The 137,758-nt window shown below is 54.3% G+C and overlaps 9 protein-coding genes across 10 annotated transcripts in view; 5 read left to right on the top strand and 4 right to left on the bottom strand.

Moving 5' to 3' along the window:
- The window catches only part of HS3ST6 (heparan sulfate-glucosamine 3-sulfotransferase 6), a gene marked incomplete at both ends in the record, with an annotated part of 37,965 nt that extends 13,308 nt beyond the window's left edge, over positions 1-24,657 (bottom strand). The window contains one exon of the mRNA XM_084271150.1: positions 24,287-24,657. Within this exon, the coding sequence (XP_084127276.1) occupies positions 24,287-24,657 (371 nt within the window). The remainder of the gene's footprint in view (positions 1-24,286) is intronic.
- Positions 24,658-47,425: 22,768 nt separating this feature from the next.
- On the bottom strand, positions 47,426-50,423 carry MSRB1 (methionine sulfoxide reductase B1). The gene is made up of 4 exons (XM_084271012.1): positions 50,352-50,423; positions 49,636-49,778; positions 49,401-49,515; positions 47,426-48,746 (listed from the first exon to the last, which is right to left on the bottom strand). Exons 1-4 carry the CDS (start codon positions 50,404-50,406, stop codon positions 48,715-48,717), a joined length of 345 nt encoding a protein of 114 aa, XP_084127138.1. The 5' UTR covers positions 50,407-50,423; the 3' UTR covers positions 47,426-48,714.
- A 5,042-nt stretch (positions 50,424-55,465) lies between these two features.
- Positions 55,466-61,013, top strand: LOC311197286 (testis-expressed protein 2-like). Its single transcript, XM_084271022.1, has 11 exons — positions 55,466-56,760; positions 56,921-57,121; positions 57,226-57,529; positions 57,775-57,992; positions 58,178-58,351; positions 58,453-58,552; positions 58,715-58,847; positions 58,957-59,094; positions 59,337-59,549; positions 59,879-59,999; positions 60,759-61,013. The coding sequence occupies exons 1-11, from the start codon at positions 55,858-55,860 to the stop codon at positions 60,882-60,884; spliced, it is 2,631 nt and encodes an 876-aa protein (XP_084127148.1). The 5' UTR covers positions 55,466-55,857; the 3' UTR covers positions 60,885-61,013.
- Positions 61,014-61,877: 864 nt separating this feature from the next.
- RPL3L (ribosomal protein L3 like) lies at positions 61,878-70,083 on the bottom strand. Of its 2 annotated transcripts, none has more exons than XM_084271172.1 (10): positions 69,974-70,083; positions 68,922-69,114; positions 68,167-68,335; positions 67,135-67,270; positions 65,903-66,089; positions 65,203-65,363; positions 64,824-64,925; positions 64,105-64,200; positions 63,507-63,626; positions 61,878-61,995 (listed from the first exon to the last, which is right to left on the bottom strand). In XM_084271172.1, exons 1-10 carry the CDS (start codon positions 69,974-69,976, stop codon positions 61,939-61,941), a joined length of 1,224 nt encoding a protein of 407 aa, XP_084127298.1. In that variant the 5' UTR covers positions 69,977-70,083; the 3' UTR covers positions 61,878-61,938. The 2 variants fall into 2 exon arrangements, with proteins under 2 accessions (XP_084127298.1, XP_084127299.1); XM_084271173.1 differs by lacking the exon at positions 69,974-70,083 and adding an exon at positions 69,604-69,841.
- A 371-nt stretch (positions 70,084-70,454) lies between these two features.
- NDUFB10 (NADH:ubiquinone oxidoreductase subunit B10) lies at positions 70,455-71,912 on the top strand. Its single transcript, XM_084271214.1, has 4 exons — positions 70,455-70,682; positions 70,961-71,099; positions 71,430-71,569; positions 71,699-71,912. Exons 1-4 carry the CDS (start codon positions 70,535-70,537, stop codon positions 71,797-71,799), a joined length of 528 nt encoding a protein of 175 aa, XP_084127340.1. The 5' UTR covers positions 70,455-70,534; the 3' UTR covers positions 71,800-71,912.
- Positions 71,913-72,365: 453 nt separating this feature from the next.
- RPS2 (ribosomal protein S2) lies at positions 72,366-75,242 on the bottom strand. The gene is made up of 7 exons (XM_084271320.1): positions 75,065-75,242; positions 74,807-74,896; positions 74,268-74,375; positions 73,619-73,792; positions 73,372-73,531; positions 72,843-72,934; positions 72,366-72,489 (listed from the first exon to the last, which is right to left on the bottom strand). Exons 1-7 carry the CDS (start codon positions 75,218-75,220, stop codon positions 72,409-72,411), a joined length of 861 nt encoding a protein of 286 aa, XP_084127446.1. The 5' UTR covers positions 75,221-75,242; the 3' UTR covers positions 72,366-72,408.
- A 1,309-nt stretch (positions 75,243-76,551) lies between these two features.
- Positions 76,552-87,000, top strand: TBL3 (transducin beta like 3; the record flags this gene model as incomplete). The annotated part of the gene is made up of 22 exons (XM_084270926.1): positions 76,552-76,592; positions 76,679-76,730; positions 76,835-76,927; positions 77,177-77,224; positions 77,516-77,657; positions 78,167-78,251; positions 78,683-78,850; positions 79,141-79,216; positions 79,610-79,706; positions 80,127-80,323; positions 80,664-80,805; positions 81,261-81,319; positions 81,830-81,933; positions 82,568-82,718; positions 82,854-83,084; positions 83,807-83,877; positions 84,518-84,674; positions 85,097-85,155; positions 85,618-85,721; positions 85,961-86,032; positions 86,418-86,576; positions 86,743-87,000. The coding sequence occupies 22 exons, from the start codon at positions 76,552-76,554 to the stop codon at positions 86,853-86,855; spliced, it is 2,421 nt and encodes an 806-aa protein (XP_084127052.1). The 3' UTR covers positions 86,856-87,000.
- A 16,868-nt stretch (positions 87,001-103,868) lies between these two features.
- GFER (growth factor, augmenter of liver regeneration) lies at positions 103,869-106,061 on the top strand (the record flags this gene model as incomplete). Its single annotated transcript, XM_084271008.1, has 3 exons — positions 103,869-104,075; positions 104,449-104,660; positions 105,511-106,061. The coding sequence occupies 3 exons, from the start codon at positions 103,869-103,871 to the stop codon at positions 105,671-105,673; spliced, it is 582 nt and encodes a 193-aa protein (XP_084127134.1). The 3' UTR covers positions 105,674-106,061.
- Positions 106,062-117,299: 11,238 nt separating this feature from the next.
- On the top strand, positions 117,300-137,161 carry SYNGR3 (synaptogyrin 3; the record flags this gene model as incomplete). Its single annotated transcript, XM_084271219.1, has 4 exons — positions 117,300-117,398; positions 128,291-128,531; positions 134,841-134,983; positions 136,948-137,161. 4 exons carry the CDS (start codon positions 117,300-117,302, stop codon positions 137,155-137,157), a joined length of 693 nt encoding a protein of 230 aa, XP_084127345.1. The 3' UTR covers positions 137,158-137,161.
- Between the last annotated feature and the right edge of the window lie 597 nt (positions 137,162-137,758).

The following is a 137,758-nucleotide window of genomic DNA, read 5'->3' as shown; positions in this document are numbered from 1 at the left end:
CTCGCTGCGTGGTGCTGGACCACCCCACCTCTCTGCTCTAAGCAACCAGCAGCTTCAACACACAGCCCAAAGCGATGTGTGCGCCGCGGGGCTTGGCCCGAGGGAGGCAAAGCACCATATTGGTGCCATTACCTGAGTTTAGACAAACCTCTGCGGGTGCCTGGGATGGGTTCAATAGCTGACAGATGAGCAGCAGCATCTGCAGCATCAGCTCTTGGCTGGCACATAGGGACACTCTGGGGGGCTCGGGCAGGGAGCAGATGTCCTGCCAGCATGGAGCCCCACGAGCTGCTGCAGGTGTGGGGCAGTGGAAACATGCTGAGGTAGCAGTGCTGTGACCACAGACTCATCCCCCTGCAGTCTGCAGCCAGGCTATGGGCAAGATCCAGCCTTTCCCATCTCCCCAGTATTGCTGTAATGCCTTCCACAGCTTGAGCTGGTGATTGAAGAGCTGTTGCCTGCCTGGCCCTGGCAGGAGGCATGGTTCACACCACCATGGAACAGCAGGTTACCCCCAGGTTAACCCATCCAAAGGCAATGGTTACCCCTGATCCCCCAAGACAGCTGCCAGCAAGAAGGCAGGGATGGAGGAACGACTGCCCAGCCCTCCTACTCACTGCCTTCCCCAGTGAGCAGGGTGAGGGAGTCCAAACTGCATCTGAAAGGAGAGGGGTTTCATCCTGCAGCTGGAGAGCAAAGTTCAGATGGGGCCTGAGAGCCCCATGGCAGGAGCAAACCATCCCCTTGTCTTCCCCTCCCCCAGAGTGGAGGTCGTGATTGCACCCATCAGCCCAAACCCCCGCATCCCCCTAGTCTCTGCAGGGAGGGAGGGGGCTTTGGGGGTTGACAGGGGCAACCTTGACTTAACCCCCCCTGTACTGGTCACCATCTCTGCCCCTGGCTGGTTTCCTCCCCCCAGCAGCTCCCGGCTCTCTGCAAAGCACATGCTACATGCGTGACAGCTCACGACAGCTCCAAGCTAGAGGGGCCCATGTGCCCTCTCCGCCACCATCCCCAGTGAAGCCCAGAAACAGGGTTTGTTTGCTGTCTGTCTCGGCCTGAACGCTGTCACGCTGCCCTTGTTGCAATGGAAAATGCATCCAGTTTTCCACAGAAACAAAAAAAGATTCCCCATCTGTGTCAAATTTGTACTACAGCCTGGGGGAAGATGGGAATCCAATTTAGCTCCTTTTTTTTTTCTCTGCTATCAGAAAAAGCCCTGTTTCCTGGCAAAGAGCAAAGCAGATCTTCATCCCAGGGCACAGCAGCGACATGAGCCACCGCTGCTCGTGTAGCCGAGCTGCTCCGTGCCATCCCATCCCATGGCATGTGCAGAAACACCAGCAGGAGCTGGGCAAAGGGGATAGGGAGAGGAGCCCTGACACGCAGCTCGCAGCCGTGGGGCAGCTGCCAAATGGTTCTTCTCCCTGACAACCTGCTCAGCCACTTCCATGTGTGTGCAGGACTTCTCCCCGGAGTCGGCAGCACATCACATGGGACCTAATAACTGTTTCCTTCATAGATAAGGGAGAAGCCTCAGAAATCCAGCCAAGCCCCGGACAACAAGGCTTCAGGATGCTGAGGATGCTGATGGGTGCCCAGCAGGGTAGCAGCCCATCCCCCCCATCCCCTCGCACAGCAGTTCAGCTGGTCCCCAGGCGAAGGAAATCCCCCACCAGGGAGGGAGATGTGGGTGGATTATGCACTTTGCTGGGGGAAAAAGCCCAACAGAATAGCTGTTGCTCCAGCTCTAGGGAAAGGGGCCTCAGAGGCATCAGGAAAGTGCAGAGGACGCAGGGGTTCCTCCAGCCCCATGCCAAGCCATTGGCAGCTCCCTGCTGCCCATCACCCATGCTGGATGAGGCCAAGGTGCCTGGGTGGATGGAGATGGAGGGGCTCCATCCAGAGCTCAGCAAGGTCAGGTCTCTTGCCCTGGCGTCAGTGCTCCCCTTGCCCTCCCTCTGGCAGGAACAACTGGGAGTTCTCTAACAAAACATTTCTCCACTGGAAAAGCATTGGTTTGTGGCAACTAGAGCTGTTTGTGGGAAAGGACTGGATTTTGATTATTTTTAGCCTGGCTTCCTAAGGAAATGTGGCTTAAGCAATCACACGGTCTGTCTGCCTGTCCGCCCAGCTGTCTGCCCGTCTTCCCTCAGCCACATCTGATCCTACCGGACGATTCCAGACGGATTTGATGGGGGACAAGGATCAAAAATAGGAAGTTTGCACATTTCCATCAAAAGCTGCAGCCGAACGGCAGCTGGGATCCTGCCCTCAGCTCAGGACAAAGCGACTCCAGTACAGCCCAAAACTCAGCAGCCCCATCCACACCAGCTATGCTGGGCTTCAAGCTCCCCAGGTCCCACTCAGCACCAAGGTATTTGGGTGGCCAGCGCTGCAGAGGAAAGAGAAATCTGCTCCTTGCAATTAAAATCCATTTGCAGAAGTTGGAAAGACACTCAGTAATCTCCCCCTGAAGCAGCTCTCCGGGCAGAGCCACGTTTGGCTGGCACCTCTCACCATCACACTGGGCACAGCAGCATTTCTAAGCAGGAAAGTCCTTCCTGGAGCCAGGGGCTGGGCTCTGCCAGGTCTTGGGCATCAGTTAATAACAGCAGCTAGCCCAGACACCTTAAGGGTCGCAGTTCTGACCCCACAGCCCAGGGTAACACTGACCTCCAGGGACAGCTGCTAGCGGCACATCCCAAAACTGCCTTTTTCATAAGGAAAAACCCAAACCAAACCAAAGAGGAAGCATCCCAGCACGCTCCAGCCCCACGACGTTTGCCTATCTCACTGCCACAGCCTCTCTTCCTAATGAGACCACCCTTGGATCAGGGAAATCACCACATCCACTGCCTTTGGATGGGTTAAGCTGGGGGTAACCTGCTGCTCCATGGGGCTGCTGCCTGCCTCCACAGCACCACCTCTGCAGCAGGCAGGGCAGAGACTGCAGCAAGGAGAGGGCACTTCAGCAAAGCCCCAGGCTCGGGGCTTCAGGAACAGGAATTCAAAGGCTACATTCCTTGCTCCCAAGCTGTTATGTGTCGCTGCATTTATTCAGGACAGACTGAAGCCCTCGGAGGCCAGTGGCACAGCAGAGGCTGAAGCACAGCAGCTGGCAGAAGCAGAAAGCTGCACCCCAGGAGTCTGTAAAGGGGAGTAACTCCTGCACTGCCTCTCCCACTGACACCACGATGATACTTCGGGCTTGGCTGAACTGGTGCTGTTTCCAGCACTAAACTTGTAATGCGCCTCCAGGAAGCAACAGGCTGATTTTCTTTTCTGTGTTTAGATATTGGGAAGTCGATGCCCAGCCAAGGTGGTGCTCCCAAGAGCTGAGCCAGCACGCTGCCACTGCCACAGCTCACAGGCAACCCCCGGACACTGCCCAGCCCTGCCCGGTGGCAGAGCGAGGGGCAACCAAACCTTCAGCCCCTCTCCTGGCTCACAGCAGACAGAGAGGTACCTCCATCAACAAATGTGGTCCAAACCAGGGCTGGGCATCAGAGATTGCAGTGCTGCTCTCCCAAACCTGCCGAGAACTCAATGTCATCCCACCAGCGTTTGCTGGGGCCACAGGACCACACCAGTGGTCCATGGTTCTGCCCCATGGAGATGCTTGGGGTTCCATCGAGCTGCCCCTGTAAAGCCAGACGGGTCCCTGCCTCTCTTTTACAAGCTCAGTGGCTCCTCAGGAGCCCGAGACCACCGTGTCTCTGCCTGGACCACCAAGGCAGGGCAGGAGGAAATGCTTGTCTGCCCTCAAGCCACATTTTGCTGCTGGAGCAGAAGCCTCAGGCTGTGAAAGCCGGCAGCTCCCAGCCGCTGCTCCTCCAGAAGTGACCGGCCCCCAAGCACCGTTACCCAGCATCCCTGGGGACTGATTTAGGGCAGGAAGCACAGGCAGCCCTACAGCAGCCCACCCTCTGGTGTGGGCTCTCTTGCATCTCATTCTGGGGCTGCCTGTGTGGATTCTCTGGTGTCTAATGCTGCGGGTGCAGCCCCTCCTTGGACAGCATCTCTCTGGGACAGGACTGGAGGGGCCATGCATCCCCCACCCTGCTTTGGCTGTAGGTTTTGCCCCTAAATTCATCAGCAGTAAAAGATTTCTATAAGCCCCAGAGGCCATCCCACCTCAGAGCCTGGCAGAGCAGGGAGGGTGCGAGGCACAGCACGTGATCCTGAGCAGAGGCCATACCTGGCACTGACAACATCTTCCCCGGGCTGTGCCCACAAACAAACAGCAACTCCCAGGACAGGTGAGAACCTAACTCCTTTCTTTAACCCAGCCCGTTTTTCCCTGGCAGCACCAGACAGGCTGGTGGCCACCTCCTGTGCTTCTGTAATGACCTGCAGGACAAACTCTATTGGACCAGCTGAAATACATGGGAGGACCACAGCCTCCTGGCACTCTGGAGACATAAAAACCCAAGAACCGTGTTCCTATGAGCACCTCACTACCCCAGAGCCCAGCATGGGACCACATGGACACTTGCTCACCCACCTACAAAGCACTGGGAGCAGGTTGATATAGCCGGTGAGAAAGGAAGCAGTAATTCCACCAGTCAAGAGACTGAATCTATTCCTCATGTCCTACAGCATCAGCGCATTAGCATCCTTAACCAGACACTTAGATATCTGGGTGATGATGGATAGGTGGAGGGATGATGGATGGAAGCACACAGCTAAACAGACAGATCGATCCCGCATCCCTGGCGGCTTTGTGAGAGCTGAGGTCTGCACTGAACGTCTGGACAGTGAGTTAGGGCTGCAGAGCCGGAGAACAGGCAGAGCCAAGCCCACACCAGGGCATGCAAGCTGTAAGACAGGCTGTAGTCAAAGCACCAGTAACATCAAGGCTTGTAGCAGCTGATGGTCAAGAGCTTCAGCAACAGCTGCTGCTGAGCAGCACTGCAGACCCCAGCCATGAACACAGTAAGTGTAGCAGCACAACTTGGGCTGCTGTCTGCCAATACCCAGCCTAGGAAATCATCAAGTGACAGTCATGGAAACTGCCCTACGCAGCTAATGGGACAGTGGGCATCAGGCACATAAACCCAAAGAGCCAGCCCAGCTCTCCTGCCACCATCCCTGTCCTGTCAATCAGCAACTGCAGCTGAAGAGCTGACCCATGATGAAGCACAGCACTGCCAGCACCCAAGCTGAGCACCCAAGCATCCACAACAGCATCAGCTTCGTGTGATCTTGCAGAAGGGCTGCTCCAGCCCGGCGGGACGCAGCCTGGCCTCTTCACCACCATCTCTGCAACTGGGACCAGCTCCCAGAGCAGCACAGAGCTGAACTCCTAGGGGGAGCTGACATAGCCATGGTGGAGCAGTGATCAGCCCACCGCTCGCCAGCACCAGCGTATTGCTCCACGGGTGTCCCCTGGCTGGGTCCCCAGCCACCGCACAGCTGCATCAACAGGCATTTACCCCCCAACCTCCACAGCCACACTCATGCCAAGCAGCATCTCTTAGAAGTAGCCACAAGCAGAGCAGAGCAAGGGCCGGACCCCAGAGCCAGCGCTACACCAGCCAGGAGCAAGGCGCTGACCCCATGGCTCCGGCAGGATCACCCATGGAGCAGGGCCCCGGGCAGCTGGCGATCCCAGCAGCCGTGCGGGCAGAAAGCGAGCAGGCCTCTCGCACGGCCTGTGTGTCCCTGGGAGGCACAGGGGAAGCTCTGTGGCCCACAGCAGCTGCTGCAGAACCACAATTTTCTCTTTCTTTACCCTTTTTGAATGCAACAGAGGGAAAATCCGGGGCCGTTGGGAGCACAGTGAGCTGTGGGGGGCCAAGGGGCGTTCCTCCCAAGGCGCGTTCAGCTGAGGGCCAGCACTCCTGGGAACTCCAGCTGCTCTGTAAAAGCAGGGAGGACACTGGGAGCTTGTTTGCTGCTGGACTCACGCAGGGTGGGACGCTACAAGCTGACAGGAGCATTCTCCAGAGCCCCCCACCCTCCGCTGACTCAGCCTCTGGGGTGCCACCACAACACAACCCCTCCCCTCAACCCGTGGGATATCTTCCTCCCATGTCCTTGTCCCCATGTCTGCAGTTGGCAGGGAAGACAAGGCACCCACGGGGTTGACCCCTCGCTCCCCCCAGCTTTGTGCCTGTGATCCAGTTCTGATCCCCCTAATGCTGGGACTGGTGGCTGTGGCTGCAGAGGGGGAGGCTGGAAATCAGGTAGCTGTGCTTTGGTGTAGTTTACTCTGAAGCCAATCAAGGGCTGCTGGAGAGCACTGGCACAGTGTCCAGCATGGGAGTGACTCCCTGCTCCATGCCATGGCTCAGAAAGCACTGGCTTAAAAGCCTCCAGGAATGCAGGGGGTGGTATGAGGAGGATGCTGGGGGATCTGGCCAGAAACCCCAGCTGTAGAGTGGGGACCCAGGCAAAGCCGGGCTCTGGGTGTGGGTGAATGGCAGCGTGAGCTGCCCTGCTGTGGGGAGCCATGAGGTCCCCAGGATCAGTCAAGTCACACTCCTGTGGGGTGCCGCCACTCCAAAAGGACCATGCACAGAGGCACACCCTTACCACAGAGGTGCGAATGCCGGGTTTACGCTGCCTGACTTGGCAAACACCTGAGCACACTGCATCCTGCTGAACCCCCGGGAGCTGCAGGGTCCCACCAGACCCATGGACCCACAGGACGCTGCACCAACGAGGAGCCCACAGCGTGCCGGCGGCTGGTGTCCCGATGGGAGCTGCCCACGGGCAGATGGATCAGGCCACCTCTCCTGCTGCGCAGATTTTCCACCCCACTGTGTAAGGAGGAAATGCAGAGCACATGGCAAATTAACCCCTGGCTGTCAGCAGTGCTTGAGGGGACACCGAGGGGCACTCAGGCCCTCAGAGCTGTGGTGGAGGTAGAGCAGCCCTGAGAGGAGATGGGTTTGGGACCAGGGTTGGTCTGTGGGCATAAGCAGAGCTCTCCTCCCAGTGACTGTGCTGTACCAGGCTGGGCTTGCTCCCAACTGCAATGGGAAAATTAAAAGCAATGGGTGGAAGGAGAGAGGTGCTGGCAGTGGAAAGGGATGGCACTGAGCGGCCGCTGACCGTGCTCTCTCTGCCAGGTGCCCTCCCTGCTCACCCAGGTGCTCTGCAGACCAGGGGGACGTGCGGGATGCTGACAGTGATGCTGTGTTTATCCAGGCTCATGCCACTCACTAAACTCATCTGTCCTGCTGCTTGACACCACAACTCAAACCTCACTAGCAGATAAAACAGATCTATTCTAATCTGTCAGCAGAGGCAGGGCCCTCACCCAGCTCAAGTTCCCTGAGCTCGTCTTCACAATCACTGGAGTCAAAAAGATGCAGAAAAAGCACATGTAACCGAGCACCCCGAGACCCACACATGAGGATGAGCCCACAGCAAGGGGACTGGAGCAGCTCTGCCTGAGCTGGCAGCTGGAGCAGCTCAGCACAAGGAACGGGCTCGCCGTGGGTCGCACAGGTCTACAGCACACCCAAAAATAATCATAAAAGAAAAAGTGTGATGCACTGGCTGGGGTAGGGCCACGTGCACGTCACCCCGTGCCAAGAGGGGATAAAGCTCCCATTTTCTCCGTGGCATCTGACTGGATCACAGCTTCCCCCAGTCAAACGTCTCAATGGTGAGAGGGGCACACGCTGTGAGGGCTTCCCAGCCGCCTTATGACAGCACATCCGTAATTCATGTGGGTTTGTGCCTGACTGGCAGGCAGCGCCCAGCCCCGGATGGGACCTCCTGCCTGCAAGTGGCACAGCCCTCAGGTTTCCCATCCCCATCCCAGGGACTGGTCCAGCAAAGCCTTGGGACCACAGGCACTGCGGTATGCAGAGATGAATTTAGGGGGGAGGATGGGCCGTTCGTGTTGCTTTGTGCTCCATTTTCCAGGGTTGTGGGAACGAATGGAGCCCATCATGGGGCTCCTGCAGGCACTGGACATCCCTCTGTCTGCTTGTGATTGAATCAGCCCCTCGGATGCATAGACAGGTGGATGGACAGACAGAAAGCACTGGTTGTTTCCACTTCAGAAAGAAGCAACTGGAGGGATGCTCTGTCCTGGGGTTTGGGGGAGTCCCTCTGCATCCTCACAAAGGATACCCTGCCTGCTTGGAGTGCTTCTCCCAGGAGTGTCTGCCCACGGACCCCCACCAGCATGGGCTTTCTGTGAGGACAAGGAGCAACACTGTGCCAAGGTTCCACCAGAGTCGAAGGTGCCACACAGGGACACGCTCGTGGCCCAGATGAATTCAGCTCTTGGATAACGTTTAATGTTGGGGGGAAAAAATAGTTCTGAAAAGAGCAAACTGTTGGCTTTTTTTCCCCTGCACATCAGTAGCTTTAAAGTAAAAAACACAAAAACAAAACAAAAACTTCTTCAGGCATTTCAGAATACTTTTTTTTTTTCTACTTATTGTGAAAATTTAGATCAGAAAACGTGTTGGGTAAAATATTCAATTCCCCACAGCCTGGAGAGCCTCATCAAAAATCCATTTGAAGTATTGCTCTCAAATCCCTCATGGCAATGGGATATTTTAGGGTCAGTTAAACTTATTATTCACTCAAGATTTTCTTTCAGGTCCCTGCATATTTCAAACAGATTTTCCCCCCCATCTCTAGCCCAATTGTGTTACAAAAAAAGCCTTTTCCCTTTTTTTTTTTTTAAAGAAAAAAAAAAAAGTTGTCAAAAGAAAAGATCCTAATCAGAAACAGCTTCCGGAGTCTGAAAACCCGCTACAGTTTGTACTCCTTACCAAAAAACCTGACACTTATCTCCAGATCCTCAAATCCCTCGACTTTTAAAACACTGAACGGAGCTGTGCTTGCAAACAAAGAATTAAAGCAAACTTGGGTTTCTTCTTGGTGATCCAGTTTCCTTCAAACAGGGCACATCATACACAGATTTGGTTTTAGTTCACACCTTCCACTGCGCAAGGGAAGAAAGCGGCGGTCAGGAAGTGCCACCTGCATTGTTTCTAGATAATTCAGGATTTCCAACTTAAGGTAACTGTAATTTCTGCTACTACCATCCCTCTTCCCTCTGAGGATGGTTTTTAATAAGTAAATAAAAGACAGACCACCTAAAGAATACCTTTTTTTGTCACTTCTGAAGCGTCCCCACCTTTGTTCGGAGCACAAGAGCTCTGCTGGCAGCACACAACACCCAAGAGGGGTCATCTCCTAGGTCAGTGGTACCTGGACTGGGGTCAGCAGGATCTGTCCCTGAAGAGACCACACACCCACCCTGAAAGGAATCTGTCTGGTGTGAAACAACACGTTTTAGACAAAATACACCACCACCGATTTATCCAACCAAAACAAACTTGACAGCCAATTATGAGGTTCTCAAGTACCCCCAGATCAGCCTTCCCTACAACACAAAAGCCTGTTTCTCACTCAGACCTCCCCAGTTTGGAAACACCAGCCAAAGCAAGATTTCACTTGGAAGACTAATGCTTTCTTTGGTAAATAAGTAAAGTTGCAGAGTCCTGCTTTGAAGAAATCTAAACTTTTGACCACAACAAATAAAAACCTGGATTCCCCACTGACTGGCAAAGGGCTTGCCTTTACATCTTCCCAAAGAGAAAAGCCTTTCTAGAGAAGAGATAAATCACAGACACAAAGCAGCTCCTCTAACTACCAGGGATCCTCAGGAAGGTGTGAGCCTGGGTCATTTCCAAAGCCAGCCACATACCTGCAGAGTCCCAACCTCCCAGACCTAGGAAGCTGGCTGGTTGGTCATGGCAAAGCACAGCTTCTTTCACAGCTGCAAACCTCTCCTCTCCTGTCCTGGCCAGTAATATTGCACACTCAGCATTTTCCATCTAATTTTGGCACTTCCAGATCTTCTTGGAAACCTGGGGAGAAAGAAGCACCGCTAACCTCACAAGAGGTCAAACACCAGGATGGACCAGAGGATGCCGGATCCTGCCTGCTGCAGCCTGGTCCCTGTCCTTACACCACCACCCTAACCATGCCCTGAGCCTGCAGCAGCACCTCCCCATCCACCTCCCGCACTAATTCATTCCGCTGCGCTCACCAGCTCCTAGCATCCCTGCCCTGGGATGCAGGGGTCAGCCTTACAAATCACTGGCTGCTCTCTGAAAGATGTTCGATGTTTACACCCCAGATAATAATTTCCCAAATTTATGAAGGCTGCAGACAATATTAAGAGCTCTACCCGAAGCCAAGACTAACGCAGCCAACACAGGAGGCAAATTGAGCAGAGAGGAAAAGATTGCAAGTGCCCATAATCTTGCTCCAGAGAGCAAAGACTTTACAAATTATTAAACAGTTCTTAGTATTTCCAGCCATCTGGCCTGCATTTCTCCATTTACTCAATCAGACATATGTTGCTTTTATCCCAACCACTGCCAGCTCTCCCCTGCTCTCTGAAAACATGTGCATCCTCCACTCCCTGCTCATTTTCAGCTCAGCACAAAGCAGAGGCTGCGAGTTCAGCACCGCGCAGGTTTTTAACAAGTGAACATGCCTGTTAGAGCCAGTTCCACCAACAGATTTCTCCCACTTGTACCTAAACATCAGAGCTTGCACAAAAAAACAAGGCAGCTCTGGCAGGCTGAGATGTGATTTCAAGTTGGGAACCCCACTGCCACAAAGCAGCATCACTCAACCAAAGCCAATGGCATCCTATTGATTCGTGCCAGTCAGGGTCTGGAAGCAGAGATCTCCTCCAGCTGTGAAGGTGTGGAGGACCAGAGCCCACAAAAAGTGTTTTATCTCAGATCTCACACTGCTCTTCAACCCTACAACACACAGGGACCAGCAACAGAACTGCAAATAACAGATAGAAAGGGAGAAAGGGGAACGCTGCACTGCTCCAGTAATGCAGGCTCCCACTGCCCAAGCCAACAGCATCACCCTAGACCTCTACAGTCTTCAGAGAGCAGGAAAACAAGGAAATCCAGTGGTCTGTCCAAGGATGGCCAATGTGTCACAAAGGTGTTGCTCATGGGAAGAGACCTACGAGCCACAGAGTTTGTTTCAGAGCTGCAATCATCACTAGTAAGATGACAGAGCTGTTGGTTGAGATCAGACTTAACTTCCACCAAGGACGAAAGCTCCAGCCCTGGCTCTTTTGCTACCTGGAGATGACTGCTTTTCCCACAGCACGACTCTCCTCCTCCAGCAGCCTGCAGCAAAGCACGTCTTCAGCTCCACATCAACTTCAACCGCACGCTCCTCTTCCAAGGAGGCTCCTCTGAAGACAGCCCTTCAAGCAGGAGCAGCCTCCTCGAGTCCACAACGGGGCAAGGAGTGAATTACATTTAATTACATACTGTCCAGGGTCTTAAGTATCAGGCCAAGTGTTACCAGATGTGCAGGGATCTCTGTCAAAGCGATCTGCAGGCCTGAGTGCCTGCTCGGATATTTAATATGTTGGTATCTGGGGTGTGAGGGTCAGAGACGGGGTTTTCCATGCAGATGTTACAAATCTTTTCTACTCTTTACCGTCACCTTTTAATAACACCATAAATCATGAGGCGCTTCTCAGGTGACCACGGTAATTGCCCATTTGTGTATGTGAGCAAGGTTATCGGGGCTCTTTGCTTCCAGCAACGGAGGCCCGCTGGGAGCGTGCTCCGGGGTTCTGTGTGCCCCATCTCTCCTTCCCCAAGTCATCTCTTGGCATATGTGCTTCAGATGCACCGTGGCAGCGCAAGAGAAAGGCGAGTAACTGATACAGGAAGATGAAAACAAAAGGTTTGGATCAGCCTGTTCCTAATGCGAGCCTTGCTGCTCGCAGCCCTTTGATTGCAGCAGGAATAAAAGATGGAAATTCACTGGAGGCAAAGGAATTAATTAAAAGGAGAATAAAGGAGCATCAGTCTGTTGGAGTCCTGGCATCAATTCCGAGACTGGTTTTGAAGTGGCAACAGTTTTACTTGTTCTTTAAAGCCGTTGTTCTACGTCCGGACTTGGGGAACTAACGTGCTGCATGCGCAGTGCCTGATGCTAGCAGCTGTCCAGGGACCAGGAGACCCGGCTGGTGCAGGACCTCCCTGCACGTTGATGGGGACACCCAAACGCTACCTCAGCATCCATCCACCTTCTGTTTCAAGGTTCCTTCTCCAGCCCCTGGAGGAAAGGGCATTTCTGTAGAAATCAGGTCTTTTCAGGACCTGGCACTGCCTTACACTTGAACTGCTCCTAACTGCACTCTTCTGATCCACTGAGATCCTCAAAGCGTGGTGGGGTCACCATCCTTCACTAGGCAGACAGTGCTCATTTTGGGCTTGTAAACTTCATAACTCTGCACGAATTAACTGCTGAGGTTTTGCCGTAGGTGAGAGGAACACTAACCACCCCCAGCCAAACCACAGGTCACGCTGAGGTTGCCTTAAACCCAGCCACATACATACGTATGGATGGTTCTTGATAGCTTTCATTCATTTCCTTGGCCTTCAGTTTTCCTGTCTTCAGGAAATACTTGCTTCAAGCAAAAACTGAGATTCTCCCCATCCTGAGACTCCAGGAGCTCTGGCTCAAAAAAACCAAACCCCACCAAGCTACCACATCTCTGGAGATTCATAACAAAATCAGAAGAGTTCCCAAACCCTGTCCTCCACCCAGACTTTGCTTTAAAAATCTCCCTTCAGCTGCCATGCAAAGAGCAGGATGAGCATCCCAGCTGAGCTTGGGATGGGGGGCAGTCACGGACAGACTCCTCGCCAAAGGGCACTGATTACCCCTCATCATCCACGAACTTGGCTCCAAAGAGCAGCATGGGGCTTGGGAACTGTTTTCAGGTCCGAGCTGGTTACACGGTGCTCACACACACAACCTATTGTGCAATCCATCAGTTTATGATGTCATGCAACCAGAAACCCACAAGGCATATGCTAACAGAGGCGACTGCCTGAGCTGGGATGGAAACACTGACATGAGACTCCCACAGCTGGACACAGCTAGAGTTAGGTGGTCACCAAACCTTTGCAGGACTAGTACATCATTTAAGCCCAAATTTGACCTTATTTTAAAGAACGTTTGCCTGGAAAAGTACATTTAGAAGAGGTCTTGCCCCATCAGAGTGATTAATGCTAAAAAGGAATTGCTCATTGAAGGTTCCTGTACAGTAATTCAAGTTTTATGAACCTTTTACACAACAGAGACCTCACTGTGAACCCCAGTAAGTCCCGTGAATACAGCACGTCCTCACATGCTGCCCAATACACTTTAAAGCAGAGGAATATTAATTTTTAATATACATAACAAGATCAGAACACAACAAGGCCACCCCTTGTTATCTGCCTTGTAACAAGATCAGGATCAAACTGAGCACGCTCTCGGGGAGGACACGGTGGCTGGGTTACACCAGCGCTGCACGTCCCTCCCATCTGCACAGCGGGTAATTAGCTGGCGCACCACACTCACAGCCCGTGCCCAGGCTAATTACAGCCACCCGCTGGGACCTGTGCGGGCTGTACCAGGCTCAGCAGCCCTGACTCCTCCCTGAGGCTGATGGGCTCGGCATCGCTGCCACTCCCCCATGGGATGCGGCTGAAGAACCAGAGATGAGCTCTGACACCCAGCACAGGGTGATACCCACCCTGCCATCACACCCTGAAGTTCAGGGCAGGTCTGGGTGATGGCAGAAGTGCTTGTCCTTGGTGGTCTCCTAAAACAGCCCAGGCACGCTGCAGTAAGGGACCTGCCATAGAGCTGGGAGAAGTCGGGGCGGGGGGACACGGACGGGGCAGGCCCTCCCAGAGAGCACCCCTGGTCATGGAGCTGGGCAACAGAAGTGACCTGGAGCCATTTGCCAGTGCTGACACCAGTACAGCACCCTTCAACCATAAGCTGCTGTCCTCCCATCTAACCCACCCCACCTAGGATGAGATCAGAGCACTGCCTTCCTTTTAGCAACACCCCCTCTCCACACGCACTCAAAATAAATACCAAAGCCCAACTTCAGCTCCAGGAGCCAGCTGTATGCTGCCTGGACCCCAGGAAAACCTGGTGGGCGAGGGCAGGATGGTGCCCCAGCTGCTTTGCACCGCTGCTGCTACGTCAGGTTTGGTCCTGTTCCTGGACTGCGGAGCTGGGATGCTCCCACCAGCACAGCAAGATTTGTCTCCCATGTGTGCACCGATCCAGCAGCAGCACACACTGCACAGGGCAGGATCAGGCCTTTGGGGACGCCTTTCTCCCCTCTCTTTCTGATGGCTCCTTTGTGAAGGAGAGGCACCAGCCCCAGCTCCGCGCCACCCGGGTGGCAGCAGAGCGGATGCAGGTTGTCACGCTTGGGTCTCTGACACCGCAGGGGGACGTTCAACTCCCTCCCTCCCTCCAAAATGGGCTTTTCATGGAGACAAACGATCCCTTCCCTCAACAAAACCTAAATTCTCATTCGAAAGTACTTGGCAGCGGCCCCTTGAAATTTTTCTCATGGCTTGTGTGGCTGAGGAACATGACTTTCTGAAATATAAAAGCAGCCAAAGGAAGCAGCCGATGCTTGTTGAAGAATAACCCCCTCCCCAAATCCCAGCTACGTGCCCCGCTGGGCTGTCGCTCGCAGGGATGGAGCCGGCAGGTCCCAGCCAGCCAGGTCCAAACAGCTGGGAAAAGCTCTGCCCAGCCATCAATAACTCACCCAGCCCCGGAGCATCGCTGCCTCGATGGGCTGTGTCAGGTAGGGACCAGAGGGGCAGCCAGCGGCCCCCTCCCACTCCCCAGCATCTATTGACAAGTGGCAGTGATGAGGGATCGCGCTGATGAGCGCCTGATCAATGGCACTTATCGAGCCCCCTCTGTGCTCCCGGTAATTGGAGGATTTCTTTCGCTTCCACTCTTATCGATGTTTCCCCCCGGCTGGGTGTCCGTGGGGGTGCGGTGTCACTTGGAATTACAGAGGCACTTAGCAGCACAGGAGGGATTGGGATCAACGGCACGGCACAGGGTGAGGGACCTGGTGGGGAGAAGCAGGGGAGCCCTTGGAGGGACGATCAGCACCCACAGACAGCCTTGAGTGAGTTAAAAAAAACCCTAATAAAACATAATCTGAGGCAGGGCATCACTCTGCCTTCAGCTCAAGCAGGGGGGCAGGACCCAGCCCCTCGTGTTCCCACCTCACCATGCTGTGGTTTGCTCTGGGTGCTTGATGTTACCTGCAGCAGGGGGAGTCTGCTGGCACCCACGGAGGAGCCAGCCTGCCCTTAGACAAGTGCTGGTGCCCAGAGCAGAGGGAATCAAGCAACAGTCATGGGCAGACAGCCCTACCCATAGCCCCCCAGGAAGGGGTGTGGGATGCTGGGGGCTCTGGAGCAGCTGGGAAGTTGGGCGGTGCAGGAGGGCTCTGCCAGCCCCTACCGAGCGGCACCAAGCAGCGCTGGGCAGGAGGCAGAAGCGTGATGTGGCCTCCAGGGACGGGATCTGTCACTTTTCTTGTCTCTTCCCATCAATCACTGGCAGGGCCCTTTTTTTTTCTTTTTTCTTCTTTTCTTTTTTTTTTTCTTCCCCCCCTTTTGCACAGCACAGCACAGCAATCTCCAAAAGCAGCTACTAACTCACCGGCTGAACTAGCCCAAAAGACGCAGACAGGGCAGGTGAGGACGTGGCCAATTCTTCATCCCAGCCACAGAAACACCTCCCGTGTACCCATGGGCAGGAGCGCAGAGACACGGCCACGCACACGCTAAGTAATAAATCAATAGCAAAGTGGTCAACCTTTCCCTCAGCAAGGACGCTTAACAAGGTCACATCCTTATTCTCTCCAGACTAATGAGTGGAGATTACTAATAAGACCTCAGTGACAAGTGACTATATTAATGTAATTCTCTCCTGCTTGTAATCAATTTTGTGTGTTAAAATGCATGGCCACCTTGGCCGCCCGGGATGCTCGTGCCACCCCCAGCACTGCAGAGCTGCTGGCTGGGAGAGGAGAGTTTTGTTCCCCTCACATCCCTGCCCAGCTGTGGGGTTTCTTTGGTGGAACATGCATGGTTGTAGGAAATCCCTCTCAGGAGGAGCCCAGCTGCACATCCTGCTGCACCCCCCCAAAGTGCTGCCGTGCCCTAGGCCACCTAAAATATTTATGTGCTTTAATAGCCCAAAGAAGCAAAGATTTTCACAACTGCTTATGAGAAGCTCATTCCAACTATTTCACCCTGTATTTCAGTCTCAAACAGCTCTGGGCCCAGCACTCTGCACGCTCCAGGTCACCAAACCAAGCAGCACGTGCCAGAATGGGGATGCTCCTTTTGGTCTGCAGCTCTACAGCACCTTGGACACACAAAGCCTGGATCTCCAGAGGCAGAGTACAACCCCACGCTCTGGGATCACTGGGTCCAAGCTCAGTTAGCTGGGCATGCTGCCTCTGTGCCCCAGCTACTGCCCCAGTGGTCTGACTGACTGCAATATTCTCCATTTGCATTTCAAACGACTCTTCAGATCAAGAGCGACTCACTTAAGAGATGCATGAATAATTTTGAAGACGTTTAGGCTCCTGTGATCTGCGAGCTGTCTCTGCACAGGGGGAGGAAGCGGCGAAATCAAATGAGAAGCCAAGAATTTTCCACCCAGGATTCTTCTACCCACAAAAGGCGAGTGAGTAAAACCTGAGCAGCCACAAGCACACTCTGCCCTGAGCACAAGACATCGGGAGCTCAGACCCTGCCAAGGGGAAAGTCAGTCCTTGGTTACGCAGCCCAGACAAGATTTGCCCCAGCCCAGGACACACAATACCCAACCGTAATGCCAGACCCTTGGTACCCAGGAGTTTAGGCAGAGGCATAGTAACTAAGGTGCAAGATCAGACCCACGCTCCTCTGGACTCTCAACACATCTGTGGAAAGCTCCAGTCTATTTTTTGTGTGTGTAACCACTGCGTGTCTGTCACTTCTTTATCACACAGCAGAGCTGGCCCATCCCACTCAGGGGGAATAATTAGGAGAAGCCCAGGGTATCAGTCTGCTAGAGAGGTCTGAGTTGGATCCTGCAAACCCTGCACGGCATCCCCTAGAGCCCTGCAAGCTGTGCTTCCCACCACCTACTCCCACATCCAGCCTGTACATCCTCTTTCAAGGAAAGATTCATCTAAAACCACTGCACCTGCAATGCCCGAGCTGGACCAGACCTGGCCAGCCTACCTCCATCCCATGCCTGCCAGCCACAGGCCAGACTTTCAACCAAGTGCTTTTCAACGACCAGCAGAAAGCAATCCAGAACACCAGTCAGCTCCTCACTTCAATAAATTCCTAAACAAATGCACCAGAAAAATGTGGTGGGAGGCACAGAGGGAGATCCAAGAGCTCCATCAGCTCCTCTCCTGTTCATCGCCCAGTGGAGCAGTGCAGGGAGGCTGGCAGAGATGCCTGGCACAGCTCTGCGCCACAGGCAGGACTCGCTGGTGGGACTGGCTGGGCACACTGCACCTCCTTGGTGCTGCAGGACTCTCAGCATCTTGGTCTCCCCCTCAGCACATGGCTTGGTTCTCACTGGAGGGCTGGGATGCACTATGAGAGCAAGGGCAGGAATTAAACCAAGCTGTCCCAGGTGCCCTGTGGAGGTGGGCAGCAGCGGGAGCACCTCCTAGGACAGCAGATCATCCCGAGGGGCTCCAGACTGGCAGCCAGGTGATGACAGCCTTTCCAAGCCCCTTTGGCCATCCCAAACACTGGAGTTCATGGAAGGAGCCTCCAGGCTCAGGTCTCACCCAGTTCCCGGAGCCCCCACCAGCTCTAGCTGGGGGTCCTGCAGGACACCGGAGCATCCCTCTGACGCCAGACGGCTCCCTAAGCAGGCGGATTTCCAAAGCCCTTTGAAAAGCCATTTAGAGCTAAGTCCTGGTATTAAACCTGGCCTTTCATTAGTCAGGTTTTCAATCTCTGCCCGAGCCTGTTTCAGCAAAAAGTTTTTTAAAAGGTCAGGAAGAAGCTTTTAGGCATATTTGCCAATTAGCTATTGTAAACGCCCCCCCCCCCCCCCCCCCCCCCCCGACTCAACGTGAACTGCCCACTTCCTTCTCAGGGGATGGTAATTACTGTTTTATAAATAAGCTTTGAACTCCCTTAAGTAATAGTCTCCCCTTGCATAAAAGCACCCTCTAAATCCACTGGCCTTTTCCACCTTCTGTCATTGTCTGCATCCAAAAATAATCCGGGGGGGGTGGGGGGGAAAGATAATACTTTTAAGAAGAAACTCAGAAACTCTTTTACTCTGTGATGACTATTTCTCCAGCCCCTCAATAATTCAACTGAGAGAAACCCTGCAGCTTTCACTGCTCTTTGTGAACTTTCCATGCTATCTGACATCTTTTCGGAAGTTCTCTGAAGTTACATGAGGTGATAAAAAAAAAACCCCAACCCTTTCCATGTTTATATGCTTAAATTTCTCACCCCTGAGGCAACAGAAGAGTAACCAGGGGAGCACAAGAAAACAGACGTGAATGAAGAAGCCTTTTCCAAAGGTATTGATTCACATAGTATTGATTTTTATGGGGTTTTTTTTTAAATTTTATTTCTTTTTAACTCAGCCCCATGATATCTAGGTGCCCAGCATTATGTATTTATTTAAGCAGTCTGGGACAGCAGCACTGGCAGGCTTGAAACCCTTTAGAAACTCAGGTTACTTCTGCACACCCCGCTGCACAGCCTGTATATAAACCCACCATTTATTTAAAAGAGACAGCGGCAGAGAAAGCATTCCACAGTCTGGAAGACCACTACTGGTTCCACTCTGCAAGTCACAGCTTTTATCCGATAAATCACAGCCAACACTGACATGCAGCCTCAATCACTGCAGCCTGACACTATCTACGTAGCAGCGCGCGGAATAACCCCACTTCGTTCTGCCTCGCAGCTGAGCCAGGCAAAAATCCAGACTCACAAACCTGCTCCTGTCAGCAAGAGGAGCTCCATCGGGCTTTGGATGGGGAATGAAACTCTGGAGCTGCCACGTGAAAGCCAGGGAATAACCCCAGTGTTGAAGTGGGGTTGGGGGGCAGGAGGGCCAAGTCATGCCCCTTGCCCCATCGCTGACTGGGTGCTGGTGGGAAAGGCCAGCACAGCCCCTCTCGCTTTCCCTCAGTGATATCTGCCTGGGATTCCTTTAAACAGTTTCAAACATTAATTCCTCCTCTCGTGGCAGTAAAAGCTGGTTTTAATCCCACGTGAAAGCAGTTTGCAGAAGGCTGAACTTCTGCACCTATTACAGATTGCTTCCCCAGCCCCAGCAGTGCTGCCTGTCACCGAGCAGCAAGCTGGGGCACACACAACAGGGAGACCTGGCAGGCTGGCACGGGCACACCAAAACCCCATCCCAAGTGTAGAGCTGGGGCTAAAACCTTGTACAAACAGCCAGCGACACAAAGGGGACACAGAGCCCCTCTACACAGGGACACGGTGTTCCTGTCTAAACAGCAAATCCAGAGTGGTGTCCAGTAGCTTTGGAATGACACCATCTTAGTCTTTATCTCAAGTTTCCTGCATTTTTCTTTGTATTTTAGGATTGATTTGCAAAACACGGGGGTGAAGATCAGAGATGCTGACACAGAGAGGCTCTGTTTTCCTAATGAAAGTTTTGTTGGGTGTGTGTGTGTGGGGGTGTTTAATACAGAAAGAAGAGATCACAGAGTAATAAACCCAAGAAGCACGCTGCAGGACTGAGTTTCCACAAATGCACCAAGAAAAACAAGGGCCACTCTCAGCCACGGAGCTCTGAAACACGAGTCCATCAGGAAAACAGATTAGCTGGTGTCAATGAATAAAGATAATGTCCCTGAGCAGGTCCCGGTGCATCGCCATCTGACTCCTCTCAAGATCCTTTTGTCTCTTCCCACCTATGTACTTCTTAAATGCGCCTGTGAAAAGCTCTCCCTGGAAGGTGATACAAGCTCTATGCCAAAAACGCAGCCTGGTGACTCCAGAGGAGCTGAAACGTCAGATTTTATTCAAGGGCTTGTGCTATAGAGTGTCTTGATCTGTCTGTACAATCACAACACACACAAAAACCCCTCAAGGCATCTACTTAGCTCAACTTTTCAACTGCCAATAACACTCACAGCAAAAGTCAAAAGAGCAGCGCTGGAGCCGCGTCCTTTCCCTGCCGCTCAAAGGCTTCGGGGTTGCAAGGTTTGGAGATAACAAAGTCTGGCTCAAGAAATCCTGGATGCCTTTCAAGAGCGTTATTAGCTCCCATGAATGGGTATGAAGGGGGGGGGGGGAACCCAACACATCACATTTAACAGCTCTCTGCTAACCATCCATCCTCCCCAGGCACACACACACGCTCCCAAGCTGGGACACCCCCAGCACTGTTTAATGCATGCACAGAAGCACAGCATAATGCATGACAAACCACATGAAAAGTCCCTCTCTCTCCCGCCCCCCAACTCCCTCCCCACCCCCCAAAAAAAAAACCTGCATGCACTGCATCTGATCAAAAAGGGGAAATGAAAATTAAAAGCTCAATTCAGCACCCAGGAGATCCAGAGCTCTGGGATGGCTCTGCAGCGCTGGAGGATGCTCGTTGGTGATGCCTGCCTGCCCTTTGCCACCGCAGCAGGCTGCAGGGCCCCAGCCTGGCCACTCACCAGGAAGCATTCACCAAGTCTTACTAACCACCCCATAGCAGCTCTTACTACTGTCCCAAACTAAGAAAACAAGGAATGAATTACAATGCCTATGAAATCCTGTGTGTGCCATCATCCTGGGTGCATTTTCACAGAGCCACAACGCCAACGGCTGCGTTCCTGTGTGCTGCCCTGGGAGAGGCGAGGGGTCAGTGGGTGCTTGGCCCATCCCCATTCCTCTGTGAGACTTTGGCTATTGGAAGAACACAGGAAGAGGGGCCAGAGACTCAGATCATAGAGCAAAACTGTCATATGGAGATGATGCTGCTGCTGCAAAGCTTTGGCGGGTGGAGACAAGGAAACCGTTCTTTGTATGAGCCACATTAGGCCAAATTCCCCAAAACTCCCCCCTGTGCAAGCCAACAAGCAAAGCTCCTTCAGTGCACCACCTTCATGCCCCAGAGCTGCTGCTATCCATCATGTCTCCTGCCCTTTTCCCCACAGCACCAGAGTGGCCAAGGCTTGCTCCAAGTTCCAGTGTAAAGCAGACGGAGCAGTCTGAACCTCTCAGCATCACCAGGCGGCCGCGTGGGAAACAAGCCCGGCTCTGGCAACCAAAAAGGGAACAATCCCTTGCAAAGATCTCAGCTACGCCCCCGAAACATCGCCAGCAGAGCAGAGCAGAGCAGCATCCTTCAGAGAGCCCACCAGAGCACACAGCCCATTGCACGGGCATTGTATGAAACACCCCAAGCTCCCCAAACACTGCCTGTAACCCCAACCCTGCCTTCCCCCTCACACCAAGAAGTCCCTGGGTTGAAAACGGGTGCTGCTCTGCAGACACAGAGAGGATAACTCACATTACACCCCGTCACCACCCAGCTCACAAGTGCCGTTCTTCTCCACTCCACTCACACAAGGGCAGAATTCAGCCCCATGACATCGTGCTGAGCATCCCCCCAAATTTTTGCAATCAAGTTCTAAATATCACTGGCCAACATCTCTGATTCAGGTCAGTTCTTAACGTTCACCCTTGCCTACGCTCCCATAAAGCCGCCCAGACAGCAAGGTTCCCAGGTCCCAACCAGGACACTCGCCCTCCCCAAGGCACTGCTCAAGCAGAGGAGTAGCCACACTAACATCACCCCTTTTTATTTAGGTTTATTTAAGCGGTACCGAGTGCCAAAAAAAATTAGAATAGTGTTTTGCTTTAGGATAAAACGTCACGTCATGCTTGGATTATCCATTAGGTAATTTATGTTGCAGTCTAGAAAAGGTGTTTAATCTTCTTATAATTAGCTAAACCTCAAGGAATTTCATATGTGATGCTTGCTGCTTGTGCTGAACGTTTTCTTTTCACTGGCAAAAAGAACTACTTCCAAAAAACAAACAAAAAAAAAAGGAGTTGGGGGCTTTGGGCTATTTCAAATTTAAATAAAACACTCCGGTAAGAACAAATGGTTTCTGTCAGTAACTTACATTATAACGTAAACTACTCAGCACCCACAGCCAGATACTCCTGCCACAGCAGCGAAATCGCTACAGGAGCAAACTACCAAGAAAGAACAATACAATTCTGAATTTTTCTTTCCACATTTACTTAAGACAAGCAACGACCTACAGGTGCCTTCGGGCCAAATATCTTGGCATGAGAAGCAGTTGGTGTAATTTTGGTTTCCTAGCAAGTTCAAATATTTAAAAAATGTTTACACCACTTTGAGATATTCATTGGAAAAACCTGAACTTTTGTCCAACTTCTATTTTCCTTCGCTCCAAACACACCCCAGCTTTAAACACTTAGCTCTGTCTGGTTTTCCTGGGCGGGGGGAAACCCAACCAAGGAAAAAAAAAAACCCCTCTCAGAGTAGCAAGGACTTGTAAGAAGACAAAACAAGAGAGGCGAAGAGAAGAGGAAACTAAGGAAAATACTTGTGTGTGTGATTGAAAACACACTTGCTCTACAGAGTTAAAGCAAAACATCTACTGATTTTTTTCTCACTATAAAGGATGCTACTTCTCCCCAGCACAGCGTACGCTTCTATACGATGCATCCGGCCGCGCCGAAAACCTTCCCCGCTCTATTTCTCCAAATTTACCACAACCATATGCAGAATCATCTTAAAACATCTCGCTGGTACCAGGCCAGGCTCCCTGCAAGCACTTAACAGCCCTAAAAAAACTCACTACACAGCAATCCAAAACTAAGATTTATTCTTTCTTCTCTCGCTGTGGTCCAGCCTGCGAACGTCTCGCCGGACTCGGGCGAGCGATATGAAAGCGTTCGATCTTCCACACTTTAATTATGTGCTCGCAGTCATTAGAGTCCCATTCTGCCAAGCGAGATCTATCTTGTAGCCTCCGCCTAAAAAGATTGGTTATCATCATTATTGTTTCTAGAGCAGCCTGGACACAATTGGAGCTGGAGGGACGAGCTAATAAATCCCGGCGATATTAATACAGTCATAAAAATAAGCGGGCTACTTACTGCGTTTGAAGGTGTGTTAAGTCAGTAACTTTACAGCCCAGATGTGGGCTTACAGAGCTGAAACTCTGCGGGTAAAATTACCACTGAAGTTACACTTTCCCATTAAGCACGCTGATTTTCACGGGTTGGTGTTTTGGTGCAGCCTGCTAAGCTGCAACCTCCCCCAAAAGACGGAGAAGCCTTAAGAGAGAGGAAGAAATACGGTATTCCCGCGGGGCTTGGGGAGAATAGGATGGAGAGGCAGGAAGGACAAGGAGAGCTACTCCTTTGATTGTTTTCAGATGTTTCCCTGAGAACACCGCAGCGCTTTTATAAACCTACACGTTTGGACTCCCTTCAAAATAACGGAGCAGATTCTTTTCGCTGCCTTCAAGGGACTTAACGCTCCGACTCCACTTGGCCCGGCCACGCCGGAGTTGGCCAGGAGACGGGAGTTTAATAGACACCACATGCACAGTAGCTGCTCTTCCGAATGCTTTATCGCCCGAAGAGTTCAATTCCATTGAAACCCTCAAAACTAAACAGCTCCCTTGAATCAATACGGCTCTGCCCTCTGACACAAACCTGCCGAGGAATTCAAGCGATAGATACTCCATCGCTCTTCCCCTCCCTCCGCCGCTTCACCGCGGAGCCAGGATCGAGCCTGGTCCTGCCAAGCCACGGTCCTCACGCCTTTTTATTTTTATAAGCCGCTCAAATAAAATAATTCCCAGAGGAGCCAGGTGGGGAAGCGGTGGGACAGCTGAGGATGACGCGTTCACGGTTAGCATCGCAAAGGCCGAGTAATTAAGCAAGCAAATTTCTGTTTGCCGGCCGTCCCGCTCCCGGCCGCCTGGGCTGCGGGATGGGACCCGAGGGGACACAGACCCACACGGGGACACAGACCCACACGGGGAGCGGCTCTCACGCTCCCACCACTCCCGGCCAGAGCGGCGGCCCCACAGACGCACCCCCAGCCCCCTCCCCAGGCAAGGCGGAGGGTCGGGGCTGCCGGCCCCGGGAACTCACGGCTCGGCTCCCTTCGCATCCCCGCCCGGGACTCGCATTTTCTCCATCCCGCCCCCATCCCCGCCCGGTTGTTCACCCGCTCCTCTCTCATCTCAGCCCCTCGAACCCCCTTTACTCCAGGGAGCCACCGCGCTCGGACCAGCCTGTTGCAAAGCAACCCTATCGCGGCACGGGCGGCAATTAAAAGCGGCTCGGCGCTTAATTAGCGATTGCCGGGACCAGCCCGCTCCCCCCCCACCCCATCCCCTCCGCCCCTTCCCCGCCGTTACCTGTACCAGCGCAGCCCCTTCTCGTAGCACCTGTCGAAGAAGTGGGGCTCGGCGCCCACCGCTCGCACCCCAGGGTGCGCCCGCAGGAACTCCAGCAGCGCCCGCGTCCCGCCCTTCTTCACGCCCACGATGATGGCCTGCGGGAAACGCCGGCTGCCGCCGCCCGCCGGTCCCGCGCCCTCCGCCGCCGCCGCTCCCGGTCCCGCACCGTCGGGGAGCGCGGCGGGAGGCGGCAGCAGCAGGGCGGGCGGCAGCGGCTCGCACGGCCCCGGCAGGCAGTAGAAGAAGTAGGTGAAGAAGAGGATCATGGTGAGGAGCAGCGAGGCGCGGCGGCCCCCGACGGGTCCCAGCAGCCGCCCGCTACATCCCATCGGGGGCCGCTCCCGGCCCCGCCGGGCAGTGCATCCCGCACCGCCGCCGCGACCCCCCCCCGCCCCTCTCTTTGCGCTTTCCCCCCCCCCTCCCCGCTCCCCTCCGCACACACCCGGCCCGACCCCTCCCCGCGCACACCCGGCCCGGCCCTCCCCTCGCGCGCCGCCCCCCACGCCCACCCGGGGGAGGGAGCGCGACACGCGCGGGGGGGCGGGAACGGCCCGGGGCTGGGGGCGACACGGCCCGCACGTAGGGCACAGCCGGGACCCCCCTTTCCTCCCCGGGAAAGGGGGGGCGGGACACCCCCGTACCCGCGGGCAGCCCCCGCCCGGTCCCTCCGAGGAGCCGCGGCCGCCGGTGCGCTGGGGAATGGATGGCGGGGCGGGGGGGTGAGGGGGGGGGGGGTGATGCGCGTTCCCATCTTTGCCCACCCGGTTGTGCTGTCACTGCCGTGGCTGCAGCGGGGATTCTCACGCAAAGGGCCTCTGCCGTGGTGCGGGATGCCAGGCAGGCGCGGGGCTGGGAATGCGGAGCCGGCACCGCGGGGACAGCCAGGTGCCACGCAATTAGCAAGCTGCACGCAGAGAGACAGCGCTAATTAGGCTGCACAGAGTCCGGCATAGCCCCTGTGTGGGGGTATTTCTTGTTTGGGACGGGTTCCACCCGCTCCCCTGCGCCTTCCCAACGAAGCCCAGAAGCAGCGGGTGTAGGTGCTGGGACTTAAAACATGCATATGTAATGGGCAGTGGCGAGAGGTGAGGCGGCTCTCCTGCTGCTGCAGAAACCCCATTCCCAGGGACCCAAAGCCACATGCATCTTGGGTACCAAACAAATCCCATAGGGTGCCACAGCATTGGTGCCACACAGGAGCCAGACCCCACAGCAAGTGGCTGTGTGGGCAGCGTCCCCAGTTGCCACTGGCTGGGAGCCTTGTGTGCAACAATGGCACCGTGCTGGCCTTGCTCCTGTCCCCCAGCAGCCTCTGCTGCTACTGAACACAGAACAGCCAAGACCCAGCCCTGGATGCCTGGGGGCTCCTATAGGCCACCACCCTTGAGATTCGCTGTGGCTGCACTGAAATGCTCCTGGGGCCCAGCCTGCCCCACGCCTCCAAACACCGAGGCTAATTTCCAGCCTTGTACTAACGCCCTCCTCTTTTGTATCTGAAACCAGCAGTGTCTTAATTAACCTTTTAATATAATTAGCTCTTTTTATAATTAGGTCTCCCGAGTCTTCCAAGAGCCAGAGCATGATGGGGAGGGGGAGATCCATGGCCTGAAACCAGAGGGGATGCAGACCCGTACAAGTACAGCCGCATCAGGAGGCAGAGATTGTTCCTGTATGGCTGTGTGGTGCCACAGCTGCACCACTGCACGCTTGTACAACGGCACGGCTGCCAGCCGGTGTGGGTTGCAGGACCACCCGGCTGTGTGACAGTACAGTTGCAGAGTGGCATGGCTGCATGGTGTGATGGCTGCAGGGTGGCACGGCTGCATGATGTCACAGCTGCGTGATGTCACAGCTGCAGGGTCGCACCGCTGTGTGATGGCACAGCTGCAGGGTGGCACAGCTGCATGATGTCACATCTGCATGATGCCACGGCTTCTGGGTGGCATGGCTGTGTGATGGCATGGCTGCGTGGTGTGATGGCTGCATGATGGCACAGCTGCGTGATGTCACAGCTGCAGGGTCGCACCGCTGTGTGATGGCACAGCTGCAGGGTGGCACATCTGCATGATGTCACATCTGCATGATGCCACGGCTTCTGGGTGGCATGGCTGTGTGATGGCATGGCTGCAGGGTGGCACGGCTGCATGATGTCACAGCTGTGTGATGGCACAGCTGTGTGATGTCACAGCTGCAGGGTCGCACCGCTGTGTGATGGCACAGCTGCAGGGTGGCACATCTGCATGATGTCACATCTGCATGATGCCACGGCTTCTGGGTGGCATGGCTGTGTGATGGCACAGCTGCAGGGTGGCACGGCTGCATGATGTCAGGGCTGCCTGATGTCAGGGCTGCAGGGTGGCACAGCTGCAGAGCAGCTCTGCTGCGTGATGTCAGGGCTGCGTGATGTCAGGGCTGCGGGGTGGCACGGCTGCAGCAGGACGGGGCTTTGTGCCCTCTCGTGGCTGGTGCTCGGAGGCTGCACTGGGGCTGCCTGGCCCATCCCTCCCAGTAGCTTGTCAACGAGAGGAAATAACCGCGTGCAGTAAATGCGGCTGGAGATCCCTTCCAACTCCCAACGAGGAGGTTCCCCAGGGAAAACGAGGAGGAAAGATTATGACAAGGAAGTGAATCTGTTATCGGGAGCAGTTTGATAAATAAAAACGCATCCAAACTCTGCCGAGCGGCACTTGCCAGCTCTTGTTGGGTTTACGTAAGTGATTAGAAAGAGGAACTGTTTAACTTGGGGCGAGAGCCGGCGGGAACGGCTCCAGCTCCCTGTTTGGGTTGGGGAGGGGGGTGTTGTTGTTGTTGGAAAATGCCAATTTGTCAAAATGGAAATGTTTGGCAAGAATGAATCCATTTTGACAAACTCCTGTGGCAGCAGGGCCAGGGAGGCTCTAGAAAGGCAGGGGGGTGGGGGTGGAACAGCGCACCCACCCTCCTCATCCTCAGCACAGGGGATCCCTCTGGGGTGCAGGGCTGGGGCTGCACATGGTGAGCTGGTGCAGGGGTGCCTTTCAGCACTGCCAGCTCCTCCTGGCACAACCGGTGCTGCTGGATCTCAGCGCTTGCTGCTGCTTAGGCACAGACAGAGGAGCAGTATGTTGCCTTTCTCACCCTCTAAAATTGGGGGAAAAGGCTTAAAATGTGAGCTTGGGGGTCACTCCTGGGGCCTTGTGGCAAGGAGGGGGGGCACTGAGCACCACAGGTGCTTGGGCTGTGTTTGGCAAGAACAATGCTGCTGTGATGAGCACCACGGTGTTTGCACCCAGGACCCAAAGCCAGGCAGGTCCTCATCCTTGGGGAGAGCAGGGACAGGCACTGCCATACCCTATACCCCAATTCTTCAGCCAGGCCCTGCTTGCTCCCAAGGTTGGTGCACACACCACGGTCCCTGCTCTGGGTCACTGCACAAGCTCTAGCACCAGGGCTCCGCACCCTTGGCTCAGCCCCAGGGAGGCTGGCAGCAGTGGGCACAGCCATGCTGCTCGCAGCATGCAGGAGCCAAGCTGCTCCAGCAGAAGCAGATGAAAGTGGGGCTGTCACCAGCGTTATGGATGGGCTGTGAGCGCTGGTGGGGAGCAGCACGCAGACACTGTGGATGAGAAGGGGGCCTCTGCTTTTCCGACCCAACTGACAAGATAGAAGTGCATCAGTTTCACATACTGCATCACCATTGCCTCAGCCCTCCAGCTGGGGTGAGGGTGCTTTGAACCCCTGAGGTGGTTGTGTCCACTGCAGGATGAGGAGGGTCATTTTTTTTTAAAGCACTGAGGTCCCAGCAGTTGGAAGCAGATCCCCAGGGAGCCCCATGACCTGGCTGACAGCTTGACAGCTCCCCGAAGACTGGGGCACTCCAGCAGCCTGGGGTCAGCCAGGAAACCACAGCCACGGGGAGGAAGATTCTCTGTGGAAGGGCTGGAGCGTGGTGAGAGGAACGTGTGACGGCTGCCGAGGGGAAGAGGTGAGACACATCCCAACTGGCTGGGAGCTTCTGTGGCACTGATGCCCAGTGCTGACACGTGAGCAGCAAGAGGGGAAAGCAAGGCAGCAGAGAAGCCTGAAGCTGGACAGTGCCAGTGCTGCTGGGCTGGAAGGAAGCAAGAGGGAGCCACCAGCAGTGGCCCTGCCTGCCCGATGCTCAGCCCATGCAAAGACCGACAACCAGTTTGCCCCAGGACCGCCTTTCATCAGTGACAGGCCAGCCTGGCTGGCTGCGAGGGTCCCTGTGCTGCTGTGGACCCCCCACCTGTGTGCCCCCAGGGCTGGGGATGGCTGCAGGCTGCCTCCTGCCCTACCCACCATGGCTGGGTTGGGGTGACGTGAGCTCTCCCTCCAACCCGCCCAGGCTCGGCTGCTGCAGCGTTTGAGGGATGAGCAAGGAAGTGCCGTGCTGGGGGATGCATCTCAGTCCTGCAGAGGTGGTGGGTGCTGCGCCTGGATCCTGCATCCCTGCCTTGCTGGCGGGGGCAGGCAGCCAGGGCACCCCGGGCAGCGATGGCAGGGCGCAGCTCCCGGATGGGCTGTGGATGCCTTTGCTGCACCAAGGGCTGCATCCTGCCGTAGCAGATCTTGTTTGTGGCAGAGCATCGGCTGGAAGCGCCTGGTGACTGTCTCACAGGGCCACATGTCTGCACGGCAGCAAGAACCCAAAGCCAGCCAGGGCTGTGCACATACATGTTTGACCTGGGAGAGGTTTAGGGGAGGGCTCCCTCCAGTCTAGGGGCATTGTCCCCCTCCTGAGTGCAGGGCTGTACCTGCCAGCCTGGAGGCAGAAGGCATAAGGACAGAACAGACTCCCAGGACTTTCCCCCCCCCAAAATGCCCATGCCCCATGCCAGGGCTCACCCAGGGAGCAGGGGTTAGCCAGCCCTGCTCCAGGCTGACACCCCAGTCCTAAAGCGGGTGAGGTTTGTGCCTGACCCAGGACAGCCAAGTGATAATCCCCAGCAGGGCCAAACAGAACGTCATCAGTGTGGCACCATGTGAGCTCAATACTTCCCTTCCCTGTCCTCTTCCCTCACCCCAAAACCAGTGGGGCAGAGCAGGATGAGCCCCTGGATACCCAGCTGGTCACCCCCAGCACCACAACCCAGCCTCTCCTCCAGAGACCTCCCCTCCCTCCGCTGCAGCAGGCAGGCAGGAGCCACAGCGTGGGTGCTCTGGGGTTTCCCAAAGTTTGTTATTACAAAGAAAGAAAGAAAAGGGCTCAAGGGATCAGCAGGGATGAAAAATGCTTTAGAAACACAGGAGATCATTTAACAGGTCACCTCCACAGCAGAGTTTGCCAAGCTGATAAAGGCAAGCAAACTTATTAAGGCGTGCACAGCTTGATTCGAAACGGCTGCTCCCAAACAGCCAATTACTCCGGGCCGTTCAAATCCAATTAGGAAGGCTGTTTCCCTGATTACAGCGGTGTGTTTTACAAATACAGCACAACTCCTTGGGTTCAAAGAGCAATCCATAAAAGGGGGCTTGGTAAGAAGCAAGCCAGTGCCCACAGCCCAGGGAGGCAAACCCCATTCCCCAGGGATGCGGGTGTCTCTTCCCCAGGGATGCAGGTACCACAGGGGATGGGATGCCCAAGCTCCAGGCACAGTGACTCTCACTGGAAGAGCAACTCTGGGACCGTGCCTAAAGCGGCACAGCCCTGCCAGTCAAGCAGACAGGACCTCTAAGCTGTGGTCCCTCCCCAGCAGGAGCTGGGCCCCAAGGAGATGGGGGATGCCACCATGGCCTTTGTCAGTGCCACCACTCTGTAGTCCCTTCCAGGGTCTCAGCAAAGGCCACCCCTTGTCACCCAGCTCAGCTGGGCATTAGCAAGCCTTTCCCCTGAGACATGGCAAGCACTGAGGCTTACCCACTGGGTATCAAAAAAACAACCAAACAACAAAAAGCAAATAAACCACCAAAAACCACCTGCAATACAATGTTGTGGGGGATTTGCCCTGACCCTGCCAGTGGGGAGAGGCAGAAACCCAGACATGCCACTCAGGACTTTGCCCAAGCCGAGCTGGGACAGAAACGAGCACGAGGGGAGAGGAATGAATCCTGTCTCCCCTAATTGGGATGGTGGGTGCTGTGGCACAGCAAACGCAGACGATCCCCTCCAGACCCCGGGGAGTTCCCATCGCCTAGAGCAAAGGAGACACCAACAAACTCATCACGACGCTCACACAGAGAGTGAAAAATTAACCCGCAAAACTCTGTCCTCAGTCCAAGAGGCTGAGCCGGGCTTGGGGGCGGCGAAGGGCCAGGGCTGAGCTGCGGCTCCAGCGCCTTTGCGGCTGTCCAAACCTTCACCACAACGGCTCCGATGGGTTCGCTTCCAACTCCTTGGCGCGGGGCCACCTCTGGGGTGTAGCGCAGCCCTGTTATTAAAATGTGTGACAGCAGCTCAAGATGGAAAGTGAAGTTGTACATTCTCCATCTGAAACTCCGGGAGGAATTTCAAGCAGGGGGAATGCAATTTCCAGCCTGGAGGAGAGCCAGCAGCACCAGGGCGAGATTTTTCTTAATATGGTTTTGCAAAACTCCAACACAGAAAATTGCCCGTAGCTATAGCAATACTAGTGAGCTGGAGACAGCCTGCTCGGGGAGGAGGCGAGGCACGAGCACAACAAAAACACCCACCAACCCCAACAAGCCCGCTGTGCCCGGCCACTGTCTGGGTGTTCAGCCACCTTAGCTCCCTGCTTTGGCCTGGTCTCTGCTGGGATTTGAGGGCTGAGCCCATGCGGAAGGGGTACGGAGCAGGGAAAGCTGCTGTCCTGCCTGTCTTGGAAAGGGAGCATCCTTCAGGGAGCAAGGGCTTTGGCAGGGGAAGTAATGCCCCAGCTTTGGGCACTGGCAGCTGCCTTGTAAAACTCTCTCTGGGACATGGGGACACAGCTGCCCCTTCCCCACAGCAACTAAACAGTGACAGAGCATTTCACCTAAGGTAAGAGCTGCTGCTGGCAGAGCCAAAGGGAGGATGTGGCCTCTGCCAGATCCTCAGCAGTTGCAGGTCTCTGCTCCCTCCATCAGCCCAGCAGACACACAGGTTTGACAGCTCCACCGTATTCTCACGGCAGCGTTTTGAGGCAATGGTGGGGAGCCTGTGTCCCCCCCCCCCATCCTGGCCACAGGACCCCCAGCCACCCCTCTGCCCCCACGCCAGCCCAGGGAACACTGCCTGCTCACGGCAGCACAGACACTGCTGGCTCCCAGCCAGCTGGAGTTACGAAAGGAGCCTTCCCCTATTTCTGCTTTTGATTTAAATAATCCCAATAAGGGGATAAAGCAGCCAAAACCCACTGATTTTTTTAAAGCTTCAATTTAAAAAATAATATACATGAAATGTGCGATTTTTATTAGGGTAGGCAGAGCTGCAGAGGATCTGAGACAGCCCTCTGCTACCCAAACCTCTGTCCACGGGACACCAGCTATTAACGCTGCCATCCGGAGTGCTCAGACATCCTCTGCACAGCATCCCAGCTCTGCCTAGGCCCTGCTTTCCTTCTTGTTTCCCATGCAAACTCAAACTCAGGGGCTGGCTGCAATTATTCCTTTATTGGTGCCCTCCTGGGTGAAGACGCAAGAGTGACAACGGTTTCACATCATCCTGGGAGCGAACAGCCAGAGGGCTGGGGAGGAGGCACAAAAGGAAAGGCACTTCTTTGTGTGGTCATTTGCTGTTACCCAGCGTCTGACCGCTCAGGTCTGTGGAAGCAGAGGGATTTCTTTATCCTGGCTAGATGTATGGGCCACTTCCAGCTGGGAAAGTCCTCTTTTGAAGGAGCTTAGGTGATGCCACAGGGTTGGATGGTGAAGCATCGCTGTTTGCAGATGGCTGATGGCTGCAGCTGAAGCTGACCACATGGAGCCTGTACGGCTGCAGCCTGCGGGTGGAGCGGGACGTCCGGCACACTGCCCGGTGCCCTGATGGGTTTCAGAGGATCTGCAGCCCAAAATGCCTGGGGACAAGATGGGTTCAGTGCTTCAGAGGTCGCAAAGTCCCTGTGGGGGAAACCATGACCCGTGGGCAAGATGGTGGCACCTCTTTTCCTCAGGTAGCAAGGTCTGAGGTCTCACCCTCAGCTTCTCATTACCAGCCTCTCCTACACCCCTCATCCCCTGCAGTTATTCCTGCCTGTCTGCTACATCAATCTGCACGACAAGCGATTGACTGACCAGCCAGGGGTATCTTGACAACTACTTACCCGCTCTTTACAAGCTTAGTAACTTATAATTATACGTTCATTGCTGAGATCATTTGGAGTTAATTACATGCCAAATAGATGTATCTCTAATGTGCTTGGAAGCATCCCAATGAAGGCTCTGAGCAGCCCATCAATACGCATGCAAACACAGGTATTCGTTCTGCTGGGTGTTTCACCACCCAGCGCTTATTTTCAGGTCTCAATCAATAACATCATCCCATCTGGCTCAGGGAGGGATGCAGCATCGGTTCAGCTCTGAGGGAGAAGGCACACACAGGGGAATCTCTCCTGGCTGCCGTGGGCAAGACCCAGCCCATGGCAGTGCCAGCCCAAGCCTGGTAGCAGCGTGGCTTGGATGGGGCCAGCCTGGCAGATAAAGCAGCATGCTGCACCGAAGTTACCCATTTCTTTCTAAAATGCATCTATAACAGGCTATTAATACGACCACTGTGTGGTTTAATCCCACTTTTTTAGCTTAAAAATGGAGCTGAGCCCATTGTACTTTTGCTCCTGCTGCTGGGCTGGGGGCTGCCAGCTGCTCTGAGGCACTGGGACAGCACTGGTGTGGGGCTGAGGGGGCTGGAAGCTGCCCTGGCACCCCACAGAGTGATGGTGGTGCGGGAGGGATGCCAGCTCCCAGCCCACTCTCACTGGCACTGTGGTGCCAAACCCACTGGGGAGAGCCAGGGTGGGGGGCTGGAGGCTGGCCAAGCTCCCCATGTGCTGGGTGGGCAGGGACAGCTCTGTGCTATAGAAGGTAGGCACAGCTTGTCACATCAGAGGGCAAAGCTGGGGAGTTACACCCTAAACACTCACAAAGTCAGGCAGTAAAGTGCACAGAGCTGTTCCCAGCCAAGCAGCCAGCTGCTGCAGCTGGGGCACATCCTCACCACTCACTTCAGCACACGGGCTTCCCCCAGGCTCCACACCACCTTGCCCAATCATATAGAAACCAGCTTTTTCCAAACAAATCAGTGTCCAAGCTTGCTTTTTAAAAAAACAAACAAAAAACAAACACAATCCCCTCCCCCCCCCCAAAAAAAATACCAACCCCAAAACCCAGCTGGGGGTAGGGACTTGTGCTCATTTGCCTTTAAAATAATAATGTCACCAGTGCAGATGGCCACATTTACAGCTCCACGAAGGTCTGGCATGCCCACTGCTAATGCCTTGCATAGGTGGGGGGTACCTTTCATTTGATTCTGGTTCAGCCAAATATTCAGTGGCCAAAGGGGGAGGAAGGTGTAGGGCCAAGGACTGGAACATCTGGAGCAGAGCTGAGCAATAACGAGATGCAAAGCAAAGTTTTAAAGAAAACGCCTCAAATGGATGGAGGGGGGGAAAGCAGAGTTTAAAAGGCTCCCTGCTGCCAGCCAGGAGGGAGGCAGGCTCCTGAGAGTCCTTCTGTCGGGCATTTGGTTGGGGGTTGGATACGTTGGGGGAAAAAAAAGAAGTGGTGTTGAAGTGGGAGGCTAAAACACTGGCATAAACTCCCAGCTGCACCCCAACCCCCAGGAAAACCTGCTGCTCTGCTCCAGGCAGTGTGGACACCGGAATTTAATGCAATAAAACCTGAGTTTCAGAAGTTTTCCAGGAGGAACAGAGGGATGGGGTTGTCACTTTGGATCCGAATCCTGACTTTTAGCCCCCACAAGATCATAGAATCATAGAATTGTAGGGGTTGGAAGGGACCTCGAGAGATCATCGTGTCCAACCCCCTGCCAAAGCAGCTCCCTAGGACATATCACTCAGATATTCAAGACCCGTCTGGACGCCTATCTCCAGTGATGGAGACTCCACCCCCCCCGGGCAGCCTGTCCCAGGGCTCCCTCACCCTCACTGGGAAAAAGTTCTTCCGCATGTTGGTGCAGAACTCCCTGTGCTCCAACTTGCAGCCATTGCCCCTTGTCCTATCCCCACAGACCACTGAAAAGGGGCTGGCTGATTCCCCCTGCATCCCCTGCTTAAGATAATTATAAACTTTAATTAGGTCCCCCCTTAGTCTTCTCTTCTCAAGGCTGAAGGTGGGGATGGCCCTACTCCCTGTGCCATTCCAGAGGTCTCCCTGCATCCTGTGGTTGATGCTGAGTGGCCCCTGGCCCACAGCAGTGACTGCAGGTGCCCCAGCATCGCACCAGCTCCCTTTCCTCAGCGGTCCCACCAGTAGTGTTTAACCCATATATAAGCACAATGCAACTTCTTGGTCTACTCTCATTGTCTATTCCAGTCTCAGTTCTGCAAAACCCCTACGACAGCAAGATATTGCACCATTAAGAACAGCTAATGAATGGGTAATGAATGGGGTAATGAATATAACGAGCTAATACTCTCATTCCCCAACCAGGGGCAGGCATCAAACACACTCACGAGTTACAGCTGCCAAAATCAAAGCCCAAGCAGCCAGCCGGTCACACAGAGCCCCACGACCCTGCCTTCCAGGTGAAAGCCACCAAGACCTCAGGTCTCACCCCGGAGTGAGGAGAGGCTGCTGGAATAGATCCAGGGGGAACACCGCTGCCTGCCGGGAGCTGCCGCCGGCACAAGGGCAGGGTCCAGGTCCAGCCCCGGCTGCTGTGCCTCACCCAGCAGGCGAGGGCCGATCCCGCTCATCTCTCATCATCTGCGATGCACATGCTGAAGCAATCAGCAGAGAAAGGCTGGAAAGTCTCCAAAGTGGGAGAGGATGCAGGGTACGCTCGGGTTCCCGCAGCCCCCGGGGCTGCAATACCTCCTGCACCAATAAACTGCAGGTGCTGGAGGATTGCGAGCACTTGCCCAGGCACTTCAACAGCCTTCGGATCCTGCCTCCTGGTGCCCTGGCCCCTTCCCCAGCTCACGCACAGCAGGGATGGTATTGGGGAAGAAAAGCCCCATTCAGAGACAAAACCTTCCTGCGATGAGGATCCCCTTTCCCCGGGACAGCGGGCATCTGGTTCCTATAGCACAGGCACCCACATGTGCTGCGTGACCCTGCAGGCCCCATCCCCTCCCCAGAAAGACAGGTCAGCACTCCCCAGCACTGTGGGAAGGAGCTGGGGCTTTGTCTGGAGCCAGTCCGATGACAGGAGCTTTCAGGCAAATCACCCGGGCTCTGTCGTGTCTGGGGGAGATGGAGCCGGGACCGAAGCTGCCGGTAACCCGAGGCTCATCAGCCCAAGAGCTCTGCCCCACTGCAGAGCTGCCCCAGGGGCCCTCAGACCAGCATCACTCCACACAGGCTTGTGGTACCCACCAGCATCCCATGCCTCAAATCTTCATCCCAATGTTTGGGTGCTCGTGCTCTGGGACCTGCCCATCATTCCGCACACCAGTCCCACACACAACCATGGGGAGCAGCAGAAGTCCCCATCCCTAGCCCAGTCTCATTCACCTGTTCTTCTACCTCCTGTCAAACACAAGCCCCTGTGGGAACTTCATGGATAAATCCATGGAGCCCCCCCCAAAGAAGGGGCGAGTCAAGCCCCTCACTGGAAAGAGCGTGGGAGCTTCCCCACCAGCTCACTGGGCTGCAGCACCCTCCCCGCAGCCACCCAGGCGTGGTGAGGGACATCCTTGTCTTGGGTCTCACCCATCACCTCACCCAACTTCCCAGCACAGACAAAAACAAGCAAGCCCCTAAATCTGAAGTGCTGAGAACAACTCTCAGGATCACACCTCAGGGGTGAACCCTGACAGACGGATAGGTGTCTGTCTGACTACTGCACCAGGGCATGAGCCACCACTGCAGTACTGGGAGGGGACCAGAGCAGTCCAGCATTGGGGAACCAGCACATTCTGCAAGCACCTCCGCATGCTGGGGGTCTCACACAGCCAGAGCCAGGCTTTTGCATCCCAAGCTGCCTGGATGAGGCTATAGAAGTGGAACAGACAAGCCAAAGGCAGCTGGGGAGCTCAGGCACAGGGGCCAGCAGCCCCCTGAACAGGGACACGTCTGGGACAAACTTGTGGACTCTGCCCTGGCAGGAGCTTCCAGGGCATCCCTGCATCCCTTTCCCTCGTGCCATCCCCACCTCTGACCCTTGTGCCTGTCAGCTCCTCAGAGCACCCTCTGCCTCCCCAAAACAGCCAGCACTGCCCAACAGGGCGTGGGGGGACACCTTGGTGCTGGGAACCCAGTGATGTCCACCCACCCCACACAGCACCAGGCACAGAGCCGGGACTTGAGGCCAGCCAGCCCTCCCCCAGCCCCTCCCCCCCCCCACCCCCCGCAGCAGGACCCACCATCCCAGGGCTCATGTGAACACCCTGTGGTCATTTTTAACCTCAGATCTTTGGCATTATTAATAACATACATGTGGGTCTTGCTTCCCCTATGGGATAACATCTGGGGGATATTCATCACGGCCACCGCGGGCTGCAGCCCCACGCTCTCCCCGCAGAGCAGGATGGGTCACATCTGAGTACCAAGCTGCTTGATGTGGAGTCATTAGCATGCACAGACTTCCAGCCCAATTACTTGACAGATGAAATCAAGATCTGTTGGCCTTATTGTTCGCATCTGGAGCGCTGCATCTGCCCACACCACTCCTCCTCCTCCTCCTCCCCAGTCCAGCCATGGCTGCACCAGCATTGGCTTCATCTGGATGTTGTTTACCGTGGCTTGGTGTATGGGAACATATCAAACACACCATAATACAATTAGCCCTACACAACAGCAATTATCCACAGCACCTAGAGAGGAAAGGATGCAGCATTTCCCAGCCCTCCTTTCCCTGCCCGTCTGTGGGGAGAGGAACCCACTGATTTTCCTCCCCTGAGCAGCTCTTAGGAGAAGCCTTGCTCTCCCAGTGAGCATGGGGAGAAGCCCAAGTGGATGACACCACAACCTGTCTGCAGTTCCAGTTCTGCAGCCAAGCCGCTGCTATTCTACCAACTGATTTTACACAAAGGAGCAATTATACTTCGTTTCTACCCATTAACACATCCAACAGCGTGGAGTTTGCTTTGAGAGGAGGGAGGGGGGGGGAAAAAAAGGAGGTTGCATCAGAAATATTTGAGGTGCTGAAGTCAGCACGCAGGTGTTGGGGCTGATGTGGAGCCCGGCAGCGTGCCAGCGCCAGCCCAAGCAGAAAGCTCCTAATCCCAGCAATTACAGCCCATAAACGTGGGTGTGGGGATGGGGCTCACACCCCAGCACACCCTGGGCAGCGCCAGCCACCACAGCCAGTGGGTTTGGCTTTGCCCCAGAGCCTCTCTGGGAGCTGTTAATTAGAGGAGAGGAGGTTAATTCTTGCCACGCGTCTTCTGTTGGGCTTTGCTGCTCTCAAGGAGCTGAGGCTTCACCAGGGGCTCTGCTCTGCTGCAGGACAGGAGTGTGGGGTCTCTCCAGAGGAAGCCCCAGGTCCTCCTGGGCCATCACCAGGGTTGTGGCAAGAGTCAGCTGTGGGCAAAGCACAGGGATGGCCCTGGCTGCTGCATCCCCAGGGCAGAGGTGCTGGTGTCCCCGTGGTGGCTCACCCACTAAGCAGGAGAGTGGCCACCCAGCCCCACAGCGGGCACAAGGGGCTGCCTCAGAGTCGGAGCAGGAGAAGGAATTTGGGCTTCTTCTTTCCCCCTTTAACCCATCTGTCCTTAATTTCTTTGGGGGTTTCACTCCAAATTCTTTGGATTCTGTGGCAAATGCTTTGCAGTCCTCGGCTCAGCTCGCCTTGGTGGCTGCCCAGCTTGGAGCTGCCTGCAACCAGAGCAGGGTGAAGGGGAAAGAGGCCATCCTTACAAATTTAACAACAAATAATCCATGTCTGACCAGTATCACCAGTGGCAACAGGAACCTTGACTGGGGATTGTGCCAGCACATCCACCCATGCAAGGGACAATGGATTTTGAGGCAGGGAACACCAGACTGTGCACCAGCTCCAGTTCCAGTCCACGTGTGTCCATCGCTATGTGCTGTGCTCCACACACAGACCAGGGCCCGGAGCTACAGCCCATTTTTGCCAACACCTGGCCCAAGCAGTGCCCATCCTGCCTGGGAGGCAGAGGCACAGCCAGGCTCTCGCTGTGCATGTCCTTTCCCCTAGAAGACTGCGGAGCCAGGAGGCAGATGTCACTCAGGCGTGCCAGAGCTCTGGTGGGAGGTGTTGCCATTTGCTCTTATCTTTTGTAGCAACAAATCACTTGTTTTGCCCTAATTTCACAACTACAAGATGGTAGCTCTGGGCTACGAGCAAATGCAAATGTCTCTGTCTGGGGAGCAAACCAGTGCAGCACAGGCACCCGCCCCCACAAAAGCAGCATCAGTATGAGGTACACCGCAGTGGCTGCTAATTAGCTGCTAATTTTACAGACTTCTTTATGGTTTGCAGCCAGTTAACCTTTCCCGTGGGCTGGAGCCCTGCAGCCAGAGCTCTCCTGGTGAGCACCAGGACGGCTCCGCAGCAGCTCCCCGGGGAGAGCAGGGTAGCAGTGCCAGCAGCAGAGCAGGACCACCGGCGCCAGCTGCTGACCCACGCCCAGGATGCTGGGGACAGCCTGGGAAGCACTGGGAGGCACTCACAGCCCAGCTGAGGCTAAGCTCAGGGCAGTCACTGCTCCCTGTCCGCACTCCCACCTCTCTGGGATGTCAGGATCCCAAATATACCCCTCCCTGCTGTTGTGCAAAGCAGATATTCACATGATACTGGGCAAAGATGAACCTGCTCCAACAGTGACCTGCACCAGCCCACATATCAGTTCAGTTTAGGCCCGGATTTGGAGATTTCAGCAGTGCCTTGGCTTGACACAAGCTGTCTGCACAAGCACGTTTCCTCCCCAGAGCCTGCGTCCAAGCCACAGGTCTGATAAGTATCAGGATACCACGCTGGCCTCAAATGGAGAAATTAAAGGAATACCTTGCATATTTTGGCGACTCATGCATGTGAGCAGCTGTAATTGAAGACACGATCTGTCTCGCCCTGCAGCGTGTATTGGCAAATCACAGCCTCTCATTACTTCCCCGAGTTTAATCTGCATCAGGGCAGAGGCGTTCGTCTCTCCCAGGGAGTCCAGCTCCCAAGGGATGCCTGAGAAAGGAGAAACACTCCAGGCTTATCCTCACCCATCGTGCAAACACCCGTGCTGAGAAAGCCCGGTGAACACATAGGACGGGTGTCTCAGCACATCTGTGTGTGCTGCACAGCACTCAGCACCGCTGGGTTGTGCAGCACAGGGGTCTGCAGGGCACGCAGCCCCTGGGTTTTTCTCCCCATCCCCCCAGTACCATGCTTCCAGGCTAATGCAGGACAAGGCAGACAAGAAAGAAAGAAGAAAATCCCCCAGTCAATGACAGTCCCATCCAGTCTGTGCAGCACGGGAGCCCCAGGAGTGACCCAGCTTTGCAAGGAGCAGCCTCCAGCTCCAGGAAGCCTCGGGACATGGGGACATCGTCCTGTGGGCAAGCTGGACTGCACCAACCACCACGCTGTGGAGGGAAAAACCCTCACCAAGAGGCTCAAGGGAGCACAGCAGTCTCCTTTCCAATGGAAAGCCAGCTGAGAGCTGCAGCCCCCTCTTCAAATGCAGCTGGCTCCCCTGGAAGCTCATCGCTGCCTGCATGGGTCCCACCCCAGATGGACACAAGCCCTGGTGATGCAGTTGCCAACAAAGATCTGCTTGGGCTCACAGCTCTCTGGAAGCCTCAGGCACACACAGAACAGGCTGTTCACCAGGGAGCCAAGGTGTATTTAGGGAGAAGGTGCTGGAGCCCTGCTGAGCAGCACTCCAATCACCCTCCAACCCAGACCAGGGGCTCTGTGTTGCAGCTCCCACCCCACAGCCAACATTTCACCCTCATGGTTATTAGCATTTACATAGCATCAATTGTTCAATCTTTAAAATACACAATAAAGCACACAAGATCAGAATGCAGCTCAGGTCAATGTTTGTGTCAGGTCCCTGGGCTTTGCTGTGCCCAGCTGAAGCATACACTCACCAGACAGAGGGTTTGCACCTGCTGACTCCACCATTCTCTTTCTGGGTAGTTGTGGGATCACTGCACTGACAGCCACTCCTAAGCACACCCTGCCCCAAACTGCAGCTTGGTCCATTGCAGGCTGCTCCCTTCTTTAAGCCTTGCCCTGGGCAATGCCGGAGCCAGGTGGAGCTACTCAGCCCTTCAGTACCCATAGAGCCAGCCCTCCCCTGTCCTCCCTGCTGCAGGTATTAGCCCTGCTCACCCATCAGCTGTGCAGGCAGGATCAGGCCCCAGTACTCCATTTCTGCAGGGCTGTCAGCAGCTGGGACCACCCCCCCAGTTCACACCCAGTTCCAGCACAGGTCCATGCACCAGTCAATGGGGCATCTCTGTGACTGATCCATCCAGCTCAGCAAAGTGACAGGACAAGGAGGGCAGAGCTCTCCGTGCCCATCAGGTGGCACTTCTGGGCTGGGAAAGGATGCATTTGTCCATCCCTCAAACAGAAGGTGCTGCTTTTAGGCAGGTCATTAATTACAGCAAGCTTTAAAGAGCTGGGGAGATGATGCAGTCAGTGTGATGAACCAGCCTGCTGGGGCCCTGGGGAGCCTGCGAGGTGGATGAAGATAAGAGCTTTTTGGCACTGCAGCAGCAGAAGGTGTTTCCCTGCCTTGAGGCACGCCAGGCTGAGCACCTGCAGAGCTTCTGGTTCCCATTCAGCAGTGCCACAGGGCAATGGGACAATCTGGACCAGCTCCAGAGCAGCTGCTGGTGCCCACCTCCCTTCACGGATGAGCTGGAGGATGGAGAGAAGCAGATCCCTCAGGTACTGGATAACCCAGGAGGGTCAAAGTTTCTTTGAGCACTAACCCCATGATCCCTCAGCCCGTTTCCATCCCAGCCCTGCCCAAGCTGGAGCAGCTCAGGCAGCCGGAGCCCACTGGTGTGTCCCATGTCCTACCGGAGCAACTGTGCCTGGTTGATGCCATCCCTCTGCTGTGCGTGGGCTGGAGAGGAAAGGTGGACAACCTCCAGGATAGCATCTTAGGAGCCATCAGTTAAATGAGCAATTTTAATTAAGTGGAATCTAAGTAATGTCAGGAGAGATGACAGAAAACACTCCCCTCAGCCCAGCCAGCAGAGAAGGATGTATTTCATGAGCTTCCTTAGCCTGTGACCTGTCACCGACCTCACCCACGCGTGTGCTTGTGCACCCTTGCACGCTTCCACCCACAAGCCCCACTCCCTTCCAGCCAGACTTCCTGGGAAAAGAGCATACTGCCTGATTTCCATCCTGCTGTCTGGGATGGGGAGCAGTGTGGTCAGGATTAGCTCATCCACACAGACAGCGGGGAGCCGTGCCATGCGGCGTGCCATGCTCCCATGCCTGTACAGACAGACAGACATGGGATGTGACTGGGAGAGGCAGCGCCTCCCGCCCGCATTACAGCCCTGCCAGAGCCTCGATGCTTCACCCATCAGAGCCAGGGGCTTAAATTAATCTGAGATTAACTAGTTTGATCTCTTACTTTGAATTTAATGCGCAGAGAAGTTAATTTCCAGCAGAGCCGTTGTGCTGCTGCCAGGCACAGCCACGGCCATAAAATACCAGTCCTCACTCAAGACGTCAGAGGGGAACAAAGATAGACTGTGATGCAGAGAAGATGCACGCATTTAAAATAATCTCTGAAGAATGCACCACAGCCCTGAAGACACATGTCTCCAGCGTCTCTCCCCAGCCGATCTTTTCCTCTTTAAACCGTCCACATCGCTTATTCCCTCCCGGGGGTGTTCCGCTCTTTATTTTGCATCTAATAATGAAGCAGTTCAAACCCATCACCTCTTCCCAGTCCTTCTGGGGGAGCCCCTCACTGGGTGCCGCTCACCAAGCTCCTGGGTTCCTCGGAGGTGGCCTCTGCGCTGCGGAGCACCCGGAGGGAGAGCCCGCGGCCCCGGAGACAATGTGGGTTTTTCCAGAACTTCTTGGCATTCCTCCCACAGCTTCCCTCCTCCTGAAATTAAAGGATCGAGCCGCAGCAACCCCTCCATCTAAATTAAAACAAGCTATATTTACTGTTCATGCTAATTGAATTACATTAACTCCGAGCTGGATGATAAGCAGAGCCGTCCCTTGCAGTTCCTGGTCTTAATATGTTTAGCATTCAGACAAATGCACGCCAGTGTGTCATCGTGTTTAAAGCAGAGGAATTTGGTCCTGGGCTATTTTCATCCTGCCCTGACAAGGCTGGCCAGGAACCTCAGGGGGGGGTTCAGGGGTTGTGGTGCGGAAGCACTGGTGAGTCCAGCACGGTGTTTCTTCCTCCAGCCTTGGAGAGCAGAAAGGCTTCCGGAGGTAGCCCGTGGTGGGTAGTGATGGCAGCACGAAGAGAGGCTTGAGGTGATGCCAGTGCTGTGTTTGCCCTGAGCAGAGTGCCTTGGGGAGCAGGTATCGGGGATGGGAGAGGCTTCTCCCCCATCTCTATGATGGGGCAGGACCCATCCTCACCCTCAGGCTGCTGTAGGATCCAGCCCCTGTGGTGCCATCGAGGTGGGTGGGGAGGGACACAGCTCGTACAACCCACCCAAAAGTGGGGACACTGAAGGGGTGACAGGACAGAGGTATCGGTGGAAAAGCAGAATGTGCCATCGGCCCTAACACCATCAAGATTAAATTAACCTGAAAAATTTAGGCAGGAGGCTTCAATGAAGTCCAAAGGGCTCTGCCAAGAGCCACACTTCCTATACTGAAGTCTATAAAAGCTGGACATGTAAGCCATGAAGAAAGCACTGTCAGGGTAGGTCAGTGCCAGCCAGTAAATATATAACAGTGGGAACATGAAATATTAATCACTGGTGCATAAAACAATAGGAAAAACCTGCCTTTTGAGGCAGCCATCAATCCTCACTCAGCAGGGAACATCAAGAGACGCTAATATCATACAGGTTCTGCTTAAATATTTGCCTTCCTTAATGCTCACGCAAGAAGCATTTGCTTTGAAGTTGAAAATAGACTGTAAATGTCTTTTGTGTGAGATGAAACATGATAAGACATGAAACCAGGAGGCTAAACTGTAGTTAATCAGGGTGGTTTTACAAGGAACAAATCATTACTGTAGACAGTGAAGTGTATCACTTAAAAGAGTGCACCACGAGGCTCGGCAGGGAGGAGAGCCATGGTCAGGCATCACCTGCCACTGGTGGGATTTCGGGTTGTGGTCCATCAAGGTGGCTGTGGGAGCAGCCATGGTGCTGGACCGATGCTTGCAAAGGGCTGGACTGATGCTGGTGCAGGGCTGGACCGATGGTCACAGGGATGGATGGATGGATGGATGCTGGCGCAGAGCTGGGCTGATGCTGGCACATCCTGGAGCAGCTTCCCCCAGTGGGACCATTCCCAGGGATGGCTGGGATGGCTCATCCAGCTTCACACTAGTGTACAGGGTGTGCAGGAGTGCTGCATGCATCTCTGCTCCAGCATTGCTCTTTTGGAGGCTGACACCAGCTCTGGCTGTGCCTACAGCATGGGATGGGATTTGGGATGGGGGTGATCTGTCCATTCTGTGCAGGCTCCAGGAGAGCCACGCAGAGAAAGCCTCCCTGGAAAACTTGGGATGCTCTTGAGCTGTGGTGGACAGAGCACTTCAGGCATGGGAAGGGCAGCATCACCATTCACCCATGCTGTGTCCTGGCAGAGCCAGCAGCAGCTGCCTAGCACAGGACGTGCCTGCAGTGCACAGCCAGCCTGGGACACATCTCCCCCATCAAAGGTGAAGATCATGATTAGAAGTGATGTGCTCCAGAGCATGAGATAAGACCCCAAAGCAGGCACAGGAGTATGGCTGATTAAGGAATCCTCACAAAGTTGGATCTCAGCAGCCAGAGAAGGGAAAAACAACTAAGAAAGATTTCAAATTTCCTTGGGCTAAACATTTTTCTGGCATGCTCAGACTTGCTCTGAATGTTTCCAGTCATTATCTCCCTAATTAACATGCACCACAAACTGAAAACAAATTTCTCCACCTCATGGCTCTGGGAAGTTCAGCTGGATGGAACGAACTTGAGGAACGAGGGCAGCAGTTGCCCCTTGCCCAGTGAGAGGCATCTCGGGGTGGGAGGCAGCTCAGAATAGGGAGAGGTGAAGTTATCACCAGTGAATGGAGTGAAATAAGGTTTTCATTTTCTCCAGCTATTGCTGGATGTGCAGAGGGACAGGTGAGCTCCCTGGGATGGAGAGGGCGAGGTGGCTGATGGAGAGACACCTCCCCTCCTGACAGCCCCTGTGTCTCAGGGAGATCAGGGGTGTGCAGGGTTTTTTTTTAATCACCATCGCTTCATTTTCCAGAGTTGACACAAATCCAGCTCTGAGCCTTATTGCCCCAAAGGGTTGTCAAACAAACCCTTGCAAGGAAGCTGATGCTCCAGAGTCCATCACCAGGATGGGACCCAGGCACAGCTCAGGGTTTCAGGCAAAAGCACCTATTTGCTGGGACCCGGCTGTGCAAAGGCACCCGAGGCAGGTCCTGCTCCCTGTCCCAAGGGATACCCTGGAAGTGCTGCTCTGAGATCTCCATGCACATTTACAGCCAGATGCATCCTCCTGCCCTCAGCATGCCACCCTGCCCATGGACCAGCTGGCACAAAGGGAGCCCTCAGGCTCAGCTGGAGTGGGAAACACTGTTGATCAAAGGGTTAAATTAAACAAAATGACACAAACTGAAAAGAAGACCCTATCCCTGCAAGGCTGGGCAGCCACTTGAGTCAAAATATCAGGGAAAAGCAGCCGGGTGCAGGCTGAGGACTGCCTGGCCAGCCAGCTCGCTCCTCCCGGTGCTGGCTCCAAGGAATAACAATAATTAGAGCTTCCTAATGCCTCCAGGTCGTTTTCTTTTTCCTTGTGTAACGTAATTTCTATAGGGCTTGTCATCTTTATTAGGAGAATTAATCTAAATCTCGCCATGCTCTGGCCATGCTCACTGGAGCCATCCCGAGGAGGGTCAAAGAGGCAGGGGCTCTTCATGGCATGCAAATTAAAAAAAAAAATGTCAAAAAGAATTAAAAAGGGAGGTCAGCTGGAGGCTACAGCAGAGGAAATTAATGATTTTTCAAACAACCAGGGAAGTTTGTGTTGGCCTGGTAACCGTAATTCAATTTCTGTCACTAAAGTCACGCTGCTGATGTGGGGCTGCTTTTGCCCAACTAAGCAAAATCCTCTTATTAAATCAGAATCGTCATTAGTGTAATAATAAAATGAGGATGAATGGCAGAGGGGAAGGACTGGCCGCAGCCCAGGAGGCGCTGGGGATGCCCGGTGCTGCAGAGCGAGGGAAGGACTGAGCGGGTTTCCTCCCACCCCGAGCATCCCCAGCTGTCTGGGGAAGGATGAGGGACCCCACGGTGCCCAGGATGGTTAAGGGTGCTCAGCCGAGCGGGGAAGGGGCGGGTTGGGGATGGGATCTGCCCTGCAGCAGCACCAGGCGCTGCCGGGAGCCCTCCAGGTCTTTAATACCCCTGCCCAAATCCCGGCTCCGGCCAGGTTTCCAGGGAAACGTCCCATCCCTTTTTGAACCACCGTGAGATGTTTTGGCTCCGGGTATTTTTTTCCTTCTCCTCGCTGCAAGGGTAGAACCTCAGGAAGGCAAAGATACAGCCGTGCCCACCGCAGCCTCCTCCTTCCCTCCCCGCAACGCCTGGGGAAGGGTTAGGAAAAGCACTCGCACCCTCCCGTGTCCGCGTCCGCGAACTGCAAGGCAGCGTGGCAGGGGGGCCGGGTCCCCCTTCCGCAGCCCACCGCAGCCCACGGGTGGGAGGAATCATCGCCAGCCCCTCGATACTGGCATTCCCAAGGAGGTTTCCTTCCACTGCAGCATTTTGGGGAAAACACCCCCAAAAATCCCTTCCTTCCCAGTGCTGTGGGAGCGGGAGGTATCCCGGGGCACGGATCCCAGGGATGGAGGGATGGATGGATGGATGGATGGATGGATGGATGGATGGATGGATGGATGGATGGATGGATGGTCGGTCCCACAGTGCTCCGGGGTGGGAAGCAAAGGGGCAGCTCAGACTTTCCCGGGCTGGGGGGGAAGTCACTGGACCAGGGGCAAAGCAGCAGATCAGAGGATTAATCGGTTGAAAAGCAGCTTGGACCTTCAGGCTGGAGCCCGATTAGCAATTGGAGCCAGAGGTCATCCCACACATGGGGAAGGTGGTGGGGGCGATGCCATGGGGCTTGAGCCAGCAGCAGGGAGGGAGGGAGACGTGGTGCTGGCTCCTGTGCTCCAGAGCAGACTTTACCCCTTGGGGGAGGGAGTTGGAGTCTTGGCAAAGCCCAGATCAAGTCTCCAGCCTCCATGACCCCAGTATCCAACCCTGCCAAGGTAAAGAGACCTCCAGGAGACAGGGAAGGGTTGTAGCTTCCAGCCTTGCAGGCAGCTTTTTGCAGGGAAACTATCACAAGATGCTGCTAAAACTCTCATCCCCTCTGCCCAGAAAATCCTTCCAGCCCAGAAAGTACCAAGAACACACTATGGAACAAGCCAAAACCAGCTTCAGTTGGGCAAAAACACTAACTGGAGTGAAAAGGAAACCTTCCCCCATGAGAGCTTTGACCCTAGGGATGCCCAAAGGCCTCTGATGCATCAGCACCCCCCTTCCACGTGGCAAAACCTCATGTAACAGCAACAGATTCAGGATAAAAACCACACACATTGACCTCAGACCAACCCTTGAGGTTGCAAGACCACGCTGGATGCGAGGCAGCACGTGCAGACCCCAAACCTTGGGTCATGGGGTCTGCTGCTGGGGACAGAGACTCCAGCTGAAATCTGCTCTCAGCCTTTTGGCCAGGGCTTCATACCTCCATTCGTGCCTCCTCAGGTGCATCCCACCGCTGGAACAGCATCCTCTGCCTCACAACCAACACTGGGCAAACCGGGCAGAGAAGGAATCCCATGGCAGATGCACCAGGGTGCTATCACCAGTGCTGCTTCTTTTTTAAAAAGAAAGAGGTTATTTCTCTGACACAGTGAATCAGTGCTTTATTTTCAGTACTGAGAGAGGTACAAGACCAGCAGTGAGCTCCAGGTAAGGAGCTGGAGCGTTGCACTTTCTACCAGTGCCCTGTAACAGTGGGACTGAGGCAAAACACAGGCAGAGAAAAGCCTCCAACACGCCCCTGGTGCTGCACCCTAACAGCCCCAGCAGCGCAGCCCCACTGAACCGTTCACACCTTGCACCAGAGCTGCACCCCCAGACCCACAAAAGGCCTTGAAAAATCCCAGTGTGTTGATTTCAAAGAGGAGGATTTGGTTTCTGGCCAGGGAGGGAAGGCCACGAATCAGATGCTGAATTAAGGAGCAATCAGTGTTGCAGCCCTCCTGAGTGCAGAGGGAATGCAGATGTGATTCCTAAAGCCTGAGTTGTGCCAAGTGCAGCCCATGAGACTGACCCTGGCCTCCCCTGCACTGCTGCACAGCAAGGAGGAATCGTGAGTGCCCCTGGGGTCTATAGCACAGTGATAATCCTGGTGTAAGGCCAAGTCAGGATCAAGCCCAGAGGACACAAGAAATCTACAACTGTGTGCAAGATGGGTCAGGGGGTAAAATACCTGGATGCTGTCTAGTGGGATCATAAACTCATCCTTACCCCAGCCCCCGGGAAGGGTTTATATAGGGCAATTCATACCATGATCCCAGCCCAGAATAGCACCAGAGATTAACCCAGATTCTGACCTCTGCTAATCCAGCGTTACTCCCTGGAAATGCCAGCAGGGTAACTCTGGATTGCATCGGTGTCACGTCAGAACCAGCCCCTCCTGGCTGTGATCCAGAGCATCCCAGCTTGACTGACGTCAAGAGTGATACCTGCCCAGAGCTCAGCAGAGGCAGGACCACGGGCACGCATGCTGCTCTCATGGGCCAAACCCAGCAGAGGTGAGGGTGCTGGGGAGAAGAGGTGGCTGGGGAGGAGGTAATAGTGGGTAAAATGAATAGCTGTAGCCTTTGCATCACTCCAACTCATGTGAAACACCCACGGGCACAGGTCATACAACCTGCCACCCACCCCACAAGCACAGAGCTTCAGCAACCCCCTTTCTCCCCTCACCATCCCTCTGCTCCTCCCAGCATCCCGAATCAGAGCAGCACCAAGAGGGAACCAGTCCAGGGAAACCAGGAGTTTCTTCAGGGGTTTCTCTTGCTCCTGGTGCCCCCTTGACTGGGGCTGGGGGTGAGGAGGGAGCACCCAAGCTGTGAAGACAGGGTCAGCCAAAGAGCAGCGTGCCAAGTAGAGCAGCTCGCTTATTTCTCCTTCAGGTCATTGTCTGCTTTGCCTGAAAAAAGGGGAGAGGGAAAATCAGGGCCCATGTTTCTTGCTGCAGAACCCCCCCTACCCCGTTTACATGGTTATTTTGCTACACGCAGCCTCTCGGGCACTGCAGGCTGAGAAGCAGGATAGCAAGTCCTGGCTGGGGACAGCAGCCTCCCAAAGGCTTCTTCTGGCTCTGGGGAAGCAAACAGCAGGATAACCCCAATGCCAAGAAGCCCTGCCCTTCCCCACAGACCCACTGCCTACTTGTAGGGCAGCTGCAGTACCCAGAGCTCCCACCTGACTCCTCAGAGGAGTGAACCAGTGGACTCTCCCAGCCTCATTTTTGCCACCACAGGAGCTCCCTGCTCTTATTTGCACCAGCAGCAGAAAAGCCCCAACGCTCAGCCATCCCTCAGACACACGGAGAGCTGAGGATGCATCCAGGAGCTCCAGCACACACTGTGGGAGGTCAGGGAGCCCCCGCTGAGCCACCAGCTGAGCTGAGCCGACTGAGGCATGTGAGATTTGCTGAGGATGCGAGTGGCTCCTTGGCTTATCTGAACAGCCAGCTGGGCCCAGAAGAAAGCAGTGCATCACACCCAGCGTGGCCTGGCCATCAGCAGCCTCCCCGAAATCACTACGTGGGCTGAAGGAGCTGCCAAGCTGCTGCCTTTACCTTTCGGGAGGAATTTCAGCGAGCTGCTGAATATTCAGAAGCGGGACTGCCCCCTCTTGGGCCCGTCGTTGAGGAACTCATGGCCCAGCCCGTTGCCACACTTGCCACATGACACCTAGAAAGGCAGGGAGAGAGTTCAGCAGCAAGGGGGGGGGGGGGTCTTGCTCGGCAGAGAGGCTTGCGGTGGGGTGGCAGGGGGGGTGTTGCCCCTTCCCAAGCATTTCAGAAGCGGCACCTTTAAAGCCCCCGGCCGCTCCTTGCGCTTGGACACGCTGTCCTCCCGCAGGGTCTCGGTGAAGGCCGGCCAGGGGGATGAGTGCTCGTACTTGGCGCGGCTGGAGAAGAGCTCGTGGCCGCACTTGGCACACACGTAGATGCCTGGGGAGAGACAGGGGGGCAGAGGGGTGTCAGTGCTGGGGGGGGGGGGGGCAACCCCCCTGGCCCCGCTCTCCGGCTGGCTCCCAGCAGTAATTGCCAACGATGGGAAGGGGGTGGGGGGGGGGTGGGGGGTGGGGAGAGACGTCATCAGGGTGGCATGGGACACTCGTGATGGACTTTGCCCGCGTGGGCCATAGGGCAGGGCGTGCATCCCCAGAGGGACTCCTCCGCAGGGCGGGTCGCCTCCAAGGGACCCCCCGCCCTCCGCGCCCCGTTTTTGTAGGCAGCATCCTCCCGCCCCGGCCCCATGGCGGGGATCCCCTGACAAGGACCCCGGAGAGGGGACCCGCAGCCCGGTGCCCACGGGTGGAGGATGCCCCACGGGAAGGACGCACACACACACTCCCCCCTACCCCGGGGACCTCCGCCGATGCGGAAGACACCCCCAGCGACCCTCCACCCCCCCCCTTCCTCCCCCCAGCCCCACGGGCGGGATCCCCCCGACCCCACAGTGAACGTACAGACCCCACGGGGAGCCCCCCCCGCCTCCGCCACCTCCCCGGCCCCGCTCACCCGGCTGGAAGTGGTCCTTGAACACCTCGCCCCCGAAGAAGGAGCAGAAAGACATGGCTGCGCCCGCCGCCCCGGCCCGGTTCCGCTCGCCCCAGCCCCGCCCCGGCCCCGCCTCGGCCCCGCCCCTCCGCCGCGGCAGCCCCGCGCCGCCACCGGCAAGGGGCGCTGTGGGTCAGCCGGTACCGGCGGGGTCCCGGTGCCCGAGGATGGGGGGGGCTCGCTCCGCCCCGCGCCCCCCGCCATGGCAAACCCCGGGCGGGGCCCCGCAGCTACCGCGAAGTCCCGTCCCCCCCCCCCCCCCGCCCCAGCCTGGGTGAGGAGGGGCGGTGGGTGCCCCCCCGCCGGGCTGCGGGCGGGGGGATGCGCGGGGGGATGCGCGGGGCGGTGCGGAGCTGCGCGGGGCGGGGACCCGGCACGGTCCTGCGGATGCTTCGGCACCGCCGGCTGGAGCGGGGCGAGCTCCAGCCCGGCACCGGTCATCAGCCTGGCAGCGGGAGCAGGACGGACCCCCCGCCTCCATCACCGGCACCCGCTCTTGGCACCAGCACCGGCAACCACCCCCCGATCCCGGCACTGATATCAGTCCTCGGATCCCGGCACCGGGACCGGCCGGCCTTCTTCTGCCCCGGCACCGGCTCTTCTTTCCCGGCACAGTGTCCGGTCCTTCTCCGGCACCGGGACCGATCCTCCTGTTCCCCTCCCCCCGGCACCGGGACTGGTTCTCCCCCCGACTAGCCCGTATCCCCGGCGGCACCGGGACCGCGCATTCTTCTTCAGCACCAGGACCGATCGACCCTTTCCCGGCGGCACCGGGATCTCCCTCCTGGCCCAGGTACCGGCGCTGCGGGAGCAGGAGACCCGCGGGGAGGGCGCAGGGGCCGGGGCAGCCCCAGTCCCGCCAGCAGCTCTGGGTGATGGAGGTCGGGCAGCTCTTGGGACGAGCTGGGGGCTCCCCCACCGCGAACGCATCGCTGTCTCTCAGAGGATGGGGTGCGGGCACAGGGACCACCCATCCCACTGCCCCAGGAGCGCAGAGCCAAGGGTCACCCGTGGGGAGGGTCCCCGCAGAGACCAGCGCAGGAAGGCAATGGGGGTCTGGGTTGTGACCCTCCATGGGCTGCACAGGGCTCCCGGAGGAGGAGGAGGCAGTAGCCCAGCATGCTGCAAGGTAAGGGGCTTTGAAGGTGAACCGCAGGCAGCCGGCTCCTTGGCAGGCTCTGGGAGGCGATGAGCTGTGTGCAGCTTCCTTTTCATTCCAAAAAACAGGCAGCGCAAGTCTCCCCTCGTTTCATCAGAGGACCCTTGGATGAGTCCTCATCCGGTGGGTGCTTATGGATCGCCCCTTCCTTGGTGCTGAAAAGCCGTCGCCCTTCGGACAGAACCAGGGACTGTCCCAAGGAGCCGGCCCTGCAGCCGGAGCCCTGCAGCCCGCAGCAAAGCGCTTGGATGGCTCCCTGCTTCCTAATGCCAACGGACGTGCCCATCAGCCAGGAGCTCACCCTGGGGCTGTGCCCCGCTGTGGAAGCCCCTGCGTGGGGCCAGCGCTGGCGGTGCTCCTGCCCGCTGGATGCTGCCGGTTTGAATTAGGTCAGGCTTTCATCTCGGGCGGGCTGAGATCCCCGCTCCAGCCCCAGGGATTGATGATTTGTGGCAGGCGCCCGGGCAGGGGGGGACGAGGCGCTCGCTGCAGCACCCGTGGGGGTTACGGTGAGCCGAGGACGCGCCGTGTCGCCGTGCAGAGAACGGGCGATGCGCTGGTTGGAAAGCACCTTGGTTTATGGTCTGCAGAGATCAGGGGAGCAGGTTGTAGGAAAGGCTCCAGAGAGACTCAAGGATGCGTACGCCTTCGGGGCGCAGATTTTCATACAGTGGAAGAAGCCACAGCAGCTTCTGGGACCCTGTGTCTCAGCAGCATTGTCCACCCAGACACCTGCCGCTGACTAGGAAGCCTTTGGAGAAGGTGAAGCGGTGCCTGTGCCAGCGACAGAGATGGATGAACCGGCCAGGTCCTTCCCTAGGGCTGTGTCCTGCTGAAACCAGAGCGGAGAGCTCTGCTGTGAGCTGCAGTGGCTGTGCCATGAGTGACACAAAGGTCCTGGGATGAGCAGGCTCCTTCGCTCTGTGATGGCCACCCCAAGTTAGTGGCTGCTCTTGGCAGTGGCAGCAGCCTCTGTGTAGGGAGAGGCAGACAGAGGGTGGGGACAGCTGAGCCATGGGGGTGAAGCGAAGCCTGTAGTGATGGAAAGATTGAGCTCAACTCTGGGACAAAATGGGGTGGCAGAGAGGCTCTGGGAGTGGGGGACCAGGGCAGGTGCTGGGGCTGAGTGCTGAAGTTGGCTGGCTCTGAGCATCCCAGCAGGCAGAGCCACCCCGGAGCAATCCCTGCAGTGCCGAAGCCTACCCAGCTGCTCACTCCCCCAGCAGCATGAAATCCACTCCAGTATCCACCAGTAAACCCCTCTGAGAAGGAGCAATGTGTTGTGGAAGCAGGAGTTGAAGATGGAGCTGGGATCCCGCTCTGCCCAAAGTTATGTCTCGAGGCTGCAGCGAGACTTTCCCCCAAGCCCCGTGCTCCTCACTCACAGGCTAACTCAGAGAGCTCTCCAGTTACAGCACTAATAACCACAGCAATTTGGTTCCTGTAGTGGTATATTGTGGAGCTAATTAGATGAGGGATTTCCAGCTCGTTTGGCTGAGTGACGAAAGCCTCCTCTGTGCCCAGGCAGAGCTGTGCCACCATCCCCGCCAGCAGCGCCAGCCCCCCGCCCCCAGCCACCGGCACCCCTAATTAACTGGAGAAGGCTGCTGGAAATTAATAGTGCAATTAAGTCTCCCTGATTTCACAACAAAAGCAAACTGCAGCTGGGCAGTGCCCACCTGGGAGCAAGCAGCCCAGGGCACCGATCCCCGTCCTGATGTGGGGAAACAGCCTCCTTCCACGTGGTTTGGAACTATTGCACCCTGGGGTTCAGGGAGCACCACGCCATGCCATGCCAAGGAGGCTCCTGCTTCCTTGGGCAGCTAAAGGGAGCATTTTGGGGGGAGTTGCTTGAAGACACCAGCCCAGTCCAGGCTGCAGCTTGTCTCTGTGTCAGGTCAAGTCCAAGACTTGAACTTGAACCAGAGCTTAAAGTAAGGAGCAGGAATTCGGAGCCTTGGTCCAGCATAGAGGCTGATGTTTATGGGTTCAGTGGTTGAAGAGCAGCGAGGGGGGTCGGCACTCATGTGGGATCTTGTGTCCCTGCCCAGCTCTCAAGGCTTTGCAGAGGAGCGACCTTCCCAGGGTGAGGGTCCCAAGCACCAAGTCTGAAGCCGCTGCCATGCCCATGCGTCCATCACCCAGCTGTGCCCACCCAGATACCCCCAGCGCTTGATGAAAATACTTACAAGGGCCTTCATATTCAACTTACCCTGTAAAGAGCAAAGAGATGCCCCCCCACCACATGCCCCTGTGGTCACAGGCTGGGGACAAGCCCTGGGCTGGAAGGTGGTTTAGCATCAGCATGGAGGAGCCAGCTCCAGGGGCACCTCTGGGCTCAGTATTTTCTCCCTGAAGCCTGAGCCAGCAGCAAAGCCTTTACCAGGCTGCTCTATGAGGACCCTCCATCTCATGGTGCTGTTGATCCAGCCGTGGCACCCAGCAGGGTCCTGTCCCAGTGCTCCCCACCCTCCCAGGCACCCACACACCCGGAGATGGCTGCCTTTCAGCAGCGTGTCTGTAGCCCCCGCTGTACTTGACGTCCCTGCCAGATGAAAACTCCCATACAAACCCAGGCTATTATTATCTCCGTCTTCCACCGTGCTAATGGTCTCTCAGGAAACAGACGTCTTTTTCTTCTTTTTTTCTTTTTTTTTTTAGTTTTTAAAACCCACAGATACCAGCACAGCAGTAACAAGAACCCAGGCACAGTGGGGCACCAACCCCTCACCCAGCACAGGGGAGTCCACACCCCCCTAACCCAGTGGAGAGGAGGAGGAGCAGCAGCAGGGCAGCATCAGCCGAAGACCATCCCCAGGGCTTTCTGGTAGGCACAGCTGAGGGCTGGGATGGGACAGGGGCAGCACTGGGGGATGGCTGTGGCATTGTGAGACCTGCATGATGAGGGGTAAGTGGGGGTCCTGGCTGCCCCCCACCTGCCATACATGGGTGGGAGGTGTTGGGGAAGGGGTCCCATCTCAGGCCCAGCTCCACTGCTCATCTTCCTCCTGTTGCTTCCCGTTTCTGGACCGGTCCATCTGCTGGAGGGTGCCGGCAGTTCTGGCAGCGCTGCCCACGGGCTGGGTGGTGCCAGCCCCACAGCCAAGGTTTCTGCTGGGTGCTGGGTACCACCGGGGTGAACCGTCGATTATTTGGGGATAACAAGTGGCTCCTGTTAATCAGAAGCAAAGCAAAAGCCACGAAGCAGCAGATTATATAAACGGCGCCGGAGGCAGCTGCCGCACAGCCTGTAATTAATTCGTGGCAGTGAAGTGCTTTGAAGATCCAGGGCGACGCCGATGCGGCTGTAAGGCAGCCCCAGGGGCAGCACCCACTGGCAGCAGGGTCCCGCTCAGCCCTGGCTCCCCACAGGACGGTGTCCCTGCTCCTACTGCAGGGATGCTGCGAGGGGACCAGGCACTGGCAGAGCCTGAGCACCCCACAAACCCACAGGGTGCTGGGTTCAGCCCTGCAGCGGCCCTGCAGAGGAGCCATCCTGCAGCCTCTATCCTCCCTCCCAAAATCACACACAGGGAACAGAGCTGGCACTGTTGCTTTGGCAGGAGTGCAGCAATGGAGGGGTCATGGTGGCCACTGAGGGCAGGACGACACTTTGCCACAGCCAGGACCACCCTCAGGGCTGCAGAAACTTTACATGTTAGGAAAACTTCTGTGCCTTGCCAGGAAAGCCAGAATTTACCGACCCCCCCACTTCAGGAGCATCCTCCTGCTGAGCTGGGGCTGGTTTCTTCTCAGGTTTATGCAATGCATTAAGCTAGGGCCAAACCACTGCGGGGTCAGTGAGAGACATTCAGAGCAGTCCGAGCCCTGCCCGCTGGCATTGCATCCCCCCTCACAGCCCCTGCACTTCCACTGGGACCAGTACAGCGTCTTGATGAGGGAAAATCCCCCTTGTTCTGCTGCAGACCTGGCTCACAGCTCCGGGTCCATGGAGACCTGTTGCTAATCGCCGGGCTGGAGTTTATCCTCGTTATACAAACGATGCCCTGTGCGCTATCCTAGAGCTCATCTCCCCGTGAGGCCTTCCCCATCCCATCCCGGCTGGAAAGTGCAGGGACACCCACACATCTCCTGTCTTCTGGCAGCCCTGTGGCCCCAAGGGCAGCCCGAAACAGGGATCACCCAGCCCACAGGGGTGAGGTCCCTGGGGACACAGCACTGCCTGCTCGGCAGCTCGTGGTGATGCTGCCAGGAAGGCAGGATCAGGGCAGGGATGTCCTGTACCTCGAGGTGGCATCAAGCTGAGCTGCTTCCTCCTGTTCCCTCGCAGCACCAGGGCCATCGGCGATGCGAGCGATGGCAGACCAGGCTGCGGCAGCGGCAGACGCCCCTCCAACCCTGGCACCGTCCCCGGGCTCACCTCGGCGTGGGGACACCAACGGGCTGATGCCCCATCCCACAGGCACCAGGGAGGATGGCAGCGGCCGGGAGGACTGTGGGCTTGTTTTCGCCATGGACGGGGACATGAAGCCTCTTGCTTCACCCCAACCTGGGGGGATGCTCCTGGCTGACCTCCCACGGGCCCCCCAGCCCCGGCTGAGCCCAGCGAAGTCCCGCACAGCCCCATCCTCCCCCAGTGTCTCCCCATCAGAGAGCCGCGCTGCCCTGCTCCGGCTGCGGGAGACCAGACTGGAGGACACGAAGAGGCGGCTGTCGGAGGCCGTGCAGGAGCCCCTCAGCAGGCTCAGCCGGCTCATGGCTGAGGAGAGCAGCCCCATAGCCCGGGCAAAGGTGGGCGCTGGGGGGCAGGAGGCAGGGGCCAGTCCCAGGCACACGGGGATCCGTGGGGCTGGGGGACCCCGGGCACGGGACTGGAGCCCCTGGGAGCCCACCCTGAACTGCCGCTATGAGATCTGCTCCTACGGGGACATGATCCAGGTGGTGGAGGTGGCACAGCGGGATGCCGAACCCCAGCTCCCACCCCCTGAGGAGCTACCACCAGCCCGGCCAGGGGGCACGGTGCCGGGCAGAGCCCTCGCCTCCATTGCTCTCCTCGCCTACGGCTACTTCATCCTGCCGCTGCCGCCCTACGCTGCTGGCCTCTGCCTGGGGCTCATCTGCGGGCTGGTGCTGGGCTTCCTCGCTGTGCTCCTCCTCATGCCGAAGACTCCGCCAGCAGCGCGGGGACCGCGGGGCCACCTGCGCCCTGAGCTGCTGCCGGGGGAGCTGCAGGAAACCCACCACCTCCAGGTAAGAGAGGGGTGGTCAGGGATGGGGTGCTGGGTGGTGGCTGGAGGGGAGCCCAAGGTTTTGGGTGCAGCACCAAGGGGGTGCTGAGCCCACGGTGTGTGCAGGCTGCCACCCCATACGGCACAGCAGGAAGCAGCCAGCTCCCTGTCCTCCCACCCAGGGCTGGATGAACCAGCTGCACGCTTATGACCCAGAGCTTTACCACCCCTCGCTCACACACTCCGTGTTTGCCACACTGAATGGAGCTACCCTCAAGCTCTCCTATCCCAAGAGCAACATCCCACGCCGAGCTACCTTTGAGGAGGAAATCCTTGATGCAGTCTTCATCAGCCACCGCTGCTATGACCTGACCGATGCCAAGGTGAGTCCAGTGGTTGCCGAGGACCCTCCTTGGGGAGGGGGGGGGGGCTCTTTCCTTGCAGGAACCCCCAGCACCCGGCCTCACGGCTGCTCTCGGTGTTGCAGATCTTCCTCTGCCCCTCCAGCCTGGCCAGAAAGCGGACATGGAACAAGAAATACCCCATCTGTGTCCTCCTCCCCACCCCGGCAGAGGTGGAGTGCAGAAGCAGCGAGGAGCAGGATGCAGAGCTGCAGAGGGATGAAGGGACAAAGAAGGTGCCAGTGCCAGGGCAGGATGTCCCAGGAGACTGCAGGGAGAGGTGCCTGTACCTCTTCGGGCGGACGGGAAGGGAAAAGGAGGAGTGGTACCAGCACCTCGTGCGAGCCTCCCGTGGGACTCCCAGCAGCAGTCATGGCGAAGCCAGGGCAGGTGAGATGTGGCCATTGTGGCTTCTGCTCCGTGCTGGGACTGATCCAGGGTGGGACCTGCACTTGTGCTGGGAGGACAAGCCCTTGGTGGGCAGCAGTGAGTGGGACAGGACATGGAGAACCCCAGAGCCAAGAGCATTTGCAGGAGCAGGGAGAGCCTGGAGGGTCCAGGGTGGGTGGCACATCACGGGCACCACGGGCAGGTACCATGTCACCTCAAGCCACCCTCACCTCTCATGTCCCCAGGCACAGGACCAGCTCTGAGGAGCAGCGGCAGCAGCAGCACAGGGAGTGCTGAGGACATCCCCTCCGCTGTCCCGCCCAAGGACCTGGCGGGAAGCGTCCGGCAGAAGGTTTTCATGGATTACAGCACCTACATGGCCCGATTTGTGTCCGAGCAGCTGGGGGGCAGCCCAGACCAGAGCCCCTCTCATGGAGCACTGGGCAGCCCCACACCCACAAAGGTGAGTGGGACAAATCCAGCACTGGGAGTGGGACACAAACACTCAGCAGAGGCTGATGGACCCTGCATGCAGCCGCTTCCAGTCCTGTGGTGTGGCTCTTCCCTCCCGGCACCGTGGTTTGAGCAGCCAAGCAGGGCAGCACCTGGCCAGCAGGTCCCACCGCTCAGGGGGCCACCTCGCTCCAGGGGCTTGTGGCTTCTGTCCCTTTGCAGCTCGGCGAGGACACGGGCAGGCGCAGCGAGGCGTGCATGGCCTGGATGAATGCACTGGTGGGGCGCATCTTCTGGGACTTCCTCCAGGAGCGATACTGGGCTGAGCAAGTGTCCAGCAAGATCCAGAAGAAGTCGAGCAAAATCAAGGTGAGATGCAGGAGAGTCATGGCACCAGAGGAGCCCCATCCCCAAGGCCCCACAGTGGGTACCAGGCTGCAGTAACTGTCCCTGTGTTTTCCCTCCACCAGCTCCCATATTTCATGAACGAGCTGACACTGACAGAGCTGGACATGGGCATATCCATCCCCTCAGTCCTCAGTGCCTCCAACCCCACCGTCAATGACCGAGGTAAGAGCCCCAGAGAGCAGCAGGGGCCCCAGGGCTGGCCCCATGGCAGATGTTATTGAGGTGCCAGTCCAGTCTCTGAAGCAGGGAGGTTTTGACAGGCACCTGAGCAGCCCTCACCCATGCAGTGCTGACAGGGGCTTACCCTGTCCCTTTCCCTGGCAGGGCTCTGGGTGGACATGGAGGTCACCTACAGCGGCTCATTGCAGATGACACTCGAAACGAAGATGAACCTCTGCAAGCTGGGGAAGGAGAGCACTGCAGAGGAGAGCGGCCCGGCAGAGGCAGGCGTAGAGGGGTAAGGGGACTGTGCACGGCTGGGTTCCATAGCCCTCTTCCTCCTGGCTGAGTGAGGCAAGAAGATGCTGGCCCCAGAGCACCCCCACGATGCTCCTTGGGGTTTGCAGGTCCAGGCCACGGCTGATCCTGCTGGCAGATAGTGATGCAGAGTCATCCAGTGCCGGCTCCTCCGATGAGGAAGACATCACCACTGCTGAGCCTGTGGGAGCTCTGGGGGAGCGGGTCCCACCACCCAGCACCGAGGGGTAAGGGACTGTTTGGGGTCTGTGCCATGGGGTGTATAAAGGGTGCTGGGGGAGGGAGGCAGGTGCTACCCCAGCACAGGGGTTTGGGGCTGGTTTCCCTGGGAAGGCACACACAGGCACCTGGCACATCACAGGGATCTCTTGTCCCTGGGGGATGCTGTGGCAGATGGCTGGGGGATGCCAAAGCCCCACTTGGCTCTGGCCCTCATCCTGCTGTTGAGCTGTACCTCCCCTTGCTTTAGCCACGTCACTGGCAACAGCACAAGCCGGAAGATCCTGCGCTTTGTGGACAAGATTGCCAAGTCCAAGTACTTCCAGAAAGCCACTGAAAATGAGTTCATCAAAAAGAAGATCGAGGAGGTTTCCAACACGCCGCTGCTGCTGACTGTGGAGGTGCAAGAGCTGGCAGGCACCTTGGCCGTGAACATTCCCCCGCCGCCAACCGACCGTGTCTGGTACCAGCTCTCCTCCCTCCCGTGTGTGCATCCTCCATCCAGCTCCCCTTGCTCCCTGCAGCTTGGCCCAGGAGCCAGCTCTGGTGCTTCGGGTTCATCTGGGGTGGCAGCAAGGCAGGGCTGTTCTCCCAGAGGGACTCGGAGACCTCTGGGTCATTTCTCCTCATTTCCACCCAGGCCAAGACAGGATCTGGGGACCTGGAGCTCCCACTGCAACCTGGCCGCTTCCTCCCAGGAGGCAGATCCCTAAAACATGGCAGTGGGGCCACACAGGCTGTGCCATGTATTAGGGACATGATGCTTTCTGCCTATTTCCTTTCTCCTCACAGGTACAGCTTCCGAGTCCCGCCCCAGCTGGAGCTGAAGGTGCGCCCAAAGCTGGGGGAGAGGGAGGTGACATTCCTCCATGTCACCGAGTGGATTGAGAAGAAGCTGCAGCACGAATTTCAGGTGCCTGTTACAAAGGTCTGGGTCTGGCAAAGGGCTCAGCAATCCCTGCTGAAGCGTTGGCATCGCTGTGATCAGGGATAACGAGGCCTCCGTTTGGGCCAGGGTTATCCCTCAGAACAGCCAACATCTGACCTGGTCTGTCCAGCTTTGGACTGTCAAGAAACGTGACCTGAGTAACCAGCTGGTGCTCTGAGCACTGGAGTGCTTGAGGAAAACATCTTCCTCCTCTAGTATGTGCAGCCCTGCTCCAAGGAGATTAGGAGTGTCCCAGACAAGACACCCCCCCCAGAAGGGCTGAATTCACCCATCCACTCTGGTTTTGGGATGTTTGGGAGATTCACCATCACAAAGCACCTGCTGGTTTGTTTTCAGCCTCTCACCTCTGAGACCTCTGGTCAAAAAAATGTCCCCATGGATATTTAGGTCCTAAAATTCTTCCATAAACCTGCCCATTTCAATGGCCTCAAAGTGCAGGTCCCTGTCCCCCACCATGACCACCCCCTGCCACCACAGCCCTACATGTGGGCAAAGGAAAACTGCTCCTGCATGTCCCCCCCCAGAGATACCCAGAGCTGATAATGCTCCAGGGACAGGAAGAGTCAGCTGCTGGTGAGGGGACAGGAGCCCAGGACATCTTCAGAGCCCCAGTCCCTGACCTGAGCACAGCTCCAGCCACAACCACTTCCCAGTCAGACCAGTCACCAGTCAGACAGTGGTATTCAGAACCACTTACCTGTTGCTCTGGATTTCTCTTTTCAGAAAATTCTGGTGATGCCAAACATGGATGATCTCATCATTCCCATCATGAGCTCCGGCCTGGATCCTCAGCCACCTGCTGGGGGACTGCCCAGGGACCTACCAGCCAAGGGAGGGAAGAGGCTCTGAAGTGCAGCCCCACGGGCAGAGTAGAGACACTGCACAGGGCTCAGGGACCGTGCTGGGACATGGAGCCAGCTGGGGCCTGGCCACTGGCTGCATCCAGGGCTACGCCGTGGGGCTGAGCTTCGCGGACCATCTCATCCTCGGCATCTTTGTAGATGAGCCTCCTCCTTGAACACTGCAAGCACACTTTCAGAGCAGAACCAGACCCAGGACAAGGGGTTTGCCGGAGACCCAAGAAGTTTGTGCACCTCCTACCAGGTTCCCAGGACTCCCAGTTAAGGGGACAGCTCGGGGACCAGTGGAGGGCTGAGCTTTCCACTGTCTGGTTCCCAAAGAGGGTGCAGGACACCCAGACCAGTTCTGCACTGAAGGAGTTGTGATCGCTGCTGATCCAAGACATCACAGCTCCAGGACATGTCACACCTTCCCCACAGGCAGCTGGACTGCAAGTAAAACAGGGGTGGGAAATGAGTCCCCAGTCTGAATAAACCAGTCACTGGCCAGGCTTACCTAGCAGCCTCCTTATTGTACACGAGTTCCCACAGCTGCTGAGGACACTGGGATCGTGGGGTTTGTGCACACAGAAGGTGACAGGTTGTACTTCACCCTGGCACAAGGAGTGCCTGAGCGTGTGTGCCTGAGACCTGACAAGGGGAGAGACGGTCAGCAAGACGGGGCAGAGATAGGTTATGGGGAACTATGCAGTTCCCAGTGGGAACTGAGGCAGAAATGCCAGTACCTGCTCTGTTCTCCTCTGGAAGAGAGGAGGGGGTATCTTCATCAGTTTGGGTGGGAAAAAATTCACTGGGCAAAGTGGGAGGATTCAGAAGACAGAGTGGACACTTGGCTGCCCCAGTCAGCTCCTGTCCCTATAGGCCAGTCCTGGGTGCTACTTGTCCCATCCCCACCCACTGCAGAACATCAAGAACACACTGCTGTCCACAGGCAGCACCCAGTACAGGCAAGGCACCCCTCCAGAAGGAAGACAGGCAGTGGTCATGGCTTGAAGCCTTTTTATTGAAGGTACCCGGTTTGGTAGCCTCGACTATCTCAGTCCTTACAGCTCTTCCTGCACTCCTGGCTTCTCCTTCACCAAGTGTTTCTTCTGAGGGCCCTGGAAGAGAGCAGAGAGGAGAACTCTCAGTGTTAGTGACTGACAAACCTGGCCTACACAGATGCATGCAAGTTGCATAGAGCAGAAATGCAGCTCCAGGCCCTTTCTGCTGTACAGGGCTGCTCCTGGTCTCTGCTCTCCAGCTGCGAGCTCTGTGCCACCATTCCCAGCCACTCCCAGGGCTGTCTTAGTGCTGTGGGAATCAGGAGCAGAACATCATCGTGCTTGCACAAAGGGTTTGTTTCTCTGGACAGCGCAAAAGCAGCCAGAGAGCAGCAGGAAGTGACCTGTCCCAAGCCAGGCAGGCCAGGATGCAGAGGGGAGCCACAGCTGCATGGCTAAATCCTTCCAGGAACGCGCCGTGGTGGAGCCGAGCTGCTGCCTGAGCCCTGGAGGAGGCAAGGCCTCCCACAGCCAAAGGCACAGATTCTCATCAGCCAACTCCACAGAACCTCAGCAGTTCCCATCATCTAAGAAATGGGGTTGTCCTGGACCAAGTCAAGCCCTAAGGAAGCACGCTGGAAGAATTACATATGTGCCTGCACATCTAGCCACATGTAAAGCTTTACCACAGCGCACACGGGGGAAACTCTCCCCCCCCAGGAGAAAACAGCAAAGAAAACAGCCACAACCAGGTAAAACTGCTTCCTGCCACTAAGATCCACGTCATAGCTACTCAGGACTTTGCAGCAACAGCAAGAGCAGAACGCAAACAAGCTCCTAACACTGAGATCACGGAAAACAGCTTAACCTCTAAAGAGCCACGCAAAGGCCCCGCAGAGCCACCCCCCTCCTGCTCCCCAGGGCTAAGGCTTAGCCAGTTTCACATGGGATTTCTAGCTGACAGGCCAGATCCAGGCAAGGTTTATGCCTGCGTGGGATCCAGGCAGTTGTTTCCTTCATTTCTGCTAGCTGAAGGCCTGGCTTACTTAGTGCTTCCTCAGTTTCACATGCAGACATGCACCAGCCCAGTGTAGGCTGCAAAATTATCCAAGAAACTCTGCTTGGTTTAGATAGTTTCTTTTTTTTCCCTCTCCCCTGGATTTAGAGAAAAATATACTGCTTGACCTTTGGAAAGCTTCCTGACAAAAGAATGGCAAATTTGTGTCTAAATTTGACCCAACCCCTTCTTCTTAAGAACATTAAAGTTACAAATCACTCCAAACAAATGGAAGAAGCGCACAATTACGGGTGAAAGGGACCATATGTCCACAGCAGAGCCTGCCAAGTTAACTGCTTGTTTAAAACATCCTGTGGTGAATGGAAACTGGTGGGCCATATGGTGTATTGTTTTCTGGTTGGGTTGGATCACTCACACAACCATCATGTTCTTCCTTTAGCATCCTATCTATCTGCTGTGTGAACTGAATTCACGCCTGGCTTTTACGCAAGACGGTCCCAATCACTCATCTGGCTGTTCTATTGAGAAGCAGATGCCTGGTTGGAGTCAATGAGCTGCTTTAGCCCCAGCCATGAGCACAGCCCAGGAGCTGGCAGAGAGCATAACTCACCATGAAAGCTCTCTTCTCCTGAGCAGTCTGGAAGCGGCCGTGGCCAAACTTGGAAGTGGTATCAATGAATTTGAGTTCGATGGCTTCCTGAGCCCGGCGGCTTGTATGCACCAGGAGGGACTGGAAAAGAGGAGTCACAATGCATCAGGCTTATCTTTACAGAAAATCTGGACATCTGCTGTGATGGAAGCAGGGTTGAAATATCCTAGGTGCGTGCAGGAGACAGCATCTCCATGAAAATCTGCCTTCTTGGAGAAACACTCCGGTGCTCAGGTGGCAGGTGATGCCTTGGAATGCAGAGCAGCTCTAAAATGAGTCTGCTCTTCACTTAGCATTTCATTTCCTGGCAATCTGCTTATGGCCACGGCTTCCCATCGCAGCCACACAGGCTTGCAGCTTGTCTGCAGAGAGGGTACATCCCACTGCACGCTGCCACACACCACCGAGCTGCAAATGGCCTTGCTGAGCACCTTCTGCATGTCAAGGACCCGACCAGTGTCCGTGACCAACATTTGGAGGCAGAGACATTCTCCACCTGGTGAATCTGTTTGTGGATGAGCTACAGCCCAGCCCTCCCCAGCACCAGCTGCACTCTCACCTTACGGAGGGTAAGCACGCGCTTCTTCGTGCCCACCACGCAGCCCTTCAGCATGAGGAAGTCGTTGTTGACCTCCCCATAGTGAGGAAAGCCACCCTGTGGGGAGAGGCAGAGAGAGGGTTGGCAGGTAGGAGAGCTGGGTGGGAGCAGACGTGTCCATACATGGCTTGTTCTAGGGAAGGAGAAGGCAGTGACTGATAGTCCATCCAGCTAAGGTCATTCTGCACCCTGTGGGTTGCCTGCTCAGGACCATCAGCATCTCAGCCACACTGCCTGCATGATCCCAGCTAAGCAGCACGCTGTAAGCACTGTGGAACCAGCAACCCCGCCTCCTTCCCTGGAGGGTGGAGGTCAACAGCGAGCAGAGCTGGCTACGCTTCCAAATTAAGAGCTTCAATAAGTAAAAGGCAACTTTTAAACCAAGTAACAAACATTTATCTGTTAAATATCAGATTTTTAATGTCATTTATACTTTTTCTTTTAAACAAAGCTCTTGTTTTCTGCCCAAGTTATCAGCTGAAAGTTGCATGTTTGGGTCTACCAATGGGCCTAAAGAAACACCTCACAGAGATGGTTTCCCATGTCTAAACCATGAGGAAAGGGATCACTGCTTTTCTTTCAGTTAATTTCCTTCAACCAACTTCCTATGCAGCTGTTTCCAGGCAAGGAATTACTGTAGCCAGGGCTAGCCACAGTCCTGTTACCTGCTGAGCTCTTACCATAGGTGTAATGGTCTTCTCCGTGACATCGTAGTGCGTCGACGCGTTGTTCTTCACCACTTTGCCATCCTCCACGTGGATCCCGTGGCCAATGCGGTAAATCTAGGAACAGGAAAGAAACTGAGATGGTGACTTGCCCACCCCCTTCGGTGAGGGATGGCACAGGGACAGCACAGTTTTTTCCAGGATGTGCCCCCTGTGATGTGTCCTTTGAGCAGGGCAACAGAGAAAGACATGGAGAACAGAACTGCAGATCTCCAGGAAACATCCGAGAAGCTGGGGGGGAGCAGAGGCCACTATGCAAGGAAGGGCAGTGACAGCATGGGAGGACATCAGGAAGGTGCAGTGATGCTCTGAGGGAGCCCAGCTGGACTGTTACCTTCTTGTTGAGCTCTGTTCGGTGGTGGTAGCCCTTCTGACCAGCCCGAGCAATGGAGTAGCCCACCCGGGCCGGGTGCCAGGCTCCGATGCAGGCAACCTTGCGCAAGCCCTTGTGCGTCTTCCTGGGGAGCTTCTTGGTGTGCCAACGGCTTGTCACCCCTGGAATTGTGACCAGACAGGGCGGTGAAAACACTGGGGAGGATCAGGGCTGGTGTCTGAATGCTGGGGAGAGTCTCATCATTCTTCTGCAGCTCTTGAAAGTCACTATGTTGGAAGGAGACCAAGAGCTGTCACCGCCGTGAGAGGCCAGAGCACAGAACTGTTCTCACTTCCCATGGATCTGCTCAGACTGTGATATGTTCTGCTGAGCACACACACGCAGGAACACCCACACCTCCACACACGTGGGGTTTGGGAGATGTGGAACGGCTTTACGTACTCACAGCGCCTCTGAGCCTCCTGGGAGGACTCTGGGCACAGCAGACAGCATGGCCTTTACCCAGTTTAAGGAAGCCAAGCTCTGCTATGATGGGTCTGGATGCTGCAGTTGAGGACCTGAGGCTCTTTGCTACTCCCTGTGCAGTAAGTTGGTGGGTTCTCAGCATGGCTAACACTCCATTCCCTTACACCACCTTATAGGCAGAGCCATATGAGGAGGACAGAACCAAGCCCCTGGTCAGGGTCTCCCTGATCTGTACCTTTCATCCCATGCCCCTTGGTCACGCCAATGACATCAATCATCTCATTCTGGCTGAAGACATTGTGCACAGAAACTTGCTTCTCCAGCCTCTCACGAACCCAGTCAACCTTGTCAGCCACGGTCCCACCATTCAGCTGTATCTCCATCACGTGGGCCTTCTTCTGCCGCAGCGGGAGCAGCCTCATCTGCATTAGGGAAAAATGTTCCCCCTCACCTTCCAGGCATGAACGTGAGGGCAGGGCCACACCACCCACTGCTTGTGAGGGGCACAGGGGGTGAGTAGGGACAGCTCTTCAGCAACCCTCCCTACCCCTTTCCTAACAGCCAGCAACCTGGCTCATCATGCCTACGGATCTCTTGGACCCAACCGCTTGTCCTTGAGTCCAACAACCCCATCTCCCAGTGCTCCCATTCCAGGCCTGAGTTGATACACACCCTCTCCAGGGGGGATAGGCCACCCTCATTCTACCCCAAGAGTCAATCACTCTACTAAGGGCCATGGGTAATGCCCCAGAGCAGCATCTGAAGCTGAACACTGAAACCTGCCAGGACCTAGCTCTGTGCTCCAAGCCAGAGTCAGTGCCTCTCCTTTGGTAATGCTCCACCTCTGCTTCCAGACAGAGCAGTTATTTCTAGTTCCCACCTCAGAGTGCCTCCACTCTCTCCCAGTCCCAGCTCCTTGTGCAAAGCCTCTGCCAAATCACCACAGCAGGACTTTTTGAGTGTCTCTGCCAGCCCCAAGTGAAGCCTTGAGCCAGCTTAGCTCTGCTCCAGACTCCAAAGCAGCCATTACCTCCAGGGATCAACATGAAAACAGCCCTTGTGTATCCAACAATCAGCATCTGGCAAAAGTGTGCCTCCCCACGGGTTATTTTTGCCCAAACATTTGACACCAGTTGCTAATTTGAGGTGATCATGGGGCCAAAGATCCCTTGCTGACATGGCTCACCACCTGCTGAGGCTCTGCCAGTCTGCTCTCCCTGAAGGGTGTGTGGGCTCCCCAGCCTGCCCGAGCTGGTTGGTGTCAGGCGGCAGCTGGAAAGGTCAGACAGCACTTCCCACTGCCTGCACACCCTGTCCCACACCCTCTGACTGGTGTCTGCCTGCTCAGACTCCTGAAACCCCCCAAGGCAACCCTGTGATCCCAGTGCCCAGCCCTTCAACATGGTCCCGAGTTGAGGAAGACCCTGAGCACCCCCCTTTGCCCATCCTCTGCAGGGAGGCTCTGACCTGTGTGTGCACAATGACACGAATAACCTTGCAGTACTTTTTCATAGCTGCAAAATCCTTCTCCAGCTGCCTTTTGCCGTCCTCATCCTGCCATTTTTTGCAGTACTTGGTGAACGCCTTCTTCTTGCTCTTGTGCCTGTGACAAAAGTGTTTAACATCCTGCAGAACCGAGTGGTGAAGTGAGTCTGTATTTCACCACCCCAGGGCAGCATGGGGGGGGGGGTCAGATCACCTTGCCAGGCCCTTCCCCCAGGGCACAAACTATCTGTGGGTACCCAAACCTCCTCTGTCTGCCAGGGCCATGACACAGGCCTTTGAGGTGGGAATAGGAAAGTGAATAATGAGCTGTGAAAACAGGGCTGGTAACTCAAACCTCTTTTTTTTTTTTCTTTGCATGAGGAATCCAGTTGTCTCCCACTGACTGGCTCAGTGCCATCAAAATACAAGTGGAAAAATCAGAGCTAAGCAGGGAAGGGAGAAAACAGCCTCCGACCGGGATCAGAGGCATGTGGTGGGTGGATCTCAACGGCACTTTTGCAGGAAACACGATTCCTACAGTTACGAAATCCATGTTTCCATTTTCCTCTCCCCTGGTGTGGGATTTGGGGTGTTGATGTTTACAAGAGCCAGGGGGTCACACTCTATATCAATTTTCCCCCTGACAAATCTGGTTTGACGCCCTTCATTTGGTGCCTCAGCTCCAAGTATCCCAGTTTAAAGGAGAGTAGATGGGCCCGACCTACACAAAGGAGAACAAACCTGCTGCAGGCACTGCCACATGACACCGTGGAGAGAGCTAACTCAGTTCCACTCTTGGAATAAATTTACATGTGCCTATGCAGATTCCCAGCATCAAGCTGTTTGCAGTATCTCTCTGCATGACTAAACAAACAGCAGTTTCATCCCACCTCAGAGCCAGCTGCCAGTAGCTGAGCTGTTTGCAGCGGCTGGGCATTGTGGAGAGCCCATGGGGGGGAGACCCTGGGAGACTCCCCACGTGCAGGGACCCTCCCCAGCCACAGAGGAACGTACCAGTTCTTGTAGAAGCGCCGTCTGCACTCATCACTGATGTGCTCAGCAAAAACAGTCTTGAAATTCCTCAAGCCCTTTGGTGTTTCTATGTACCCCACGACCCCCACCACCACCATCGGGGGGGTCTCAATGATGGTCACAGCCTCCACCTCTTCCCTCTTGGAGGTTTCTGCAAGATAGTGAAAGGAAATGGTGCTCAGCATCATCTGGGATCAGGTCGTTCCCTGAGACTGTTCATGGTCTGTACTGGTACAGCAAACCACCAACACACTGGGGGCAGGGTCACATCCTGCTCTCACAGTCTCAGCCCTTTCCATCTCCCACCTGCTGAAGGACCACGCAGGCTTTGATGCCCCAGCACTGGAGAGCTTGGGCCCTGTGGCCCAGCACACTTCAACCCACCTCCCCCAGGTTGGAGGAAGCAATAGATTGGATGGTTCTTGCTCTGGAGTTTGGCTCCAGTCCTGTGGGCCTCCCAGGGGGTAAGGATTTGTCAGGATTTTTCAGGTAGTTCTGCTGCTGCAGGATCCAACAAACCACCAATTACCATACCAGTCTAAGGACTTCCCAGGAGCCCCCACACTCAGCTCATGCTGGCTGTGAGGTGGCCTTTGGCCATCCAAGAGCTGCATGACATTACACTGGAACCTGTGTGCTCCAACATCCATTCCCAGGAGCAGCCTTTCCCACTGACAAGTCTGTTCCCTCATTTCCCTCTTGGATATAGCTCCCTGCTTCCATCAGCCAAGCCTTACTGAGCCCAGGCCTGTGCACCTCCCGCACGGTGTGGGTCATGCCAGCTTTGTAACCCAGGAAAGCAGTCAGGTGGACTGGTTTGCTGGGATCATCCTTGGGCCATGTCTTCACCTTCCCTCGGTGGCGACGGCTTCTCTTGTGGGGGAGGAAGCCCAGGTGGCCATGCCTGGGAGCAGAGAACTTGCGGTGGGACTGCAGAGAAGAAAAAAAAAAGATCAGCATCCCTTTCAGGTCCCAGAAGACCCCAAAGCACAGCAGGAAATCTCTCCTTTAACATCAAAGAATGCTGAAAGGATTCTCGGCTCTTCCTCAGTTCCAACACAAGAAAAAGAACTCCTAGCAGGAAGGCAGGTTGTTCCAGCTGTCATGTGCGCTGATGAATTTAGGAAGTTTCTAGACAAATGATGCCAACTAACTAAAAAAAGCTTGCACATGATCTCCCTCCTCCTGCTTGAGGACTTTTAGGGGAGAAATACGTTCTTTAATAGATCTGCCCTAGTGTGATATTAATTATAATGATTTATTTTGTATTCTGCAGCACCAAAAGAGCCTGCTCAGAATTCCCGGGCTTTGTGTCATCGGGGCAAATGGCACCAAACGAGCACAGCTAACGATCAGAAGAAACGGCAAAGGATGCCCCAAGGAATCAGTAATAAGAACATGAGCAGGTTAAATACGCACCTTGAGAACCAAATTAGAAGAGCTAAATATATAAACCCCAATCGCAAGGTCACGCTGAGCCAGACAGAGACAAGCAACAGCACTTCAGCGACATGGACAAGCTCTCACACAGTTGGCTTCAAGGCAGGGGAACTGGGGCCAGCCCAGGCAGCAACGGGTTAGATCTACATCCACTGCGGCTCCCTCCTTGCTAAGATCAGTCAGGGCACCTGGTTGCACTTTCCACCAAGCTTATTTTCCAGCCTGAGGAGAGCTCTGTTGAGTTGGGCCCCGTTTCACCGGCGCTCCCATCGCCGGTCCCCCAGCCCTGCTCACTCTCTGTCCCTCCTCTCCACACCATCCAAAGGTAGCAGCGCCGAGCTTTACAAACCATGGGACGTCTTCAGCCCCGGGGTCAGCCGCAGAAGGAGGCGGTCAGCAAGTGCCTCCCCCTCTAATACTTAAGGAAGACACAAATTTAGCCGCTGGCTTCACCCCTGCTCTATTCATGTCGCCCTCAGCCAGGCTGGTGGGTCAGACGGAGCCGCTGGCGGGGTGGTAAAGGTCAGGAGCCGCTGGCTCAGTTTACACCTCTGCCTCCTAAAGCAACTCGGGCAGCGGCCAGGGGTTCCTGGCCGGGCACTGCCGGCCAACGCCCGCGCCAGGCACCCCGCTGACTGCAAGTCTCTCCATCAGCCCAGGCAAGAAACGGCCGCGCTTCTTCCCGGGCGATAGGTGGAGGCAGCGGGCCTGGCTGTGAGGACCGCGGCCTGCACGGCCCGTCCCCTGGAGGAAGAGGCACCCGGACTACCAGTCCCAGCATGCAGCGGGCGCGGCGCCGCGCATGCGCAGAGAGGCGCCCTCCGACCCCGGCGTCCCCCGCCGCCGCGGTCGTGTGGGGCGCCGCCATCTTCCGCGCGTCTCCCGCCGGGCCGCCGCCGCCGCCGCCGCCATGCCGGAGGACAGGGACTGGGAGGCGTACAAGGTGCCTCCGACCCGCACCCCCGTCTCCGAGAGGATCACCTCGGTGCCCAACCCCATCACCTTCTTCCAGGCCGTCTACGACTATGTCATCGATGCGCCCGTCACCTTCGTGCGAGGTACCGGCGGCCCGAGCCCCTCCTCCCTCCCCCCCCTCTCGCCGCCGTCCCGGGGCGGCCGCGTCCCCTCGCGAGCGCCGCTCGGGGGTGCGCGACGGCGGCGGCCTGGCATGGGGAGTCGGGGGCGCGGGCAGGGAGGGACACAGGGGCAGAGACGCGGGGACACGGCCCCGGGACAGGAACGTGGGACACGGGAAGGGCACGGGCCGGGCAGAGGGACAGAGACACAGGGGGTGTGCTCGCCAGCCCTGGGCCTGACCCAGGCGCTGTCCCTGCAGAGTGGATCGAGCGCCAGCAAGCCAAGAACAAGTTCTACTACTACCACCAGAAGTTCCGCCGTGTGCCTGACCTGAGCGAGTGTCTGGAGGGGGACTACCTCTGCTTCTTCGAGGCTGAAGCCCAGTGGAGGAGGGACAGGTACGGCTGCCACCGGGCCAGACCACCACTCTGGTTAGTCAGCTCTGGGAACCACAGCAGTTGGCTTCAACTCAGTGTTTTTATGGAGTTAGAGGTGTTGAGGCAGCACCACCTGTCCTCTGTTACAGAACACCCGTGCCATAGTCCTGCTGCCCCCTGTAGCACACCCAAGCTGAGCAGGGTGATGTTAGGACACATCCTCCTGCACTGTCTGGTTCCTGCAGCACAGGCCAGCACCCTGTAAAAACCCAGAGCTCAATTTCAACATGGTTATCACCCCCCCTTCGTTGAGTTTGGCTGCAGCTTCATTCAGCATCATCTTCCCCACAGGATGGTTGATCAGGAAATAGTGGAGATAGTCCGGGAAAGGCTTGGTGCATGCAAGCAGCGGGAAGGACCCAACCAGTTCCAGAACTGTGCCAAGGAGGTGGAGCAGCTGATGCAGGTCACCAAGGCCTACCAGGACAGATGTGAGTACAGCAACAGCCTGCACACCTCTGCTGTGCCTGGGACTGCGCACGGGGAAAGGGGGGAGTGGTAAGCCAAGCTCCAGACTTAAGAGTGAATGTGGGGTACTCAGACTTTAACTTTCTTTTTAGATGGTGATCTTGGTGTCCATGGAAATGCAAGGACATGCCTGATGAAGCAGAAGCACAGGATGATGGAGGAGAGGAAGGCACAGGCAAACGCATCGCAGTAGCTCTACGCGGTTAGCCTGGTGCTCGTGGCAAACAGTGCATGTTGCAGCTTTGAACTGTGATGCTGTTGACCTCTACAATAAACGTGCAGCCCAGATGTCTGCCATACAACCACTATCTAGGCTCATTCTTAAGAGACCAACAAATACATCTTTCCCCTTTCAGCTCTGCATTCATCTTTGAATTCCAATAGCTGTTACCATCCTCTGAAGCACTGTCAGCCCCTCCAAACCCCAGGCACCCCTGGATGTACTAACTGGGACTCTCCCCACCTCTGGGGCTTCTCCCAGCCTCTCTGAGCAAACAAACACCAAGTGCTCTGCCTAACCCTGGCAGGGAATTCCCTCCATCAGGGTAAAGATTGCATGCTGTAGGACAGCACAATCTCCAGAGCTCGTCCAGGCCTGGATGAACACTCCATTTTAACCCAGATTACTGTAACACAACAGACAATTTCATTCCACAGATGTTCAGGCTGTGGTCCCACAGACATGAACCTACCCAAGTCCCCAGCAGAGACAGAATCCATCTGCTTGATGCATTAACCATCCCAATAAACCCATCACCATTCCTTGTTCACTGATCACTTTATTGTCTTGTACAACACCCACTTAAGTTGTTGCCACAGCAGCCGCCTGGGTTCTCTGCACTGAGACTCTGGTGTGGGTCTTTGCCAGATGATCAGTGAACTCCTGCAAAAAAAAAAAAACAAAACAAACCTGTTTAGTTTTCTTAAGCTGCTACAGCGGGTTTCTCACACCACAGGACTTTCCAGCAAGATGTGTGGGGGGGAGGACAGGGTAGTTTGGTACAACTTGTAGTTACTATTTCAAAGCTTTCCCTTCCTGGTTTCCTTTGTACCATACCTGCAATGCCACTGAAGTATTACTCAAAGCTGCATGCTGAGAAATCGCTTCCCTGCAGTCAGCTCTAAGAACTACTCTAGTCTTCCTCTGGTAAACTGCAAATTCTCTGGGTGCAGCACCTCAACTTTGCTGGACAGGAAGGGCAAGATTTGAGCTGCCATTTGCAGCTGTACTCATACCTGGTAAGGAGACTTGGTGAACACAGTCTCTTTCCAGAGGTCGGGGGTCAGGTAGCTGTAGGTCTTGGAGATGGCATCGAAGGTGGCTTTAGCTACAGACAGAAATCAAAACATTGCTCAACACTGCTACAGAAAGGAAACCCATTTGCTAACACCCACCCAGCTCCAAAGATGTAGAATTTTGGGAGGAACAGAGAGACCATAGTGGGGTCTCTCTGATACACACACAAAACTCAAGTTTCTTTCTCTCTCCAGTTACGACAATTACACTACTTCACACAAGTGCAATCGCGCAGATTGGGAGATTTATCAACCCTCCTTACAGACAGACCACTTCTTGTAACTTTCACAGCCCTTCAGGGCCATGAACAGCAGGACTGACCTGCAGTGATAATAGATATCAGAAGTTTTCACTTCTGCTTGAAAGCTTTGGTTCAGCACAGATTAAAACACCGTAGGAATGAGTACTTCAGTGATGAAACCAGCAGGACTTACAGCTAGCCTGCAGCGTGGAAGCCTCTAAGCTTACCGAAGTTGCCGAGCGTGGCAGTGCAGCCCCTGGCCGAGGTGTAACAGTCGTCGATGCCAGCCATCATCAGCAGCTTCTTGGGAACGGGGGCAGACACAATCCCTGTACCACGAGGGGCTGGGATCAGACGCACCAGGACAGATCCACAGCGGCCAGTGACCTGTGTGAAAACAATCAGTCACAGAGCCCAAAACACAGGGTGCCTACGGCACCACCCCAGGGACCAGCCCCAGCCAGCCGTTCTCACCTTGCAGGGCACGGTGTGGGGCTTGCCGATCTTGTTCCCCCAGTAGCCTCGCCGTACGGGGACGATGGACAGCTTTGCCAGAATGATTGCCCCACGAATAGCAGTGGCAACCTCTTTAGAGCACTTCACACCAAGACCAACGTGGCCATTGTAGTCCCCGATAGCCACAAAAGCCTAGGAGTGAAAGGAAAGATTCTGTTGGCATCTGCAGCGCGCACACCGCTCAGCACAGCAGAGTCCATCAGCTCACAGTTCAAGGAGACCATTTCCCCCCATAGGGATCAGCCTTCAAAGTCAGCTGTGGCTGGAAAACTGAGATCCAAACCCCTGCTACAGCCTTACACTGCTCAGAAGTCCCAGTAATACCCCAACAGCATTGCCCCGTCACACTGTAAGAGTTTAACCTCCAGTACAGCCACTGAAAAGCCACCAACACACAACTGCAACTTGGTTTTGAGCTAAGGACATCTCAAGTAACATTTGAGTGTACTACAGGGGCTTTGATGTTAGTACAGCAGCTTTGTAGACTGATCTCCATACCAAGACATTTACTAGATGCTGCAGAAGACTACAGGAAACTTTTAAAAATACAACATAAAAAAACAACAGGCAAAGCCTTCACTATAAGAAAAGGGAAGAGAAAGGTTACCTTAAACCTGGTACGCTGACCAGCACGAGTCTGTTTCTGGACAGGCATGATCTTCAACACCTCATCTTTCAGAGAAGATCCCAGGAAGAAATCGATGATCTCCGACTCCTGCAAGGCATTTAATCACACAAATCAGTCATAAAAAACCACATTTTTTTAAAAATAAATTAAACTCGTAAGGCTCCTACAATTCAGGTCCAACATCCCTACACACAGGTATCTTAGGCAATGTATGCTTAAAAACATTAAGTTTTGCAGGTGTAAGCTTGCTCCAGCTTGCAAGGCAGTCCAACATGTGAGTCTGAAACTTTGTTTTCTCCATTCCTGAGGTGAACTTTTACAGGAACACTTGAGCAACACTCTGCCACCCGACACACAGCAGAGTGACACACAAACCCACCTCACTTCACCACAAGTGACTACAACAGGCCTCAGCTTCTTCATGCCCAACCTGAGCATCCTGGACAGCAAATGCTACACCTACTGCTACACCCCTGTCCCAAGTTAAGATTCCCCTACACGTCTATGCAGACACTCACCTTGATGGGAAGCGAGAAGAGGTAGATCTCCTCGAGAGACTTGATCTTCATATCCTTGACCAGGCGACCAAGCTTGGTGACAGGAATCCACTAGGGAAGAAACCCGCGGAGAAGGGTCACCGGCAGCTCCACCTGCCAACACCCCAGGGGGAACCGGCTCACTCTCTGCTCCGGGGCGCCCCACACGCGGCCCGCAGCGCGCTCCCCACAACCCGGGGCGGCCCCACACACCCCCGCCCGGCCCCAAGAGCCACTTACTTCTTTATCTTCGGCCTTTCCTCCACGGGCCCCACGGCCTCTCCCTCGGCCCCTACCGCGGCCGCGCCCGCGGCCCCGCAGCCCCGTCCCGAAGCCGCCGCGGAAGCCCCCTCGGGCCGCTCCCGCACCTCCCGCAGCACCGGCGTCGTCCGCCATTTGCTAGAACAAAGAGAGGCGCCTTAAGCCGGGGCGCCGCGGCGGCAACCGGCAGCGCCCGGAGGCAGCCGCCTCCGCGCCGCCGGCAGCCCCGATGGACGCGGATGCGGCGCAGGCCGGGCCGCTCCGCTCCCCCAGCACCATGACAGCTCCACGCTTACGTGTTCTCTCAGCGTAGAAGGCCGCGCCGCCCCGCCGCTCGCTATTTGTAGTCCGCCGATCTCGCGAGAGCACCGCCCAGCAGAGCCGGCCCCGCGCTCTGAATGAGGAATACGCTACGGGCCAGAGCGCCACCTCCCGCTCACTTATACAGGGTGCGGGGCGGGGAAGAGCGGCCGGCGGCCGTGCGCATGCGCCGCTGCATAAAGCGGAGCGCGCGGGCCGGCTGCCGCTCAGTGTGAGGCGAGCTGCAGGTGGGTGAGGTTGGGGCGCTGCTGGGGAGCGTTGGGAGCCCTGTCTGGGGGTTAAAATAGGCGCGGTAGGCCGCTGGGGTGTGTTTATGGTGCTGCTTGAGCTGGCCTGGTGGGGGGGATCCCAATGAGGGGCCTAGGAAGGCGCTGCGGGCGGCAGGCACAGTCTGAAAATCACTCGGCGCCTCCCGTGGCTCCCGGTGAGATAACTGTGCTGACAGCATAGGGAGCATTAAGCTTACTGCCCACAGCCACGTGTGGGGAGTGAAACCCATGCTCCCACAGCCCCGGTACCGAGCAGGTATCCGGGAGCAGGGCGTGCTCCTGCCGCCGCCGTGTCTGAGCGCTGCCTTTTCTTCTACCAACAGGTGCTGAGCGCGGCCCGGGACCGCCCCACATCCCTGGGCGAGCGGGTGGTGGAGCGAACGGGCGCACCGGCGCCGTCTTCCGAGCCGCAGCCCCGTGGCTTGCGGTGCGGTGTCCCCTTCTCACAGCAGCGGAGACTCTTGGCTGCCGGCGAGGGTGAGCCGTGCGGTGACGCACGGTGGTGGGACTATCCGCGGCTGGAACGCTTCGGAATGACTCAGTTACGGGTTTTTCTTACGCAATAAAAGATGAATTAATCGAAAGCGCCTTCGCCAAGTCTCGTGTTTGTCGTTCGTGCTGTTTAAAAGGCCCCTTTTCCTGGGCGGGGGGGGAGGCTGGGAAGGGGTTCGCTGAGGCAGCCGGAGGCGGCACCGGAGCGCCGGGAGCGCGTTGCGGTGGGACGTGTTGCGTGGGGCGCTTCCGGCCAGCACCAAAGATGGCGTTCCCGCTCCGGTTTGGCCCGCCTGTGCGTCATCGCCTCGCGCCGGAAGCGTCGCCCTTCACCAGTAGCAACCGGGCAGCGCCGGAAGCGGCCGGCACGCGGCGGTGTGGGCGATGGAGGCGGCCGCCGGCAGCCCCGTGCGCTTCAAGAGCAAGTGAGGCCGGGGCTGGCGCGGGGGGGGCGGCGGGGCCGTCCCGTCCCGGGGCTTCTCTGTCCTTTAACCCGTCTCTTGTCTTCCAGCTATGCCGCGCTGCGGAAGATCGAGCCTTTCTACCGAGGGGGCCGAGTCCAGGTGCTGAGGCGGCGCGGGCGGGCTGGGGCAGCCGGTGTGTGTCCCCCCCACACACCCCCCGTTCCGTAACGCGCCTCCCCTCCCTTCCCCTCCCTCTTCCCCAGGTGAACCGCGACGGGCGGTTCATGTTTTGCCCCTGCGGGACGAAGCTGAACGTCATCGATGTGGAAACGGGAGCTCTACGCAGCCTCCAGCAGGTGAGGAGAGCCGGGCGCTGCTCGCCGGCTGCCGGGCTGAGGGCCGCCAGAGGCTCCTGGGGTGTTTGGCCGCTGTCGCTGTTCATCTGAAGCTCTTAAGAGCAATAGGAGGAAGATGGGAATTGCTCTGAGCAGGCAGATGTCGCTTGTGTTGTTCCTGAGCTCAGCTGGGATGTGCTTGGTGTCAGAAGGGAGCTCTGAGAGCACAGCAAGGGGGGTTAACTGCTTGCTTTCCTTTCGTGTTTATAGGATGAAGAGGAGGATATCAGTTCCTTTGTTCTTAGCCCCGATGATGAGGTATGTGTTTGCTTTGCAGCTTTCTGTGCTGCTCAAGGCTCCTGATCAAGCCATTGAACGCTGAAGGCTGTTCCCCCTGGAAGCACCCTGTGCTTCCAGAGATCTCTGCAGAGCCTTCTTAGGTGCTGCCATCTCTTTCTTCTCTTCTGAATTCAAGTCAGGCGGATGAATATTGAGAGACTGAGCTTCAAGTGTGTCCCAGCAGCTGGCATTTCTGTCCTATGTGTGTGACCACCAAAAGAAACTGAATTAGCAGTTAATCCTGTTCTCCTTCCCCTTGTTTCTGCGTAGATCCTGGTGACAGGGAGCCGAGCGCTGTTGCTGAAGCAGTGGAACTGGCGGGAGAGCAAGTGCGTTCGCACGTGGAAAGCTGTGCACACAGCCCCAGTGGCCACCATGGCCTTTGACTCCACCTCAACGTTGTTAGCCACAGGTACAGGCCTGTTCCACTGTCACACAGCGTGAGTGATGTTGAGGGGCCCTTCTGCTTTGGAGTGATTTATCTCAGCTGGACACAGCCTGAGCTGTGTGATCTCCCGAATGCAGGTGGAATCAGAGAAGGTTTTACTTAGCAGCAATGTCTTGACTGACAAGAAGGGACCATTTCAATGCTCTATCTAGAGTGTGCTTAGTATAATGGTCTTAAAAGTCAGGCATCTGAGGCAGTGGTGTAGTTATCTTGGGACTCTTGGAGATGGAGAATGGCAGGCGTGACCTGTAACTTGACTGTACTTCAGGTCTGACTGTGAGCAGTCAGGTTTTGCTCAGGTCTCAGCAAGTGTAAGGTGCTCTGTGAGCTTCTCCTGGTGTGGGCAGTTGTTACTGGGTAATTTTTTCTTTCTGCTGCCTTTGCAGGCTGTGAAATCTTATGGTTGCTGCTGTGTTGGGCCTTCCATGTCTCTTTCCTCTGTAGTTCATTCTTACGTGCCCTTCTTTTCCCAGGTGGCTGTGACAGCACCATTAAGATCTGGGATATGGTCAAACAGTACTGCACACACAACCTTAAAGGATCTTCAGGAGTTGTACAGTAAGGACAAGTCATTTTTGTCAGCCACATGTGTTCAGGTGATGCTTGGAGGCTGGAATTGATGCAAAATGTCTTGAGGAAATGTCATGGCCCAGCCTGAGCGGGTTTTGGGCCCTTCCACTTCCCAACTTTTGAGATGTTTAGGGCTTTGCCTGGCTTCAGCCCAGAGAGAAAGGACTTTGGCCAATAAATTTGTTGGTTTCTAACTTGCTTGCTAACTGATTCTTGTAAAGAATGTGTCAGATGGTGAAGTTCTGTTGTAAATGTTCCTGGTGGGTGGTGGAAGAAGGAAATCTTACAAAGAGAGTCCTGGTACACGTTCACATCAATTGAGCTGCCAAACGTTGTGTAGAATATATGTCTGTTTAGATACTGAGCTTATGGTAGATAGCTCAGTCCTCTCCTGTTCAAGTGCACCTCCTCCTTTCTAGCCTTGTTGAGTTCCACCCTGATATCTCCCTCCTGCAACTCTTCTCCTCCTCCATTGACTACAAAATCCGCATCTGGGACTTGAAGACCAGCAAGTGTGTGGCTGTGCTGGACGGTCACTTCAGCGCTGTCACCTCCCTGGCCTTCGCAGATGGAAACACACTCCTCAGGTAAAACCTTGGGGGGGCCTTTCCCTCCCATTCAGCCTGACTCCTGCCAGAGGTGGGTGTCTGTAGGGCCTGGGGAGGTGGCCCTGTGAGGGGAACACCTGCTACAAGGTGCTCAGTGTCTCCTTGACCACACAAGCGAGCGACTGATGTTGTGTTTCTGGCAATATACTGCGCTGTCAGGTGGGAGGCTGGTGCCTTTTTCTATGTGGGGCTCTTCCTACAATTCCATCTTTGTACTCAGAGTGTCAGTTGAATGGATTTAGCCCTGAGAATGCTCTTTTGACTTGCAGTTCTGGCCGTGATCAAATCTGCATGGTGTGGGACCTGAAAACCAGAGAAAGCAAACGCACTGTCCCTGTCTATGAGGTGAAGTTGCATTTAATTTATTCCTTTGAGATCCTTTGGAGTTTCTAGGTCCCAGCTCATGTGGTACCTCTCTGTCTTAGTGTTCCTGTGTATTGTGAAACCAGGTTTCTCCCCTCATACTTTCCAGAGGCCTTAAAATTCTCTGAAGCTGATTGTTTGTTTTCTGTCTCTCCTTGCTTGGTGTGTCATCTCTGGGCAATCTGAGGAAACAAATAGTGTAGCTGGAGGAGGAGGGAAGGACAGCTGTGTGAAAACTTTGTTCTCTTGTTGTCTGTCTGTCCTCAGTGGCTGTGTGGCCTTGGGCAGTGGGGTGTGTGCCTCTGGCATGGCTCTGGCTGCTGAAGGGGGACCAGGTCCCTGCACTCAGCTGTCGTTTGGTCGACTCTCTTGCAGAGCGTGGAAGCTGCTGTCCTGTTACCTGACAAGGGAGACTTCTCTCAGCTGGGTGTGAAGAAGCAGGGGTTGCACTTTGTCACAGCTGGCAGCAAAGGTGAGTGTCCTGGCATGTTGCTGCCAGATTTAGGAGCCCAGGAAGGACTGTATTTAAGACACCACACCCCATTATTTCTGGGGCATGTGTTTTTTGTGTGATAGATCTTAGGCTGAACTCTGAGGCCCGGAGAGGAGAGCCTTCTGTGTGCCTCTGGCAGTGCTGAGTGAGCAGGATTGATCTGGCATGCTGTAGAAGTTTAACTGTGTGTTTCCAAACTGCAAAGAATGTTTGATTTGGACTGAAGGAGAAAAACCTTTGTGTCTCTTTGTGCCGCAGCGACTGGATCTCTTCACAGCCCTGCCTTAAAGCTGTGCAGCCTTTTCTGTAGACACTGCCAGGGTTTGTTTTCTCTTGTTTGGACAGTCACTGCCTTAGAACAGTAGCTCTGACAGATAATTGTGTCCTCATCTTGATTAGGCATCCTGAAAGTTTGGGAAGTTGCCACAGCTGCTTGTGTACATACCCAGCCCGTGCCCTTTGAGCTGAAGGAGGAGGCCAGCGAGCGCAGCCTTACCCAGTGCATGTTTGTGCCTGAGAGAAAGGAGATTGTCACAGTGTCTGTGGAACACAACATTGTCTTCTATGATGCTCAAACTCTTCAGCTAAGGAAGCAGGTAACAACCTTCAGCCTCCCTTCTCCTCTTCCTTTTTCCATACTTGAGGATCAGCTCTGCTTCTGGTGAAAGCTTTGCCTGGGGTTACCCCCTTTCCTGCCTGGTCTTGAACCATCCCTTGGTTACAAGCCAGGTAGCCCAAATCGCTGCTGGGGTTTGGAGGGTTATTACACAGACACAAACATAAGGGAAGGAAATCAGAACAGTCCTTCCTGTGCTCCAGGTTACATCTAATCCAATTTTTACATGAAGTATGAGATGTAAGGTAATAGTAATGCAGCCTCAGGGAGCATGGTACCATTGGGTACTTCTCTAACTGTTTCTGTTCTGCTGTCCTCAGCTAGCAGGTTACAACGATGAAGTCCTGGATGTGAAGTTCCTTGGACCTGGTGACTCTCACATTGTTGTGGCTACCAACAGTCCTCAGCTGAAAGTGTTTGAACTGGCAACTTCACACTGCCAGATCCTCTATGGCCACACAGGTGAGTGTGTGTGTGGTGAGCTCTGCCCTGGGTGGGTGGGAGATGTGCAAGTATTTCTTTATCCAGCTTCTCTCACAACTCTGTTGTGGAGACTGCAGTCCTGGAGCTGTCTCTGGAGCAGCAGCACAACGGGTTTTGGAGTTGAGGAGAGAGTGTATATTCTGTTGTCCAGATTTAGCACTCACTGGTTTGTCTGTTTGGTCCCTTCCACGAGCAGTGAGATCAGTTTATACTGTGTGTGAGTGCAGGCTCTGAGCACAGTTGGGTGGCTTTGTGATGAGCTTGCACCAGTGCTCTGAGCAGCCAGTCACTGTAGTGAGTGTGGATATGCTGTGTCCTGAGTGTCCCAAGCCTGTCCCCCAGTCACTAAGCAGTGGGCTTCTGAATTCATGCAGTTCTTTTGTCCAATTTCAGTATTAATTTGCATCCAGCTGCTTTTTTTTTCTTCTGTTTAGAAACCATTCTGGCTTTGGATGTCTTCAGGAAAGGCCTGATGTTCGTCAGCTGTGCCAAGGTGTGTTAGTTTTCTTCATTTAATGAATCTCTTCATTTCTAGTTATCTCTATGGGCAGAGTTACTCCCTTTTGGTGACCCAGAAAGGGCTTCTGTTTGGACAGAATTCCTGTCTGCTATATCCCTCAAATCTAAGGTTCTTCTACTATCCCTTTTTAACGTTGTTGCTGGGGAGATGTGGTGGATTGTATTAGCCTGAAAGGAGATGTCTCCTTCTCCAAGCATCTTATTACTCTTGTGTTAGACTTCAAAGATGCCATTAGTGAGAGACTGATGGGGAGCTGTGCCTAAAAACTGTTGGGAAAGGTGGTGGCTGCACTGATACACTCAGAAATAAACCTCCACACTGGGATCCCAGACTGCAGTCACCGTGTTTGGCTGTGTCTGCCCTCCCCTGCTCTGATGGTTCAGGCTTGAAAACACATGAATGGCCAAGTTCACAGATGTGAACGTGTGGGGAACTGCTCACCTGTCAGAACAGCACAGTGATTTCTGTCCCCTCCTGTTACAGGACAAAAGCCTTCGAGTCTGGCGGATGAGCAAAGATGGAAGGGTGATTTGTGTTGCCCAAGGACTGGGTCATGCTCGCGGGGTAGGCGCAGTCTCTTGCTCAAGGTAATAAAAACTGGACAAGGGTTTCTGTTTGCATGAGTCATGGCTGCTCTGCTGAGCCCCAGGCTGCATGTTTTGGTCAATGTCTGACTGTTTCTTGTTCTTGGCCCCAGCTTCTCACAGTGCTCTGAGTTTGAAGGGAGGATGATGCACATCTGTCTGTCCTTAAATTGTGAAGCTTGTGTTTCTTTGTCAGTCTGAGTCCTGTTTGCCTTAAAGAGCAGCAGCTGGATGAGTTGCCAGATAAAGCTTGAGTGATCTGGAGAGGAGGGATGAGGAGTGAAGGGGATGTGTCTGTGAAGGTGCTTGCTTGAATAGCATGTCTGTCAGCTCTTCTCCTTTCTTCATGCTGCTGAAGAGTCTGGATGCCCAGCTTGCCTGTTCAAGAGCTGCAGTATACCTTTGTAAATGAAGAGGGCTAGCAGCACTCCTCTTAATGTCTCAATTGCTGGAGGCTGTCTCAGGGACCTAAGTAAAATGAAAGAAAGCTTGAAAAAACATTAAAGCACTTGGTCACTCTGCTGGGATGTGAAGGAATGTGTGTAGATCCTGATAGGGGAGGGGAAGGTGGGGTTTCTGTCCAGGGAAAGCCACTGTTTTGCTTCCTTACACTTGATTCTTTTTTTACTCCTTTCAGACTGAAAGAAAGCTTCGTAGTGACCAGCAGCCAGGACTGCACCATCAAGATCTGGACTATCCCAGAACCCCTCACTTCCAAAGCAAAAGCAGCCTTGATCTCCAGCCCAGAAACCCTTCATGCAAGAGTGACCGAGAGGGGTCATGACAAGGTAGAGCCCCTCCTGATGTTAGAACATGTTTTCAGTACTCCACTCCTTCCCTCCTGTGTTGTACCCAACACTTATTACCTGTCTGACAGCGAGAGCAGAGGCTTCAGCTGCTTCTCCCTCTCTGTGCTTCTCCAGGACATAAACAGCGTGGCAGTGTCTCCCAACGACAAGCTCCTTGCCACGGGCTCGCAGGATCGCACGGCCAAGCTGTGGTCCTGCTCGGATTGCTCCCTGCTGGGTGTCTTCACTGGCCATAAGCGTGGCATCTGGTGTGTGCAGTTCTCCCCAGTGGATCAGATCTTGGCCACCTCTTCAGCAGATGGGACCCTGAAGCTCTGGGGTCTCCGGGACTTCAGCTGTCTGAAGGTAGTGAGAACTTTGCCCCTTGCACCTTTTGGGGATTGACTAGGGTTGCTTCAGAACAGTATGTGCTGCTTAGTGCAGCTGAGCTGTGGCAACGTGGCTGTGCTGAAGGGTTATCCAGGTGTAGCCTTGTTCTCCAGGGTCTTGGATGTGTGTGCAGCTTGCCAGAGCATCTACCCAGTGCTCAGGTGATCCTGCTTTTCTAGCTAGCCAGTGAGCAACATGAGTGGCTGTGGGGAGAAGCACTTTCAGGCTATTGAAAGGAAGCAGGTGCTGCCTGATGCAGCTCTGGCCATGAAGGAAAAAGCACAAGAGTTGAACTTAAGACTCACAGAAGAGCTTCCAGTAGAGTCTCACTGAGCTGATGAGAAGGCACTTGCAGCTGTGTGCCACATTCTCTGTTACCTTGCTGAATGGGCACTTCTTGTGGTGGTATCAACCTTTTGGGAGGGGAATCCACCTTTTGGGAGATAACCTGTGCCCCTGGCCTCACCATTTGTGGTCTGGCCTTGGGCAACGAGTTGGAGCAAGCAGGCAGCTTGAAAACTGGGGTGGAGGCAAGTCATTTCCAACTGCCCTCTCAGCCTACACTGAGAGTCCTGAGCATGAGGCTGCTTTCTGGAACTTAGCTTTTGGTCTTAGGGAGTATATATTCTTGAAAGAGTATTCTCTTGAAAGGCCTGGCAACCACTCAGACACTTTTGAGGCTCCTTTCTGTTTTCCAGACCTTTGAAGGTCACGATGCTTCTGTGCTGAAGATCATTTTTGTGAGCCGAGGAGCACAGCTGCTCAGCAGGTAAATATCTACACCAGGAGCCCAGGCAGGGGGGCTGAGTCTAAGAAGCAAAACTTCTTACCTGGTATCAGCAGCAGAGAGTTGTGTGGTGGATTTTGGTTTGGAGAGGCTGATAGGAAGATGCCATGTTTATGCTGAGATTTCTGCAAGGGCCAGCCTTCTAACTTCCCCTCCTTAGGTATGCTCTGGGTTCTGCTTGGCTGCTGTGGTGCTGCTGGGTTAGTGACAGACAATGTAATTAGGCAGAGCTAAGGATCTATCTCACCCTACTGTGTATGGGTGAGAGCAAAGCAGCCAGAGCTAAACAGTTCTTGAGATCTGCAAAGGGTTGATTCTCTGAGTAGTAGCAGGGAGGAGTGCAGTTTGCCTCCTTCCTTGCAGAAAGGCTGAGATGCTACAGGCTGGAAGTACCTCCAGAGCATGTGAGGAAACACAGGTAGTAGGGTTTCCCAAGAGGGGATCACCAGAAGGGGTAATGGTAGTACTGGGAACTACTGGGTTGGAATTACTAAGCTTCCCGGATGTTTTTGGTTAATTTAGCTCCTGCTGGAATGGGATAGGTTTATCTGCTATTTGAGATGGGGCAGAGTGAGAGTGGAGTTATCAGGTGACTCTGGTTTGTTTCTGTGTCTTCCAAAAGTGGTTCTGATGGTCTCTTAAAACTCTGGACAATTAAAACAAATGAGTGTGTGAAAACCTTAGATGGTCATGAAGATAAAATCTGGGGTCTTCACTCTAACAAGCAAGATGATATGGTTGTGACAGCATCCAGTGACTCCTGCATCATGCTGTGGAAGGTACTGTGCGGGATCTTTCTCTGTTTCCTTTCTGGGTTGCTAATGAAAACACAGCCAGAGCTCGGGGTCCCTCAGTTCAGCCTCCTCCCAGGTCCAAGTGATGTGTGCTCTCCTCCTTTCTGCACTTGGAAATTTGGTCAGTAAGGCACATCTTGGGGTTTGGGCTTGGGCTTTTTTGGCCAGAGTGTATTTCCCCAGTTGATGATGTGAAAGGAATAGCAGATGTGCCTTAGCAGCCTGCCCAGGGCTGGGGGTCTGAGGTGCACCAGAGGGAAGCTGAGTTGCTGGAGTTAACACTTCAATTCCTTGACCTGTGGATCCTGCTGCAGAAGCTGGTCTCCTCGTGGCGATGGCTAGAGAAAATCTCACCTCTGTGAAAGCAAGACTTGACAGAGTTTTATGTTTTGTTGGCTTTTTAATAGGATGTCACTGAGATTGAAGAGAAGGAGGCACAAGCTAAACAGGAGGAGCAGATTATAAAGTAAGTTGATCATGTGCAATAATGAGCTGCACTGAAACTGTCCACACCTGGAGCCATCCAGCTCCATCTAATCCCAACATCACATCGCTTCGCTATTTACAGGCTGGCAGGGCACAGGAGTCTCCTCTTTAGAGTTTCTCTTTAGCTCCCTTCCTGTAACACTGTCAGCTTGACAATTGATTAGCTTCATGCTCATGTGCTGCTAAGATAAGCAAAGTCAAACCGCTGAAACCTGCTTTCACTCCTGTCTGCTTCTGCCAGCACCGGATAGTTCAGGGAGCCCTTGAACAACCTGCCAGGGTAATTACCTGCAGAGTGAGGGCACTGAGCTGTTCTCTCTTGGCCTTAAACCACTGCATTGCCATTAGTGCCAAATCTCCTACTTCCTATTTAATAGGAAATAAAATATGAAATACCAGCTGAAGATTTGTCTCACTGTCTTGACCCTGGTTTGTTTTCCAGAGAGCAAGAGCTTTCTAACCTGCTTCATGAGAAAAGGTATCTCAAAGCTTTAGGCTTGGCAATCTCTCTGGGTCGTCCTCACACAGCGTTGATGGTGGTCAAAGGTGAGTCCCCATTGAGCTCTGAAAGCGTTTTTCTGCCCTCTCTGCTTTTCAGAATGTCTATTCCAGGGAGACAAAAGACTATGAAGTCTAATTGTCCCAGAATCTCAGTGTTTGCTTTCTTTTACAACTCCTCTTCCTAAGTGACCACCCTCCCCCCAGGAAAAATGCTCTCCCTGCTCTCAGCCCGTGGATCCCTGGGCTGGACTCTTGCATGGACTCCTCATTTCTCTTTTCTGCAGCCATCCTTGGGGAAACTGATGGGAGAAAGCACTTGGAAGAGAACATCGCTCGGCTCCGGAAGGATCAGAAAGGTTTGTTGCAAAGTGGTTTAAGTGCTTAAACCATTCAGGTTAGGGGATTGTCCTCTCAACTGAAATGAGAGGGAGTGGGGTCCCTGGGCTTCACGTGTACCACTGAGCTCCCACCGCCCTCAAGCAGGACCAGTGCTCAGCTTCTCCCTTACGGTGCTACTCATGGTGTACACCAGGAGCTGCTCTGAGCTTGTGTGAGTGGCTTTGCCTGGCCTTACACCTCTGTGCCAGCTCACATGTCCTGGCATGGTTGTTCTGCCCTCCGGGCTCACTGTTACCAGTGTGTGGGAGCCATAGGGTGGCAGAAGAGATGCTTCCTAACCTGGCATCTCCTGCGAGCTGACACCCAAGGCACAGCTGGGATACAGACTCCCTTCCTCCCCAGAGGCAGTGTTGACATTCTTGGTGACGTGGAACACGAACTCCCGAAACTGCCACGAAGCCCAGGCAGTCATTGAAACCCTCCTGAAGCACGAAGCACCCGACAGCCTCCTGCAGTACTCGGGCATCAAACCTGCTGTGGAGTCCCTGCTGCCCTACACCGGTGAGTTGCGCTGCAGGGATGGGCTGTGAGCCTGAGGCTTCCAAGCCCAGGCTCCTCTGTGTTGTGAATATTCCCTGTTTGCCTTGGTCTGAAGGGAGGAGAGATTATTTCCCCCTCACCACCACCCCATTCTGGTGAGCAAGCCGCTCTGTTTCTCTCTTCTCAGAGCGCCACTTCCAAAGACTGAGCCGATTGCTCCAGGCCTCCATGTTCATTGATTTCATGTGGCAAAACATGAAGCTGGCTGATGTGGCCCAGCAGGAAGACATGACTTCATGACCCTCCTCCCCCCAGTTGCTCTTTCCAGAGGGGAGAGTCTGAATTGCTTTCCCCCCCAGGTATGGCAACTGGACTGTTCTCCTATTTTGTAATAAATTTTTTTAAGGTTTGAATTTCTAAAACAAGCCCAGCACTCAGTCTCCTTTGGGTTTAATGAGAGGGAAGTGTCATTTCTTTGCCCAAGCCATGGTTTCCCTTTGTATTTTCTCACCCTGAATTTTCAGGCCCAGACACTTAAGCAGCCCTTAGCTTGGAGAAGAGGCAGAACCTGGCTCTGAACAAGCAGTGGGTCATTAGCAGGGATTTAAAGCTTTACAGCACTGAGAAACTCCTGGCAATATCATATCATATCTCAAAGCCCAGCAGGGGAGTCTGTGTTGATGGAATATTTTCTTTGTGTGGGCAAAACTCAGCCTGGGCCAAGGGAGGTCTCTCACCTGTGCCAGCCCCAAATGTTAGTGCCTGGGATGGGACATAAGGGCAATTTTAACTCTCTGGCTATAAAATCTTTGAAATACAAAGACCCATCAGTCTCCATAGATATTTATATGTGTTTTATTTTAGAGACAAGCATGTAAAAGAACAATAAAAACACCTCACAAGTTGGTTAAATTACTTGTTTCAAACAAATTAAGCAGATACCTGGGAGAATAACTAAAAGGAAAGGTATCAGTCTATATCAAAGTCCAAAGTGTTCTCCTAGAACTGTTTGTCTGACTCAATTCTAGCAAATGAGTTTGTGATGAGAATTGCTGTGGGTTTCAGTAACTATCCCCCCCCCCCCTCCCCAAAAGAGGAATGTTTTGTTCCTAAAAATGTGCTCTGCTGCCCTTACCCAGCTGGGGAACAAGTTGTACTGCAATCCTCCTGGTTTCTGTGCCTGCACAGAGCTGGCTGGAGGAGCTGTCAGAGCTGAGGTTCCCCCAACAGGTATTTTGTTCTCACAGCAGATCCAGCCTGTCCGTACACGTGGCGAGTTTTCTGCTAGTCGAGCTTATCTCACCTTTATAAAAGAACACAATAAAAAACCAGCCCCAAACCCTAAAAAACCACCAAAAATCAGAGAGCTTAAAAAAAAAAATATCTGTAAAATAAGGGATTCAGATAAATGGCATTCAGCTGACTGCATCATCCCATCCCTACCCCGTACCAGTAATTAGAGCTCTGGATTTCATGGGTGACTCTGTCACGTACTCTGGGTTTCCCTGCGCTGTTCCCTGGGGCGGCTGCCACGCTCTGCCAGCTGGCTGCTCAGGGGAACAACGCAAGAACGATTGTGAAATGTTCACATACTGCACTGCAGGATAAATACCTGCCTGAGGGAGAAGTAACTGAATCTGAAGTGACCTCTAACTTACACGGGAGCTGTCACATCCGCAGCTGCCAGAAGTTAAACCACTAAATCCTCTCAGCTAACTTGAGTAAAGCTGCTCCTGGCCCCCCAGCTTCCCTGTGCAAGCTGCAGCAAGGATGGGGTTGCCCATGGAAGCAATGTTTGCATGTGTGTCCTGCTGGGATCTAACCATGTCCTTGGAAAGCCACAAGTTCCAATCCCTGACATCCCCACGCCGCTGATGCTCCCCTGCTGTGCCCATGGCTCCTGCGGGACTTTGGTGAGGAGGATGCTCAGCTCTTGGTCGTGGCCTGGGGCTGGGTCTGTGCCCCAGGGGCACTAGTGTGCACTGGGGAGGGGGAGGACAGCTTTGAGGGCTGGCCGGGTGGCAGACTGCTGCACAGCTCGCTTGGTGACCGTGCTGCACTTCTGGAGGATCTCGTGGGCTGAGGGACGCACAGGCACCTTGGGGACAGAAGCAGCCGTGTCTGGGTCAGTGAGGGAGTTGCTGAGGTCAGCTGCAGAGGACTCCACAAAGCCAGAGTCGTTTCTGTCCTTCTGGGTGAGGTGTGGAGGCTTGCTGCTGTGCGAGGCCAAGGCACGCTGCGGGGAAGGGCTCCTGGCCTGCTCGACTTCAGGCAGAGATCTTGACAAGTCGGGCTTCCAGCTCAGCTGGCCGTCCTGCTCGCTGCCACTCCCTGAGCTGAAGGATGAACTGTCTGACTCCAGGTCTGAGATGGAGCTGGCCTTGGGCAAAGACCTCGATCTGCTTCTCAGAGAGCTCACGTCCTTTTCAGTCAGGTCAAGGGTAGAGCAAGCCTGCACCCTCCGCTGTCCCACAGCCTCACCCCAGGGCTGCAGAGCTGTCAGGGAGCAGAGGTTTGGCATGGAGACGTTGAGCGCACAGCTCATGATGGTCTGGAGCTTGTGGTGAGGGTTCTTGTAGGGCTGGAGGCACATGGAGGGTATGTAGCCAGTGCAACCATTGTATCTGATGGGGAAGGATGCAAAGCAACATTGAAAGGAGCCTTCCTCCCAGCTCAGGCCCAGGGGAGGGGGCAGAGTGCTGGGGGAGCAGGCAGGGACTCAGCCCAATGCTGTACCCAGGGCACGAGGAAGGGGAAAACCGACCATAGCCAAGGGCAGTCAGCTGAGAGGGCCTCTGCCCCTGCTTGGGAAGGAGCAGGTAGGAAGCACCCACAGCAGGTAACGAGCTCCCTTGAGGAGCAAGGGCTTTGGAAAAGTCTCCTTACCGGATCAGCCACCAGCCATCATCAGATTTCCTGACCACCTCCACAACCACGCCGTGGTTCAGCGAGAGCTCATCTGCCTCCTGGGACTCGTAGGCTCGCACCACAAAGTACAGGCTGCCTGTGGGGAGAGAGGGGCAGGTCAGTTTTGCCTTGTGGAGAAGATTCCTCCATCCCTGTGACAGCAGCTCAGGAGCACTGGGGAGCGAGGGAGAGGCGCAGAGCAAGTGTCCCTGGGACTGGTTTGCTCAGAGACGCACAGCTAGTGCCAGAGGTGATGAGAAGTGTCAGGGCTCTGGGCAGGTACTCCAAGCAATGGTTGAAGTGATGGGGTTTTTGTAGAACTAACTTTTTGAAGGAGGACCACAATGTCCCAGGGAGCCAGAAGCAGACTTACCCTCCTCCTTTGAGCTCAAGGCACTCTGGATGTCCTTGTGGATGTCAATCTCTTCCAGGTACGAGGCTGGGAACCAGGCAATCTGCTTGTCTGCATTTTCCACTAGCCACCATCCTGCAGCAGACAGGGGAAAAAAGAGGGGTTTAAGACCCTGCGAGTAGACAGGTGACCATGATCCCAGGGTAGGAGCTGCTCTGCCACAAGGGACAGGAGGGACAGTCCATGGAGCAGCTCAGTGCCAGGCTGGTGCCCTGCTGGCACCTCAGCCTGTCCTCCTGAGTAAACCCAGGTAAGCACACCACACGTCCCAATGCCCACCAGCACCCAAGATGCCACCGACTTGGTGTTTGCCAAGCTGTGAATCAATCTACACCCCCTGTCCCTGAAGCTGGAGAATCCCTGTCACACATACCGGTCATGTCCTTGATTAACACCTCGAGAATTTCCTCCTTGGCCACTTGGAAAGTCTTGTTCTTCGTGTCTTTGGTTTCAAAGGTTTCTATGCATCTGTAGCTCTGGGATGCCTGGGGGTGTGTGATGGTGGCGAGTGGCTGCTGGGGCTGGTTTTTCTTTTTCCCTCCAATTTCTGATGGCATTATCACAACGCTGACAAGTAAAGGTTAATGGTGGGTTACTAAAAACTCAGGTGGAAGGTTGAGTTTAGTAGTATTTTTGGTAACATTGTCTATGCAATAGGCTAAGGAAAAACTTAGGCATCAGCAATGACATAAACGTGTGTTAAAGCATCCAGCAGAACTTCCCTGCTCTGCTGCCCTGGTCTGTACCTGTTGTTTCTCTTCTACCTCTGTTCTGTAATGTTTCTGTTTTGTAAGGACATGTACAAACAAAATATACAAATGGAATTTAGTACCTCTTCTCAGGAAAGGAGGGATCTAGGTCTTGGGTCTGGGCCTTGAAAAACTGAATCACGTCTTCACCCTGGGAGATTTTTGCATCCATTTTCAGCAGCTCCTGGGAGTAAATTTCCAGCAGTTTCAGTATCTCCAGGCACCTGTTCAGCTTCCCACTCTTCCTCTGCTTCACGTTTGCATCTTTAACAAGAGCAAAGTTGATGTAAAATAACAACAGTTCTGGGTGCCTTGAGAGCAGCATCTTTTGCCTGAGCGTGGGGTGTCCTCACCTACCACCCTTACCCACATAAGCCCAAACTGTAAGAAGCCAAGACAGCAGCTGCCTGTGCCTCTCGATCAGTTTTAATCCTAGAATCTCCTGAGTTGGAAAGGACTCATAAGGATCATCAGGCCAAACTCCTGGCTCCATGCAGGACCAGCCAAGTCAGAGCACAGCACTGAGGGCATTGTACAGATGCTTCTTGAACTCAGCCCAGTTTGGGGCTGTGACCAGTTACCGGGGGAGCCTGTTCCAGTGACCTCTCAGTACAGAACCTCTTCCTAACATTCAACCTGACCCTTCACACCATTCCCTCATGTTCTATCCCTGGTCACCATAGAGGAGACCAGCACCTGCCCCTTTGCTCTCCCCTTGTCAGGAAGCCACAGACCACCATGAGGTCTCCCCTCAGCCTCCTCTTCTCCAGGCTGAATAATATTGCCTGATAGAATTTTTAAATATCTAAAATCTATCTTTGCTCACATGTGAGTGTGGCTCAGAGCTCTGAGCCAAGATGTGTAATACTGATTCACCAAGTGTAATTATCTTATAAAAAAAAAAAATCTGGGTTATTTTAGGTCAGTACAGTCAGTAAGAGACCCAAGCACGGTGCTGTACCCTGCCAGCAACAGGAGCCAGCTGTTATCTGTTCCAGAGGAAGCTCAGGCTCCGAGATTGAAGTCTCTGTCATCAGTTATGAGTGTCCCTGACAGTTCTATGGTGGTTGTTGGTCCATCAGAGATTTGTTTTCCTTACCTTTAAATCTTGGTATTGTCCGGTCAGATTTCCTGAGGGACCCACTCTCGATGGGGAATTTTCTCTTCAGCTCTTTCTGAAAGCAAGGAGGAGGAGATAGTTGTGGTGCTTCAGCAGATCGACACTCTCCTAAGGCTTCTTCCCCCCTCCCCATGATGGGAATCCTGCTTTCAGGGAGATAATTACTTACGTGGAATCTTTTAAAGTCTTCAAAGGTCCGGTAGATGAGGATGTTGTTCTGATCTGACCAAGACACAAACATCATGTAGTTCTGGAAAAATAAAAGGGAAAAGGAGTGTGGGTTTGGTTTTTTTAATTGCCACGTTCAATATTAGATGCTTTCAAGCAATCGGCATTTTCCAGGACCTGGGGTTTAGTTCTGGCTTCAGGCTGCAAGATTCTCATGTTAAAAAATTAAATTAAACATTAGAGCTATAAAAATATGTCTTTAATTTTAGGGCCCCAAACAGGTAATCATTGCTAAAACCTGAAGCAATGTCTGACAGATACTGAACACAGTCAAAGGTGACCATTTTCTTAGGATACTCAAAGCCATTAAAAAAGCAGTCTGAGACCCCAGTTCTTGGATCTTAGAGTCTTAGATCACCAGGCTCTAATCCCACCAGTGCAGGGAAATGAGCTATTATACCCCTGCAAGAGTAACTCAGCTCTCTAGTTCCTGATTTGTAAATACTGAAGAACAAAACAACCCTCCTAATCCAACAGAAATCAAGTACCTTCTGCTTTCTGCATTGCATCAAGCCTACGGCCTTCACATCCACTGGGTACCTGCTGCAGCTCATCTTCCCCCACGCCTGTTCCTCCCTCCCAGGGGTGGCTGGAGGCTGAGCAGAGATGTGGCTCCACACAGGGCTGCCGTGGTTAAATACCCTGGAGCAGGAGGCAGGCTCTGGCGTTTCCCACTTCCTCCTCCGCCCAGTAACGCGGGCAGAAATTCCGTAATTTGGCAAACTACCGGGTACCTTTTACCTGCCCCCCCCTTGCAAACGCTCCTGGGTGCAGATAGCAGGGGCAGAGTTCAGGGGAAACATCTTATCTTACCTTATCACATCCTTAGTAGGGTCTGTTTATCATCCCTGGGGGTCGGGGAGGTCACTGGGGCAGTAATACTTGCTGTGAGCTGAAATACCTTCCCAGGGGTGGCTGTGTTGGGTTTATGGCACCATTGTGTGGATGTGCCTGTCGGAGCTGCCGGCGGCTCGGGCTGTGATCACCCCAGTCCCAAGAACTGATTAAGAACACAGCTTGTTGTAAAGCACAAGTCAGGCCCAGCTTTCCCTGCGTGCTGGCTGTCACAAATCACCTCCTTGCTGCTCTGTCGCATCTGCTGAGGTGCCTCTCTCCAAAGGGATGTCTGGTAGCTGTATCAGCCTTCCCACACTCTGGGGAGTTAGCGGGCAGTGCCGACATTGCTGGATCAAAGGATGGACGAATGCACCCCTGAGATGTAACTGAAACACTCCTGAAGCTGCTCAGGTGTTGCTGTGCAATGGAGACTCAGGGCTGTGTGCCCTGTGCCCTGTCCCACATCATGCCAGGTGTCTGTACCCACCCAGGCTGACCAGCAGCTCTTCCCATGGGCCAGCTCCTCGCTGCCCGGCGGCACCCAGGGGATGGGTGATTACAGCCCTGGAAAGCCTGTCCTTTCACTGAACTGCCTCACGTTATGACTTGGCTGAGGGGCATCGTGTGATCAAACCGCCTTCTCCATCCTCCCCCCCGTTTCTCCTTTGATGATGCCTAAAAGGAATCATTGTCATTACTGAAGCCCAAATTGAGAGGCTCGGCCTTGCCTTCCCTTTCATTTCCCAATTACAGCCGCCGCTTTAAACCCCTCAGCTGCAGCTACCAAGGATTTTTCATCTACTAAAACCCCCTCAGAGTCTGAACAGGAAGCGAGATTCCTTCAGGATGCTCAGGAAGCATGGTGCCTGGGGCCACGGGTTGTGTTCCCATGGGTTGTGTTTCCCGAGCACGAGTCTCCTCTGGCACAGCGGGATGGCAGGGGTTGGGGGACAAAGGAAGTGATTTCATTTGATCTGTTGTCCTGGGTATCTGTCCTCTGTGGAGAAGGGAAAATGATATTGAGAGCACTTCGGCCCTACATGGAAGTTTGGTGGGAAAACCCCTTTTCTGGCATCTCCAGGGCACTTCCTGGCTCTTGAAGCTAGACAGGAGCTGCCCCAGGGAAAAGGCAGTGCAAAGCAGCTCGCTGCCCTCAACAGCCCAGGAATTGAACCCTCCATCCTTCTGCTCACAGAGGGCCCAGGAATTGAACCCTCCATCCTTCTGCTCACAGAGGGCCCAGCAAAAGGCACGTGCTGTTAAATCTACCAGGCTTGAAATGTGAGTTTTTTATGGAGAGAGAGGAAATTGATTCATCCAGCACAACTGTTCTTTGCAATGGTGGTGTATCTAGAAACTGCCCCTCTCCAAGGTGGCAAAACCCCTCACCGACTCCCTGTCATCACACCCATGGGCTTCTCCTCAGACATGGGTGTCAGTGGAAGCAAGAAGAGTAGGGAACAGCTTTGGGTTTGGCAATTGCTAGTTCTCAAGGCTTTGCTGTATTTCACCCCTCTCAAGGCATTAAAGAAGGGAGACATGGAAACTGCTGAATGGAATGTTCTGACAGGAGGGTTGGGAAGTCGCCTGAGGCCGAAGAGCTGGGCCCTGCAGTTTGGAGAGACTTTCTGGGAGACGCTGGCCCTTGACTGGGATCCGTCCTTCCAGGAAGGATGAGATCTTGGATAAAGCAAAGCATGAGCAAAACTGCTCCAAACCCAACAACTAGTTGCTGAGAAAGCGTTTTGCAGAAGCAAAGGTCACTGTGCTGCAGAAGAGTGGAATAGTGGGGAAAATGGCACTGCTCAGAGATAACACCACGTCTGGTGCCGTTTCCGAGAGCTCAGTTCAAGGCCCTGTAGTGCTTATGGCAATACTGTTGCCTTCTTGTTGTCTGGTTTCATGTCAAGAAACTGTCTGCTCAAGAGACTGAGCTAGTGACTCACGTCATATTAGCCTAAAGTGACGTTACCTGTGAAACCAAAGGGAGGGCCGTGCCAGATTGCCCCTGGATCAGCACAAGCGCTCCTCAGCAGCATTCCTGCACCTCCTCTGTGAAGCCCTGGCAGGCCAGGGCTGTGTCTGGTGGGAAGGATGGGTAACTGATTGGAGGGGGCCAGTAATCCCACTTCTTTGCTGGGTACCTTTGAGCGCACTTGTAAAAAAATTCCCAGGCTAATCACCGGTCTCCTGACATGACATCGAGTTTACTTTGCGTCTTCTACTCCTTCCATCTCGTTCTGCCACAGATTGGATCCTCCTTGTGTGTAATTATTAACTGGAGCGTAGGAGCGGTCTGCCCAGGAAGAGAAAACTCAGCGAGTTCTGGGTGCTGCTGTTTCATCATCAGTGTTTCTCTATGTACATCTTACAGCCAGCAGTTACTTTTTTCTTCAGTGGCTGTACAAGAGAGGCACAAATGAGCTCATGAGCTAACGAGTACTGTGTAGGAGTGGGCTGCCTGATGAGACCCAGGAGACACAAGTTTTCCTCCACGACCGTGGTGGTTTCCCAGCCCGTTACAAGGAACCACACGTGTCTCACCAAGGTGGAGCTCTGCCTCCTGCTACCTGAGGCACATCACGGGTGCCCTAAACAGCTGCTCTGGGTACACAAAATGCGGGCTGTGTCACAGAGGGATGAACGTGTAGTCACGAGGAGTCACACCAGAGTGACTGCCCCAAGCTGCCCAGGGTCTGAAGGACAGGGTAGATCACCCAGTGCCTTCAGGGAGTTCCCCTGGCCACTCGGGCTGTCCCCTCTGCTGTTTCCATTACAAGGCCAGCTTCCCTCCGTCGTGTGTAAGATGCTGTGACAAATAAACCACTGAAGGTCTGGTTTCCTTTTCATTTTGGTATGGATCATACCAAATCTGGTGTGTTTAACCAGGGTAGAGCAGCCTAAATGGGACAAGTGCCTGGACCAACCTCTCACTGCATCCAACAAGAACCAGAAATACAGCTGGAGCACTTGGGGATAGCCAAAGGCAGCTCTTCACCAGCTCCACCGCAGCCACAGCCTTGTCACAAATACACATGCCCAAAAAAGTGATGGAGCTGCAGTATGAACATCATTTACCATGTACAGAAGTCAGGTCTGGGCTGGTCAGTGACCTGGAGATCTCATGGCTGGAGATGTGTGGGACTACACCCTGCATTTCTCTTTCTGTGCCCAGCGCAGGAGGAACTGCTGCTGCTGATTAGACTCACTGACCACAGAAAGACTAAGGGAGAAAAAGTCCTCAAACCACCTTTGAGATACTATGGCTGCAAGGAAGAGATATGGAAAGGAGCCACAGGGGCCCTCACCTGGAACGATGCCGGGAGGAGAGCTTCATCTTTCCCACCATCACCTTCAGGATCAAAACCTGCCCTTCACTGTGCTCACTGAAGGTCACCACTGATAACGCGTGACCCATCAGCACCTTTAATGAAAAGCCCAGCTGCTAAAAGCTGATTTTTAAGAGTACAAAGAGGTTTTAGGCTGCCAATAAATAGAGAAACAGACTCTTCTTATAAAATGATAAAAAAAAATAAATCAAAGACCGGAGTTGACAAAAATACCCTTCACCTCATAAACAAAGGAAGCAGTTGAACTTTCACATGGGCTGGAAGGGGAGATTTTGCAATATCTAATCCAGAAGAAGGTATTTCATTTCCTCCTAATCTCAGTGGCTGCTGCAGGCACTAAAGCTTTTTCCAGCGGCCAGATCAATCAGAGAGACTTGGAGGCCACACAGCCCCACGGCACGTCTCTACCCCCCAAATTGCTGCATTGCAGGAGGCCCAGGAGTGCAGGGGCTCCCTAACTCCTCCCCAGTGGATTTACTGCACAATAAACAGGGCTCGAGCATGAAGAGCTTGGTGTCTGGTGCTGTACATACAGCAAGGGGCGCTGGGTGGGGGTGGTACCTGCACAGGGCTACGTGCTGCACCTTCCTCCCCATGAGGGCCTGGCAGAGAGTGGGTTGGGCAACAGCTACCAGCCCAGTTTTCATTCACATCTCAATGGCCTGCTGCTGCCTGCAGCTGGTTTCTCCTGCTGCAGAGGCCAGACATCCACTAAGGCTGAGCACTTCTCTGCTCCCCTCGGGCTCAGCTCGTTGGCAGGAAGGAGAAGTGATTTCACAGGGCTGCTCCCCGAGCTCTCTCAGATATGGTCCCTGGCAGCAAGGCTTCCTGCGGTGGTGCTGGGAAAAGACAGGACTCCTTTTCTGCTTCCTGCAAGCCTTCAACCTGCCTTTTCCACAGGCAAACTGCACGTAACTTTGCCAGCCAGCACAGGGAAAGGAGCCAGCTTCCTCCAGCAATTGTCTCCGCACTGCTTCCCTCTGCCACCCTCCCATCCCAGCATGTGTCCCACTCCTTTTGACCTGGGTCTTCTGCAATGGAGTGGTGCCTGGGGCATCCTTGGTTATCACCCCCATGCAGGAGACCAGGGCTCAGCACACCGAGGTCCCATCCCTGCCCCAGCGTGGCTGCAGCCAGATGGTGGGTATAAAATCAGGGCAGCACATCAAACTCCCTCAAACCTCGTAATCCACTGGCTGAGGTGAGAGCAAGAGGGCAGGTTTTCCTTGAAATGCCCTTGGGATCCAGCAGCCCAGCCCAAGGAGAAAGCAGCCTTTGGCGGGAGGTTTGCTCCTTGCCTGGGGCATGACGGATGGGGCCCTGTTTGCCAAACACCCGTTGCAAGGATTTCATAGCTCCCTTGTAGAAGCGGTGTGTTTTTCTAAGGTTATGCAAAGGACAAAAGGATGATTCAAGAAGAAAAATTCCAGTAAGGATGAAAATAGAACTTAAGACACTGCAAGGGAAAGTTTCCTGCTTCATTTCCTACAGAAAAAAAAAAAAGAAAAGAAGCAAAGAAAAAGGGTGTTTGATGAGTGCATGGTGTGGTATGAGGCCAACACGGTGTGTGTACATGCTGGGACCCAGCTACAGGGTATGAAGGGAGACAGAAGGCAGGGTTGAGTTTCCAAGGGGTTTCAAACCTTGAAGAGGCTGTGCCAGCCCTGCACACTCCAAAATCCATCAGGGGAAAATCCCAGCAATGCAATCTGTACGGCCAAAGGCAAGCAGAGCGAGCACCCACCAACGTGTAGGAGCACTGGTTTTACCTGGGCAGAGTTTTTGGGTGCTGCTTTTACTTGGTGCTAAATACAGTAACGTCTCATCAAAGGCAAGACTCGTATTCCTCCCAGGTTAGTCAGAGAAATGCTCATCCCATTCTTACCCCTTCCTCATTCCCCACCGCTATCGATAAGCGGAATATGCAAAGTGCCTTATCTCTGATGGAGTTTCCACCAGCGTCGGTAGCTCAAGTGAAAAGTTCACCTTTATTTCAGAGCAAAGACAATGCCCCATTCCCCCTTCAGAAAACCAGGAAAATAAGATCTAATCTTCATTCCAAAGCCTAGCAGGGAGGAGAGTAACGTGGAGGCAGAACTTGTTTCACTGATGTTTAATTCTTGACTATTCAACATCTTCTCAACTGTTACCTGAGACAAATCTCTTTCTCCCCACTGACTGGGTCTCTCTGCTCTCTGCTTGTTTTAACCTACTTCTAGAAAAAACCTAAATCACTGGAAAATCAGAGCACGCTATGTAAGGGTGGGGGAAAGACAGAAACCACCAGGCACACCTGCGTGTACAGGGAAGCGATTTTAAAAGTGTGGCTCTCATAACAACGGGCTCATGAATTTTTAGGAGATGGAAATAGGAGTCTTTGGTCAGGGATGACCCTCAACATCCAGGTGAGAAATGGTGTGCTACAACATTTCAGATGAACTTCAAATAGCATCTTCTCACTGAAACACGGGGTGACCCCATTGTGCAATCGGTCCTGCAGCAGCAGCAGCCCCAGCCCAGGCTGGAGACACCCTGAGCCCTCCAGGCCTTTGCCAGTAGCAGTCAGGACAGCTCCTTTCGCCAAGCCAAGAGCACCAGGAGCCACATGCTGAAGATTTTGTGCTTTATTTTTCAAGAGCACAAAAGCAAAGCCCTGATTTTGCTGTGTTTGTGCTCAGAATGAATTATGATATCTAACAATTTGTGGGTTTTTTTCCTATCCCAGCCATTGCAAACACCTGTGCCACCACCTCCAAACTCTCATTTTAATCAGCAAGAGGATCCACATGGGAAAACACCACCAACTTTGAAATAACCTACTGCAGTGTCGGGGCGCAGACCCCCAGGTTTGAGCAGGGCAGAGCCTTGCTACACTCTGTGCACAGTCCTGCCCCTCAGCCTGGTTTGGACAGGTATCAATAGTTCTGGGCAGATGTGACCCAAGATCCATGGCTCCCCAGTTCACTGGCAGTGGTTTGTCAGTACAGCAGCAGGATCCTTCCTGTCAACAGGGAGATGAATTCATGCCTTCAGAAACTTTGCAGGTGATGCTCAACATGATTCACTTACCTGGAAATACATGTTATTTTTCTGCTGCTATTTCCTAGTTGACTGCAATTTCACAAACAATCGCATGACTAATTCCTAACGCTGGCTTTGTAGCTGATTGGACTTCAGGCTCTCATCCTTGCAAGTAAACACAAGTCAGGTTCCTCTCGGTGTATTCCCCCGGAGAGGGCAACAGTTACGTCCAACTGCACCTCTCCACAAAACCATCCCCCAAACCATGGTGAGGATCCTCAGGGGTGTAGGGTGAATTTTTCCCAAGAGCTTTATTTAAAGTAATGAAAAGTGGCCTATGAAGCAGAAGAGCTTTGAGATTATTACAGCTTGTTCTCTGGTCAAAATCTAACTTTTTCTTGCAGTAATGGAGCAAACTGCATGCCAGCAGGCAGTCCAGGCTCTGGGACTCTGCAGACTGTTATATTTCTATACAGTCCCACTGCAACCTGGAACATGGGCTGGGCTGATGCCAGTAAGAGTGTCATTTTCCCTCTGTTATCTTAGAGAATTTGCAGACTTCCTGCAAACTTGATCATACTCATAGATCAATGAGCATCCTGCTGTAGCCTGGGATCAGACTGCTGGGTAAAAGAGCTGCATGAAACCTCCTTGAGGTCACCTCTCCTTTGCTCAGGAGCTGCATTTCAGCTCAGAGCTCTGTCCTCACCTGAAGCTAGCTGTGGGTATGCCTGTGCCATGCTTCTTCCCATCCTGACTCAACCTGGGCACAGAGTGCTGGGGTAGTGGGGGACTGTCCAGCCCCAGCAGCCACCCTTGTGCTAGAGAGTGAGCGGAGGGCTGCGTACCTAACTTCAAGTACAGGTTTTCTCCTGTTTCCAGCCCATTTCTTCTTCATTCCCCACGCACCTGCAGTCAGCTGCCAGTTCCTGAGCTCTTGTTTAGCAAGGGCCAAAGATAAGAGCAGAACATCAAACAGCAGTCTTCCTCTGAGAAAGGCAAACACGCCCTTTTCGTTTTCCCAGGCGCGGGGTTCACTGGCGCTTCCTGGTCACGACCGTCACTGCCGTTACCTGCACAGCACCCTGCCCCACGCAGCCATTCAGCAGCTCACAGGACGAGGCACCTATCTGGTGGAACTCCACGTGCCTGGTCTCACAGGCATCGCTGAAAAGTAGGTGCTCTGTTGGCAGCACCCGTGCCCGGGAGCACTGGAAGGTGCCGCTGTCAACAGGCACCTGGACCATGCACCAAGGGAGCCTCGGCCAGGAAGCGGCTGCTCTTAGGAAGGGTCTTTGTTAGGCTCTGCTTTGGTAACGGTGCTACCACACTGCCAGGAGCAGGCACAATGCTGGCCTGCTGGAGCTTGTGGCAGGTTCCTTCAGCCCCAGAGCTCCGTCCCTGCCGAGCTCACGCGTCACTCGGACATGCTGCAGCTCCTCTTCCTGGTCTGAGCACCCTCGGGCAGGCTGGGAGCACATAGTGGTGGTACAAGGACACACAGGGATGCTCTGGTTGTCACACAACCCCGGCTGAACACTGGTACTAGTCGGGACCCTCCGTGGGGCACCCACCAGGATCCAGACAGAACATAACAGGGAGCAGGAAGGAGGGTGGCTGTGTCCTTCCTCTGCTCTGCACCACATTCTGTCCTTTGAATGGAAGTAATTAGGCTCTGTGCTTGGGTTAAATTCGGGACAGGAAAGTGGATTTCCCCGCCCTGGTTTCAATCTGAGCATCTCCCTGTTCTTTCTCTCACCTGCTTTGAAGCAAGATGATGCTGGTGGTGAGGACAAAGAAGAGAAAGAGCCAGCTCTGCTCTTACAGCCGACCAGAAATGGGGCAGGGGGAGCAACACTGAGCACAGAGCCCTCCATGAGCAACACCTCCTTCCAGGTGACAAACTTTTTTTCCCTTTTAAATAAAAATAGAACATGGTTATATTTTAACTAACTCAATAAAAGAAATCACTAGCGAGGAGGCAAACAGACTGTTAAAGCCAAGGAGGCTGCTTTGACTTAGAAACTTCTCTGCAACTATTTAATTGCTTGAAGGCTAAGCAATAAAGCACTGTAGGAAATTCCCTGGGGTTCTCTTCTAGATACCAATACACCTTCTTTCCTGGACTGAAAAAAAAAAAAGAGAGAATGAGGTCATTGACATCATTTATGTATTTATTGGTGGGCAAGGAAAATAAGCATAAAGATTGCCTTTCCCCTCCTTGATCTTCCCCTTGTGTGTGAAAATTCAGATATATAGTTGTCCATAATTTTAGACAAAGCCCTTTCAGTAGCTCCTATCAGTTACTCATGTCACTTTTCCCTCACTCCTGTGTATCAGCAAAGAAATGTTCTCATGAAATTGTAAATATTTATAAGAAAAGAGCAAGCACTGGTAAATAGGAGACCCAAAGAGGGAGATACAGACCATGAGCTCCGTGCTACACGGATGAGGAAGCAGATCAGCCGTTTCCAGGTGAAGCACATCAAGCTGTGAAAGCTTGTCGATGAGGCTTGGAGGCATTTCTCTAAAACAATGCATTACTTGCTGAACATTTTACACCATGCTGTGCTGAATAGGGGGATAACAGCTGAAAATGAGATGTGTTTTTCCAGCAACTTTTCATACGAATTGTGTCTTTGCAGAATGGGTGGCACTTAACGGCAGGGAAAAGACTCCAGATGCTGTGGAACAGCCTGGAAGGAATAGGATGTGGAGAAGCAGTTCTCTGTAGGGGCAACAGCTGCTAAGGAGAGAGCTCCCAGGCCACAACTGCCTGAAGGGACATGAAAAGGGATGGTGCTGCCCAAAGGAGAAGAGACGGAGGGAGGCAAAAACCTGTCCCAGCCAGACAATACAGGATTTCTCTGGGGGTTGGACTCAGTGATCTCTTGAGGTCCCCCTATGATTCTGTGATTCTTAAGATGGCATTTTTGTCCACCTCCATCCCAGTCACACATTTCTTTGCATTAGACAAATCGTATTTTTCACTTGACTTGCAGGACATAAGAGCTGAAAAGGGGAAGTGGATACAGAATTCACATTCTCAAGTGGATTTATCACTGTGTGAGGCTTATCCTGTGGCCCTGAAACCTCTAATGGCCCAAAAGCAGCAAGCCAAAAAGAAGGAAAAGAGTGAGTGGGTGCTGCCCATCAAGAACTTTCCGAGGCTTGTCTTGGCAGCTGGCTGCAGGGTGCACTTCAGGCAGTCAAATCAGCCAAAAACTTTATCCACACTTTTAGCAAAGTGCCAAGCAGCAGATAATTAACCTTCCCCAGGGGTGAGAGACCCCGCTCTGAAGCTGATGCTGTGCTGGACCATCATCTGGGTTTGATTGGAGCTGGGTTGCTGTCCTCATGTGCTCGCAAAGCCTGTAGCTCTCCAGTTGCCCAGAGAAGTTATGGAAGTCCCATCTCTGGAAGTGTTTAAGGTTGGATGAGGCTTTTGGCAACCTGGTCTAGTGAAGGTATCCCTGCCCATGGCAGGGGGTTAGAACTAGAAGACCACAGAATTGTAGGGGTTGGAAGGGACCTCAAAGGATCATCGAGTCCGACCCCCCCATCTTTAAGGTCCCTTCCAACCCAAACCATTCTATGATTCTATGAAGAGCTGTTGAGTGTCCACTTGAGCCTGAGGAGCTGGGGCAGCTTTGGGCTGTCCTTCCCACCCCGGCAGCCCAGCTGCACCCAGCCACAGACAAGGGCTCACTTCTTCAACATACCTGCCCTTGTGTATCACATGCAAACTCTCGGAAAGAAGCGTGTAAATCCTTCCTCAGTATCTCAATATAGCTTTACAAGTGCGTGACAGGTGTTAGAATTTGATATGGGCATGTCCTGCTGCAGGTACCTGCGCTGGAACTGAGTGATGTTTGTTTGCTCTTTAAATCACACTGCTGACAGCATCTCCGTGCTGCCCTGTGCCACCAGCTCTGCCCCACGCTACATACACACGAGACAGACACTGCCGGGAGGTGAACACACACTGGCAGGCGGCTCATGTGAAGGAATCACAGAATTGTAGGGGTTGGAAGAGAGTTTGAGAGGTCAAGTCCAACCCCCCTGCCAGAGCAGGATCCCTAGGACAGGTCGCACAAGTCGGTGTCCAGATGGGGCTGGAATATCTCCAGAGAAGGAGACTCCACACCCCCTGGGCAGCCTGTCCCAGGGCTCTGTAACCCTCACTGGCAAGAAGTTCTCCCACATGTTGGTGCAGAACTTCCCGTGCTCCAACTTGAGCCCATCGCCCCTTGTCCTGTCCCCACAGACACTGAGAAGAGGCTGCCCATTTCCCCTGTGTCCCACACTTCAGATATTTATAAACACTAATAAGACCCCCTCTTAGCCTTCTTTTCTCAAGGCTGAACAGTTCATTCAGCCTCCCCTTGCAGGGGAGATGCTCCAGGCCCTTCATCATCTTCGCAGCCCTCTGACGGGCTCTCTCCAGGAGACCCCGCTCTGCCCGCCTCAAGCCCGGACCCGCTGCTGTACTGGCATAAAACACCAGATACGAGGGCCGTATCTCCTCGCCCCGAGCCGGGAAAAGCCCCGTCCCTCGCCCCAGAGCCCGGCCGCGGGGCACGGCCGAGGCTCCAGCCACCCCCCGCCCCCAGCGAGGCGAGCCCGGGGCCATTCAAATGGCGCCTCCCGCGGCGCCCATCCCGGCCCGTGGTGCACCGCGGCGCCAAGATGGCGGCGCCCAGCGAGGGCCGGCCGGGCCGTGGCGCCTCGCCCTTCCCGGGCACCGAAAGCGGCACCTTCCCTTTCCCTTTCGCCGTCCCGCACGGCGCCGCTGGCTCCGGGGCGGAGGAGCCGTCCAAAAAGCCGTGCCGAGCCTGCACGGATTTCAAGAGCTGGCTCCGGGAGCAGAGGAAACGGGCAGCCCCGGGAGGCGGGGTGAGGCGGCGGCTCTCCCGCGGGGCGTGGGGGGGGTGGCGGTGGCAGGAGCCTCCTCTGTTCCCCCCCTCGGCAGGCTGGGGGTGGGGGCTGTCGTACCCTCAGTCCCTGTGGAGCTGCAAAGGGGGTTTCCATCCTGCCCCCTTCCCCCCGCCCAAGAGCGATGGGGCAGCGTGCCCCCCTCCTCGGGGTGTGAAGGCCCCAGGGTTTCCCCTCGGGCTGACTGTGAAGGGGGCCTCCATCTTCTCCCCGCTGTCAGCCGAGGAGTGCCTGTGCCCTTGTCCTCTCCATCTCTCCCTCCCACGTGAGCGCAATGGAGCTGTTTCCCCACCAAACACCGTTGTCCCCTCACAACCCTCTCTTCTTGCTCCAGGACCCAACGGTTATTGAGGAGAAAGAGCCACCGCCGGACTGTCCCCTGGACAGCGAGCAGCTGGGCCGCAGCACCTGGGCATTCCTGCACACCATGGCAGCCTACTATCCCGACCAGCCCACGGGTGCCCAGCAGAAGGAGATGAGGGAGTTCATCAACCTCTTCTCCAAGTTCTACCCCTGTGAACACTGCGCTGAGGATCTGAGGGAAAGGTGAGTTGCTTTGCTGGGGTGTTTTTGGTGAAGGGGCTCATTTGGAGTGCAGGACGGCAGCAGCTATTTGCATAGCAGCAGCTCTTCCTGCAGCTGGGGTTTTTAGCTGTGTGGACGGGTTTCTTCCATTATTGCATAAATCAGAGATACACTTACTAAGAAAACAAATACTTTTTTTGTGCACTGTTAGGTTGTGTGCTGCCTCCCAGGCCTCCCTGAGGCGGTTTCAGGATTTTCTGTTTCAAACTGGGCTTGTGCTCAGTTGTGGAATTAGGTTAGGAGGCAAGTGTTCTCCTACCCCAGAAAACCCCTTTGATTGGCAACCTCAGCAGTAGATGCAGAGACCAAAATGGGCAGTGATGTTTGGTAAAGTCTGCTATTCCTGTTCCTGTCAGCTTGTTTCTTGGAAGTTTCAACTCCTCTTTTCAGGTTGATGAATACATAAAAAAACCCCTGAAACCTAATTAATTGATTTAGCAGGCATCGCCTGGCAGAACAACTGCTCAATATTTTTGTTTATTATTCTACTTTGGTTTAAATTCAGTGTTTTGGTGAACTCAAGTACTACTTGCTTATTTTCATAGATAACCTGTTTGACCCCTGAGGCTTTTCCAGTTGATGAGACTAGGCACAATGAAACCAAGCCAGTTGCAGACATCAGTATTTTATAGCGGAGGTTTGGACTCTAATAATTATTGATATCTATGCCCTCTCTTCTGTGTTCTCTTTTGGACTCATCTTGCCATAGCAGAAGAGGTGACTGGCTATCTCTGGGCTCTGTGCCTGCTTCAGGTGTTGAGGTTGGTGCCTGTAAAAAGAATAACATTTGTTTCCTCTTCCCTGTTTGCAGATTACGTACAAACCAGCCCGATACCAGCAACAGGAATAACTTCTCCCAGTGGTTGTGTCTTCTTCATAATGAAGTGAACAGGAAACTGGGCAAATCTGAGTTTGATTGCTCTCGTGTGGATGAGCGCTGGCGGGATGGTTGGAAGGATGGTAGCTGTGATTAATCCATGGAGACTCTGCAAATCTCTCAGACCAATTCAGCCTGGGGTTGAGTCACTACAGAGAGATGTGCGAGTAAATAACGGTGTGTTGGCGTGCTTGTGTGTGTGGACTGATGTGGCTTCTGGGAATAAAGGTAAACTAACTCTAAAAATAAACTTGAAAATCTTTTCCTAATAATCTTCTGGTAAATGGCTATGTAAACATAGCCTGAAGGATTGAGGCCTTGCATGTGACACAGGAATAGTCAGAAACCTAAGCCACTGACAGACTCATGGAGACTTCTTCTTTATGACATTTCCTTGCTTTAACAGCATTTGCTTGTTCCTGTGACTAGAATTCGTTTTCCCTGAACACAGTTGTAGAAGGCTCCACTGTTTATCTGTAGGCATTATCCTGGTGTTTTATAAATTCATCCAATGTTGTCATTTTCATGTCTTTTGTTCTGATAGAGCAAATTCATGCTGTGTTTTGTGCCAAGTCTGTACCGCTCCATCTCCCTTTCCAGGATCCCCAGTGCGTGTTGTTAGACTTGCATCCAGCTCCTTTGACAAAAGGCCTGATGGCAGGTACATTTAATTTAAATGCTGAAATCAGGGATCAGTTTTCATTACATTTTTGTCTTTGAACTTATCATGCAAGAGGACATTGTAGAAAAGGAAACTAAAGCAAGACAAAAAAAACCCCCCAACCCAATCTCATGGGATGAATGGAATGAATTATCAACTGAGTGAAACTCAAATATTTTAAATGATCACTAATTTTCTTTGGATCCAGATGTGGTGTGAGAATATGTTCTGCTGAGCTACTTATTCTTAAAGCAGGCCACCTCTTCATCTCTGCTGTGAACTGCTGTCAGTCGTGAAGATAACTTGAGACTGATACCTGTAATGAAGCATATCCAGCTTTGTTTAGCATACAGTATTTCTGAGATGTTGCTTGTGGTTTGAAATTCTTGATTGATACTTGCTGGCCTGGTTGGTATTCTGGTGTTATACCCTGGTTAAAAATCTCTCTAGAACAAAAGGACTTTACAAGCCCCCCTGCAGTATTTCAGCCCTGTTTTACACTGCCATGTCAGCTTTACCTGATATTTACAGCACAGGGGACTCAAAGGAGAAGATTCTCTCTGTAGAAACTACTCAGGTTCCATGCTATGTGTGTTTTTCCTGGGCCAGCTGTACTGCTGCAGTGTATTGATACAGAAATGTGAATTTCAGATTCAAGTGAAATAGCAGCATAAAGGATTTACATCACAGTGCATATAAGCATGTCTCTCTAAAAAGAGAAAGCTTACAGGGGGAAGGGTCAAAATAATTTCAAGTTCTTTAACTAGATAGTGATTTGATGCCCTTACTGCATTTCTGGCTGTGAAGAGTTGCACAAACTGTGATGATAGTGGGCTCTTTCCCTTCTGTACTTCCTACTCAGCTTTTCTTGCATGTTTTAGTGAGTTTCCTTATCTCATGCTCTAGAATACATTTGTAAATTTACTCTTGCTGATAAAGTGTTTCCTGGAAATGTTTAATGGTACTTTTACAATACTGGAGTGATGACAGCTTGTGTCTAAGAATTTCAATCTTCTAACCTGTATGCATGGGGCTCCTTAGTGTTTGGAAAAGCAGTAAGAGCTTTGGAAGTGCATTTGAATGTTTTATGGTGCATTCCAGCTCTTTCAAGTCAGACCTGTAGAAACAGTACAATATACATTTTATGGGTTGGTTATTACCAAAGTCTTATGTAAGAAGGGTTCTAAACCCAAAACTGATGATGAAGTACTTCATGGAGCATGCAGCCTGACTTTAATCTGAATGATCCCTTTGAGTCTATTGAAAGTGCACAGAAAGTTTCCCAATTTGCACATTGAGGTTCTTGGAACAAATAAATTCCAGCCCTGTTTTGGGGGGTTTTAAGTAATAAACTCAATCCCCCAAATGAAGTGTGCTGGTATCCACTAATGTGGAGAGGACCAAGGAAGGGGCTGTAGCCTCCTCTGCTTTGCCAGGTGTCACCTCAATTACCCAGCTCTGTCAGGATTGCTGTAGCAGCTGGGGGTGTGAGCAGGCATTTTCTTCTGGACATGAGTGTGTTAAAGGTGGAATTTACTGTTCTTCCTTTCCAATCTTCCCTCAACCATGCTCAGTGACAATTTCTTCACCCATGGAGCAGATGATGATATTTCTTCAGGTTGGTGAAACACCTGTCTCCTCCTTTTTCACCTTCATACAGAACATGGGCCAGGTCAATGAGTTGCACCTACTTGTCTTGAGCTCATGAGTCCTCAGACTGCTGCTGCCTTGTGGTTGGTAATGGGCAGGTGTGTGGTAACCTTGTGCCACGCTGCAGCACGTGTCCACATGAGGAGTGTACAGGGGAAAATAGATCTGTATCCTGCTCAGAATCACTGGGGATGGCTGTGGCAGCACAGTTCTTATTGTCACCTTGTGTTGTTGGAGGAAAAGCCCTTTCTGCTGGCACATACTGCTCTGTCCTGGCAGTGGTGTGGGGTAGGGGAAAAGCCTGAAATGCTTCCTGATACTGGGGCCACCAGCTGTGGCTGCCAGGATGCTCTTAGGGCAGTTTGTAACTTTGCTAAGTGGTCATTTGGTAAAACCTGGGCTTGCACTCTCTTCTCTCACATTCATGGCTTTGCAGGAGAGCTTTGACTGGATGTTTCTCAGGCACGACACTATCTCTGTGGACACAACACTGCAGGGGGGGGGATGATTTCTTTTTTTGCTGCTCATTTGTACCACATCACAAGTTTTAATCTTATGTAAGGAGTTTCTATTGAAGACAGTCGTATTTGTGTACAGAAAATTGTGAATTCTCTTCTAAATGCACTTAAATAAATCTAGTTTTAAAAATATCTATTATATTCCTTGTTGATGTAAAAATAATAAAGTGATTGGGTTAATTCCTGGCTTCCCTACTCCATGAGACCTTCAGCAAAGACATCCCACTCTGCTGGTGTGCCTGAGCCTCTGCGTGCCCACGTATTGCTGTCTGAGCCTGGTCCTGTGACTGAGGTGGTGTGATCCTGTGTGTGCATTGATGGGACAAGGTGAGGCTGCATCTTATCTGTTGCTGTGCTGCTGAATTGCCAATTCTGTGTGGGCCAAGAAGCTATAAAAACACAGTGATTTCATACAGCAGGTATGGATCTGAGTCTGGTTTTATGTGGGCACCAGTGGGAATTTTTTTTTATGAGGTTCAAGTAGTTGTTTGTTGGGTTTCCAACAGCATTAAGGGTAGTGTTGCAGTTGGGTGAAACTCAAATCTTGCTGAATTAGTGCAGGATGGCAGAGGGGGCTGTTGCCTACTGACAGGTGATGTTCAGTACCTGCGTATTCCCTGCACAACCACATGCATCCCATCCCCTTTCCCAGAAAGGGGAAGCTGCTTCCTGTCAGTCTGTGGAGCCTCTTACCCATGGAGCTTGGGGGACCACACTCAAGAACTGCTCTGGTGTAATAGGCACCTGGCTGACCTGACCTTTCAGCTTCACAAGGGACTTACTGTTTCTAGGGACTGGTGTCCATTCATTGCTGTATTTCTTTTTCCTCTCCTCCTCCTTCAAAAGCAAAGAGCAGGGAGCCACGAGGGAATTGGCTGCTTCGTGAGCAGGAGGCAGAGTTACTTCAGCAAGGAACCAGTGCAGGTGCTGGTGGAAGCACCACTATGCCTTTAACATTTTTCCAGGGATTAGCTGTTCTTTGCATGTGTTGGGTGTATACAGTCCCCTGTTTACAGTAAGATTTCCTCACAGTTGCTTTGCTTGCGTGTGTGATATGCTTGGAGAAGGTAGGGTTTGTGGTTTGGTTTGGGGTGGGGTTTTTTTTGCCCCTTCCTGCCACCTTTCATTTTATCATTCCTGGAATGGCCGTTGAGGTGTTTGGTGGGGTGTTTTTGTCTGACTGAGAAGAGCTGTCTGGTGGTTTGTGGTCAGGAATAAGCACTTCAATAGAAACTGCCAGTAAGGGGGTCTGCAGTCAGCCCCTGCTTTTGTAAGCTAGCAGGAAACAGAGTAAAGTAGGTAAAGCAAACCCACAGTTAGTTGCATGCAGGCAAATTGGGAGCCAGAATGTAGAGGACCCTTTTGAAGGGGCAGGGTCAGCACTGTGGTCAGCTGGAGGGCTGACCTGGATTGGGAAGTGTACATGAACACTGTACACTGGTTCCAAGCTGGCTCTCTCACAGCCAGGTCAGGTGTGCCTGCACCAACACACAATGAACTCACAGTCGAGGGAGCTGAGAGGTGACAGTGGCTGGGATGCAGGATGCATCTCTGAACACAAGTCTGATGGGGATCAGGGGCGAAGAGAACTGGGACTGTTTAGTCTGGAGAAGAGGAGGCTCAGGGAAGACCTTGTTGTTCTCTACAGCTCCCTGAAAGGTGGTTGCAGTGAGCTGGGGGTCAGCTTTATCTCGCAGGTAAGTTGTGATATGACAAGAGGGAATGGCTGCAAGTTGCCAATTAGGAGAAATTTCTTCTCAGAAAGAGTGGTTGGGCATTGGAAAGGGCTGCTGAGGGAGGTGGTGGAGTCACCATCCCTCAGGGTGTTTAAGGAAAGGTTGGATGAGATGTTTAGGGACATGGTTTAGTGGGTAATATAGGTGGTAGGGGGGTGGTTGGAGTGGATATCTTGGAGGTCTTTTCTGTCCTTAATGATTCTGTGATCTACTGCATGTCAGAAAACTTGATGCAACTCCCAAAACTCTGGAGCAAAGGCTGGTTCCTACCAGGAAAGGATAAATGGGACTGTCTGCCCTTATCTGTGCTCACACTGGGGTATCTGTTACAGCTGACAGAGCTTCATTTTTGTAATGCTTCTTAATGCTCCCAGAAGTGAAGTCTAACAAGCAGTGCTAGTGTCCACCAAGCTCTGAAGCTGGTCTGTTCCCCTTGGCGTGGGGCAGTCCTGCCTGTGCTCACCGGGCTGGTGAAGGGCAGCTGATGCAGCCCTGGGAGTTGCACCAGCGTTCCTCTGGTCTCAGGCATCTGATGGTGGCCCTGGCACAGAGTCCTACCCACACCTCCCCTGACCTTGCTGCCTCCCTTCCTGCTCAAAGGTGCTCTCTGCCTCCGTGCAACGCCGGTTTTCCTTTCCAAGCGCAGAACCCTCTTCCTGGTCCCAGGTTTCCCCCTCCCGTGCATCACGTACCAAGACGCTGCTGGGTCTCTGTGGCTGCACCGTGCTCCCCGGGTGTGCAGCTCGGGGGGAGCTGCCCTTGCATCTCAACCCAGCCAACAGCAGATGGCAACAAAGCACGCGTTTGGTTTCATCGCCTTTCCTTCGGCGTGGCAAACCGCCCCGTCAGATGTTTCACCCCATGAGCACAGAATCACAGGATTGTAGGGGTTGAAAGGGACCTCCAACCCCCCTGCCAGAGCAGGGTCCCTGGGACAGGTCCCACAGGTCGGTGTCCAAATGGGTCTTGAGTATTTCCAGAGAAGGAGACTCCACACCCCCCTGGGCAGCCTAGTTCCTTTCCTGAGGTTTTAGGATAAGATTTTGGTGGCCTCCATTATTTTTCAAGCTAGCATGCAATACCTCTTGTGTCAATGAGGGCTGTGTCACTTCTCTGCCTGCAGCTAAAATCTCCCCTTGGATGTACGATAAACCCCCACATGGATGCTATACCCAGCACGTTCCCTACTGATATTCCACCTATAGCTGGTCGGATATGGAGAGGTTCTGGCTTTTTGTTTCAGACCATTAGCAGATGGGAGAATGTGGATGGATTTGATCTGATCATTTTGTAACAGTCACTTTCTTCTGCAGAGTGTGGTAGTATTGGGTGTAGGACAGAGCTGCAGGCAGCATTCAGAGGTCCTCGGGGTGACGGCAGGAGCTGTGTTGGGCTGGGTCCCCTGGCTTGTTTTCTTTCTCCTGTGGCCTGAGCCAAGAGTGGGTGGGAACCAGATGTGTACCTGGTTTAAAGGTGAGCTGGTGCACAACTCATGTGCTGCTCACAAGGTCTTCAGTGAATGTGCAGGATCCCATGGGGTCACGCACAGAACATAGGTGAGGGGAACAGCACACAGCAGTCGTGAAACAGGCATGTTTTTTAGTTGGAGATAGGATCAGACTTCCTTGGCGTGGTTGTCTTCTGCTCTGGATGCAGGATTTGGAAGGAAGGTCACAGGACAGTCATGACTTCACCAAAGCTGTGCCTTTGGAGACACAGGGCTGCAACACAGCCTTTCTGCATGGGGAGGGGTAGGGAGAAATCCCACACTCTTTCATGGCAGCCTTGCTTTGAATTAGTGCATCCATGAGAAAGCAAGCCACTGAGTTAAATTAAAATGCCTCTCACATGGCAGGTGTTCCGTTCAGTCTCTCAGAGCTTTCATTTTCCCCAAAAACTTTAGACCAAGCTTTAGGTCTAACCTCAAGTCCCAGTACTGGATGGGGACTTTACTTTCAAGTGCTGAGTACGGTCAGGCAAAGCTGGGCTTTCCCTGCTGCTGCCACCCTTGATGCCTGGGTCAAGCTACCAGTAGTGTGAGGAAAGGGATTCTGTGACTGCACCTCATGTCATGCCTCTTAGATGGGGTGAAAGATACACAAAGTATATGAGATGAGACCTGTATGGCTTCAGTACATGGGTAGAGACTCAGGAGATCAAAATTTAGTTTAGTTGGAAGTGTCTTGCTAGGCTCCAGGTAAGTTACCTCATCTTTTGCAGCCACACTTCCACTTCTGCAAAATGGGGGTAAAGATAGTGGTTTCACCAGCCTTTGCATGTGTTTCCTATGAGATGGCAGTCTCTCTCACAGGAGGTATTTTGATGTGCTCGGACTGCATAGTCCTGGGCTCGAGATTGCCCAGAGCAATAAAATCATTCATCTCAATCCATCCTTAAGGTCAGGTTACACCTTCCTTGGGAACCCAGGGGCCTGTTCAGGACTTGCTGTGTTTGGTTAAGAAACGAAGCGTTCCCTGCTTTCCTGTGTCACTCCAAACACCACGTTCCTTACACGGGCATCATGGCCCTGTTTGCCCCCAGAGCTCGTGCTGTGGATCTCGAGTTCTTGTGTAGCACGAGCACAGATGATAAGAACTAAAAGACTGAGCTGGGAGAGTTCCTTTAGCAGCAAAGCTTAACGTGGCTCAGATGAGAACAGTAGCAGCTCTGCCTGTCAGAGCACGGCTCGTGCTGCTCGGAGGCTGCCCCGGGTCCTCATAGCTCTGCTCACATTACCACACCTGCTTCGCTGCAGCTCCGTGCAGGTAGCAGATGACAAGCACCAAAGCCAACTTGTTGGTCAGGCCCTGCACAATGTGACTTGCTGTTTGTGGTCCTGGGGAGGTCAGTTTGGAGAACAGCTGAGGATCTTATTTCGTTGAGCACCTGCCAGGGCGGTGTGCACCTTCCTGAGCCCAGTGACTGAACCAGATTAGATTACTGGTTTACCAAAACCCCCAAACTTTTCATGGTATGCAGTATTTTGAGAAGAAGTGAAGACTAAGATAACTAAATGACACACCAAGCCTGCAACTGCACCACCGGAAAGAGTTTTGAAACCCCTTGGGGGTTTTGTTCAGTTCTGGTTTTATGCCACTATTGGGATAGTAACTCTTTTGTTCAAAACAAATGCTATCTTAATTTAATTCTCCTATCCAAATCTTCCCCGTGGGATTTCAGTTAGCAAAGTTTTCTGCCTTTTTGTTTTTAATAGCAGGCTCATCTTGTGTTTATCCTGGCACAGTAACTGCTGAACCCCACCTGAGAAATGGCAGCTTTGAAGAAGTGGATGAGTAAACCAGCTGATAAGTGATCTTACAGATATTTTTGGACCTCTTAGGGTGGAGGGCATTAAGTAGCTTTCCAGTGATGGCATGCTAAGGTATTGCTAATCAGGAAGTGCATTCTCTGTTGCTGGGCACTATGAATTTCTAAGCATCTCTCAACATTTCCATCAACTCTCTCAGTTTTTCTAGGGTCTAATGGCTGGGAGCAGCGTTAGCTGCCTCTAATGAATGCCAAGCAGAGTGTTTCAGAGTAACAAGGAAACTAACATATATCAAAGTACTGCTTGGAGCCTGCTGCCCAGGGAATGTGACAGGCAAGCCGTTTCTCCACCCACGCCCAGGCAAAGGGCAGTGTCAGACCTCATGCTGCTGAAGCTGGTGGGCAGCAAACAGTGGCCAGTGCCTGGCTGGGCTCCCCTGGGCTGGGAGCTGCAGAGAGCCTGCTTGCAGCACCTTTGGGTTGCTCGGCCGGAGCAGCTTCGCTATAAATAGATTGCCAAGGCTGTTCTGAGAGCAGGGCACTTTCACATCACTATTTTATTTGAGAGATGTTCAGTAGAAAGTGTGGCTTGTTTTGCCTGCTAAATCAGGAGCAGCATCCCACTGTTACCCTCTGCCACAGAGAAAATATGGTCGGTCCTGCTCATGAAATCATATTAACTCCTCTTGTCCATTGCTGGGCTCCCTGTGAGCCAAGTCTCCATCCCAGAGATCCGAGTGCCAGGATTGGGGAGCAGGCTGTGATAGCCTCAGCCATCTGCTTGGAAATTTTTGAAAAGCCATTCTGCTTCACAGAGCAGGGCTAGCTTTGCTTGCAGACCCTTGGCTGACAACAGGTAACTTGGTAAGCTTTCACAAACTGGATCTGTTCAGCCATGTGCCCTTGAACAATATCACCACTCCGCTCTGTAGAGCAGCTACAACCAGCCCTAGCTGAGTGGGTAGGGCTGACCTGAACAGGCTTTGGAGAAGGAAAAAGCTGCACATCTCATCTCCTCACGGTTGTCATGTCTACATACCTACCCCTGGGTAAAAACCTGATCCCTTTTTCGGGTTGGAGACAAAGATTAAGAAGTCAGCATGCCTACAAGGAGCAGGAGGTAAGCTCATGTTTTCTACCACCCTTAACCAAACTCACGTGAAATGGAAACATGGACAGATTTCAGGCTCTTGCCTGGGAGCCGCTCTGTCTGCTCCCTGTCATCAGGACCCAGGGGGAATGGTAAATGCAGATGGAACTTGTTCAAACTGAACCAACACTCCGGAAAGTGCCATTGCCAAAGGCTGCCCATTTGGTGGGGAACATGTCTGGGATGCAGTATCCCTTCCCGCTATTGGTTGGCTCCATGTCTCTGTTAGCTTGTTTGCAGCGATGGGAAGTGAAACAGAAATAGAGTTTGCATGTAGACTAGAGATAGCTACTGTGCTTTATCTGCAGTCTAACAGGGGAAACAACTAGCACAACGTGATGTGAAAAAGGATTGTATAAACACATGGCACGTGGCAGAAGCTGCAGAGAAGAACCTGGAAGAAAGGGGACAAGTTTAGAAAAACAGGGATTTCGTCAGAGAACTTGCTTGGTGCATCACAGCCATGCCCTGAAGAATAAAAACCATACAGCTGTTTGGAAATGGTCAGGATTTATTCCATGGTAGCATCTAAAAGATTCAGGTGGTATCTTGGTTAATCCAAAAGATGGCTGTCCCAGTTGGGACAGATGAGCTGGGCAAGATGTTTTAGAAACCAAGAGCACACCCCAGAGGTCTAGGAGATTCCCCCTGCCATACCCCATGAGCATGCTGCTCTCCTGCACGTACCCCCTGCCACACAGTTTGCCTAACACTGTTGGCTTTCTGAGGGCTGAGCAGGGTTTTACATGTACAAGTTGCTTGCATTGGATGGGCCCATGGTGTGATACAGGACACCTGCTCGCTGGGTGAGGAGTGGGGCGTGCTGAGCCCAGCCCAGGGCAGGGACCCTCCCTGGCACTGGGCACCCCTGGGGAGCCAGACATAGCTCTGGGCTCAGAGATACAGGGCAGCTTGTTCCCAAAGCAGGAGAATGATTTTGGGGGGCACTGGAACAGCTGCCTCTAAACTGATGAAGCTGTATGAAAATCTCAGCTGTGATAATCCCTTCAAGTAAATATGGTCTTTGTTCTTAATCTGCACTTCAGGGCTGTGCTGGTGATGCTTTCAGTGCTGAAGCACAATCACTGGCCAGCCCTGCCGGAAGAAAGCAGGAGGGACCAACCTGGCATTCTCTTGGTAGCTGTTTCTTTTTGGCATAGTAAAATGTGATTTCTACCGAACTGGTGACACGGAGCAACGAAAGGCTGAATTCTGCTTTTCCTGCTGAGAGTCAGAAATAGATCTGGAGAGATGATGACTCACCTGTAATTGAGAAAAACTCAGTGCCATCATCGTGAGTTTTAACAGTTAAATCCCAATTCCACCTGCCAGAAAGCACGGGCCAAGAAAGCTGCCAACGGCCAGATCGAGCTGGAGATGGGGCTGAGCACACGGGAATCCTTACAGCACTTTGCATGTCAGGGGCTTCACACCCCTGGTATGCCCACACCCCCTGTGATCCCTCAGCAGCGGCTCCAGTGCCTGCATGGAGGAGACATGGGATATATAGACTGCGGGTCGGGAGGAGAGGTGGTGGTGGAGCCGTGAGGAGCCCCCCAGCCCCAACAGAAGGCCTGCTCCGTGCCAGCAGTGCATGCGTACTCCTCCCTGCCACTTTCCCTGCAGCTCCCGTCCGAAGCAGAGATGATGTCAGAGTTGTCATGGCATCGGTATCTATGGAACCGGGATCATCATCACGGTGCTATGAAAACGAACTCAGGAGATGGTCCTGGAGCTGCAGGGGGAAACTCCCTTTGCAGTAATTGAGGGTTTCCCTCTGTAAGGTGCCTTTCGTTCTTCTCGTCTGTCCCTGGGGAGGCCTCCTCCCGTCCCATGGCAGTTCTGGGTGCTTCCTTCCCCACATGAGAGCAAGGGTTTCAACCCCCTCAGCCTTCACTTCCCCTTTCTTGCACCAGCTAACGGGTGCGGAACCGCATGCCTTGCCGTGAAGCAGCCGCCAAAGCCTTCCCTCTGCCACATGAACAGGCTGCTTGCAGCCAAAGACCCCGAGTGAACTGCCAGTGGTGGATGCCATTTGTGCTGGAGGTCAAAAAGCCCTGCCTGCACCGGGGTTCTGCTCCCTAGAAGGGGTGCCAACAGCCCTTCCTGCTGTTGTATCTGCCTGTCCCTGCTACCAGCCAGGGCACCAGCGGGTCTGGGTGGGATAAGCACCTGGATAAGGGTGCTTATCTTGGGGAAGCAAGGTGTGTGTCTGCAGCAGGAGCGAGCCGAGCAGCGTGGTGACCTCCCTGCACTACAGGCCGTGGCATCTCCCTCCTGCCAACCGTGTTTGCCCTGGCCGTTACTGGCACGATGACGCCAGTAACCCTTGCGCATCACCCTGCCCCTGCCCATAGCACGCTGTCCCCAGAAGCATCACGGTCCCCCGGCCGTGACAAGCTATCCTGGACGTGCCGCCGCCTCCCCAGGCGCAGCACTGTAGTAGCGCAGTGCCCGGGTGGCCGCGGCCATAGCACCGTGCCCACGGTGGGATGCGCTAGGGAAGGAGGAGGCGGGGTGGGGGGGTGGGGGGGGGAGCTGCGCGCCGGGACCGCGCACCTGCCGGTGCTTCCCCCCCCCCTCTCCCCCCCTCGCCCGGCGGGTGGTTCCTCCCGCTGCCCGCACGCGACGCTGCGGACGAGCCCACGCGGGCGGCGCGCTGGGGGCGGGCAGGCGCGCGGCCGGCGGCGCGAGGCGCGCGGCCGGGCTCGGCGCGGAGCGGCGCGGAGCGGCGGGGGAAGATGGAAGGAGCCTCCTTCGGAGCGGGCCGGGCGGGGGGTGCCATCGACCCCTTGGATTTCCTGAAGCAGCTGCAGACCATCCTCCGGGTGACGGCTTGGGTAAGGCACCGGCGGGGGCTTGGGTACCGGGGCAGCGCCCGTTGCATCGTGCGGCGTGCGGGGGGCACCGTGCGGCGTTCCTGAGATGTGCGGTGCTCCTGCAGCGGTGCGGCGCCGGGGCGGGGTGCTGCCCAGCCGGGCGGCGTGGGGCTGCACGGTGCCGGCCGGGGCGGCGAGGCTTGCCGGGTGCCCGTCGGTGTTTGCGAGGGGGTTTCCTGGGCACGGCGCGGCGCGCAGCCGGTGGATGCGCCGCTGCCCTTTCGCCACGATTTTGGCCCCGGTGCTCGAACGAAAGGGGAGCGCACGGGATGCGCACCGGGTGGCTGGGGACATTTTCCTTCCTTCGGTGCTCTGTGTGTGTGTGTGAGACGGCAGAAATCCGGGAGCCAGCCCTGCCCAGCTCCCCCCACCCTTCTGAAAGGATGGCATATTTTTTGGCCGGTTCCCGGCTGCGAGCTCCTGCCGTGGAGCCGAGCGGGAGGCGGAACAGCCTGTGCCGCCGCTTCGGGAATAAGCCGCCCGGGAAGCTGCGCGCTGATGCCCGCCGGGGCCGTGGTGCCCGGGGACTACGGGAGCCAGCGCTCCGCCTCGCCCAGCCTGGCTTTTACCTGCGTGGGGTCGCGGGGTTGGCAGTGCCAGGCCCTATGTAAAAGCCCCCGATGGGGAGGGTCCGCCCGGCTCTCACTGCGGCCGGCTCCTGGTGCCGGTGCTTAGCCAGGGGCTGGGCTCGGGGGGCTCACCATCGCCCGTGTCGTGGCTCTGCTGTGCGCGCAGGCCCTGGGCTGCCTGCGCTGGTTCTGTGTCACCTTCAGCAGTGCCGAACGCAGGCAGCGAGCGAAGGAAAGGTGTGATGAGGAGGTGCTGCCTCCCCAGCTGCCCTCCTCCCAGTCAGCGTGGTGGGGGCATTTGTGGGGCTGTCTGGGGTGGGGTGACCCAGCCAAGGCCATGTACAGAACAGCATGGAGCCACGTGCTTATCTTTAAGCACACCAGCAAGTCCAAGTGCAGTCACATCCTTAAAGTTAAACCACATCCTTAAGGGTTTTGCTGGATGGGAGCCAGCATATCTCCAGGGTCTTTTGAGAAAGCCCCCGACTCCATTGCTGGGGAAGAAGGGTGGCCAGGAATGGGACTGGAGCATCCAGGCTTGGGGTGGATGGGGCATTTTGGGCAGGGTTCAGGCACCTAGCTGCAGTTATTCCCTAGAAGCATTGTCTCATCCTGGAAGACTTTGGGTGGGTTCAATTGCACCTTCCTTGAGTGGCAATGGCAAACTGTTGGCAGTGGTGTTGGTTTGGGGTACATTTGGTAAACTGTTGATGCACTGATGGTGAGTTAGGTTTTTCATGGAGTAAATCTGCCACCACACACACGGAGAGCTCACCATCCTTATTGTACAGAAGGGGATTGGATGCTCCTGGGAAGCAGGAACAGAATATGGAATAGAAAGATAACATAAACATTCCAGCTTAGAAAATATTCATGCAGGTGTTGGCTGGCTGGCTTACTCAGTGGAGAGGTCACTCATTTTGTGGTTCTGTGTTCACAGGGAATGTGTGACAACTTGAGCACTTACACCTGCAGAAACACATTAACTTAACTCCAGACAGGTGCAGGGGACAGTGGTGTGGCTGAACGTGAGATACACGCTGTGCTGTCCTGAGCATGGATCTCTGCAGTATTGAGAAGTGGCTCCAAACCCACCAAAGGGGTTTTTTTGCTGTTTTCAGTGGGCTGGGGATCAGGCTGTGTAAGCTCACTCTAAAAGTCCTTTAGACCGCTATTTCCCAGGTCTCACATTTCCAGGCAGATCCTGGGGACCCTTCCCCATTGCCACTCCAGCTCGGGGGTTCAGAGCCCCGGCTGGTGTTCACTCAGGTGTTGCAGCCGGTTTCCTGTGTCTCAAACCTACGGCTCCTTTCTAGTGTAACCAGGGACTCCAGGCAGGTGACAGGTATGAGCAGAGGTTTCCTTCCCACCCACCTGCATGGCCATCGCTGTGTCTCACAGGTTTTGTGCTGCAGAGCGAGCCTGGGCTCTTTCTGAGCTGTTGCTTTGCTGCTCTTGCCAGACAGGACCTTTGTCAAGATGGAGAGCTTGGACAGAGGAGGCAGCCAGAAGGGTTTGCTTGAGAGATCTCTGCCACCTTTCTCTTCTGCCCTGACACTCGTAACTGCTGCCCTGGCAGAGCGTGGCAGCGCTGTGGCACATGGCAGCACCTGCTCTTTATGGCACCGTGGTGGCAGCCAGCTGGGCGGCACGGACTGACCAACGCCCTGCCATGCTGCTCCGGTGCTCACACAGCAAACAGAAACCTTCCCGGGCTTTCCTGCCTGCTGCCACGGGGGAGAGGAGCAGCCCTGCCTGCACATACCCGCTGGGGATGGTTATTCAGAAAGCCCTTGATGGAGGCTTTGAGAAGGACTGAATTGAAATGAAATGTTAGGGTGAGCTTTTTCATGTGTTTTTTTCCCTCCTGTGCACCTTTTAAAACGTATTTAATCTGCAGTCACATTAAACCTCAGCTATGTAACCTCTGGTGTGGGTAAGACGTTCTGTTCTGTTCCTTTGGTGTGGAGAGGAGAGAGCTGCCTGGTTTGGGTGGGAGTATGGGTGATGGAGAGCCACCATCAGTGCTGATCCAGCTCATAGCCATGGCTGGGGTTTCATGGTGACCTGCCACCACAGGAGGGGCCAGCTCTGGTTAGTGACTCCACTAGCTGCTCCGGGGCCACACGTTCAGACCTTGTGCTGGCAAACATCTAAGGGACTGGCAGGTGACCGATGACTTCAGTGCACAAATCCCCAAGATGTAAGTGTTAAAAGGGGATTCCTGATTCTACCTTACACAGCAACCTCTCCCCAACAGAGAGAGTAGTTCTGAGTACTGGAAGGGAAAAAAACCCCCTCCTGGCATGAGCTGTAAAATCAAAAGCTGGAAAGAACCATTTAATGGTTCCTCATTCATCTCTTCCCCCCTCCGTCTGATGCAGTTTGTCAGATGAAGATGTGATCACCCTTGTGGTTTCCTTTTGAGACATTTTTTTTTGCACAGCGAAACAGACTCGATATTCATGAAGGATGCCTGCAGAATCATGAGTTCCTTTCTCTGCAACTGCCAGCACCAGCGGGACTTTCAAGTGGCCTCACGGCTTCGCGGGGGCATTGTTCATGTAACGTAGGTTTAGGTTTGACTTTTAAAAGCAGTTCTGGAAAATATTTTCAGTAATTCCGGTGAATTTCAGTGAGAGCAGCAGTAAAAGCGCAGTGCTCAGTCCTCAGAAGGGCTGGACCACTCCTACTACCCTCCACCCAGGAGGTCAGGTCATTATTTTACTACAATATAGAGGAATATTTAAGTATTTTCTTTAAAATGGTTGTTTCTTGCTCCAGTGACCTCCCTGTTGCTACTGCAGGACCTGCAGAGCTGGACAGCTTTGCCTGCAACCTGCACATCGGCGGCTGCCCGACCCTATCTGCTGCTGTCATCTCTTGCTTCTGCAAGTGGAATGAATTTGTAGTGGATCACTTGGATCGCTGGAGAGAGCTTTCCCTCTGCAGTATTTTATCTCATTAGGCCCAGTGTTTTGTTTGGGCTTTCCTTGCAGTAATCTTAGGCTTTTAAGATCAAACCCTCTATTAAGGGACTGGACTAGGGCAGACAAAGCTGATTATTTGGCAGAGGCACGGCAGGAAAGTGACAGCCCCTGTAGCCTTTGATAGGTGGTAGGAAACATTTATGATCAGAGGTTGCTTTGGCTCAGATCCAGCAAAGTCTTTATGTGCTGGGCTTTGTGCTGATATGGGTCTCAGTCCATAATACAGCAGAACATTGTCTTCCCGCTCAGCAAATGTGCTTTGCTGAGCTGTGACTTTGACTGGGGATGTGGTGGATGATGGTTCAGTGAGTTAGGAGTAGGTGGTGCTTCTTGGAGGGAGGGAGCATGCAGTTCCCATCCTGGTCCAGCTTTGTTTTGTTCCATTCCAGAGGAATGGAAAGGGTGGTGGTTGTGCTCATGCTAAAAGGTATGTTTATTTTTATTAGAAAAAGCAAACTCAGGAGTGGAAGGAGCAAATGAAGAGTATGGCTCTGGGATTGTTGCTACTTGGTGCTGTCAGGACAGAGTTTGCTCTCCCTTCTGAGGCGCTTCACACCCAGGGTGAAGCTGCAGAACTGGTGGTTTGAGGTGCTCTGGGGCGTACGTTTGGGTTTGCAGGACTGCAACACACAGCTCTTGTAGCAGGTAAGGAGCTGGAGCCTGCAAAGTTCCCTTGCTGGAGCAGACCTTGCCTGCTATGGAGGTGGCTGCTTGGTGTACCAAGCACTAAGCTCACCCCAGGGGACATCACACAAGGTGGGACCCCCAATGCCACAAGCTCCAAATCGCTCCCACGACCTTCAGAGGTTTCAGGGACTCTTGAGCACCTGGAGCTCTTAGGGAAGAGCCACAAGGCTGGTCTGGCACTTAAGGACCCTGTGGTGAAGCTAAGAATCATGAGTGTGATCTCAGCTGCTCTGGACTTTGTCTGCTCTTGGCTGCTTTTCAGTAGGGTCACCAGATTTCCATTGTAATTCTCTCTTTCCCTGTACTGTAGATTAAAAGCAGAACTTACATTTAACATTTTTGGTAATGGAGTTATACAAGAGTTTTGCTGCATCTGAGCTTAAAATGCTGCTAAATGATCATTCTCCTGTCATTGCTGGTTCCAAATGCTGCTGCCTTGCCATGTGCTCAGGTTATGTTACTAGATTAGGAGCTTTGAATGGGCGCTGTGCTTCAGCCAGCATCTCTTGCCACCTCAGGAAAACTAATCCAGTAAAAATTGGCTATGTGGTCATTGATAAGCATCCCTCCCAAGCTGATTGCCCTGGTAGACATGGCCATAAACCTATTACAGCCAGCATCACACCACCCCTTTCTGTGCCAGAAACGGCATCAGGTCTTTCCTTTGTGGTCATATCCATAGTCTTTGTGGGAGATCTGGCAGTGCTTAAAGTAGTTCTTTAGTCTTCACACCCTCCAATAAATTATGCAGCTCTGTGCTGGAAACTTCCCTGTGACTGACAACTGTAAAGATAAACTGGAGAGGGACACGGGACCTGGTTCCCCCAGAACCAGAGCTCGGTGGGTGTTGAAGGAGGCTGGCCCTGTGCCAAGGATCTAACTCATCCCCGAGCGGAATATCTGCACGAGGTAAGTGTGCAGCTGAAGACAAGGGCTTAACGGGGGCTTATGAAAAGGCTCAGGGCTAGGCAGGATTTGGCCTGTGCTCATTTGACCTTAAATTGTTTTCCCTTCTCATTTGGTAGCCCATCCTTGGCTTGCTGGGTGGTGGCTTGAGGAGGGGAGGGTGCCGAGTGGGGTGGCATCTGTCTCAGCAATGTCAATATCCTTGATGTTGGCATTAATGGTTGCTTACATGTGTAACCAAAGGGTGCTTTTGCTGTATCCTACAACCCCTCACCTTCTGGTAATGTTGTTTATAGGTCCCAAATCAAAGTGGAGTGCATCAGCAGTGGGAACATCTCACCTTAAAATGGCTGGCACTTCACCCACTGAAGCTTTCAGCTTCTGCTCTCCTTGTTTTCCTTGCAATGTCCATGCTCAGACCGTGAGGTCTCCTGAAGCACATTTCAGGTGCCTGGGCCACAGAAGGCTAAAAGCAATGGGCAGGAAAACTGTGTGTCCATCCTGGGGTCCAGCCAGCTCAAGCCTGGGAGGGAACGTGGATCTGCAAAGACTAATTACAGAACTGAGCTGGGCAGCCTGGCCAGCCACCTTCTTCCAGATGGTAGAAATCTGCTGCAGAGAAGGGGCCTGTAGGCACACCCTGGGTTGCTGCGGGGGTCTGACAGCAGCTGTGGGTCCAGCAGCCTGGGCACGAGTGCTTGGACAGGCAAGGAACCTGCCCTCTCAGGCTCTCCCCTGTCCTTTGAAATGCTTGCTGGCCTGGCAGGGTGTCCCCTCTTGCTTGGAAGCAAGCTTTAAACTGGGGGGAACTGGGCAGCTGGCTTTCATTTAGCAGTGAGGTCCCTGGCTTCTTACTGGTTTGGTGTAACACGAGCTCCATCTGCACTTACACAAGCAGCTGAGCTGCATCATTTTGGTTGAAAGCGCTTCGTGCGTCTCCCTGACGGGCGCTGTGCTCCCTCTCAGCGTGTGACTGAAGCACAGAAGCTCCTTTGTGTGGCTGAAGTGCAAGTCTTAATGGAAGGGATGTGAGAAGACAGCTTGCTTCCTTCCCATCCCTCCTTGCAGCTGAATGGAGAGGACCACTAATGGTCTGTGCTGCTGGAGCTGCTGGAGACCTGTGCTGGGGGCTCCCAGCCGCTCTCCAACAGGGCTGAGCAATGCCAGGCTGCTTGTCCAGGAGACCCCAAGATGCCAGCAGATTGGTGGGAAAGCTTTGGCAGGCAGGATGCAATCCCATCCTGGGGTGGCTGGAGGTAATCCAGCTTTCTTACTGGGTCTTGCACCAGTTTACCCAGCGAGAGTAAAATTTGTTGCTGGTCGTGTCGGGTTGTTCAGCTGGAAAACGGGGTGTCCTGTGAATGCTCAGGCTGCTTTGCAAAGCCTGGGAGATACAGAGGAGTCCCCTGTGAATGCCCAGGCTGCTTTGCAAAGCCTGGGAGATACAGAGGAGTCCCATTAAAAAGGAGGATGGGCTTGGGATGCGGCGACTTGCACAGCAGATGCCCCTGTGCTGTGCATGCCGGTGACTTGGCACTTAGTCCTGACTCCTGGCACTGCCATGCCTGGTCATGGGGACTGTGGCTTTGGGGACTGACCTGACAGGCAGGAAGAGGTCGGAGTTAAAGGAGTGGGATTCCTCTGTCCTTGCTCAGACCTATAAAATCTCCTTTGCAGTGGAAAGTCTGACCTTGTAGTTTTGCTTTCAACTCTCTGATGAACTCGTGGTGGGTTTGAGCACATGGGGGGCTGTAGAGGGCATTGGAAAATGACACTTGTTTTGCATGAACTTCAAAAGATGCCACAGGGTTTATTTTCCCCCATCTACACAAAATGTATCACACACATTTTATTTTCCACCTGTACTTAAAAAGACAGTGGCAAACCAGTTCTCAGTCAGATCTTTCACCAGCACCAGTTAAGAAAAACTATAAAATATCAGTCACAGGGCAGGGAAAGCCCATGGAAAGACTTGTTTTCACTAAAAAGCATGTTTTGGCAGTAGTATTTCAGCCAGCACTGGTGTTTTGAGCACATCCATCAAGAGCAGTTGCTCACGATCCGTTACTGTTTGGGACCTCTTGAGAAGAAGCCACATGTCCCATGTTGCCTGCACCAAAACACTGTGGGCAGCACCCTGCCAAGGGTGCCTCACGGGGTGAGCTCTCAGGTCGCCCAGCCACCAGAAGGATGCTTTGCTCTGCAGAACCCTCTGGAGTGTGAAGTTAAGTGGTGACATGTCTGTTCTTTCCATCTCCATCCCAGGAGCGCTGCCTGGGCATCCTGTGTCACCAGCCCCGGGTGTGCAAACCTGCCTGTGGGCAGCCAGGCACCCTGTCCTGTAAAGTCCTTAATTGTGGTTACAGGAGCCCTCCCTCACCCCCTGAAACCAGCACGGAGTAGTCCAGGCTGTTAACCCTGGGAGGACTAAGTAAAACCCTTACTGGAGGAGCAGAGTACAAGTTTGCTGGCCTGCCAGAGGAATAATCCCGGGGAATCAGAGGTTCTCAATTATTCATGTTTTCCAGAATCACATTATTTCTTCCAGGGCCTGTTTTATAAATGCTGCTGCTATTTCTGATGGTAAATAACAATTTTGCATTATTTATGAACAGATTTTTACAACTGCTGATATTACAGCTGCTGCCAAAGCACTGGGAAAATGATTATTGCTGTTTGTTGTTGTTTCTTTCTTACAATGCAACCCTCTTGCTCTTTGCAAGATGATGATGTGCCCGTCACGGTGTGACGACCCAGCGCTGTCGGTCTGTACGTTGCAGCACCAGAGAGGAAGAGGGTGCAGAGGCAGGCGGGTGATTTGGGTGGCTGTCGGGGTCAGGGCTGGTGCTCGGAGCTGAGATGAGCCGGGAATGGATGGGGGATGGGACAGAATCACAGAACTGTAGGGGTTGGAAGGGACCTCCAGAGATCATCAGGTCCAACCCCCCTGTCAGAGCAGGGTCCCTAGGACAGGTCGCACAGGTCGGTGTCCAGATGGGTCTTGAATATCTCCAGAGAAGGAGACTCCACACCCCCCTGGGCAGCCTGTCCCAGGGCTCCCTCACCCTCACCATGGAGAAGTTCTTCCGCATATTGGTGCGGAACTTCCCATGCTCCAACTTGAGGCCATCACCCCTTGTCCTGTCCCCACAGACCACAGAGGCTGGACCCTGGGTAGTGGTTAAATATGAAGAGGAGGAAGGGCTGATTATCTCCCTGTGCCAGCCATGGGGAGGTCCGTGGGACTTACCCTATGCTCAGTTAGTGCTCCAGGGGAAATCAGAGGTTGCACCTGAATTTTGCAGATGCACATTTGGAAGCCCACGTTTCTAGGATGGTGTGATTCCAAGATGGCCTTATTCCTGAGGCTGAGGAGCATTTCCAGGGCAGAAGGCCACTCCTGCTGCCACTCGGGCAGACAGGGACACGTGCTCGCTTCTGCCACAGTGGGGATGCTGTCCCCCTCAGCTAAGCCAGCCGTGAAGGGAAGGGACCAGCTCAGAGCCACTGGGTACAGTGAGCACTGCTGGGGGTACATGAGGTGTTTTGATGGAAAGAGCCCCAGAGAGCTGCTGCTGGGACCTGCAAGTGAATCCCTGAGAGATTTTGCAGAACGTCACCTGCTCCCAGCTGCACGGCCATGCAGAGCAGGACAGCCACTGTCTCCAGCCATGGCCAGCAGCAGCCCCAAGTGCTGGGTTTCTCACGCTGCAGTGGGACCTCCTGTGCATCTTCAGGTAGCTCAGGGATGCTGGGTAAATTAGCAGGCAGGTTTCAGAGCATCTCCACCACCCAACATGGGCCAGCTTGCTGCTGGCCTGAATTTGAAGTGCTAGAAGCAAGGAGAGTCTGCTGCCACTAGCAGAGCTCCTGGCTAAAAGGGTTCGAAGACAAACCCTGCCCTGGGTTGTCCTGCTGGTGGGTCTCTGGAAGTGGGAGTGAGCATGGTGCAGCCTGCTTGCTCATCACATGCTTGGAGATACCAACATGAGAAGCTGGTGGCACAGTCCTGGGCTTGGGGTGCTGGGGAGCTGCTTGCAGGAGCTGCTGCACACCTAAGGTAGGATGTACTCACTCACCAATTGGTTGCATTTTTGCAGCTCAATCCCTTGCACATCCACTTCTTTGTTGTCCCCTCTCTTTGTTGTCCCCTCCAACCTGAGGGAGAGTAGGTGGACACTGTCCAAGACGTGTTTGCTAATGATTTGCTTGTACGTGTAAGTAGCTTCAGACAGAAGCAGCTCTGGAGCAGCTTTGCCCCAGCACTGGCAGGAGCTTGGAGGAGAGAAATCTGGGTGAAATCCTTTGGGATGGGCAAGAGTGAGGTATCTGGCCAGTGGCTGGGAGAAAATGTACCTCACAGGGTTGTGTCTGAGTGCTTAGAGCTTGCTGAACAACTTGCTCATAGGGGCTTCTGCTGTGTCTCACCCAGCTCTGCTAACGCCGTGCTTTGGGAAGCACGGGGCTATCAGAGGTGGCCCATGGCTGGCCATCAGCTCCGTGGGTGAGATGCGGGTGACTTTGCAAAGGCCACTGGCTGCGGTTTATCGTGTGGCTCCTCAGCTGCTGCCTCCGTCTGTCTCTTGTCCCGGTCCCGTGCACTCCGTGCCGTGCTGCCACTGCACAAGATGTAGTTGGGCATCCGGAGCGGGAGCTGCAGCTCTGCCTGGAGAACCCGGGAGGAGCCTTTTATCTCTCCGCTTGCAAACGTGGCCTCCAGCTGCGGCCTGCACGCCGGGGAGGCGGGAGGCCTGCGGGGCTGCGGGCAGCAAGGGGCGAGATCAGAGGTTGGCAGCTTGCTGGAGGGGTGTCCACACGCCTCGCTTCCCTCCCTGCTGAAACCCCAGAGGCAGCACAGAGCTTTCTGGCTCCAACAGAGCGGGTTCCAGAGCGCGTTGTGATGCAGCTGGTAGCGTGGCTTCCGCTCCCTGCCTTCGGTGTCGGAGGGATGAGGGACTTTACTTCAGGGTGCAGCATGGGGAATGGTATTAATTTAGGCAGCCAGCCCCTTCCCTGCCCACAGGCATGTGAAACACCATCAGGTCCCAGTGGTGGGACCTGTGCAGCCACCAGCAGCTCCCCCTGCTCTTTTGTCCCTCACGGGGCTGAAACCAGGTCACTGGATAATGGATGCAGGCGCTGCAGCCTTCAACCCCTGCTAAGCCAGGCAGAAAATTGCCCTGTCATTCACAGGGGCAGTCTGTCCCCCTGCCCTGCTGCACCCAGGTGAGCTGTTCCCTGCGCTGCCGTGTCCCATCCTCCCTCCACTGGGAATCCAGTCCTTCCTGGGTCAGCCTGCTTAGCAGCTCAATTATCCTCTGTAACTTCATTTCTCCCCACTCAGCAGTAATACTGGGGGGGTTTATTGAGCCCAGCCTGACAGCAGAGAGCGGCACGAGCAGAAAGGCTGTGCAGAAGCCTGGCCCATCTCTTTACTTTTTCCTTTCCCAGCCTGTCTGGGGAATAACATCCCTTCAAATACTCTGCAGGCCAAGCCACTGAAAGGCAGACAGGCTCACAGCAAAGGTAGCATCCACCAGCCCATTGCTTTGGGCCACCAACCAGGCGAGAGTCAAGATCTGTCTAACAAATGCCATGTTGCCATGGAGTCAAAGACAGGGTTGAATCCAATTACGTTGCTGTCGGGAAACAGATTTAAATGTAAACAGCAGCAAGTTCTGTGTTCTCTTTCCTTCTGCAGATCTTCTCTATCGTGGTGTTTGGCTCCATCGTGAACGAGTGCTACGTGAACAACGACACCCAGAACCCTCAGCTGTTCTGCATCTTCAACAGCAATGAGAGTGCCTGCAGCTACGGCATCGCCATTGGCATCATTGCCTTCTTTGGCTGTATCGTCTTCTTTGTCGTGGACCTCTACTTCCAGCAGATCAGCAGTGTGAAGGACCGCAAACGGGCCGTCCTGCTGGACCTCGGCTTTTCAGGTATGTCTCTGGCTGTGCTGTGCTCACCCCGTGGGCAGCGTGGAGCCATTGCTGTGACCTGTAGCTCCCCGCTTGAGTCCTCTCTTCTCCTCTCATGGGAGAACGGGGGTAGCAGACGGGATGTCTGATCCAGCTGTGACCAGTGGGGAAGCTGATGTGAGACGGTGTAGGGACAGTGGGGTGTCCCACTCGTCTGTGTCACTTCTGCAATGAGAAACATCGCTGAGCTGGGTTTGGTGAGGCCTCCCAGAGACAGGACACACGGTGGTCACAGATGGGACATTTTACCCTCCCACATCTCCTGTCCTGGCTCAAGCAAATGTCGTCTCATCGGTTACATCTGGGCCTGTTTACACTTTGCACACGTGTGTTTCGTGGCAAAGCAGAAACAGTGTTGTACAGACCCCTGTGATCCCCTGCTGCCTGCAGGACTGTGGAGTGCAGGTGGGTCTGGGGCTCCCGTGGGCTGCACAGCTCCTCTGTGCCATCCTGAGCCCATTGACCTGGGGCTCATCCACACGAACACGAGCGGGCAGGATGCCTGGAGCAGGGACAGGCCGTCCTCTGCTCGGCTGCCGGAGGAGTTGCCTGGCAGAGTTTGCAGCTAATGGTCTCCCTTTCCAGGCTCTTTTGTTAGCAAAGTCTGAAGGTGATTTATCCAGCACCAGCACTGCTGTCAGCTCTCTGGTCCCAAATGAAAACATCCATCATTGCCTCCCTGCACTCTGTTGCTTGTAAGGATGTTCTCTCCTTGCTGGAAAGCTGATTTCCATGGTGCTCGAGCTCCAGTGTCCAGCCCTTGTTAGATGGTATTTACAGCCCCTTCTGTGGGGCTCAGTGCCTGCAGCCCTTCCTTCAAACAGAAGAGGAACATTGCATCCGTCTTCTGGCTGGTGCTGTGTGTCATGGTATGAGGTTGTGACCCTCCTGGCCTCCCACCTTGTAACACCCACTCTGTCCCCTGCCAGGCAGGTGTGAAGTGGTCCCACCTCAATCTCTGCCTCGGTTCCTTTTGTGCTTGCCATACATGGTGTGTGTGTCCATGGGCTTCGGTGGTGAGCTGGAGAAGCCAGGTTCTGCCCTGCCAAACCTTTACTGTGCAGGGCATGTGCTCTGCTCTGGGGACAGGCTGCAGCGTTGCACCAGAGGTCTGCACTGGTGAATCCATCCATGGCAGCTGTGACGTTTTATTGCCCCAGGATTACCCTGGGTCAGTGTGTGTGGTCCCAGAGCATCGTGTCTTCGGGCTGGGCCTGGGCAGGGATGTCCTGCTCCCTTGGGCCATCCCCTCTGCAGGCTTCTAGGTAGAAAACAGGCACACTGCTTCCTTGCTGGAAGAACAAATCACTTAGGTGCAAGTCGTGTGAATGTGGGCTTGTGACTGGCACAGTGTCACCTGTCAGGATCTGCAGAGACCCAAATGGCTCCCCTCCAGCCTGTTCATGCTGCCCAGTACATCTCCTTGCCTCTCTTGCTGCTCTTGTATGATCCCCGCTTTCCCCAGGTAACAAACCATTTCCCACAGGGCACCCTGGCAAATGCTGTGCTGAAATCCAGCTCGATGCTGATGTAAATGGGACCATTGTCCGGGACCCTTGTAACAGCCTCTGTGGTTGCAGGCAGACACATCTCTACCTAGGTCTTGTTTCACATCTCCTTATGCCCAAGCTGGGTGAGATGCTGCTGATGTGCAGTTGCCCTGTTTGCTGCTGGGGAGAGTGGAGGGAGCCTGGCAGGAAGAATGGGTCAGCCTGGTCCTTCCCCTCCCCATCTGACCCCGCTTGGAGTGGCAAGTTGGACACTATGGCACCCTGAGGTCCCTCCCCACCCAAATCCTGCAATGATTCAAGCTGTGGCACAGGCTGTTGGCTGCACGGATCCTCAGAGTGCAAAGCACCCTTCTGCTGTGTGGACAAGCCATGGGGTCACTGCCATTAGGAGACATCTGGGCAGGTTCCTGCCCAGTCTATTTTACCCCATTCCTATCGCTGTGCCTTCATTTGTTTTCTGGAAGTACAGCTGACCCAAAGCCTTCTGCCAGCCCTGCTGCCATAGCCTGTACACCCACTCGTGGAAATGCCAGGCAGTTGGTTGCTCCCAGAATAAGCCTTGGTATAGGCAGATCCCACAGCATAGATGAAGTGCAGCATTTTGCTGGCACGTGAAGCCTCTGCAGCCACAGAGATTGTGGCTCACCGTACCCCCCCTGCACCACTCCCAGCAGCCTTGGGCACCCAACCTGCCAGGAGGCAGAGCTGACCCACGTAATTCCCTTTGTTTAACTACCTCCACGTTAATAACCCCCAGAGTCTTCCCCTGTGGGACTCTTCTGTCCCCTTCTTTTGTCCTCCCCACCAAGGATGGGATACTCGGTTCCCTCCTCTTTCTTTGCAGCCGTTTCATCCTTTCTCTCTGCATGTTATCACTGTGTTATTGCTTAATTTGAAAGCTGCAAAATGCATCTGGGAAATTAGCAGGTGAGGAGTATGCTTGGGTACAAGGCAGCATTGCAAACCGGGTGGTGGGCAGGCGCTGAGAAAACCAGGTTGTTTCTGGCCCCTTGCCCAGGTCACCCAGGGCCTGACGCCAGCTGCCAGCAAAGGAGATGATGGTCAGCAAAGCAAACGTGTTAACCCAGAGCTTCTGCCACTTGAAGGGGAGAGGACTTGTGCTAGTGATCTGTGGCAGATCAGAGCCACCGAACCAGCCAGGAGGTAGCGCTGCGGTGCAGGCAGGGACGCGGGCAGGGGTGCAGGTAGGGATGCAGGTAGGGATGTGGGCAGGGATGCAGGCAGGGATGTGGGCAGGGATGCAGGCAGGGATGCGGGCAGGGATGCAGGCAGGGCTTACAGCGCTGTGCAAACGGCACTTGCAGCCTTTCTCTTCCATCTGCTCTTACAGCTGCTCCTGTAGACGTGTGCTTGCTTGGGACCGGGCTGTAATTATGGCTGTAACGCATCTTTCCTGGGGTTTGCACTCTTGTCTGAAGCTCCTAAACCCATAATCACCTGCTGGCTGTCGCGCTGCTTCCGTGTGTGGAGCCGCTGCCGTGCCTGCTTCCAGCTGGAGTCAGCCTGGCACACGTAGCCTCACAGAATCACAGACTCACAGAGCTGTAGGGGTTGGGAGGGACGTCCGGAGATCACTGAGTCCAACCCCCCTGCCAAAGCAGGGTCCCTAGGATGGGTCACACATGTTGGTGTCTAGATGGGTCTTGAATATCTCCAGAGATGGAGACTCCACACCCCGCTGGGCAGCCTGTCCCAGGGCTCTGTCACCCTCACTGTGAAGAAGTTCTCAGTGTGCTACTGTCAGCTCAGTCCTTTTCCTGGGTTTTAAAGCTCACGGGTAGCAACAGACACCTCCAAACCACCCTGTACAGCTGATGCTGCGAATGCAGCACTGCCAGCCCCTCTGTGGGACCAGGACCCAGCAGGTGCCACATGAGGGCACAGCCTGGTGAGACGCTGGGCGTGGGGGGTGTCAGCAGCAATCCAGCTTGTCTGATTCACATTACTGGGTGCAAAGTCTGGTCTTGAAGGAGTGCTGGCAGGAGGAACATGACCAAGAAGGAAAACAAGCGCTGGTATAGAAACGAAAATAGTTCCCATCGAGCTCCCTGGGAGGGCTGACCTCACACGCAGCCTTCCAGACTTTGAACAGCGCCTGGCTGGTGTTTCTGGAGATGCTCTCCATGCCTGACACCATCTCCTCCGTTGGCAGCCATACCTGCCTTCCCACTTCTCTGGGGGATCCTTTTTCTTCTCAGGGGTCCAGGTGGAGCTGGATGTGGAGGGGAAAAGCTTCCTTGCCTGCTTCTGTCTCGCAAACCCTCTGGGCAGTCCACATGGGCAGCAGCAGAAGTGACCCCAGCTAGAGGTTTCTGTCTGACCAAGCTGATGGGTTTTGCACTGGGAAGGTCAGCATCTCCCATATCTCAGCGTTGCAGAGAAAGCCAGTAACTGCAATACCCAGCACTGCCAGTGCACATTCTGAGACGTGCCTGACGTCATCTTAACTCTTGAAAGCCCTTAGAGGACACCAGTGATTGATGGGGCTTCACAGCACCGGTCAGTGGGCAGCCCCAGTGTCGGGACTGGGACTTGTGCTCCGTGGTAGCATCCTGCCTGGGAGCGTGTGAGTGAGGTTGAGCTGCTGCACCAGGTCAAACGTTAAAGAAAGGAACAGTCCTCGTAAATCAGTTCATCCTGCCCAAAGCAGTGATGTAGCCCAGTCCTGTTGGAGGGACCCCGTGTCCCTTGGTGCCTTCTGTGGCCCCAGAACTTGTCCCTCAGCATCCCTCTGCTCCCTGCAGTGCAGCTCCGAATTAGCCTGTCAGAAGCAGCTCTTACATTTCATTTCTGGTCTTTCAACTTCCAAAGACCACTTTTCTGAGCTAGAAACTCCTGGCTGAGGCTTGCTCCTCGAGCATGGGAGGGCAGTGCTCCCCGCTGCCATGGCATTTGCTGCCCAAGTGCCCAGGAAGGTGGAGTGCCCGGAGATGTGGTCCAGGGCTGAGACCTGCCAGAGGACCTCTACCCATCACACCACATACTGGGTATCTGAGCTGTGGCCAACCTCAGGTGTGTATCTTCCCACATCTGCATTTAGGGGTGGGATCTGCTGCTGGTAAAGCCCAGTTCTCACAGAGCTGGGGCAAGCACCTCCATCCCTGAGCGTTACCCTTTCATAATAAGCCCCAGAGGTCTCATTGAACACTTGAAAACAACTGGTCATCCTAAGGGGAAGTGAAAAGGTCTGAGCAGAGATCAGGGTGAATTTGGTGCAGGCATGAGCTGTCCTCAGCAAAAGGAGGCTGTAACTGGGAAGAGGAAAGCCTGGGTGATCCTGGCTGGGTGTTGTGTGGCTCAGGGCAGTTCAAGGGTTGAAGCACAGCCAGGCAGACAAACCCATCACTGATGGGGAAGCCCCAGGCCTGGCTGTGCAAGAGAAGGAGGCAAGGAGCCTCTTAAACTGCATTTAGAAGCAAATTCTGGGTTTGAGGCTACGTGTGTGGTGAGCCCCGTACATGCTGGACATGGGCACAGGTGTGTGTTTCATGTCATACTCAGGAATAACTGGCAGGATGGAAGGGAAGAAAGGAAGCCTCTTCCCTCTCCCTGCAGCCAGGGTGTGCTTTGCAGCCGGCTGCCCTGTGGGGCTGCAGTGTGGCTGTTCATACTGATGTGCTGACAGCCCCCGACAAGACACTGGGTAGCTCAGTGCTGGGTGTCCCCGCATGCACTGACACCAGGAATGGGTGGATGGAGGGACATTTGTGCTGGGGATGCCTGGGAAAGCTTGGAGCCCCTTAAAGCAGCATCATGGAAGGCTCTAGGTTGCACAACTCCTCTTCCCAGCACGGGAAGAACAGTGCTGCTGCTCACACTGTGTGCTTGTGCCTTGCTGCTTGACTGTTCTCTGAGCTCCTTGGCATCGGGCAGCGCTGTTGGCTGGTGATTGAATTAGGGGAGCTGCAGCCCTATCTTGCTCAGCCAGCTTTGGTTCCAGTAAGGAATAATCACCAGAGCAGTTCTGCTCAATCCCCCGGAGGCCCCAGAGGCTGAAAACAGGAGCACAGTCTGCGGAGGGCATCAGGGACGAGCAGAGCTGCCTCATGTGAAGCCCACGTCAGCTCCATGGGCAGCCCTGCCCTGGGCTCGGCACACGCTGAGCACTTGCTGGTTTGCTGTGCTTGTGGGATGTGCTGACATCCCAGGGTCACTCATGGTCCCCCCGTTAGGAGCAGGGGTTAATCTCAGCCTGGGGTGACTGTCACTTGCCTTTTTGTAAGCTCTCCGGCTGTGTCCTTGGACCGAGGGAAAGCCCATGTGGAAGAGCTGGAAAGTCTCTCTGGCAGCAGCCATGTGGCCTCGTGTCACTCCCAGCAGTGCAGGCTCCTTCCTGCCTGGGTGTCCAAAGTGCCACAGAGCTGGTGGTGCCAGGGAACACAGGAATGGTGGGTCGATATACTGGGGTGCTGGAATCGAGTCGAGGGCACCTCGATGCCTGCAAGGTGGAACCCCACAGGCTGTGGGGGCTGCCTGCCCAGGGAGGGTCCGCTGTCCCTTCACACCTTTGAGATCAGGCTGAGATGAGATGAGCTAAACTTAAGGCAGGCAGCACACTGGGTGACCCTACAAGGTTCCTTCCATCCCTGGTTTTCTGGCAATCATGGATGAGCCTCTTAAAATAGCTGTTTGGGCCACGCCACTGGTCGGTGCACCCCTGGTCACTGTTGCTGTTGGAAAATCAGCAAACAGAGGAGTCGGTGGGCAGGGGCAGCACTGACCAGCTCTGTTCTTCCAGGTTTCTTGTCCTTCCTGTGGTTTGTAGCCTTCTGCTTCCTCGCAAACCAGTGGCAACAGACGACGATGACCAAAAGGGTTTCACAAGGAGCAGATGCCGCCCGGGCAGCGATCACCTTCTCTTTCTTCTCCATCATCGTCTGGGTGAGTTCAGCTTCAGAGCTAAGGTGGGGAGAGGAGAAATGAAACCAGCTCTGGGCTCAGCGCTGAGCACGGAGGAGGAATCTGGGGACCAGTTTGGAGAAGTGAATCCTGGTGGGCAGCTCGGAGCTGTACTGGGGAAACCTGCGGTCCCTCCAAACAGCGGTGAAACTTGTGGTTTCTTACTGGGAACCATCAGCTCAGTCCCCTCTCGCTGGGGAATTCCAGACTTCCCCTTCTCCGGTGGCTGGAAAGTTGGGTTCCTGTTGAAAATGTCTCACCAGCCATGAGCTGCCCTCATTCCAGCGCCTGGGAGCAGCTTGGTTTGAAGCAAACATGTCCCCAGGAGCAGATCACTGTGATGAGCTGGTCTTGTGGGGTGGCAGGGGGATTTTTGGAGCACTCAGGCTCATCAGCTCACCCTTGGAGGAAGCCAGGTTGGGTCCTCTGCTGCCCACCCCTCCTCTGCTCCTGCTTTTCATCTCTGCCTCCCCAGGGCCATACGGTGACATAGGTGCATTTGCCAGGGGTTTCCAAAACCCCATGGGGCCCTTTGACTGGACCCCACAGAGCCTAGGGGTATCCGTGCCGCTCTGGAGGCTTGTGTGGAGAAGCAGGGATGGCCCTTGTATCACTGTCACTCATGGGCAGCGAGCAGCAGAGCTGTGCTGGGAAAGAACGGGGACAAAAGACAGTCCGAGCCTCTCCAGCAGCAGTTCCAGTTCCTTGCCAGTTTAACTGCCCCCAGCTCTATTATTATCCAAATAAATCTCTTTTAATCCCAGCTCCCCCATAGCTTTTCTCCATCACTGTATTGCCATGCTGCCTGTTTAATGCAGCTGCCCGGGTAGGGCACGGGGTGGGATGCTTCCCCACATCCCATCAGCATCTGCTCCCACCCCAGGGAAGGGCAGCAGGACACTGGTCCCCTGCTCCTGGCACAGAGGATGGGCAGGCTGTGGGCTCACACCGCAGCCCCTCCACCAGTGCTCTTAACAGACTCAGCAGCTCTGCTTGACTGGCACATAACCAGCACCAGGAGCGGGCACTGGGTGGTGTTTGGGAAGCTGTTCTTGGGCATCTGCAGGCGTTTCCCCCCCCCGCCCCCACCCCCACCCGAGCCTGTCATTTATAAACTAATTGAATTGTTAATGAAACTTCCTGAAATAAGAGCAAGTGTGAGGCGCTCACAGCTCTGCCGGCCGCGTTTCCCACCGTTCCCGACCTGAATCCCGGCAACCTGGGAGCTGGTGATGGATTCTCAGCAGAACTGACCTATTTTGCCAGGCTGGGACTCAGAGGCTTTTGCTCCCTGCAACAGATGGGCCTACTGGTGCTGATGGTGCCAAATCTGCCATGCCGACCCCCATGCCAGACAGAGGCTTTGGGGTCACCCTGTCACATAGAAATGGCTTCTTTAGTATTAGGGGATGTCAGCTGGGGTTTTAGCTTGTGGCAGTCATGGAGCAGCTGCCTGGGATGCTGCAATGCTCTCGGTGCTTTGCAGCAAGCCAAGGGCATGTGGGATCCTGGAGGGGGACACAGGGTCTGGGGGCATATGGGGTCCTGGAGGGGACACAGGGTCCAGGGGAATGTGGTGTCCTGGTGGGGACATGTGGTCCAGGGGGATGCAGGGTCCTGGAGGGGACACAGGGTCTGGGGGCATATGGGGTCCAGGAGGGGACACAGGGACTGGGGGATGTGGCATCCTGGTGGGGACATGTGGTCCAGGGGGATGCAGGGTCCTGGAGGGGACAAAGGGTCTGGGGGCATATGGGGTCCTGGAGGGGACACAGGGTCTGGGGAGGTGCGGGGTCCTGGAGGGTACATGGGGTGCATGGGAATGTGGGATTCTGGAGGGGACACAGGGTCTGGGGGGATGTGGGGACATGGGGTCCAGGGGGATGCGGGCTCCTGCCACAGCACTGCCACACCCCCCCTGCTAACCTCCCTGCATCCTGCGGCAGGTCGCGCTGGCGGTGAAGGCGCTGCAGAGATACCGCCTGGGGACGGACATGTCGCTCTTTGCCACCGATCAGTTCGCCACCGACCCCAACGCCCCGTACCCCGGCTACCCCACCGGCAGCGGCATCGAGAGCACAGAGACCTACCAGAGCCCCCCCTTCACCGAGACCTTAGACGCCAACCCAAAAGGTTACCAAGTGCCAGCGTACTGAGGGGCGAGGGCTGCGTACCACGAGACCGAGTCCTACGGTGCAGTACTCTTCAACCGGTCGATTGCAAATGTATTCAGTCCCATCCCTTTAATGTGGCAAGTCAGTGCTGGGTTCCTTACTATTAGCTAGTTGTGCAGTGAATTCTGTACAGTGGTATTGGTTCTTGTCTTACCTGTCCAAGGGTTTTATAAAAGCAGTGTTCCCTCTAAGTCAGAAGGAAGGAAGGAAGGTTGCTACCACATCACCTACACGTGGCGACAGATGAATAAAGGCCCTCTCAGGCTCGATGCCAAGCAGTCGGTGTCGGGCTCCGCTGAGCGCCTGAGAAAGCCCAGAATACCTTTTCCTGTTAGAAACCACAGTAGCTGAGGAGTTGTTATTTATCTCGTTCTTCCAGAGCTAACACAGAATCGGTCTCGTGGTGCTGAGGGCGGGTGGGTGCCGCTGGGGGGAGGTGGGTGCTGTGCCGTTCCCGCTGCAGAGCTTTCCTGCACGTGCCCCACGGGAAGTGCCAAATTCACCAAGGAACAAGCGGTGTCTGTGTTACTTTTAGTTGTATATATTTCCTGTACAAACCCCCAGATATCTCTCCAAACAGGTG

The sequence above is a fragment of the Gallinula chloropus genome, assembly GCF_964237585.1.
Source record: "Gallinula chloropus genome assembly, chromosome: 15".
NCBI lineage: Eukaryota > Metazoa > Chordata > Aves > Gruiformes > Rallidae > Gallinula > Gallinula chloropus.
Note: the sequence above shows the minus strand (reverse complement) of the source record. Positions and strands in the feature narration are given on the sequence as shown.

Excerpts from the sequence above, each read along its gene's own strand:
- LOC311197286 (XM_084271022.1), top strand. The coding sequence starts at position 55,858 with ATGCGAGCGATGGCAGACCAGGCTGCGGCAGCGGCAGACGCCCCTCCA. Across the intron at positions 59,095-59,336 it reads CCACCACCCAGCACCGAGGG|CCACGTCACTGGCAACAGCA; the intron begins GTAAGGGACTGT and ends CCCTTGCTTTAG. Across the intron at positions 59,550-59,878 it reads CCGCCAACCGACCGTGTCTG|GTACAGCTTCCGAGTCCCGC; the intron begins GTACCAGCTCTC and ends TTCTCCTCACAG.
- RPL3L (XM_084271172.1), bottom strand. Across the intron at positions 67,271-68,166 it reads CGGCGCTTCTACAAGAACTG|GCACAAGAGCAAGAAGAAGG; the intron begins GTACGTTCCTCT and ends CTTTTGTCACAG. Across the intron at positions 63,627-64,104 it reads GCGTGCTTACCCTCCGTAAG|TCCCTCCTGGTGCATACAAG; the intron begins GTGAGAGTGCAG and ends CCTCTTTTCCAG.
- NDUFB10 (XM_084271214.1), top strand. The coding sequence starts at position 70,535 with ATGCCGGAGGACAGGGACTGGGAGGCGTACAAGGTGCCTCCGACCCGC. Across the intron at positions 71,100-71,429 it reads GCCCAGTGGAGGAGGGACAG|GATGGTTGATCAGGAAATAG; the intron begins GTACGGCTGCCA and ends TCTTCCCCACAG. Across the intron at positions 71,570-71,698 it reads CAAGGCCTACCAGGACAGAT|ATGGTGATCTTGGTGTCCAT; the intron begins GTGAGTACAGCA and ends CTTTCTTTTTAG.
- RPS2 (XM_084271320.1), bottom strand. The coding sequence starts at position 75,220 with ATGGCGGACGACGCCGGTGCTGCGGGAGGTGCGGGAGCGGCCCGAGGG. Across the intron at positions 74,897-75,064 it reads GAAAGGCCGAAGATAAAGAA|TGGATTCCTGTCACCAAGCT; the intron begins GTAAGTGGCTCT and ends TTTCTTCCCTAG. Across the intron at positions 74,376-74,806 it reads TCTTCTCGCTTCCCATCAAG|GAGTCGGAGATCATCGATTT; the intron begins GTGAGTGTCTGC and ends AATGCCTTGCAG.